The sequence below is a fragment of the Camellia sinensis genome, chromosome 13 (genome assembly GCF_055761805.1).
Source record: "Camellia sinensis isolate YWXY chromosome 13, ASM5576180v1, whole genome shotgun sequence".
NCBI classification, from domain to species: domain Eukaryota; kingdom Viridiplantae; phylum Streptophyta; class Magnoliopsida; order Ericales; family Theaceae; genus Camellia; species Camellia sinensis.
The window spans coordinates 11,161,497-11,305,675 of NC_138973.1; the positions used below are offsets into that span (position 1 = coordinate 11,161,497).

General features: G+C 37.2%; 6 protein-coding genes and 1 long non-coding RNA gene across 18 annotated transcripts; 2 read left to right on the plus strand and 5 right to left on the minus strand.

The window, feature by feature from the left end:
• Positions 1-19,316: 19,316 nt before the first annotated feature.
• LOC145805954 (uncharacterized) lies at positions 19,317-30,689 on the minus strand. Of its 3 annotated transcripts, XR_014348310.1 has the most exons (4): positions 30,550-30,689; positions 30,089-30,195; positions 23,249-23,342; positions 19,317-19,636 (listed from the first exon to the last, which is right to left on the minus strand). It is a non-coding gene; the product is annotated as an uncharacterized LOC145805954 (long non-coding RNA). The 3 variants fall into 3 exon arrangements; XR_014348311.1 differs by lacking the exons at positions 19,317-19,636; positions 23,249-23,342 and adding an exon at positions 28,880-29,365; XR_014348312.1 differs by lacking the exons at positions 19,317-19,636; positions 23,249-23,342 and adding an exon at positions 29,237-29,371.
• LOC114305380 (heparanase-like protein 3) lies at positions 20,032-29,408 on the plus strand. 2 transcript variants are annotated; one of them, XM_082901447.1, is made up of 10 exons: positions 20,173-20,583; positions 23,506-23,542; positions 23,634-23,811; positions 23,967-24,115; positions 27,722-27,823; positions 27,896-27,952; positions 28,062-28,251; positions 28,347-28,472; positions 28,725-28,824; positions 28,962-29,408. In XM_082901447.1, the coding sequence occupies exons 1-10, from the start codon at positions 20,275-20,277 to the stop codon at positions 29,337-29,339; spliced, it is 1,626 nt and encodes a 541-aa protein (XP_082757573.1). In that variant the 5' UTR covers positions 20,173-20,274; the 3' UTR covers positions 29,340-29,408. The 2 variants fall into 2 exon arrangements, with proteins under 2 accessions (XP_082757572.1, XP_082757573.1); XM_082901446.1 differs by having other exon boundaries at positions 20,032-20,583; positions 27,722-27,952.
• A 351-nt stretch (positions 30,690-31,040) lies between the features above and the next one.
• Positions 31,041-39,074, minus strand: LOC114305468 (Cysteinyl-tRNA synthetase, class Ia family protein). Of its 8 annotated transcripts, none has more exons than XM_028250566.2 (9): positions 38,486-39,074; positions 37,261-37,328; positions 35,063-35,257; positions 34,152-34,322; positions 33,473-33,754; positions 33,192-33,317; positions 32,581-32,784; positions 31,907-32,008; positions 31,041-31,550 (listed from the first exon to the last, which is right to left on the minus strand). In XM_028250566.2, the coding sequence occupies exons 3-9, from the start codon at positions 35,144-35,146 to the stop codon at positions 31,314-31,316; spliced, it is 1,206 nt and encodes a 401-aa protein (XP_028106367.1). In that variant the 5' UTR covers positions 35,147-35,257; positions 37,261-37,328; positions 38,486-39,074; the 3' UTR covers positions 31,041-31,313. The 8 variants fall into 8 exon arrangements, with proteins under 8 accessions (XP_028106367.1, XP_028106361.2, XP_028106368.1 ...); XM_028250560.2 differs by having other exon boundaries at positions 35,063-35,224; positions 38,580-39,035; XM_028250567.2 differs by having other exon boundaries at positions 37,261-37,324; positions 38,486-39,035.
• Positions 39,075-46,818: 7,744 nt separating this feature from the next.
• On the minus strand, positions 46,819-51,473 carry LOC114305411 (ER membrane protein complex subunit 7 homolog). Of its 2 annotated transcripts, none has more exons than XM_028250485.2 (7): positions 51,228-51,473; positions 50,891-50,934; positions 49,502-49,610; positions 48,199-48,262; positions 47,966-48,082; positions 47,742-47,850; positions 46,819-47,238 (listed from the first exon to the last, which is right to left on the minus strand). In XM_028250485.2, exons 1-7 carry the CDS (start codon positions 51,323-51,325, stop codon positions 47,162-47,164), a joined length of 618 nt encoding a protein of 205 aa, XP_028106286.1. In that variant the 5' UTR covers positions 51,326-51,473; the 3' UTR covers positions 46,819-47,161. The 2 variants fall into 2 exon arrangements, with proteins under 2 accessions (XP_028106286.1, XP_028106284.1); XM_028250483.2 differs by having other exon boundaries at positions 49,502-49,613; positions 51,228-51,424.
• A 933-nt stretch (positions 51,474-52,406) lies between these two features.
• Positions 52,407-59,610, minus strand: LOC114305412 (putative transporter C405.03c). The gene is made up of 8 exons (XM_028250486.2): positions 59,243-59,610; positions 57,503-57,880; positions 56,720-56,940; positions 55,253-55,323; positions 55,069-55,170; positions 53,845-53,962; positions 53,625-53,760; positions 52,407-52,865 (listed from the first exon to the last, which is right to left on the minus strand). Exons 1-8 carry the CDS (start codon positions 59,321-59,323, stop codon positions 52,803-52,805), a joined length of 1,170 nt encoding a protein of 389 aa, XP_028106287.1. The 5' UTR covers positions 59,324-59,610; the 3' UTR covers positions 52,407-52,802.
• Positions 59,611-65,996: 6,386 nt separating this feature from the next.
• LOC114305381 (synaptotagmin-4) lies at positions 65,997-76,648 on the minus strand. The gene is made up of 14 exons (XM_082901449.1): positions 76,474-76,648; positions 76,254-76,357; position 76,071; positions 74,584-74,634; positions 74,336-74,456; positions 73,387-73,508; positions 72,983-73,084; positions 72,721-72,795; positions 72,359-72,438; positions 71,741-71,891; positions 71,421-71,651; positions 70,333-70,632; positions 69,656-69,769; positions 65,997-66,449 (listed from the first exon to the last, which is right to left on the minus strand). The coding sequence occupies exons 1-14, from the start codon at positions 76,576-76,578 to the stop codon at positions 66,303-66,305; spliced, it is 1,704 nt and encodes a 567-aa protein (XP_082757575.1). The 5' UTR covers positions 76,579-76,648; the 3' UTR covers positions 65,997-66,302.
• Positions 76,649-82,911: 6,263 nt separating this feature from the next.
• Positions 82,912-89,202, plus strand: LOC114305413 (putative glycosyltransferase At5g11130). Its single transcript, XM_028250487.2, has 3 exons — positions 82,912-83,061; positions 86,427-86,781; positions 88,468-89,202. Exons 1-3 carry the CDS (start codon positions 82,991-82,993, stop codon positions 89,128-89,130), a joined length of 1,089 nt encoding a protein of 362 aa, XP_028106288.2. The 5' UTR covers positions 82,912-82,990; the 3' UTR covers positions 89,131-89,202.
• Positions 89,203-144,179: the final 54,977 nt, after the last annotated feature.

Below are 144,179 nucleotides of genomic sequence, written 5' to 3' on the forward strand. Positions count from 1 at the left end.
CAGTTCAAGGGTAATCAGGGCCAGAGCAGGCTAGTCAGGCACAGATCATCAGTTCAACAGTCTTCAGATCAACAGTCATTATCCATCTCGCCTGTGTGCAGTTGGGTTGAGATATCTGCTTTTGCCACAGAGACAGATATACCGGTTGCTCAGTTAGATTAGAACAGTATGTCGAGTCTGGAAGAGATGGTGCGCCAACTCCAGGATAGTATGAAAGCCATGCAGCAAGACACTGTCCGTCAAGCAGAATTCGCCAAGCAACAGGTTGTGGTCATAGCCCAACAGGCAGAGACAATTGCCAGATTGGAGCAGCAAACTGGAGTATCTACTTCACACCAGGCTCCTCCCCCACCAAGAGTTCCCACACTCGGGGAGGCAACCCATGTCCAGGATGATACGGACATTCCAGTCGGGCCAGCTCCACCCCCGATTCTGCCTCAACTCTCCAAGGCACCCACTCCTATCAACCAATCAGATTCTCCCTTCGAGCCCGAGGTGGAGCCCGTGGCATTAAAAATGCACAAGCTTGAAAAGCTGTTCAAGAAATCTCAAGGTGCGAAGTCCATTCCGGACATTGGAGACGGATACATCGACGCAGCTGTGATGCTGCCAGATCGGTTTAAGATGCCACAAATCGATCGTTTTGACGGATCTGAGGATCCCATGGTACACCTGCGACTATTTTCAGACATCCTAAGACCAATGGGCCTCACTAGATTGCAGAAGCTGTCTTTGTTTGGCCGGACCCTGTCGGGTGTAGCGGCCGCATGGTATGCCAAATTGGAGGATGACGTCAAGAGAAGCTGGGATGAGATGGCTGAGGCCTTCGTCGCACAATATTCATACAATACCCAATCGAGATTACGACCCGTGATCTTGAGACGACGAGGCAGGAGCCTAAGGAGAGCTTCTCAGAATTCGTGGCCCGCTGGAGGGCCAAGGCCTCAATAATGACCATTAGGCCAACAGATAAGGATCAAATACGGATGATTGTGCGCAATCTCCAGCCTAAGCTAATGCAGAGAATGATTGTAATCCCCTTTCCCACTTTCTCAGATTTACACGATATGGGGGTACAAATCGAAGATGCAATAAGGCAAGGTCTGTTTGACCAGGATAAGGAGCAGCCCAGGAGGGCATTTTCCCGTAGTTCGAATGTGACCACCAGCGGTGACGCAGCTGCAAGATCATCTGAAGTGGGCATGGTCACCACCACCACACCAAGAGCAGCCACCCCCTTTGTTGGTGCATCCACTTCAAACCCCCGAACTTCAGACTATCTGCCCCGAGGCAAGAGGGTTTTCACCCCACTCTATATGTCTTTGTCTAAAGCCCTGGGGGTCCTACTCAGGAAAGGACATCTGAAACCGTTAGAGCAACGGCCTTTACCCGATCCTCTCCCTCCAAAACATGACCCGACTAAGTACTGTGCTTTCCATCAACAAACTGGTCATGACACCGACAGTTGCGTCCGTCTCCACCACGAGATACAAAATTTGATTGACAACGGGGTCATCCCCGCACCAGGTCCTGCGAAGTCTATCGACACTTGATCAGTGAACTTGTGGGGGAATAATGTGATGTGATCAGAGGTTGGACCACCTGCGGGCGGCACTCAGTTTACTCCAGATATGGTGTATGGCACGCACTGTTTTGAGCATTTGTGAATGTTAGTTTTGTACTTTCTGACTTGGGTATTGGGTCAGTCTTGTCGTTTTGTATTGGGTCAGTCTTTTCATGCTGAGTCAATCGGGTCTGTTTTGTTGTGTCGAGTCAGTCCTGTTTTGTTAAAGTCGGGTGATTCCGGGGGTGTTACTTCGGATATCACTATTTTGCTTTGTGTTTGTCCTTTTGAGTCTGTTTCTGCCAGGGAGCCAGTTGTGCCAACAGATTTGAATGAACAGCAGTGATTTCCACACTCTTGCGTTTGCTTCTGCCGTGTGCCAGTTATGCCAGAAGTTTGAATGAGATGACAGTGCTCTTTGCTTGCCTTCTCTGTGCCTTGAAATCATTGTATCGGCCTAAGTTTTTTTCAAAACTTTTTTTGAACACTGCGGTGATAAAAATGAAGAGGAAGGAATTCCTCAGATTTTGCAAAATTTGATCAAACTGAGGGAAAGAGAGGCGTGCTAAGCCCTTAATGAATGAGATCATGTTTGTTAATGTGAGTACTGAGAAGGATCCTGGCTTGATCCAGATTGGTCCCACACTGTCTTCAACGTGAGCGATTTGTCGCTTTCTTAAAAACTTTCAAAAAATGTTTTGCGCAGTTCTGTGAAGACTTGTGTGGAATCGCTCTTGAGATTGTGCAGCCTAGGATCGCTCTCAGCCTCAAGATTCTATCCATTTGTTTTCAAACCTCGGACTTAAATTCAGAATGTTCAATGGTCAACCGCCATATGAGGCCTGTGTGGCCAGATTCGAAGCAGCCCTTGGACAAGAGGCAAGAAAGTCAGATCAAGAAGATTAGACCTCATCAGAAGAAGCTTGCAAAGCTAGAACAGAAGTACCATTCAAACTAGGGGCAAAGATGTCAGATGTGCTCGGAGAGCCAAAGATGAGTCCTCTTGCAAATCAACAGCCACTCTCCTGGATACGGATGGCTTCAAAACCCTAAAACCATTTGGCATGGATTTGTTATACTTTTACCCTTTGAGAGGCTCGCTGGGCCGAAAACCCGAAAGGGCGACCCAGGCAAAAGTTAGAGCAAGAGAAAAATACAAAAAAGAAAAAAAAAATGCAAAGAAAAGAACAAAAAAAAGAAAACAAAAAAAAAGAAAAGAAAAAAAAGAAAGAAAAGAAAATATAAAAAAAATGAAAAGAATTGAAAAGAAAAGAAGAACAAAGCTCGCAAGGTCGAAAACCCGCAACGGGCGCCTTGGCAAAAGTTAGAGCCTAAAAATGAGAGGTTAATACCCGAGTGTACCTTAACCCCGGAACTACGTAAGGCTTGATTCCCATGTTTGGGATACGTAGGCAACTTCATTCTGAAGTCCAGCCACAAACACCTCTAAAATCAATTGTGTCCATGTAATGGTTTTGATCATCTTTGCCTTCTCTGTATCTGAGAGTTTGGTTGTGACCTTCACTGTGAAGACTGACTACAATGTGCTGCGGTGCCATTCAAACAAGGGGCAACTTTCCGTTGCCATTCAATGCGCTACGGTGCCATTCAGACAAGGGGCAACTTTCCGTTGCCATTCAACGCGCTGCGGTGCCGTGCAAACAAGGGGCAACGTTCCGTTGCCATGCAGCTCTCTTCGAGCAAGGGGGCAATTTTCCTCCAAATCCGAGGTTGTGCGTCTCAAGAGTGGGTTCCGTGCTTGTTAAGCATTGGCCGTGTGCAAAAATAGTTTTTGAGAATTTTTACTGAGGTTGACTGATCCCTCGAAAATTATTCCATCTTTTCCAAAACTGGACCATTTCTTGGACCCAAAAAAGGAAAATTTTCAGTGCTCATAGCCTGACTTGCATGATTTCAAATCAAAAATCGAACAAGTGTGTTAATCTAACTCTCATATTGGTCAAAATTATTTTCGTAGAAAACAAAATAAAAAAATGGTCAAAATGATGAACTAGGGGCACAATTGAGTCAGGCTTCCTGTCTTTTCCCCATTTTCAACATACTTGCCAAGAAGGGCACTCTACCTGCCAGAAAAGGGCACCACTGAAGCTGACCGCAAAAGGGCAGAAGGCTCTCATATCCTCCACGCAATGAGGTATCAAGCCAAGTGCGAAGCACGAACGGGAACGGATCAAGATATTCCACTCCCTCATCTGGACAGATCTGATCACGTCCAAACTCCCCAGCGGAGCATCGTCAACCGATGTCAATTGCAGATCTGCTGCGCGTCTAGTCGCATTGCAACCCCTCTGTGGGAGAAATTCACTGTTGTGAACAAGAGCTGGTAGAATACCAGGGGCAAGAGCCCACAATTTCCAGCTTGTCCATCAACCACCCAGGGGAGGGATGAAAAACGAGAGATTAAAGAATAGAGAGATGTGCGCTGAGAGAAAAAGCGAGAAAAGGGTTTTGAGAGAAAAACCGAGCTTGAGAGCCGAGTGATGTGAGAATCACAAATAAGAAAGGGTGGGAATAATACCCGGTGAAACAGGCTCCCTGTGCACGTCTGTGTGTCGTGTCTTTTGTTTTGTTTGTCTCGATTCTTGCTTTGAGTCGTTCCGAGCGTGTCTCGACGTGTTTAGGTTGTTTACCTTTTGTTTTCCGTTGTTGAGTCTTTCTCGCTGTGTTCAGTCGTGGGCTCAATACCTGGTCGAAAACTCATCTCTCAATTTCAAAAATGATTTGTTGTGTGCTCAGAGTGCTGTGCCATTCTCCACATTTGTGCAAAAAAGGAAATTTGTTCTTTCGAAAACTGCAGGGTCCACCCCCGATAAGTGTGAACGGTGAAACCAGGACCTATCTGAAGCTATGATAGTTCCAGACTGCAAAGCAAAAGCAAAAGAGCGAAAATCGAAGTATCTGAGTTTGTGTCAACTTCAGAAAATTCCGTGATTGTACACCGGACGTACCTCTTCAGGGCCTTGTCAATGCTCCGAAATATGAGTGTACCTCTACCTCAGGCGCAAGATCAATCTTGCATTGTGATGCACGTTCCAATTGCATTGTTATGCACCCACTTCACTAGCATTGTTATGCTCATTCATTGCATTGATTTTGCACATCTATCCAGCATTGTCATGCTCATTACATTTGCATTGTCATGCACCTTTTCATTTGCATTGTCATGCACCTTTCCACTTGCATTGTTATGCACGCTCTCTTATTCGGAAACACTGGGATACGTCCTTATGCTTTCCCTTCTCATTTCGGAAACTCCGGGATACGTCCCTATGTTTCTTTCTCTTTTTCCGAAACACCGGGATACGTCCCTATGTTTCTTCTCCTTTTTCGAAACACCGGGATACGTCCCTACGTTTCTCTCTCTTTCCGAAACACCGGGATACGTCCCTATGTTTCTCCTTCTTTCCGAAACACCGGGATACGTCCCTACGTTTCTCTCTCTTTCCGAAACACCGGGATACGTCCCTATGTTTCTCCTTCTTTCCGAAACACCGGGATACGTCCCTATGTTTCTCCTTCTTTCCGAAACACCGGGATACGTCCCTATGTTTCTCCTTCTTTCCGAAACACCGGGATACGTCCCTACGTTTCTCTCTCTTTCCGAAACACTGGGATACGTCCTTACGTTTCTCTCTCTTTCCGAAACACTAGGATACGTCCTTATGTTTCTCTCTCATTTTCCGAGACACTAGGATACGTCCTTATGTTTCTCTCCCTTTTTCCGAGACACTGGGATACGTCCTTATGTTTCTCTCCCTTCTCCGAGACACTGGGATACGTCCTTATGTTTCTCTTCCTTTTCCGAAACACCGGGATACGTCCCTACGTTTCTTTCTCCTTTTCTGAAACACCAGGATACGTCCCTATGTTTCTTCTCCTTTGTCTAATCCTTGGGATACGTCCCTAATCCTTGGGATACGTCCCTAATCTTTGGGATACGTCCCTAACCTTTGGGATACGTCCCTAATCTTTGGGATACGTCCCTAATCCTTGGGATACGTCCCTAACCTTTGGGATACGTCCCTAATCCTTGGGATACGTCCCTAATCTTTGGGATACGTCCCTAACCTTTGGGATACGTCCCTAATCCTTGGGATACGTCCCTGATCTTTGGGATACGTCCCTAATCTTTGGGATACGTCCCTAATCTTTGGGATACGTCCCTAACCTTTGGGATACGTCCCTAACCTTGGGATACGTCCCTAACCTTTGGGATACGTCCCTAATCTTTGGGATACGTCCCTAACCCTTGGGATACGTCCCTAACCCTTGGGATACGTCCCTCATCTTTGGGATACGTCCCTAACCTTTGGGATACGTCCCTAATCCTTGGGATACGTCCCTATGTTTCTCCCTCTTCAGTTAAAAGCGTTCGGAATACGTTCCAATGCTCACACCATTCCGAAACACCGGGATATGTCCCTATGTTTCTCCCTGTCCCATTTCCCCACACAATTTCAGTGTGTTTGGAATTCATCTTAGGTCGCATTGTCATGCACACCTCTTCACTTGCGTTGTCACGCACATTCCACTTGCATTGTTTCATCAAACCGGCTTCGCGAAAGCGTATAAGTCCAATTACAAACCGGCTTTGCGTAGCATATAAGTCCAATGTTCAAACCGGCTTCGCGTGGCGTATAAGTCCAATTATCAAAGTCTTCCTGCATATCATTTGCATCCTGCCCCTGAACTACGCTGGTTTGATTCCTTGCAAAGGGATACGTAGGCAGCCTGTGGGCACAACCATTTATTTATCAGTATTTTGTTTGTTTGTCCAAGTCTTCGGCCTTGTCAAAAATGGGTCGTCTCTGGGCTTTGACATTCACTCCCGTCATTGTTATGACTTTCGAGTTCTGTCAAAGAGGGGCAACTGTAGACACCCCATTTTTGACCGCCCTTAAGACTTGGGCACTACTGATGGTTTGCTCGGTGTTGAGAGATGTGCAGGGCAAAGAATCAGTTTCTTCGGCTAGAAGAGAGGCAAATCTTTCAAAACACTTTGTTTAGGGTTTTGGAGTTGAAGAAAAGAGGAAAGGAGAGGAGAAAACTAGCTTGGGAGAAGTTCGGCATGAATCCGGATAGAAGCGAGTCGAGCAGCCCTCGCTGAATTGGACTTATCCATCTGTACACTTGGGGTTTAGCTATGAGGTCACCACCGTCAGAAAGCTTACTTCCGGGGCTTCATTTTGCACTCAAGAATCTCCTAGAGCCAAGTCCGGGTGGGGGAGATATGATCAGTTGAAGTCGGGCATCATCCCGGTTGGATCGAATCTGCGCGGCTTCACGGAAAAGCGCATAACGTTTTGCACAGGAGGAATTTTAATGCAAGGTTTGCGCCATTGGAAAGCTAGCTTCCGGGGCTTCAATCTGGACATCCACCGGCACTTTTTTGACCTCACCGGCCACCCATCGGCACTCTGTTTGTACCGGCCGGCAATTTATTGTGCCGACCGGCCATTTATTGTGCCGACCGGCAGGTTAAAGTAGCCGACCGGCCTTTTTTGCTAGCCGATGACCTTCCGAAGTATTCTACAGATTGAATGGATGCCAGCTGTGGCAGCTGGAATGCACAGACCCTGCTCCCCATGCAAGTGTGTGGCTGTTTTGCACCATTTGCACACCTTTTGACCCTTTTTTTGCACCATTTGCTCAAAGCTTCTTGAGGAAGCTTTGACCCCTTGTCTTGGCTTCCTCAAGAAGCTTGCACCTTTGCATTAGCTTCTCTTAGAAGCTTGGTCCCTTTGACCCTTTTGTATAGCTTCTTTGAGAAGCTTTATGTCATTTTCCTTGCTCTATAAAAGGAAGCCATCCTCCTCCTTTGTTTTGGTTCAGCAAAACCAGACCTAATACATACATATAACATATATATCACCCTCTCTCTCTATATCTCCCTCTCTCTCTACATTTGGGAGTGTTATAGTGATCAAAAACCCTTGTTCTTGGGCCATTTCTTCATCAACTCATGGCACAAGGCATCCAACGCCTATTCCAGCAGCTTGAGGCTGTCCTCCAGAGGTTAAAAGCTCCCAAACTCAGTCCAAAGGTTGCTAAAGTTTGGTTCTACAAGGGTGAGTCTCATTTTCCCTCTTTTGCGCATTTTTTTGGCCTATATCTTAGCTCCTTGTGCTTACATCTTTGGGCTCCGACCCAAACTTCAAACCATCATATTTTGAGGTCCTCTTCATGTTTGATTGAGGACCTCTTGCTGTTTGAGGATAGTAGCTAGCACTTCCTTCTTTATCTCTCATTTAGGCCCTAATCTTGCATGTTATTTTTGGCCTATGTGTAATCTGTTTTTGAGGATGTAGTAAACTGTAGATAGGCTTATTTTGAGCCCTTCTTCAACATTGAAGAAGGGCTCAACACTGTTTGAGACTTCCATGTTGTACTTCCCTTTATATCCTCTTTTTGGTCCCATTTTTGTATGTCTTGGCAGCCCCTGATGTTGCTGTTTTTGGACCTTGGTCCGAACTAAAAGTGGCTTTATTTTGACCTCCTGAACATGTTTTATTAAGGGCATTTTCTTGTTTGGCGAATGTTTTGTATACCTCATGTTATAGCCACTTTTTGAGCCTCATTTTGCATTGTATTTCTAGCATGCTTGTATACTGATTTCGGGGCTGCCATGAACTGTAAATGTGCATATTTTGGGCCTCTCTTCAATGTTGTTGAAGGGCCCTAACATATTTGGGGACAGCAGCTGTGAGTTGCTTCATAATCTCATGTTTAGGGCCGTTTTTGTATGCCATTGTTGCCCTATCTTTGTTTGCTTTTTGGCCATGAGTTGTACTGTAAAAATGCTTGTCTCAGAGCTGTCTTGCTTCTGTCTTCATGCTCCATGACTATATTGTGCATGCTTTGTATAGCTGTAAGCCATTTCGGGTGCCAAAAGTCCATGTTTCGGGACTATTCCATGCATCGGGTGTGTTTTCGCCTCATTTCGGGGCTGTTTTCCCCACATTTTGCTGCTGAAATCCCATTGGCATGTTTGCATATCATTTCCATGCCATTGCATTTCGTATGCCATTGCCTCGGTTTGCGTGCCCGTGTGCACGCATTTCGAGGCACTCCATTTTCATTCATCGGCCTCTTATGTGAGTGTGGCTGAGGTTCTCTCATGTTAGTATAAGTCCATGTTGCATTCTATATGCCATTTTAGCCATTGCATTGCATATGCCTTTGCCTCGGTTTGCGTGCCCGTGTGCACGCATTTCGAGGCACTTCATTTTCATCCATCGGCCTCTTATGTGAGCGTGGCTGAGGCTCTCTCATGTTAGTATAAGTCCATGTTGCATTCTATATGCCATTTTATCCATTGCATTGCATATGTCATTGCCTCGGTTTGCGTGCCCGTGCGCACGCATTTCGAGGCACTTCATCTTCTCCCATTGGCCACTATTTTTGGGCCTAACTAGAGCTGCCTAATTCATGTTTAAGACCATCCCTTGCTTATTTGCATGCTCACCTTGCATGTTTGCTTGTATCGGCATGTTGCATCCTTAGCTCGTATGCCTAGGTTGCATTGCATTGGCATGCATGCCTTGCCTCTTGATCATGTGATAGAGGTTGGGCTTTAGTTTGTTTGATTGGTTTGCATTTCATTTGACATGAAAGTTGCATACTTGATTCCTTGGGCCATCATGCATGGAAATGCGTGATTGGTGGTCCGAGAATCGAGGCACATGTCCCTTTGAGTCATTACAATGATAAGAGACATGGTTGGTGCATATATGCCTTGAAATGTGCTGCCATGCTTTGCCTTGTCCTCTGTTGCTGTGGGTTGCAGGTTCTGCAGGAATACTCTGCCGACCGGCAGTGTAAGGTGCCGGCCGGCAATCTTTTGTCTGCCGACAGCTTCAATTTTGTGCCGGTGGCAACATCTCAGTGCCGGTGGCAATTTCACCCAGCCGGTGGTGTCTCCCAGCATCCAAGGAAGCAGTCCTGAAATTTTGGCAGCCTCCAGAGGAGCACAGGAAAGAAAACAGAGGCAGCCTACGCATGGCGACGCGCTTCCCGAGGCGGTTTACTGTTTTCTTAGAATAATTAATTTGTTAATTAATTTGTAATATTTAATTAGCTTGCGTAGTTAATTAATTTGTAATATTTATTTGGTCCCTCCGAGCGAGGGCAAATCTGTAATAAGTGTGTGTGGGTGCGTGAATGTCTTCCAACCCCACTTCTTTCTTCCCTTTTACTTACCTGCTTATGATGGTAGACTAGGGCATATTTATTTTAGCATACCTTATGCTATGCATGCGTGCATCCATACATTTGTCTTACATGCACCGGGCTCGGCACATCATGCTAACTGCATTTGTATTTCAATTCCAAGTTGAGAACTTGTTAGTTGATCGCATTTCATATGCCATGTTTAGGGCTAGCCGAGCCTGCCCAGATCGCATTTTGCATGTGATGCATTAGCCACTTTTAACATGAACTAGGACATGCATGTTTGCTAACTAGTTTACTGTTTTGGCACGGAGTACGATGTAAGTATTTTATGCTTTAGCATATCGCATGCGTGTGAATGTTGCCATGATAGCATGATCACCATGAGGCTAGCTGCTTATGTGATATAACTGCTTGAATGCCTGTGGATGGAGGTTGAATTACCTAAATTGGAATAATGCATTAAAGCTGTGAGTTTTAAGCCCACTAGATAGTGGCAAAATCATCTTTTCTAAAAGCCCACTTGAGGGTGGCAAAATCTGCATTTTAGCCTACTTGCGAGTAGCAAACCATTTTCAAAACAAACATGAAATGTTTTGTTCCAATTTGGGCGATTTGGTCTATACTTGTTTGTTGTGCGCATAACATAGTAATTCTAGGCTAACAATTGGTTTAAGAATACATAAAGTTTTCAAAAACGGATATCACGGTTAGTAGAGGCCGGTCTTCGGACCGGGCGAAAGGGGGTGCTCATAGCTGACCTTCCCCGATCGTACCCAAGCTCCCAAGCCGAGACAACTCCGGTGATGACGGACATGTGGCCTTCGGCACCGAGTCAGGGTTTCCTAAATTCCCCCATTTTAAAATATTTAGGTGGCGACTCTGTATCTGGCAAAGCAGTCCATGTTTGGCACTACTTTTTCAAAAATCTATTTTCTCAAAACGATTTGCCAGATTTGGACTCTTTGGTTCAGATTAAGAACCGTGACACAAATCGAGTCCGAACTGTAGCACGAGGCCCACGCGGGCGCTGTTACAATCCACCAATTCCCAAGTGTGATTTTGCAGGATGGATTCAATTTCGCTGTTTACAGCTTTTTTCCATAAAGGAGCCTCGGGACTGAACAAAGCTTCTTTAAAAGTTAAAGGCTCATTTTCTAACAAAAATGTTAAAAAATCTTAACCAAAAGATTTTGAGGTTCTAGCACGTTTACTACGCCTAGGTTCCTCTTCCTCATTTTGATCTATCTCTTACTTTTGTTCTTGATCATGACTAGTAATAGCATCATAAGATCTTTTATTATTACTAGTCACTTGTCCAGTCTTATTTGGAAATACATGTTCAAAGAATAATGCATTCTGAGATTCAATAATGGTATTTACATGCATTTCGGTATGTTCTGATTTATGAATCAAAAACCGATATGTACTACTATTCTTGGCATAACCAATGAAAATGCAATCAACGGTTTTAGGACCTATCTTAGTCCTTTTAGGACAAGGAATAGCCACTTTAGCCAAACACCCCCACACTTTTAAGTATTTGCAGGATGGTAATCTCCCATGCCATATTTCATAAAGTATTTGATTCACTTTCTTTCGGGATACTTTATTAAATATATAATTAGCAGAAAGTATTACTTTCCCTCACAAGTTCTGAGGTAATCTAGAACTTATTAACATGACATTCATCATTTCTTTTAAAGTCCTATTTTTCCTTTCAACAATTCCATTTTGCTGAGGTGAGTAAGGAGCGGTGGTTTAATAAATTATTCCATGTTCTTTACAAAACTCACCAAAAGGTGATTCATATTCACCACCTCTAACACTTCTAAGTTTTTTAATTTTCTTACCAAGTTGATTTTCAACTTCATTCTTATATTGAATAAAAGTTTCCAAAACTTCATCCTTGATTCGAATAAAATAAGCATAACTATATCTAGTATAGTCATCTATGAAAGTGATAAAATATTTTTTCCCACCTCTAGTTTGAATTGATTTAAAATCACAAATATCACTATGAATTAATTCAAGTGGTTTTGTCTTTCTTTCAATTGAATGAAAAGGAGTTTTAGTTAATTTTGCCTTAACACAAATTTCACATTTATGATTTAAATCACTATCAAATTTAAGTAAACATTCTGTATTAATTAATCTACACAAAGATCTATAATTAACATGTCCTAGTCTACCATGCCATAAATTTGAAGAGTCAAGCAAGTAAGAGGAAGATGTATTTTTATTAATAACAGAGGGTACAACAGTCATTACATTCATTTTGAAAAGACCATTAGACATGTAACCTTTTCCTACATACATCCCGTTTTTGGTAAGTACAAACTTGTCACTTTAAAAAACTAGCCTAAACCCATTTTAACTCAACAAAGATCCAGAAACAAGGTTCTTGCGAATGTCTAGTACATGCAGCACATTGTTGAGAGTGAGTTCCTTTCCAAATATCATCTTCAGAATAATCTTTCCCTTTCCTTCAACTTTGAAAGTTGAGGAGTTGTCCATAAAAAGTTGTTCACCATTGTCCATTATAGAATAAAATGTGAACATCTTTTTGTCGGCACAAATATGGCGAGTAACACCAGTGTCCACCGACCATTCTTTAGGATTTCTGACAAGGTTTGCCTCGGAAACAACTGCAGAAAGATTTATGTCATCAATATCACTGGAAATTTTGTCCATTTCGGTCATATTGGCTTGAGCAGGCTTCTTGCTTGATCTTCCTTTGCCTTTGCCTTTGCCTTTGCTACAGCAATCTTTGGCTCGATGTCCCTCTTTGTCACAAATGTAGCATTTGCCATTAAACTTGTACTTCTTATACTTCTTATTTTCCCCTTCTTTAGAGCTTTGTGCAGAATTTTCTCCAGAAAACGTTTATTTCTTTGCTTTTGGAGCATGTTCCACCACATTTGCCTTTGACTCCATTGGATGCTTACCAACTCACATTTGCGGTTGTCCTTCTCAATTGTCAAATGCACAATCAATTCTTCTAAAGACATTTTTTTGCGCTTGTGTTTGAGGTAGTTCTTGAATTCTTTCCAGCCTTGTGGTAATTTTTCAATTAAGGCAACAACTTGGAAGGATTCACTGAGAGATGTGCCTTCCGTATGAATGTCATGCAGAATAAGTTGGAGATCTTGAACTTGGATGATCACAGTCTTAGAATCAGCCATTACAAAATCCAAGAATTTGCCAACCACAAATTTCTTTGAGCCAACATCTTCTGTTTTGTACTTTTTCTCCAAAGACTCCCAGAGTTCCTTTGTCGTTTTGATAAGACTGTAGACATTATATAATGTGTTATCAAGTCCGTTTAAGATGTAGTTCCAACAAAGGAAATCTGCATATTTCCAGGCATCGACCGCAGCAACCACTTGTCGGTCAGTTTCATCCTCTTTTAGAGTAGGAGCATCCTCACGAAGAAAACGTGTCAGGTTGAAAGTAGTAAGATAGAACAGCATTTTCTGCTACCATCTTTTAACATCAGTTCCTGAGAACTTTTCTGGCTTTTCACCGTGATTAATTGGTACAGTCATAGCTGGAGAAGGAGTTGGAGCAATGGCAGCCACCACACTAGTACTTGTTTGAGCATTAGTTTGACCAGTTTCAGTAGCTATGAATTCTAAATTATAAAACAAAATTATAATTAGAATTATACTACACAGAAAATTTAAACCAAAACCATATAATTAAATTTTGTAAAAGAAAAGAAACAAGAATTGTAACTTTTATTTTCAATTAATTTGAAAATAAAATAAAATTTTATTTAACCAAATTAATTCCACACAGAAAATTAAATTTCTGTAACACTTTAATAATTAAAATATTGAAACATAATTTTAATTAATGAACACTTAGAAATTATCTCTAAAAGCCAAAATTAATTTCTGACAAACTTGATAAATAAATATTCTGAATTGTTAATGATACCAGTATATTACTACTAGTTGTAAAAAAAAAATAAACAGTATATTACTACTATTTGTCAAACAGTATATTACTACTATTTATTTTTCCAACCAAAATATTTCTTTGTAAAACCACAGAAAATAATTTCTGTAAGAAGAAGAAAGAGAAAAGGAAACAAATGAAAAATTCTGTAAACAGAATAATTCGAATCTGTCTTAACATTGTTGGAACAATCTTCTGTGTAAAATAAATAAGTTAAAACAAATCAAACAAATAAAAATAAATTATTTACAGAATTTATTTTACCGAAATGTGAAAGTACAAAAAGATCAAGTTGAGTGTGTGACACTCTGTCCTTAAGACATATTCGCCCTGCTTCAGTGCTTATGAACTAATGGCATCTATCTCCGAGGATACAATGATCTTCACAAATTGTAGTAGCACTCCAAACAATTTGTACGGCGAACAAAAACCTGCATTCAATACTTTCTAAATTTATCCTAAAATTATATGAAGAAAATGTATGCAACATAGCAAAATCTGGACAGCAAGAAAATGAATTTTTCAGACTATTTTTGGATCCAAAAGACTGTTGGAGATGGCTGGTATTTATAGGCAAAAAACAGACCTGAACAGGTAGGTTCTTTGAATTGAATAGGTGCAAATTCAAACAAGTCTGGTGGCAGTTTCAACAAATAACTACACGACAGTTTAATCTGTCTGGGCAGTTTTTAAACTGCTGTAAAAATAGTTTGAATCTGTTGTGGAATTCGGAAGTGGCACAAACTTTGGACAAAAATTTGAATTCAAATTTGAATTAAATACATTTTGAAATTCAAATAATTTTAGAATTTGAAAAAATTCAAATAAATTTTGTCCAAAAAATTAATGTTAGAACCGGCCTGACCCACAACCCAAACCCAAAGCCGACATGGCGCGGCTCGGCCGGCCAGTGGCAGCGCGTGTTCGTGTGGTGGTTTGAGCCAAGGTTCCATTTGTCCATAATTCTTCCATTTTGCAAACTTGGGGTGCCCCTTGAGGCCCAACCCTAGTGTTGCCACCTAGAACTTATACACATATACAAGCTCTCTTAAAGTTTCAATGTGAGACAAGCTTTGCAAGGAAACTCACATTTAATTCTTTAAATGTTCATTTTACGAACCCAAAAACGACGCCAAGTTTCCATTTACTCATAAATAGTTTTGACGAACCGTCTTCACCGTGTGACTTACCATGCGGCAATGAATACGTCACCTCTTTAGACCCACCACAAAAGACATGTGGGACCCACTCAATTTTGAGCTCTAAATTGACCCAAAATAAGCCTCTAAAAAATAAAATTTCCAACAATCATAATACATATGCAGCAGAAATCACTTGGTCTCTGTTGAGTTGGTATATACAGGAGTTGTCCAAACTTAGTTTTGATAGGTCAAAGCTCAATTTGGTAGGCGTAGCAGAGGCTTGAATTCCCCCATAACCAAGCTCTGGGCTCTTATATGTTGCTTTCCTAATACCTAATCCCAAGCTAAAACACTTCTTTTGTTGTTTTTTTCAACTGTTGTTTTTTCCTCAACAAACAATTCAACTGTTGGTTTCCTCAACAAACTTTTTTTTGTATGGACTGGTCGACCAGCTGGTTGTCCGCCCGGTCGATCGGTTATTTGATGAAAAATCAAAATTTTTCATTAGAGCAAGCGATATTAGATAAAGAAATTTGTCCTTTTTTTACTCATATTTGATAAACCGTTGAAGATGTCCTTATTCTGCCAATATTGTCTAAGAAAAAAAAGAAAATTTTATTTTATCTTTACTCAATTATGCGATTCCTTCTTAGAAGGTTTATGAAACAAAATAAATTGGGCTGCCCTTTTTATCAAATAAGGATTCAATGAAAGGATTTTGGCTAAATTTCTCAACAAAAAAAAAAAAAAATGAAGGTTCAGGCAATGATAGTGGTTTGGTTTTATCTCATTAGATTTAGAAAATAAAAAAAAAAAATTGTGTCTTTAATTAGTGAAAATTATTTTTCTATCTAAATCAGCTTTATTTATTTATTTATTGATCATGCAAAAAAAAAAAAAAAAAAAAAGGATGAAAAACATTTTCAAAGGTTTTCGTCAAACAAAAACGGGGATTATGGTGATTCTCATGAGCTACATATATATAGGAAAATAATTTATAAATAAAAAATTTTATATAAAAAGTCTCACAAAAATAAAATGACAAAAATTATACTCCCTCCGTCCCAAAATATTAGTCTCTTTTAAAAAATTAAGTACAAAAATAATATAAATTTCATATTTTGCCCTTCTTTTAAATTCATTAATAACATAAAAAGTACAATTATGACATTGATATTAACTAAAAAATGTATTATCAAAGGGTAATTTTAGAAAATTAATTTTTTTAAAGTGCAATAATTGCACTACTAAAAAAAGTTAGATTCCTGAAAAGAGACCATTATTTTGGGATGGAATGAGTAAATCACGCTAACAAATTTTTTGATTTGAAATAAATAGACACCTGTGACATCTCATTTGTGTAAATTTATTTGTAAAAATTTTTTATTTATATATTATCACACTATATATTATCACACACAAGCAAATATTTAAAAAATAAAGGTTAAGAGTTCTAATTTTAGAGTTTTAGGCTAAGTTTGGGAAGTCCCAAATAAGTCAAAAAGTCAAAAAGTTACTCAAAAAGCTAAAAAGTTAACACTATTCACCAAAAGTCAACAATTACGGCTGCACAACTCCCAATTCAAATTTTTCTCTACAAATCAATTTTTACAATTTTTTATTACACATTTTTCAATAAAAAGTCAAAAAGTTAACCCAAACATCCATATTTTCAACCTCAATTTTTTAGTCCAAAAAGATAAAAAGTGCACTTTTTTAGTCTTCCCAAACTTGGCCTTAAAGAGAGTATTAGTAATGTAACAAGGAGTATGGTCTACATATGGTGTGATATGTGTGTTTATATTTTTATTTTTAATTTATTTTTATTTTTTTTACCACATCAATAGAACTCTAATATTAAAATTCTCTATCATTACTGATATTTAAAAGTAATAATTAGCTGGATCCATACTGTAAATCCCCGTACGTGATTGGTTGTACCAAAACATTTATCCAAAAATTGGAGGCGATTGGTCCCAAGCCTCCAATCTCTTGCTCCCTCAAACAAATTAGGTGACCAACCATTTTTTTTTATTATTATTATTATTTAACATAAAGATATGATCACTCAAAAGACAAAAAAAAAAAAAAACCCTAGATTTATGTGGTCCAAATTAAACTTGTGTTTAGAGGGATTCATAGTGAAAATCAATCTCAATCAAATAATAACTATAAAATTTTGAATTGATATTCTGTGTATCTAGTAAAACTCTTTGGATAAATCTATGAATCCAGAATTGTTAATATGGAATGTATCATAAAAAATAATGTAAAGTGTAGATTCAATTGTTATTTGGTTGAATTCTACGCATAGATTAAATATGGATCAAATATTAAGTTTTCTGAGTAAAATTTTGAGTAAGTTTTCTAAGGGTCCATTTGGGAAGAACTAAAGTGAGTTTTTTTGGTTATTTTAGCCACAAAAGACAAAACAGGCTATTTTAGCTACAAAAAACAAAACATCATATCCAATCCATAATCATTACACTTTTCTCTCACAAAAAAAGTTAAAAAAGTCAAAAAGCCAAAAAGTCCTTCCCAAACCAAACTTTTTAGCCTAGGCTAAAATAGCCAAAAAAATCAAAAAGTCAAAAAGCCAACCCACCTCCCAAACGAAGGCTAAGTTTGTAACACTGCTAAAACTGTTTTGATGATAAGAAATTAATGTGCAACGCCATAGTTGAATACGACTAGCCCAATATTATTAACCCCACAAGAAGAATTAGTCCGGCCTTGTATGTTGGTTTTTGCCCTCGAGTCGGCGCCAATGAAATTTAATAAATAAAGATTATAATGATAATAAAGTATAATTCATAATTAAGAGAGAAAATTTTCAAAACAAATACATAGAAAATAAAACTATGTAAAAAAAAAAAAAAAAAAATCAACTCCTTAATTTCTTAATAAAGTATAAGGAATCTGACCAGTTTCTTTCACAACAACTTTCTTGCTTTCAAGTTTCAACTTTGTGAATGTGTAACTTTCATGCTTTCATCAATTTATATTTTTAGCATATGCTCAGGGGTCAAAGGGAAGCTTCCAACTATGTAATGAGCATGCCTTACCCCAATTTAATAAAATAGTCTGAAATTGTATATGCCTAAAGGTATGACCACCATGTATACATCCAAAGGAAAAAATTAATGCATATATTATAAAAAATAAAAAATAAAAAAACAGGATTGATCTTTCAAGAGGTCTTCTACTATGAATCATGGATATAGATATGAATAAGAAACTACATGCATACATAATACATTTATGAGGAATTCTAAGAAAAATAAGATACAAATACATTAATGAAAAATAAAGATACACATGTGAAAGAACCAACCACAAAACTAATCACATAATACAATCATAACTGTACATATTAGATGGTGAGACTCCTCATAATAAATAAAATAAAAAATAAAATAAAGAACTCAAATTGTGTTCCTTCTATTGTGTCCGCATGCAGCCTTATAGTAAAAGTATCTTTTTTCATATCTTAACAAGAGTCTCCAAAAGATTAAAAAGAGGATATTAAAATAATTGAAGATACCAGCCTACCCTCAAATAAAAGATTAGATAAGAGTATTTATTATAAAAAAAAACACGAGTAGATAAGAGTATGTAGTGAAAAGTGAGGGAGATGAGATGACCATGACTAGTGTGACACATGAGGGAGACCTTTGCCACCCTTTAGAAGTGCTTTTTGTAAATAGGGTTTGTTGTGGACTTTCTTTTTTCTCCATTTGGTTATGTGTTTGGTGATTGTGTTTTTTTTCTTCTTATCCTTGTTTGACATTAAAAAGCTAGAGTTTGTGAGCAGGTAGAGATCATTATTCATACATATATGTCAACAACCAAATGCTTAACTTAACTAACAATACATGCATCATTATCAACTCTAATTTTAAAATATTGTCGTAGGTGTATCTAATCCATATATATATATATATAACCTTTCATTCACGTACTTAAATCTTTTTTATTATTATTTTGTGAGAACCAAAATGACTTGTTAGTAATTAAGGTTGTGTGCCTTGATAAAGTTTGGGTTTGGGGGAAAAAAATAAAATAAAAGCAATAGAGAGCCTACCAGGGTTCAGAGAAAAAAAATATAATCTTGAGAGAGAATTTTAGACTAAGATGTTCAACAAAGATCATGCTGCTAAAAAATAAAAAAAAAAATTATGATAAACTAATATGCCCTAATAATTGAACTTAATCCCATCAGGTCATATTGAAAATAAGTCATAATAAAATCATCGGTTAAAATAATTTTTTGTGACATTTTTTGCATATGTTGCTAAAAATTGATAATTAGTGACTTTTTTTGTCATGATTTTTATAAATTATCAATAAAGCTTACAATTAGTGACGTTTTTCTGTGATGAATTTTTCAAACTGTCGCTGAAAGTTAAAAATTAGTGACGTTCTTTTGTGACGATTTTTTTAAACTTCGCTAAAACTTATAATTAATGACATTTTTTGTAACAATTTTTAAACTGTTGCTAAAAATTAACAATTAGTGACGTTTTTTAATAGTGTTTGATGAAAAATGCAATTAATTCTTACAGGACCTATTGGACAATAAGTCCATCTATTAGAAGCTACACGTAAGTCTCCTGAAAAAATGTAGAGCTTCAAATGGGTTCAGGCTGATCTGGTCCAGAACTACACTTGCCTATGAATTGAATTTCTGTTTGGCTGAATGGATTCTTCCTCATTTCTTTTTCTCCCCCAGCTACAGCCTTTCATTTTACTGAATCTTACAGTTATTGTTGACATCCTGGAAGACAACAAAAGCCAATGTCAATGATCAACCTCTCATGGGACCATTTTCAAATTTATTCATTCAATACATACTAAAAGTAACCAATAATTCTAGCTACACGTAAAACATTATAAAAAAAAAAAGTTAATCAAGAAAATAAAGTGTAAGGTGTAGATTTAACCTTGTGTATTATGGGTCACACTTAAAATGAATCTAATCCACATATTTCAATTCATTCAAAAATAACTACTACCCATAACCTTTTTTTCATTAACCAAAAACCATATTAATTATCAAAAACATATTAATTATTTATTCTTATTTGGTGAGAAGAAGGATCTTAGATAATTAAAAATATGATCACAACTATCCAAGTCAGTATTTTTATAAGTTCCAAAGGCACAATTCAAGCCAAACCACTTGCTTCCTCAGTAGTGTTATAGTAATATAGTTAAATAATCACAAACCAATAGTATAATATAATTTATACATAGCTTGTTATTTTTTGGTTCAAATTTACATATGGTTTTCTCCTTGGACAGCACATTTTCAAATTCTCCAACTCTCTCTCTCTCTCTCTCTCTCTCATTATTGACAGTCCTTCATCCAACCACCAATCAAAATCTCAGTATATAAACTACTTATTCATTTCTATGACCTTAACAGAGACTGAAACTAAACAAACACAATTGCTTTATGAAATGGGTTATCTGTTTAACCTCCTAGGGTTGTGTCTATGGATGTTCTTGGCCCTCCATGGCTCAAAAACTGTGGTTTCACAGAATACAGGGGCATCTGGGATTGTGGGCCCTGGGATTGGTGAAGGCACTGTTTATATCAATGGATCAGCCTCCATTGGGCAGATAGATGAAGACTTCATTTGTGCTACAATTGATTGGTGGCCACCTGAAAAATGTGACTATGGAACTTGTAGTTGGGGAACTGCTTCTCTTCTCAATGTGGTCAGCTTTCTCCCTATGTTTTCTTCTTCTTGTTGCCATCTTTTTTCTTTTTTCCTTTTTTTTTGTTTTTGTTTTTGTTTTGGAATTGGTGCTAGTTTGAATTTTTAAGTTCTTTTCATTTTAGGTGTAATCATATCCTTATATAAATCTATTTTATAATGTATCAAAATCGTTTTACTTCTTTATTTTTTTCTTTCTTTTTTTCATATTTATGATTGTGTAACATTGCTTTTTATAATTTGTATTGAATCTCATTGATTCTTAATTCTTTCAATTCATTGTTCCCAAATTTAAAATTTTGATTCACAATATAATTCTCAATTTGACTAGTACGGTTTTTGCCCATTAATTTGATTTTTTACTTGAAATTTGGTAATGATAAATAGAAAACTCTCATGTCAGCCCAAAGTTATTATTAGTTTGGGTCGACAACCACAAAATGTATTGAAATGTGTAAAAAATATGTAAAAATATTTAGAAGTGTTTTTGTACCTAAAAAAAAAATCACTTGAAATTCTAACCATTTAATTTTGTTTTCTCCTCATTCACAATCCATTGGGCTATAATATTTTAGTTTGAATTTTTAAGTACTTTTCATTTCTAATTTTATTTTTTGTTGCCTTGTGAATATAGGAATTTTATTTATTTTTAAAAAAAAAAATTTGAATCCTAGGCATTAGTTCAATCTTCAAGGTTTTTTTCCTATAAACTTTAGTTTTTTACTTGAAATTTAGTAATAATAAATGAAAAATGTTATTGACCACCGAAAAGAGTGTTATAGTCTCGGTGGACGTACAAAAAGTTCATTAAATTGTGTAAAAATATACATAAATATGTAGAAGTGCTTTCGGATCTGTAAAGAATCTAGAAATTTTAGTATTTTCATCTCCTTGTCGACAGCCATGAGCTGTAATTAGCTCATTAAAAAAATTAAACAAATAACAGATATTAATACATCATTTGGCAACTCAATATTTTAACTTAAAAGTCACTAAAAAAATAAAAAGCTAATCACCTATACTAAAAAGTCAAAAACAAAAAAAATTCCTCTACTTTTTGCACATTTTTTCGTAAAAAACTAAAAAGTCAATCCAAATAATCGTTTGGGAAGCAAGATTTGAGGCTTTTTTAGCTATTTTAGCCACAAAAAATAAAATAGGCTATTTTAGCCACAACAAATAAAATATCACATCCAACCCATAATCATTACACTCTTCTCTCATAAAAAAGCTAAAAAAGTCAAAAAGTCCTTCCCAAACCAAGCTTTTTAGCCCAGGCTAAAATAGTCAAAAAAGCCAAAAAACCAACCTACTTCCCAAACCAAGCCTAATTTTATTTATCTCATATTTTAACAAAAAAATTAAAAAATTACTAGAATAACTTGTTTCCAAATGAGGCCTACGAGGACTAAATTCATTCATACTTCTGAGACGGATAAATTCTTATGCTGTCTGTTTCTATGTCATGCTTTTGTATCAAATAGGAGTTTTTAGGGACAGCTGAGTTTTTCTTCTGCCGTAAGAACAAGGATTTCCTGTTTGAACCTGGTCGTATTTGTTCCTATATATTAAGGTTCACCTAAAAAATAAGAAATTTTTTATCCAAGGTGGTAGGCACTGAAACATGTATTTTTCATACTGTTTTATTTGATATTTGATGTTTGATTGTCAAGAAAATATTAGAAATTTGCACCATCTTGGAGACCGCGCAGAGCATTATCTAAACAAAGAAACAGCAATATTTTAAGAATCAATAGGCTGTAATTAAGAATTGCAAAGTGTAATGTCCAGGGAGTTTCCAAATTTCTATTTCAGAAGTGATTAAGATGTGCATGTGTATACTATATTATTCCTGTTTTGCATTTTTATAATAAGGGAAGCTAAAAGGGAACCCTTTTGAGGGGACGAGGAGGGGTGACCCTTGAGGGTTTCAAAATATGTGCATCTTTACATTTGATTTTGAATGTCAAGTTGTTGAATATGTAATAAGCAAAATAAAGAACATATAAATAACTAACTAGAAACATTCATGTACTCATGTAACATGCTCCATCTTTTTTTATTTTCATGGTTTCTTAGCGATAAACATATCACTCATGACCATTGACCACTTGATGCCACTTCATAATTATTTTTATCATCGAACTTTGCATTTATTATGCATATGAGATCTCGCCTCTCTCAGACTACTTTATGATAAACGGCTTTGATTTCGAGATTGATGGGTGCTTTGGGATGATCTAAATAAGTACATTTTTTGACTTTTTATGAAATATAGGTTGGGTTTGAAGTGATGTGTTAGAGAGGTGATGTGATTTAAATAAGATGATGTGACTTAAATCGGATACTGACTTTTTGACTTTTTTAGATCATGTCAAACGAATTTCCAGTATGATTGTCACCATGGAAGAGATAAACAAGTTGAAAATTTGATACCTAGGCAAAGTATTGAATTTGTAAAATAGAAAATACACATTCATCATTTTCGCAGCATAGAAAAACCAATGCTCAGATCAAATTCTATAGTCTTCTACAAAGCACATTTTGAAATTCACCAAAATATGACTATAAGCCAAAACAAAAACCATAAAGGAAGGTCCAATTGCTAAAAATATGTAGAAATGAAATAATTTTAGTGCCCTTTATAAAGAAAAAATATGTCTTACCTGTTAGGTGGAATCATACTCCCCTCTTGCTGGCAGGCTGTTTTCCATTGCCGGTTCATCTCACAGCATGTTGTGTACAAAATCATAACAATACCTGCAATTACCAATGGCATCATCAATATTCTCATTCTCTATTAAAATGTTCATAGAGATCATTTTCAGTAAAACTGACTTTTGGCAAAGATGGTTGTTAGTAAAATAAAGAATAGATTACCAGAATATTGTCTTCTTATAACTTGTTCATATCTTTTTTGTAGGATCTTAGCAACCCAATTTTGTTGAATGCCATCAAAGGTACGAAAACACTTTGTATATGTTATAAGCACTCTAAATAATTGCACTTTCTTGGCATTGAAAATAAGTAACAACTTTGATTGCATTGCAGCATTCTCTCCCTTGAAAATTAGATTGGGTGGTACTTTACAAGACAAAGTCGTATATGAAAGCGTTGGCGTGCCATGTACACAATTTGTTTTAAATAGTGCAGAGATATTTGGCTTCACTCAAGGTTGCTTGCCCATGTCCCGCTGGGACGCACTAAACAGTTTCTTCAAAAATGCCGGGTAAGAAGATCATTTTTACCATTTAATATCCAAACAAGCAAAAAATTTGCAATAATATGGTAATGTCTATAAATATTTGTAAATTCATACTAGTTCTTGTGAATATTGAACCCTATTCCGACACTATTCTGATTACTTGATCTTTTCATGTACAGAGCAAAAATTATATTTGGCTTGAATGCATTAAGTGGCAGAACAGTAGGACCTGACGGTTCTGCTGTAGGAGCTTGGAATTCCAGCAATGCAGAATCTCTTATAAGATATACTGTCAACAAGGGATACACTATTAATGGCTGGGAACTTGGTAAGAACTCTCATACATCATTCCAGGCATGCCGAAAATAAGAATAAATAAATAAAAGTAAGAATAAAAATAAAAATAAATAATGGGTTACGGTGTTCTTCCTTTGAGGTGTGATTTATAGAACATATAACTTGAAAAAGAATTTATCTGATTTTAACAGTAGCTATTTCTTTAGGTATCACTACAGCAATTAAATTACTTCAAATTAGACAAATAGTTTAGGAACCTAATATGAAAAAAAAAGGGTAAGCTAAATAGAAAGAATAAAAATATACTGGGTGTTAGAATTTACCATCACCTACCACCACTACCACCTCACCTACTCCACTAAACCTAACCCACTACACCACTACCACCTCACCTACTCCACTAAACCTAACCCACTACACCACTATCACCATCCACTACACACCATCCACTACACCTACATCTATATAAGGAACCATTTGTAATAGACAGAATATGTATCAATTCATCAATCAATAATACAATTCTCTATTTCTCTTTATACATTAAATTTCTACATGGTATCAGAGCCATAAGATTTAGGCCCGTATTTTGTTTTCTCACCGGCGGGCAGCCGGCCGGCAACCTTGCCTTCGCTGCCCGCTGGAATTTTGTACACATACCTTCACTTTCCTGCATCTTCCAACTTTCTTACAACTGTTGTCCCATAGATGGGCTTCATATCTACCAGTCCATCTATGCCTTGTGACACCTCTATACTGTGATATCCTCTGTCCAACCTATACTTTTTCTTTGTTCAAGTTTGATATTTCGACAACAACAGAGCTTCCACTCGAGTAACCAGGCTTCCCATCTAATGCAATCTTTCCACTTGATTTGGAAACACCATCATGGGAACTTGACCCAGAGATGCTAGGAGCCAGAGGACTACTGGGAGAAGCTGACCCACCAGAAGCTGCAGCAATGCTGTTATCGAATAGTGGAACAATGGCCCAGGCAAATGACTCTCTAAAATTTGCAGATGCTACCTTCTCTGATTCATCGCATTCAAGAGTTTCAAAGCATCTGGGTGAGTCTCCTCTCCCTGCTTATGAACCTGTGTTTGACTGGGAAAATGAGAGATCGATGATATTTGGGCAACGGAATCCAGAAGCTCATACGGCACAGTATGGCAGTGGATTGAAGATCTCTGTGAAAGTCTTATCCTTATCTTTTCAAGCAGGGCTAGTTGAGAGAGATAAATTATCAGAGGATTTCATCTTCCGTGTGTTACCAGCTGAGATGCGGGATGCTAGTAGTTCTTTTGCACCCACGTTTCCCCTTACTTTACAACCCATGTGCACCTTTTTGACATCCCTGTAGGTCCAGGAGCTATTCCACATACCAACCCATGTGCACCTTTTTTTTTTATTTTCTTCTATTCTACTTTTTTGACCCATCATTCCACCATACCTATTTTTTTATTCTTATTATTATTATTATTATTATACAACACCAACACAACCCACAACCACCGGTCCACTTTTCATCTCTTTATTTTATATATATATATATATATCTATATATCTCTTTTTATTATATCTCAAAAAAAAAAAAAAAAACATCATCCTCTCTCTTCCGTTTGATTTCAAACTCCATTATTTTTATTTATTTTCTCCAAACCACTTTCCTTCTTTCCCCCATCTTTCATTTTTGATTTCAAATATATTTTTATTATTTCTTTCTTTATTTTTCTTTCACATTATTTTTAATCTTTTTCCAATTCCATTCATCCCATCTAGCTTTGCACACCAAACCATATTTTATTCATCTCAGGGATCAACCCTGATCACAATTTTACACAAAAAAAAAAAAAAAAATACAAACATGCAACCACATTCACAGGTGGGATTTTTTCTTCTCTACTCTGCCGCCGGTCTTTTCCTCTTGCCTCCGTCCTGGGCGGCCCTTGCCGGTGTTGCCTCTGTGTTTCCCCCTCCACTGGGCATGATCACTACTCCCTGCTCCTCCACTGCAGCATATGGCGGCCCTCCAAATCGGAACATCATGGTGGCCTTCCGTTTCAGCTCCTTATTTTTCGCCTTTAGCACACTTATCTCTGCTCGCGCATCCTTATACATGCGTTGGAGCAGAGCCAACTGGGCGTTTAACTGCTGCACCTCATTTGTCCTACTCTGCAGCCGGTGCGACAGGTTTGTGACCGCCGTCATGGTCTCCACACATGACTTCAAAGTATACTGATTGGCCTCAATATCAGTTTGCACCGCCATTTTTTGCTCCACCGACCGCATTGGAAAGTTCAACGGAGCAAAACCAGAGGCGCTTGGTTGAGGTTCACTGGCCACCGCACCAGTTATCTCTCTTGTTGACTCGTTGAGGTCGGGAAAGAGAGTGAGCAGACCACGGGACGAAGAGGCCATATTCTGGGTAGCTGAACGGGAAGACGAGGCCATGTTTTGGGTTGCTAAGTGTTTCAGAAAAGCAGCGATTACCGATTGGTACTGTCAGACAGGGTTGGTTACAGCGTGTTTCAAGATTTGCAGCTCTTCGAGACAAGCTCTCTGAGAATGCAGAGGTTTCAACTGGTTTGTTATGCTTCCAAGCCTCAGCCTCCGCTTCGGTTTATAAAGACCCTGACGAAGAGGCCGACACGCGTTCTGTCGGTCCCGTGCATCGCCGCGTGTCTGGCGCGCCTTTTGATGGCTCGCCGCTCGATGATTTCTGTCGGGCACATCTTTTGATAAAGTGGGCGCGCCTTTTGAGGGCGCGACTTTTGAGGGCTCGATATATATATATATACATGTATATCTTTTGGGCAGCCTATATACACACTCATACAGTGTCTTCTTTATGGGTCCGACAAGACTCTGTAAACTGTCCCGACATTGATTCCGGTTAGCTCCTTCATGGGTCCGACAAGACTCTGTAAACTGTCCCGACATTGATTCCGGTTAGCTCCTTTATGGGTCCGACAAGACTCTGTAAACTGTCCCGACATTGATTCCGGTTAGTTTCTACAAGGGTCCGACAAGACTCTGTAAACTGTCCCGACATTGATTCCGGTTAGTTTCTATAAGGGTCCAGCAAGACTCTGTAAACTGTCACAACAACTGTCAGAACATTGTCTGCTACAACGGTCCGACATGACCCCATAAACTGTCTTCTACATCGGTCTGACACCACCATACAGTGTCTTCACCAACGGTCTGACACGACCATACAGTGTCTCCTATCCTTTTTTTATGTATTTTCTTGTTTTGTTCCTCTCTTCAAACTCAAGTTGGTTAGTTTCTATCCTCCTTGAGTTTGCGGGGGGCTGTTAGAATTTACCATCACCTACCACCACTACCACCTCACCTACTCCACTAAACCTAACCCACTACACCACTACCACCTCACCTACTCCACTAAACCTAACCCACTACACCACTATCACCATCCACTACACACCATCCACTACACCTACATCTATATAAGGAACCATTTGTAATAGACAGAATATGTATCAATTCATCAATCAATAATACAATTCTCTATTTCTCTTTATACATTAAATTTCTACACTGGGGATATTCATGTATCTATTCTATGTCAAGCACATATATCATATCTCATGTGTAACTACTGTTTTCTTTTCAGGAAATGAACTTAGTGGGAACGGAGTTGGAGCAAGGGTTGCAGCAATCCAATTTGTGTCAGATGTGATCGCTCTCCAGAACATAGTGCAAAACACCTACAAAGGTTTTCAGGTCAAGCCTATAGTCCTTGGGCCAGGAGGATTCTTTGATTCTAACTGGTTCACTGAATTTGTAGATAAAACACCAAACTCTCTCCAAGTGATTACCCACCACATTTACAACCTCGGTCCAGGTACATTGACAAACCAAAAACACTTTCCTAGGGCCTTTTTCAACTAAGTGTCTTCTACCCCTGAATAAAAGCATTTTAAATGAAAAACTCTCCTTGTTCTTATATATAGGTGTTGATGATCACCTGGTTGCCAAGATCCTTGACCCATCGTATCTTGATGGTGAATCCCAGCAATTCAGCAACCTCCAAAGCATTTTAAAAGCCTCTGGAACTTCAACAGTAGCATGGGTTGGTGAAGCCGGTGGAGCTTATAACAGTGGCCGTAATCTTGTCACTAATGCGTTTGTGTTTAGCTTTTGGTAAGTAAGATCTGACTTATTTTCAAGATCATTTTTTTTCTCAACTCTCAGATAGTATGTTCAGCTTAGGACTAATCTTTATGCTAACCAAACAGGTACTTGGATCAACTTGGGATGGCAGCCTCTTATGGTACCAAAACATACTGTAGACAAACATTGATAGGTGGAAACTATGGCCTACTCAACACTACCACCTTTGTTCCAAATCCTGATTACTACAGGTTCTATTCCTGAATCCCACAACATTATTTTTATATCACAGCAATCATGGTGATGAAAATCATCAACTTTTATTCTCACAAAATAAGAATGAGAATTAAAACCAAGATGGATCTATGTATGCATATCTATATGTATATATACACACGCTGATATTGTCATTACCATTTTTTGGCTCCAAAACAAGAGGCAGAGCAACCAAACTTACTTATTTTGAACTGTTTTTTTATGTGCTTAATGAAACCATTGTGCAGTGCTCTTCTTTGGCACCGGTTAATGGGAAGAAATGTCCTATCAACAAACTTCATTGGGGTAAAGAAAATTCGTGCTTACTCTCACTGTTCAAAAAAATCTGTAAGTCAACACTTCAATTGGAAAAACATAATTAAACTACCTATGTAGATACAAATTCAGCCATATCAAGTAATTTATCTATGTGAACTTATCATTATATATGTGTTTTACTAAATTATTGAGTTTACATGTGACAGCATGGAATCACATTGCTCTTGATCAACCTAGATGGTAACACAACGGTCCAAGTTGGAGTTTCAGTTTCGAATGTAACCACAAATGGGATACAGAAAATGAGACGTACACACCATGATCGGAGAACCAAGTTTGCTAGGATGCCTCGGTTTTCAAAATTTGGTGAACTTACAAGAGAAGAATACCATTTAACAGCCAAAGATGGCGATTTACACAGCCAAACAGTGCTTCTAAATGGGAAACTACTTGCTGTAAATTCCTCTGGCATTATTCCTCCCTTGAAACCCATGCATGTCAACCTTTCAGAACCTGTAACTGTCGCTCCTTTCTCTATTGTGTTTGTTCATATTCCCAGCATTCATGTTCCTGGTTGTAGGTAGGCTTGCCCATATATATTTTGTAAATTCTGTTTCTTATTTCCATTAGTAAGATTTGGAATGTGAGTGAAATTCTTTGTCAAGCACCATAATAAATGCAAAATCCACTAAAAGGAAGTGCTTATAAGTTATAACTGACTCTCTGTGTCAACAACCATGCACAAACTCTGAGAAACATGAATATGGACATGCGACACGAGAGACACACTACCACAAAAATAATTAAACAAATAAATACAGCATGGGGGACACACATAAAGTATATAGTTTTATATTTATTAAATATCATACATACGAACATTTCATTGGAAAAGAACAAAAAAAAAAAAAATACAATATAACATTCATTTCTAAAGTTTAAATTAAGAATGAGAGATTAATAGGTATAAATCTATACTATTTTCCATTTATCATTGGATCCTACGTTATTTTGTTCAAATTTGTAAAGTGTTTTATGTGCATCTAAGTGATTGACACGTGCGTCCCTGAGTGTTCAAAGCGTGTCCAGTTCTAAAAAATTAAAAAATAATCAGACCAAGTGTCAGGAAGTGTCCAATGAGTGTTGGTGTCAATGACGACTGTAAATGACAGATTGCTTGTGCACAGTTCTTTGGAAGAAGTAATGTTTGAGAAGTAAATTGATATGGACACCCGGTCATAAAAATAAATAAATAAAAATAAAATAAAATAAAATAAGTAGATATAGTCCAGAAAATTTACAAAGGTGAGTCGAGTTTGATTCAGAAGCTCACCACAAGTTGAATCCACTGACTCTGCTAATTGCAAATGCAGTAAAACTCTGCTGCTGCCAATCAACTGGGAACTTTAAGCCCCATTTCCATGCGGGATTGCAAATACTCTGGAAGAAGGGAAATGAAGACATAAATACACAAAGAAGAAAACCAATTTGAGCGTGAAAAACAAGTAAAATTTTGCATTAGTATGCATGTCAACTGGTCAGAACTTGGATAAACAAAAATGTACCTAATAGGAATGTTCACATAAATGACATATGGAGTCAATATAATCTGATGCAGGTAATGAAATATAAAAATTTCCCAGAGAGAAACATTCAAAGCATTTGATGTACTAGCACTCCTCTGAAGTTTAAGGCAGCTACGGTGAGTATTTAGTAAGTAGTCTGACAATGTTGGCATGATTCTCCCAGATCGATAAAAGCAGTAGTCAGATGGATTAAGCAAACCTAACTCACCTTGGTCAAGAGGCTGGGAGATAAAGTTGACCCCATCCGTCCTCTATTGTCCATCCTCATTGGTTGGGAGCACCATGTGCACATGCCATGGTATTTCCACTTTTCAACAAGACAGCAACACACTGTCAACACAAAATCTATTTAGTGCTTTATTCAGATCCAAAACCATGACTTCCTAACAAGCATTTAGTTGCCAAAGTACAACTTCCAAAGCACTTGTTAAGTCCATTGAGTCAAAAAACATGGAACACAATGGAGAAAGGCCAACCAAACCACACACGTCACACACAAATTTGAGGTGGCCAGAGGCATGAATAGATTAGCTTCACCCTGGCTTTTAATCAACATGTTCTGGTGGGAAACCATCTTGTGAATTTATAGCCATTGCCAAGCATAAAAAGCCTTATATACTGGTACACATTGCAAATAGTTGGCAATGATCTGCAAGAACTGATCCTGAGTCCGAAAAGCAAATAAAGAAAGCAGGAAGATAAAAGAACTCTTAGTCTACATTGGCGAAGGAGGGCTATGTACAGTAGCAAATAGAAACTCCGTGAAATATTAAAAGAACTTAGATTTACATGGCCAAATCCCTATAGTCACTGAATTTTATTACCTCCACTCAACTGAACTGCCAATAAATAAGTGCCACGCCCACATTTCAAAATAAAACCTGATTCTTAAATTCTATTAGGAGAAAAAATTATCCAAATTCTAAATGCAGAATGATGCCAGGTTTCAACAGCGACAACCCCAGAAGCCATTCAAACTGCAACAACCTGCTGCTCCTGCATGGCAAGAGGAACAGCTGGTCTCCAACTTGTTCCCCCTGGACTGTCCATGAGGGCAATACCCACAGCAGCCAGATCTTTCCTTACTGCATCTGATTTTTCGTACTCTTTGTTCATTCTTGCAGTAGTCCTTTCTTCAATTTTTTGCAGAACTTGATCTTCAGTCAACTTTGCACGCTTCAATGCCTTTTCCCTCAGCTGCTGCAAAACCTGCAATACACAAGATCGAGATGAGTGAGTATTGACGAGTCATCATATCATTCAGCATGCATTACTTGGTACACCCCAAACATAAAGAAGAATAAAGTAATTCTTTTCAGTGTTGGGGGTGGGGGTTGGAGAGTCCCAACAAACAAATATTAGAGTTTAGACAGCACAAATGCATGTAAAAGGGAGGCACCAGAACCCCTAGAGTAATTCATGACTTCCACGAATTACTTGAATCAATTCATGCCAAAAAAGAAAAAAAAAAATTAATCGAAATTACAGAATAAGGTCATTTGTTTAATATGGTAGTGCCATATTGCAACAGAAAGAATTTCTAGAACAAGAGAAACTTTGAATACCTCAGAGTAACTTGTTGGCATAAGGCCTAAAATAAAAAGAAGATTCTTAATTGTCTTTTCTAAAGCTGCAAGCGATTCTATACGTAACTCTTGCTTCTTCCCCTGCATGAAGCATTCAGCCATAAATATTAAGGTCAAAACTGAAGTTTCTTCTATAACCAATGAACCAGAAGTAATAAATTGTAGAGCAGAGCTGAGGAGATGAAAAATAAACGAATTAGAAGCCAGAAGCAGGAATTAAACAAATTGATAAAATCAATCCTAAAATTGCAGCAAAGTCACAACTTTGAGTTACTCCAAACTGAAACCCTTCTGCTGGTGTAGGTTGATTCATTACTGCTGTATCAGTTGGTTTAGGGTTCTGGCCTGATTTACCATCTGATTGATGCACTGACCCTTTAATTTGGTTAAAGATTAATGTCAAGCAAACCAACCCAAACCATGCAGCAATGTAGGCCCCAACTGCCTGTCATGCTGTAGCCGTGGGTTGAAAAAGAAGCATATCATTGATGATTTTTTGGGGTTTTTGACAAAATATCTGGCCAATATTTAATAAGATATGACAATTAAACAGATCTGCATACTCCTCTTTTTCTTTTTCTTTTTCTTTTTTTTGATTGGCTATTCATGTGCATAAATAAAACTGTATAATTCTCGTGATGAGAAATCAATACCTTGCGAGTGTGTAGCAAATCGTTGATGATTTTCAATGGCTCAGAGAGTGCAGACAAAGCAACAGGAGTGTGAAGATCATCCAACATCGACACTAGAACTTCATCATTAAATTTATTGATACAACTCTTGACATCTGGTGGAATTGAGTCCTTTCGATTTACATTATTGTGCAGGCTCAGAAGAACTTCACAATCATGTAATGTCTGCAACCAATTGAACCTAATAAATAAATAAAAACAAAAGGAAATGTGTCTCCAGAGGGTATCACTACATAAATTTTGAAAGCAAACTAACACCTAGAATTATAATGTGACACTCCTTGATTTTGTTTGCCACAATGCCAACACAAAATAATAATAATAATAATAATAATAATAATAATAATAATAATAATAATAATAAAATTAAAAATTTGAAACTTAAATAAAAAGGGTAATCAAAATCATTTTTCAGTTGCAGTTGCATGAAATAACTAGTACAACACTTCCAAAAAACTGTTTTAAAACCATAGCAGATGCAGCTTTCAGGCAGGAAGCCCCAAAAGATTAGTTGAGACACCAGGATGACCCGATTAGAATGCAAAGCCAGAAGAAACACAGTATAGTGATACCTGATAGACGTAAAAAACACGGTCAGACGCTTTTTCAAGCTGTACATCTGAGTAGTTGATTGGAGATCGATAGTGTGTCCCAATTAGGAAAAGTCTTAATGCAAGGGGATGGTATAGGTCTACAACCTGAGGGATGTAAAAAAACAAAAACATGATGAGTAAAATCAATCCAAAGATGGAAACAAAATAAAAAGTGAATAGTGGTACGAGGTCATGAAATTAATTAAGACTTAGGATAAAAGAAAAAAAGATAATTTCAAAACAATATCAAATTACTTTACCTGCCGAATTGTGAAGAAGTTGCCTAGTGACTTGGACATTTTCTCTGAGTCAATAGTTACAAATCCATTGTGTATCCAGTAGCTTACGTTACTGTTCTCACATGCAGTACAACTCTGAGCAATTTCATTTTCATGGTGGGGGAAGATAAGATCCATCCCTCCACCATGTATGTCAAAAGAGTAGCCCAAATAAGTAGCGCTCATAGCACTGCACTCTATATGCCATCCAGGTCTTCCAGGACCCCAGGGACTCCCCCAAAAGGGCTCACCCTCCTTTGCAGACTACAACAAAGATCAATAACCTTAATCAATACTTTATAGAAACCAACTCAGTAGGAAAACATAGTGTTTGTCTAAGGCTCTAAATCCAAAATACATTTGTTTGGCTATTCGATAAATGTGACATTAACATTTCTTTATCATCTTGATGACTAGCAACTTTTGAATTCGAGGTCCAACTCGACCATAATTCACAAAGCATATAGGATATAAGATAACCCTAAATAATTAGTTCAAAATGTTGCAAAACTGACAAACCCCATTTATGATCATGTTGGATTCTGATTTAACATAAACAACTGAATTAGATAGGTAGATATATGCAGTCAATTTTTGCAAGTTTGGATGATTTAATGTTGGGAAGCTAATGCATGTGCATGTACATAATTACAAAACTTACTTTCCACAGAGCAAAATCAGCAGGATTTTTCTTCCTTGAGTCCACAGCAACCCGTTCACCTGCGCGATTATCTTCTAATTTTCGCCCAGATAACCGTCCATATTTTGAAAACTTGTCTACAGAGAAGTACACATCCCCATCAATACTGTAGGCACAACCACTATCAATAATCTGTCACGAAAAACACCAGTAAATCAAAATTCCATACTAGAATAAAAAAATAAACAAAATAGCAGATGAGTTATAATACTTTCATAAGCTTTTAAAAAAAGTTTGGGTGGGGTGGGGTGGCGTGGGGTGGATGCGGTGAGGTGGGGGTAAGAGTTTATAGCAACAACTTTATTTGTAAAAAGATGAATTACAAGATGCAAAGGAAAACAAAATAACTCAAAGCCATGATTGTTTTCCGGATTACATTGAATTGCTAATTCCAAGAGAGAGACCAAAAAAACTCAGTTTTTATGGCACCAAAAGTAAAGAGAAGAGTACAGACCTCAATTCTCACTACTGAATGATCAATCAAATAAGATAAATTTTGCATGATTCTCTACTGCTTCTCTTTGAAATATACTAATCAACAAAAGTTCAACTAAACCAAAAGTTTCAGGGGGTGGGGGGAAAAAAACACTTTCCTAGAAACCACTTTAGGTGGAGTAGAAAACAAAGCACACCATAGTTGAGGCCCATTCTCTCTACAACCATAGCCAAGCTGCAAAGTGTAAGAATTTTTTCAAGTACTAACCAAGAAACCTTACCTCTTTTTCTTTTTTTTTCCTTTTTTTTAAAAAAACATTTTCCTAGGCCAAATTCAAACCTAAGGTTACCCCCAACCCCAAACCACCCTACCCCCTACCAACAAAGTCAAGGTTTAAGAGCGCAAAGACCATCAAATCCATATATAAATAATATACCTGCTTAATCATATCAATGATTTGGGGCATGTGCTCTGAGACACGAGGTTCCACCGAAGGTGGTAGGCAGTGCAGATGCGCCATATCCCGATGAAATTCTTCACAATAACGTTTGCTCAAACTAATTGGATCCTCTCCCAGTTCATTTGCTCTGGCAATTATCTACAGAATTTGAAAATTGTAGACTCAGCTATCCTGTCATACATATGTAACAAGCAGTTGGGGCCTGGCATTCAGTCTTACAGCATATTAACAAGAAGCCATATGAACAAAATCATCATGCACAGCATGAAAGTCTTCGATTCACAATTTACAACTCCTATGATTCTTGAAAATGCCGGGCCTTAATGGATTTCGGAAGGTTGTTAAAATCGGCATCCTACGTTAAAGGATCAGATCGTAGAATCGGATCAAGGATCGCAAGATCCTACCGAAAAAGACAAATTACGTAATAATTTAATTTAAATAAACATTTTTTAAAAAGTATATACAGAATGAGCCTATATTCTATTAAAAAGAAGTGAAGATATTGTAAAAAATATAATACTCCATGTAAAATGTACATATAATATTATACAATAGAAAACTCAATGGTAAAAGTTTTGTATTTCATCAAAAAATAGGGTGAAGAAGAAGAATTCTATAACAAAATACTTTACAATCTACAATAATGCATAAAAAGTGAAGAAAAAATATTTAACAAAATTGGATATGAAAATAGATTAAGAACTCAAAAGAGCGACTTAACCGAATGATAAGGTTTGTCATTAGCATTCCTGACGGAGCGGATTCAAGTCACAAAATAGTCCAAAAATTGGAGTAAACTTGCAATCATCTTGCCCTCCTCAGACTCCGCTAAAGCTAAGTTTGTTTTTCCGACTAACTAGTTTCTTAAATTATCGCAATATTTAAATGTTTGTTTCCTAATTTGTTTTTCTTAGTCTATTTGATTCAATACTACTAAATTTTTTATTATTTATTTTGACCATATAAATTGGTATTTAAACAACAAACATAAAATTTACAATAAAATATGTCATACAATACAAAACAAGGCTTGTAAATTGAATCGGATTAGATCGGATTTGGACCGGAATTCCACGATCCTATAAGATCCCATTACCGGGATCAAAAGATTCTAACTATAAGGAGTTTTTTACACGATTCGAATCGATTATTGCCCCAATGGATTGTAAGATCCGAATCGCGATTCTGATAACCACTCCTTTACCTATGTTTTCTTTGTGAAAATACCATAATACAAAGTTTATTGTCAAAACAAAACAAAACCGAACCAAACCAAGCCAAGCCAAGCCAAGCCTTGCCTTGCCTTAAGTCCCATTAAATGAGGTCGGCTACATGAATCTTTCTTCTCCACTCGACTCTATCCATGGCCATTTGGTTTGTCAAATTAAAGAGATTCATATCTCTATTTACTACACTCGTCCATGTCAATCTAGGTCTGCCCCTTCCCCTAACACTTTCCTTTACTATCATTGTATCGCATCTCTTCACTACTGCCTCTGTTGGTCTCCATTGTATATAATCAAACCATCTCAATCTATTCTCTCTCAACTTATGTTCTATCGGTGCTACTCCTACCCATTCACAAATATATTCATTCCTAATTCTGTTTTTGCTAATCTTGCCACACATTCACCTAAGCATCCTCATCTCAGCAACACTTATCTTATCTACATGGTATTTCTTAATTGCCCAACATTCAACCTCATAGAATATCACTAGTTTAATAGTCATTCTATAGAACTTTCCTTTTAGTCTAGTGGGTACTCGCTTATCACACAGTACCCCAAACGCACTCCTACATTTAAGTCATCCTGCCTTAATTCTATGGACGACATCTACTCCAATCTCTCCAACTGTTGTGATAATCGATCCTAAAGTTTAATGTGAAGATAACCAATATTTATGCATGATTTATTGAATCTTAAATGAGGTTGCTTACGATTTTAAATGAGATTGTATCTTTATTTATTTATTTATTTTTAGATTGGGAGATGTATCTTCACGTTGCTATTTCAAAAGGCATTATATTTTGCCAAATAATTTTAAAAGTGCGGTATTGTTATAACAAGTTTATTAAAATTACAGTTTTGAACTAAAACACCTGTAAACCACGGGCAAAATTATTTTATCAAATGTATTTCAAAATTGTTAGAGTAGCAATTCAAACTAACCTTGTCATCAACATCAGTGAAGTTGCGAACATAATTGACTTCATATCCCAAATGACTAAGGTATCTGCCTAATCAATGAAATTCAATAAAAAAAAAATCCAATCAGCACCAAAGCATTAATTATACAAGCATATTTTATTACAATAAGCCAAGAATTTAGCCTAAGAAATACATTTGGAAAAAGAGACAAAAAGGCTCCCTCACTGAAAAAAATGAGAGATGATTGAAGTACCAATGATATGCACAAGAAAACAGCCCTTTTGAGACCATATTTCAATTCAAATCAGTTTTGCACACAAAAATGCAGTACAAGTACTCTTAAACTGCAACTAAAATGTAATTTTGTGAATGTTATTTCCTTTAAAATAAATAAAATAAAAAATTCCCTTTTCATTTCCCTCTGTTTTCTCAAGAACCAAGCAAAGTCCTTACATAAAATCTTTGCCCACTAAAATAAAGGTTAGAGCAACTCCGACTAAAATCTTTTCAAACAAGGCTTGTTAGGTAAAATAGCTAGTCATTTTCATTTCTTCACACCTCCAACAGCTCTCTCTAAATGCTAAGTTAATTTACCTCCTTCCTTTTTTTTTAGCTCTCTACATTTAGACTCAGCTCTTCAAACTCTAATGAACAGTCCTCTTCTTTCCCTCAATCTCTAATGCTGACATGGCATGCCATAAAACACTATCAATCATAAAATAAGTTTGGATTGAAAGCTATATAGAGAATAGTGTTGAAGTACTGAGCATCTCCAACAGGCTTTTTTAAATGAAACTTGTTGGCTATTATAACTAATTCCATCCTATTTTACTCCCTCTAATGGGCTAGCTACTCGAATAATTATTTTAACAAAATTATTTCAGCTACATTTGGAGAGCCTTGAGATGCTCTTTAAACTAGTTTGTATGGATAAATATATAACATAAAGAGTAGCGGTGGAGCTCATAGATGAAAAATCAGTTAGGTAAAATAAAGAGTATATGTTTATGATTGAGCTAGTAAAAAATGAAGAATAGCATTAGAGTTGCTCTAACTGTTTGGCTGCACCTCCAGTTAGGAGAGAAGCCTTTCCCAATAAAGATTGCACTTTTTAGCCATAAATGACTAGTAGGGTTGGAATTAGTCTAACAGAACAAAGCACTGAACAAGAAAAACTAAAAAGCAACCCAGAACACAAATGTATTAAAATATATATATATATATATATATATGTAGAGACGGGAACCTGTAGAGGACATCGAAGCAGACATAGACACGAGCATGGCCAATGTGGCTGAGATCGTATGCAGTGACACCGCACACATACATGCCGACCTTACCTGGCACCTTTGGCCTGAACACTTCCTTTTGTTTGCTCATTGTATTGTACAACCACAGCTCCGAATACGATTTACCCTCTGACCCATCACCATTGGTGTTCTTGCTACTTTTCTCGTTGATTGAAGGCTCAGATTGTCCCATTGAACTAAAACAACGAACCCTCGTTCCATTGCTGGAATAATTGTTGCCGCTGATGGAGATTTTGGGGTGATGGGTATGAATCAATCTCTGTGAGCGAGAGATTAGAGAGGTTTGGATTAGGATTAAGGGTTTGTAGCACTTGATGAGTGTAATCATTTGAGGATGCTATTAATTCTCTCTCCCTCTCTTCTCTCTCTAGGTTTGAAGCTTTGTGAACAGAGTGCTTTTGCATTATCTACAAGGAGTGAATTATGATTCTGCACCCCAGAAACTGCCGAGGCTCTCGTTGACACGGAGCCCAGACGAGTTGACACGAGTAATACTTGGACGAGTCAACTCGGGATATATTTATTAGGGGAATTCGTTTTAAGGTCCGGTTATTGAGATTTTATAATTTAAAAGATACTTAGGCCAAGTTTGGGAAGACTAAAAAAGTATACTTTTTGTCTTTTTGGATTAAAAAATTGAGGTTGAAAATATGGATGTTTGGGTTAACTTTTTGACTTTTTATTGAAAAATGTGTAATAAAAAATTGTAAAAATTGATTTGTAGGGAAAAATTTGAATTGGGAGTTGTGCAGCCGTAATTGTTGACTTTTGGTGAATAGTGTTAACTTTTTAGCTTTTTGAGTAACTTTTTGACTTTTTGGCTTTTTTGGATCTTCCCAAACTTGCCCTTAGCTTCTGTTTAGGAAGTAGGTTGGTTTTTTAGTTTTTTGGCTTTTTTAATTATTTTAGTCTGGGTTTAAAAGCTTAATTTGGGAAGGGTTTTTTTATTTTTTGGTTTTTTTGAGTTTTTTTGTGAGAGAAGAATGTAATGATTATGGGTTGGATGTGATGTTTTGTTTGTTATGGCTAAAATAGCCTATTTTATTTTTTGTGGCTAAAATAGCCAAAAAAACCCAAACCATGGCTTTCCAAATGAAGCCTAATATTTTTATAATGTTTAAAGTCTCTTAATATCGATTCAGAAAAAAATTTACTTAGAGAATTTATCTGGCCTTCTCAAAGATTTTCTTTCTAGAAAAAAACTAAAAATTTCTCTGCACTTCCCAGAAAAATTCTCTGAACCTTTTATAGATTTTCTTTTCAGAATTTCTTTGGATTTTCCCTCTGGACTTCCCAGAGAATTTCTTTGTGTTTTTGACCAATCTTCTCTGGTTTGCTCATAATTTTCTCTATACTTTTGATCAAACCAAACTGTAAGCCATTTAGACAACAACAAACCAAAGAAAATTAAACAATCACCATTTTGATCAATTTTTTGTGAGTACTAGAGAAATCCAGAGCAAATTGTGTAGATAAAATTTGTATGGCATTGTGTGGCTCTATCTTGAGAAAATTGTGCTAGAAATTTTTTTTGTGGCTTTGTGTGGCTCTACCCAGAGAAAATTGTGTAGAGAAAATTTGTGTGATTTTATGTGGTTTTACCTAGAGAAAATTGTGTAGAGAAAATTTGTGTAGTTTTGTATGGCTCTATCTAGAGAAAATTGTGTTTGAGACAATTTGTGTGGTTTTGTATGGCTCTATCCAGAGAAAATTGTGTAGAGAAAATTTGTGTGGCTTTGTGTGGCTCTATCCAGAGAAAATTATGTAGAGAAAATCTGTGTGGCTCTATCGAGAGAAAATTGTGTTAGAGAAAATGTGTGGCTTTGTGTGGCTCTATCTAGAGAAAATTGTGTAGAGATCTAGAGAAAATTGTATAGAGAAATTTTGTGTGGCTTTGTGTGGCTCTATCTAGAGAAAATTGTGTAGAGATCTAGAGAAAATTGTATAGAGAAATTTTGTGTGGCTTTGTGTGGCTCTATCTAGAGAAAATTGTGTAGAGATCTAGAGAAAATTGTATAGAGAAATTTTGTGTGGCTTTGTGTGGCTCTATACAGAGAAAATTATGTTAGAGAATACTAAATAAGGAAACACATTTGATGCCTTGCAATACTTAAGTAATGAAAATCGAACAAGAGTGGCAAGCATCAGAATAACCTATCAAGCTTATTAATTGGAAAAAAACAAAAGAATGTGAACTTGACAGAAAAGAACACATGTTCACATTTCTACTTTTCTATCATTCAGCAATAGAGAGGGAGTTACACTCTGTAGTTTCAGAAGCATCATTCCAAGATCAGAATAACACTTGCACTAGGAAGCCTTCATTGCAAATTCCTTCCAAACCATCACACTGTGAGCAGTCTCTACCAGAGCCTAAATATGTTTGGCGGATCTCGATTAAAAACGGATTCAAGATTAAGAATAGGAAAAATAAATAAAAAAGAATCACCAATCAAACACATTGGTATGTAACTGGTCAATAATACTTGGCATTGGGAGACAGAGATCTAAGCCGATCTACATCGGCGGCAACTCCAACGGCGATAAAATTGGCTCCGATGATGATGGTATTTGCGATGGCGGTGGTGGCAGTGGCCATTGAAGGGAGTGAAAAGAGGTTTGGATTTAGAGAGAGAGAGAGAGAGAGAGAGAGAGAGAGATATGAGGTTTGATGTGAGAGAGCCAAATTTTCCTGTGATATTAGCTGTGGGGTTGAAAGACCTTAGTCATTATAAAATAATATTGTGGATGTCTTCCATTACTAAAAATGGGAGGGACCTTAGGCTAATCTTCCCTATTTATTACACTTTACCTCCTTTATGTTTGATCACTTTCTCATTTTGACCTTAATTTTTTTTTTTTGATTTTCTTCACTTTAATTATTGGGGTATTTTTTTTAAGGTCCCTGATATTATGATTTTATAGTATAAAGGACATCAAATATTTTCATGATGTCTAAGGTCCCTCAACAACAATCCAGAGAAAATTGGTCCAGAGAAAATTCAAGTCAGAGAAAATTGGTCCAGATAAATTTTGAATTTCTCTGACCTCCTTAGCCTTTCATGGACACTGCCAGAGAAATTTCCTTAGCCTTTCATGGACTCCAGAGAAAATTCAAATTTATCTGCCGTGGGTTTGATCCTCCACTAGCAGCATCCTGGTTATATGATTATGAATTACAAATTCTTCAATTCTGCCAAAAGATTTCGTTAATGTTAATTTTGCCAAAAATCTATATCTACAATTGTTTGGTCTTTGGACTTTTATACATAAAGACTTTTGGTTGGTGACTTTTGGTGAAGTTACTGGATAGAGCCACACAAATTTCTCTAGATAGCTTCATATCTGTTTTTTTTTTTTTTTTTTTTTTTTGTCTTTTGTTCAATTTTGTCTGGTTTGATCAAAAACACAAATTTTCTCTACACAATTTTCTCTAGATAGAGCCATATAAGGCCACACAAATTTTCTCTACACAATTTTCTTTGGATAGAACCACACAAAGTCACACAAATTTTCTCTAACACAATTTTCTCTGGATAGAATCACACAAAGCCACACAAATTTTCTCTAGCGTAATCTTCTTTGGATAAAACCACACAAAACTACACAAATTTTCTCTACACAATTTGCTGCCAATGTGAGTCACTAAAATCAGCATCTCCCTCAAACATTAAGGTGAAATCCACTTCTATAGTGAAGTAGAGGGACTAACTTACTATTTGTAGTTCTATTTAATAAGCCAACTATACTCTTAAATTGATTCTTGTCTGCTTGAGGGTTATCCCCTGATGATTGATCTATTATCTTTAAGCAGAGAAAATCTCTCTATTGCCAATAAATGCTTCGGTAAGGTATTCTCTGTTATTTTGTAAACAATGTAAAATTAAAGACGTCATTATAGAATGCATATTTTCTACCAAGAGGAAGGTCGGGGTTGACTTTCAAAGCATTTTAGTATATTTTGTAATCTCCATGTTAGCTAATTTTGGTTGGATCAATTTGTAAGTTATATACCCAGTATAGCACTGCAAGCACATAGATTGGGGTCAAAGGTATCTCTATTGGTGTGCTAGCTGCTTTGTATATACTTCTGTGGATTTGTATGAGAGATAGAGAATTGAGCAAGAAGAAGAAGAGGAGGTTGTATGGACTAAGACTAAAAATTGAAGGCAACAAAGTTGTATGGGCTTACTAGGCAGTGATGAGCTTGCAATTATTAAAGACCATTATCAAAGATCTATACCAACTATACATAAGTTTCATAGCTCACACTGGATTCAGATTCATTCTCTAGTTTCCTTAGACTGGATTTTCTCTGGATTTCTTTGGTACTCAGAGAAATTTCAATTTTCTCTGGTTTGAACCCAGATGTCACGACCCAAACCCGGCCCTATGGGTTTAGCACCGTAACCGGCCAGTAATCCGAGATTACCGAAGGCCTGCTTAACAGTAGTACAGTAAAACAGAGTACAGGGCCTGGCGGAAGCCAATACAGTAATTAAACAATGCCCAATGAGCTCTGACAGTCTGCATGCAAAAGGACTTTCCAAACATATTTACATTCAGTGGAAAGGTATACACAATATATACAATCATTCAGAATAGGGACCCAATCCCTATGTAACGGTACAGTAAACATTCAGTCTATACAATCCATTTGGTTATTACAAAACAGCAAGACAGTACAGAAGGGGGAGTCCTAAACACCCCTAAGCCTTAGCATGATAGGCTTGGAACCTCGCAGTGAGGCACGGTAGTTGGCTTGACAAAACTGGAGTAACCCTGACGCTCCTAGCCGCGATCTGGTGCCCGAACACCTACATATATATATGAGCAGTGAGCCAAAGCCCAGTGAATAACATAATGCATAAAGAGGTTAAGAATGAATGTCCTTACAGTATGAAAACAGTTCATTAAATCAGTATTTCAGTCGTTCAGTCAGTACAGTCATATGTGGTACATTCATTAGCATAACAGTACAGTAAACAATAGGTCTTAAAAGACCGAGCAGTAAATGATGGCCATCAGTCAGTAAACAGTAGTGGTTCCAACAAGGGAACCGACAGAGATCTCTGTAACAGTAACAGTAACAGTAGGTGCTAAGGATGCCACAATACAGTTCAGAACATAGGACATACATTCATTTAATTAACAGTATCAGTTCAGAAAGCAGTACAGTTCAGTTGTTCAGAAGATAATCATTTCGAACATATCTTTACACAGTTGTTACTCACAGAGTTTGGGCTACAGTATGCTAGAGCGTGCCTCCCCAGTCGCCAACCCTACACAGTTAACAGATTGAACACACCAAGCTACACAGCTGGGAAAGATAATAACTTAATCCCTAATTTGCCTTGATGTGTTCTGCATCTATATCCTCAATAAGATGTCTTAAACTAGGCCTAAGAATGCCTAGAATGAGATGAGGATGCAAAGATGTACTTTAAAAAGCATTTTCAGATTTTTCAGAAAACAGAGGTCACGCTCGAGCGTAGGTCACTCCGCTCGAGCGGACATGCAGACAAAAGTACCCGCTCGAGCGGTAAATCCCCCGCTCGAGCGTACTGCAAAAGTACTGAATGAGTGAAATCTCCGCTCGACGGACGCTCGACGCCCGCTCGAGCTTGAGACACAAGACTCCGCTCGAGCACCCAGTCTCCGCTCGAGCAGATTGTAAAACAGTGCAGAGATACTGGATGCTCGGATTCCACGCTCGAGCGTCACCTTCCCCCGCTCGAGCGGGAGTGCAAAATCTGGAAATTCCATATTGCACCTTCAAGCTCAAACTCAAGCTCAAATGCATCAAAATCGATCCTCTTGGGCCCATTTTCTGGAAAACTCTTATAAACTCATAGTTAAACATGATTCAAAACTCAATTTGAGAAGTCAAAGCCCAAGGGTGTTTAATCAAACCCAATTTCAAACCAATTTTTCAAGAACAATCCTCAAACATGACATGCATGATCTTCAAATAACTTTCAAGCTTCAAAACATGCTCTAATGAGCCAATTGATTCACAAACATGATGAAAACATGGCCTACACTCAAAACATGGACATGCATGTGACGATTTGCCAAGAACTCAACTTAAAATCCAACAATACTAACATGCATGCAAGGAATGAGCTTCATTTCAACAACAATGAACCAAAACATGACTTAGTTCTACCATGAAGCATGAATCATGCAAGAACTAGCTCAATGACAACAATAAGGAGATGAGTTTCCTACCTTAGTCTTGTATTCAAGGTTTAGGAGCTCAAATATGAAATCTATACTTCAATCCTCTCAATCCAAGCAAGATCAAGCAAAAGAGATGAAGACACTCTCACTCCCTCTCTCAAGTCGGTGGTATGCTCAAAATGAGCTGAGCAAAAGTGTTTTAATTCAATGTATAAGGCTCAAAAGTGCATAGATAATGGCCACTAAGTGGTCTAATTGTAATTAAGTCAAACTTTGCAATGAACCCAATATTTAATCTAATTTAATCATACTAAATCAAATTTCAGGTAAATACACCATAAAATCACATTAATTATGAGGGTCGAGAAACCTCAATCAATTCCCGGATTCGGCCGCCGATAGGGCCTTCAATTAACAGTAAAAGCATAAAAAGGTTAACAGATTATCAAACAATCAAATAGATAAATGCACAAGTAAACAAATATAATCAGTCAATTCAGTTCTAGATTTCAGTTAGTCAGTTCAGTATTTCAATCAGTTCGCTTGTCAATCATAATCAGTTCAGTTTAACGGTAATAAGTGGTTATGCGGTAAACAATGGTGAGGGTTATTATACTAGAATTTCTTTGGGAAATTCACAGAGAAATTCTCTGGAGGATTTCTCTGGAAAATTTCTCTAGCCAAAGAATTTCTCTGGGAAATTCCCAGAATTTCTCTGGGTTGGATTGAATTTTCTAGCAGCATCCTGGTTATATGATTATGAATTACAAATTCTTCAATTCTGCCAAAAGATTTCGTTAATGTTACTGGATGTGTGGAACCTAAGGAAAATTTCTTTAATGTTAAACATGCCAAAAGATCCATGCTTGAAACTAGAGAAATTCTCTGGATCAACCCAGAGAGTTGAACCCAGAGATGTTGCTTTCCATAAATATATACCTTTGACTCTAACAACCAAACAATGCATAAAGCTGAGAATTTAATTACCAGAGCTAGAGCTAGATGAAACGAGAGTGAGCCAAGCAAGAAGAAAACGAAGTAGCATTAGAGTTCGCATCTTCTCTCTTCTTCACATCTTTCGGGGTTCAAGATCGTGCTAGTGGTTGTTGGTGTAAAAAAAAAAGAAAAAGAAAAAGAAAAGAGATACACACACAGCAACACACAAGCTCCCTCACTCTCTCGGTGATGGTCTCGTCCTCCGCCGACTTCTTCTTGCAGATCATGCAAATGCCATGATCGATCTGTATTTCAGAAACAGAGTGATGATGATTGCGTTTCCGATCACAAACAGTGAACTCTGTGTGTGTGCGTGTTTGATCGTGGTGCTGAATGAGAGTAGAGAAAATGAAGAGGGTTGAATTTCTCTGTGATAGATGGGAGGGACCTTACACATCAAAAAATAATATCGCGGATCTCTTCCATTACGAAAAGTGGGGGAGGGACCCTAGGCCAATTTTCCCTTAATTCTTTATGTTTCAAATTTTTCTTAATTTACTCTTAAAATTAATTTATATTAAAAATTAGACAAAAAATATCATAATAACTATCACATAACAAATAAAAATATTATTGTATTAGATTTTAATTTTGTATTAGAGATGTGAGTTATATATAATAAAATATTTTTATCACGTGAATTTTAACATGTCATTTTTTATTTAATTTTTAACATAAATTAATTTTAGGAGTAAATTGATTAAAAATTAAAACATGAAGAGTTAAAATGAAAAAAAAAAAAAAACTTTAAAGACCAAAGCGAAAAAGTAATCAAGCATTTTTTTTTTTTTTTGGGATCAGAAATCAAGCATTAAGAGGACAAAGTGTAATTTACCCAATTTATTATTATTATTATTATTATTAAATATAAATATTAGTAAGTGGGTCGGAAGAAAAAAAAAGAAAGAAAGATTTTGCTGGGACGATCTTGACAACTCTTCTAATTTATTTTTAATGTTGTGTTATTTAGTTTCAAATTTTAGTAATGTTAAATTTTGAATTAAATTAGAGATAAAATTTGACAAAACTATTTCCCATAATAAAGCTCATAAATAATATTTATATTTGACATGTTGTCAAAAAAATATAAATAAGAAAATGATAATCAAAAGCGCTATGTTGCAAATTAATCAAATCTTCAAGAGGGTTCGAAAATTTGACCGATATTACAAAGATGTGTGCGTGCAACTATACATAGAAAAACATCAATAATTAATAGAATGACTAAAACTAAATCATGAAGAAAAAAATTCTGACATTTTGGTTCATCCCCAAAACCAGTTCAAGTGATAAAATCAAAAATTGCCACCAACAAGAGTTTGACAATCAAGATCCTTCTTCTGAGCTCAGTAGGTAGCTACAACCAGATTCTTTTATTAATCTTTCGTCCTACCAAAATTAATAGAATAGACATTGCCTTGTTCCAAAATCTTTCAACTCCTAGCAGTTCCAGGTAACATGTTTGCTAGAGATGGAACCCCTTCTTGTGCTCGCTTCATCTCTTCGGGATCTGCACCAATAAAAAACACATGCATTACAACTGCTGTAATTTCCACCACATACCTTGTCATGAATTTTTTACCATATTGATATATGCTTAATGGCCCGTATGAAGATTACTTTTCCAGGAGAAAAAAAATTTCTATAACTAAACAGACTCTCTGGCCATCTGTTACCAATGGTTTAGTGAGCCCGTATGAAGTTGTTTCTAGAGATTGGCATTAGTTGTTCATTCTATAAGGCAACTAAGCCCGTATGAAGGGTTTAAGGAGAATACAGTTTTAATTGAAGGTCCTTTGAAAATTTGGGCTAAAAATCAAATGTACTTATATATCATGGTAGAACATGAAATTTCTTCACTTCAGTCCTCCAAATAAGGCTTTCCCATTTGGGTACGGCTTGGACTTGGATTGAAAACACTTGCTAATCCAAGCCAAGGGAGCACAAGTTAAATCTACAGCAAGCGCATGCTTGAAACCTAAGCAGCACTAAAAACAAGTATAGAGCACATACCCATGTTTTCTACTAGTTTGGGCATTAGGAACACCATAATCAGCATGAATCCCATCATCAAACCCATTGGGCTTTTCACAAGAGACATTATGGAGAAAGGTTCCCTTATCTGCCAAAAAAGAAGATAAGGAACATAAATTACAGAACCAATTAATGCTGAAAGCCAGGAACACATGAACAGAAAAAAATTCAAAATGTGGCTCGTAAACCCACTCAAAACCTACCTCGTAATACTGTTCCTCTCTCAAAGGCTCCAAAACCAATTCAGTCAGACCCCTCCTGTTCTCTGTGAGTGCTGCTTGAACCTTGCCAGGGTTTCTGGCACTAACATCAACACGAACCTGGGCATTAAGAAAAAAGAAAGAAAGAAAGAAGTAAAGAGCGAATTAAAGAACAGAATTATGTGAAACCTGGCAATTAATAAATTCAACGATGAAAAATCCGAAGAGAAACTTACTGGAGAAAAGAAATAACCATTTGCAGCCACTTCAATAAGATGTGTACCAGTTGGGACATTATGGCTTTGAGCATATAGGTTAAGGAACTATACCAAGCCTACATAAGGATTCAGTAGCAACATTTACAAAAACATGAAGATACAAGTTATAGTTTCTAACTAGGAAGCATGGACATGGAACACGTTAATTTTCAAAAAATGCAGGACAAGACACGACACGTGGGGGACACGGAAATATATAATTTTATATATTTATTATATGTTATATATGTAAATATATCATTCAAAGATAATAAAAAATGCAATATGACACTAATCCCTATAAATTTATATGGTTTTTGTTTTATTATTATATCTTAAGTTGTTTTGTTCAAGCTTATAATTAGTTTCATATGTGTCTAATCGATAGACACGTGTTTAAAAGATACACACGTGTATCCTCCAAGTGTCTAAAGAGTGTCCAGGTCTTTAAAAAATAGGACACGTTTTGTAGATTGTTGGACACGTGTCGGGGAAGTGTCCAAAGAGTGTCGGTGTCCGACATGGACACAACACGACACGGATACATTACCTTCTTAGAAGTGTCCGTGCTTCTTAGGTTTCTAATATTAACTTCTTGGAAAATCAGAGTTGCAGGGTCAAACTCCATATGGTTTAATTGGGAAATAAAAATAAAAAAATGCAACACATTATGGTTCAGGTTTAAGGCCATAGACATTTTGCATCATTGCCATTTACCACATCCAGATGGCCCACTTTCCTAAACATGCTCCCAAAAAAATGACAATAATAGACTTCCAATGATTATTGGTGTGGATGAATTGCCAGTTTCCAATTCATGCCTTCATAGCTACTTGAACTATTTGATACTTTTTTCTGATCTAACATCATACAGAATCTGGGAAAGTTTTCCACATCCGTTACATGTGGGTTCTCCCTTCATTTGATTACCACTTCGAAACATTTATCCAACCTCCAAAAGATGATGAGCATTACATCCCTAAGCCATTTATAGAAACCTATTGAAGTATAACCAAACGACATTGTTGATGTATGCATTGCCCACCATCAGTTAAAGCATTAGGAAATCAAGTTTGAAAACTTCAAACAAATATCAATCTACAAAACCCCAAAAAGATGCAACCACCAACTGAGAAAAGGAGTAGAAAAGAGCAAAGTGTAGAACACTAAACAATTTCAGTCATAGAAAGAAAAAAGAATGCAGAGTTATACAATGCGAGCAAGATAAGTCAAAAATAAAATTGATCAAGTCTCAATGCATGACATGAAGCTGGTAGGATACAATGAAAAATATCCATCAGGCTTGAGGAATGTGACCCTCTGGCCACCATTAAGGGTGACCTTAACGTTGGATAGTTTTCCAGGAAGTCCAAATCCCTTTGCACCAAGACCTACTAAACAAAATGATTAATCATCAGGAGAAGTCAGTAAGCATGGGAAAAGACATTTTGATCCTAGAGAGCAATTTTTTTTATTTAAAAAAATAATATCAATCTTGGTAAAATGCAGCAGTCTTATCAGTTGACAGAAAATGAGGTTGCCTACTACATCACACAACTCATCAAGTGAAAAGTGGCCCATCAAACATGCTAGAGTTATTACCCCTGTTTTAGCTAATTCATCTGTTTCTGAATTGGACAATTCAGGCACCCTTGTTTCAGCTAACCAAGGATCTCTGCCTCCTTCCTCCATCTATTCTAATTAAATCAAATACCCTCTGCTGTCTGTCACCTTCCTGAAGCCCCAATATAATGACCTCCATGGATCCCTTATTGAAGATCCCAAATCTTAGCTTTACTTGCAAAACCATGATGATTGATGATAGTAACTGACAATTTGTATTACAAAAGGTTCTCATAGTCTGAAACATGGTTGAATACACACAGAAAAAAGTTAAAGGTCCAGTGGTTGATGGTTATAGCAAACATTTAGAACAGTGAATTGCAAATATATGAATTCAAGTCTAATCTTTGTTATCTAATTTAATTTGATGACTGTTTTGGCCTTGTTTTGGTCTTTTGAGTTCAGATTAGAGTTACAGTCTTACATATATTAGTGCTAGACCAATCTTTTCAGTCTCATATAAATTACTTCAAAATAATATATATGATGGTCTCACTGAAATTTGATTTATATACATAATATCAATTTTTTCTCTTAACAATGGTAAAAAAAATTATTGAAACACAAGTGTCCTCTACTAACAAAACATAAAAAAAAATTCAAAATGTAAAAGTTCTAAGATGGGTTTCACATTGATTAAAATAAAAGAAGAGAAGAGGGAAAGGATGCAAAATTAGCCAAACAAACTTAAACAAAAATGGCCAAATAATATTTGACTTGAGCAAAACAATCAAAATTTGGCTGGAAAACAAAAACAAAACTGATATTAAAGGTTCTTTCTTGCTAAAGAACCTATTTTCCACACAAAGAGAAAGGACCTTAATGTCTAATCACATGTAGCACTTGCTAGAAAGGACATAGACTTTCAACTAATTCACGACTCTAAAATTTAGCTAAAAGAAACTTGTGAGAAAATAACAAACTTGGGCAGGACCAAATAACAAAATTGAAGATTGAACATGTAATCAAATCTCACTCAATACAAGAATAACCAAAACTCAGACAAAATCAAACCAAAAAAAAAAAGGAAAAAGGAAAAGCAGCATACTTGGAATCTTCACGCGACCATTTATGGAATAACCATCACCAGTCCTGCTCAAAAGAAATTCAAATAAATAAAATTCCATGCCGTCACAAAATACAAAAAAAAAAAAAAAAAAAAAACCGCTTCTCTGTTTGGATTTTCCACTTCCTCAGTTTTCTCAACAGCCAAACAGTGAAGAATTCCAAAATTCTAAATTGTAATTGATTTCCTTTTCCCACATTTTCTCAGCAACCAAACAGATCAACAACAACTAAACACACACACACACACACACACACACACACACACAAATAGTGAATTAGGGATATGAATCGAGAATGCAAATCAAAAGAATACGTACCCGGGCGTGATCGCAAGTGCCGAAGAGAGAAGAGAGAAACAGAAGAGAAGAAGTGACAGTTTGAGTAAGATCGATTTGGAACTCTTTTTCCCTGCCATTGGAAACTCACAGAGAGAGAGAGAGAGAGAGAGAGAGAGAGAGATTCGAAGGGTTTCAGAGCTGAGTCGGAACAGAAAACCTGAAAAAGAGTTCCAAGTTAGGTAATTAAGCTTTTAACTGTATTTTGGTTTGTGGTTTCTCTCCTGTGAAGAATGGTACAGTTTTAAAATTTTAAATAAAAAAAATATACAAAGAGATACAAAATTCAAAACAGTAATATGTGTTTGGTTTCAGTTTTTTGAAAATTGAGTTTTTTATTTTTCATATTTTATTTTTTATTTTTAGTGAATATTTCTAAAATTTTAAGCAATTTTTTTTACATTTTAGATACACCTTACTTAGATGTATCTAAATAGTAAAATATTTGTGAAAAAATATTTTAAAAAATTAATAAATATATAAAAATATGAAAAATATATTGAATTTTTATATTTTTTTTGTATTTGGTATTTAGTGAATTTTTTAAATATTTTTTTCACAAATATTATACTTTTTAAGTATATTTATGTTAGGTGTGTTTAAAAATTAAAAAAAATTACTTAAAATATTAAAAAAATTCAGTAAAAACAAAAAAAAAATATGAAAAACAAAAAAATAGAATTTTCTGAAAAGTGAATTCTAAAAACTGAAACCAATATATTTTTTTTCTCACAAGTTAAATTTTATGAAAATAAATATCTATGAAATAATTTCATTTCTCTAATTTAAAAAAAATAAATAAACCCTAACTTGTATTTATTTTTTATTTATTAGATTGACTTAAAAATAGTAAATGAAATTATTAGATTATCCCAAATAAAACACACAAAAAAACTAAATTGTTCCAATATTTTTTTATTCAACTTAATATGGTTATTATATTAAATAATGTAACTAATATTTCTTTAAATAAGTTGTTTTTGTTAATTTCATGCTATTCAAGTTCAACACTGACCTAACTTATTTAGTTGTCATGTTACCATGTTGTGCCATAATTAGATTTATTTTAAAAAATAATCAATCTTATCCTGTTAACTTCACCTGCAATTTGTGTAATGTTAATGTATCAATTGGAAATATTACATTATGCATAAGATGACCTTTCAATTGGAAAGCACAATTACGGATATTAATCTGTAGACAAAATTTGTACAAAACATCCATGGAAATCACAGTCCATGGAACAATACAACTAAGAACAAGCCCCCAAAAATAAAAACAAAAATGAGAACCATTTGGCCAAAATCTTTTTATTACATATTGGGCACACAACACTCGAACCATAATGAGAAAGACTCACTTGTATATACCATTTGCTCAAAATTTAGTTATACAACGACTAGCATTATTTATCTTCTCTCCTTGTTGCAGATGCCAAGAACCTCTCTCCCAGGACTTTCCCGACATTATGTAACTCCATAGACCTTAATCAACAAGGTGGTGTTTGGCCCCAAGAAAGAATTATGATTGCCAAAGCAAGAAATATTTCACAAAATGCTACAACCCGAAGTTCTGGCAGAAATTATCGGAAATATTAGCTATAACAAATCCTAGAAATACCTGTAACACCACCAAAGGAAAATGTCAGGGGGAAGAAAATGAAAGAAAAGCGTGAAATTGAAGAAGGATACATGCAGTCAGAAAAAACCAGGGTGTATTTCATCGTCCCATGTAGAAATTGAATGCAAAATTAAAGATTAAGGACTAAAATGAAATCAGTGGTATACATCAAGGACTATTTACATAATTTACCCTTTGTTTAATCTAAAATGTTTGAGAATGGAAAAGTTCCAATTGCATTTCTCCTCCTATCTAAACATGATGATTGCAAAATTTCAATCAAAAATAATTGTTGAATTAAACAAAGCCTACAAAAGGTATTCAAACATCACAGGTAGAGAGTCACCTCAACATAAGTAGAGATCAAATACCACCCCCGCTATCCGAATAATTTTATTTCAAGAAATGAAAGAAACACTATCTAAGTTCATATGAGAATGCTATGTTTTGTCAAGTATCCAATCCAACAACATATACACTCCACCTTATCAACAACAGAGTAAAAATTTGGATGCCCATATGCTTTAGGATAAAATGGTTTAATCAAGATTTACATTTTACCTAATTTTACGCACATTTTTCCTTTCTCTTTCCAAATCTCCCAACCAAACACAGGCTAAGAAGTACAATTTTTCATTCCTCATAGTCTTATATTTAGATGATCCAATCCCATCAACAAACACCACACATCATTTTTTAGATATAATAAGCAAGTGCATTACAATCTAATTTTATGTTTTTTCCAGACAATCTTATTACCTGAATTGAACCAAGAATGTAGATGGCTGAATAATGACGGCCATGAATCATCATATCAGCTACCATAGCAAGTGGGATGGTGAGAGACATGCCCAAAGTAGCCACCAGTGGAGTTGTCCATACGACACACAATGCCCTAGGAGAAATAAAAAGTAGATTTGAATAAGGAAGGAACATTGTTATGAATAGAAATTGGATTGGAAATAGCTGCTTTGCATACCAGAAGTAGTCAGAAACAACACTTCCAACAAATCCATTGGCAATAACAACTTCATCCAGTCTAGCAGAATGAGGAATTGTAAACTTTGGTTCAATTCCTAGTGCTGTTAATGGCCATACTGAAATGCAAAATACAAGATAAAATAGTATATGAATTCTATACAATAGAAAGAGAGTAGTATTACTGTCAAACAATCTCTTCCAAAAATTCTCAATATACCACAGGTTAACCAAGAAACTGTCATTGCTTAACTTCCCCATAAAGCCAAGAGGCCCATGATCTATATATTTCACAAAGCACCTGTTTCAGAATTTTCTTTACCATACAAAACCCCATTTTCAGTTTACATAACTTTGAATCAGAACCACAACACGTGTTCAAGGTTTTTATCAAAACAGGGTAAATTAAATGTGGATGAAATAAAAAGTAACTATTCCAATTGTTCCACTATTAAGAAATTTCCTGGAGGTGGTTGTCCTGTTGAACATAAATAATGCTAAAGATAATTTTTCTTTGCTTTTTTCTCATACAAGTTCTTTAACAAAATTATTTTTGTATTTTTTATAAATAGAAGAAAGATTATTGAACTTACATGATCATTAAATGAGCTTTTAAAAATTGTTTTTATTAAGTAATTGCGGATGATTTGTGACGTTACCTCTTGCATTTTCTCGTTCTTCAATTTTGGATCTTGCACACTGTATTTATTTCTCTTCAATTTTACTGTACAACAGTTAACAAAATCTTAATCCAGAGTTTCAACTACCAGGGGCAGCCATGTGAATCCTTTTTTTTCCCCCCCTAATGTAGGTACATGGCTCCATTAATTCAAGTGGCTGGCCACACCACTACCAATATGCATGACCACATTATTTCCTTCATGTGCTTCAATCCCATAACCTCATGAGATGACAATTGGGCCATTCAAATATGGCTTCATGTCCTAGATTCTCCCATGTTGAGAGTCTTGCTCGAGTTTCAAGATCAAGTTTGAAAGCTCAATCATTTAGCTCGCACAAGTTCAATTCAACCACATTTTTCCAAAAGAAATACTACAAAATTCCCACAGGAGCACCAAACAAAAATAAAATAAATAACTTCTGAAATTGTAGGTTTAGCATGATGAGGAAGACATTAGTTCAAATAGAGCAACGAAAGCAAGCAAAATGATGTGAAACATGATTTGAGTACAAAGCATCAGTGATTAAAAAAAAAGGGTGTTACCAAGCCACCATAGTGCTACAAGTGTAAACAATCCGATATATCCGAACAACTTTTGCACATCAGCCCTTTCTCCTTCCTCACCAGAGAACTTTCTGAGTAGTACTGCAGCATTATTTGTCAAATGAATATTTGCATAATATTATCAAGTATACTTCACTGTTCAGTAACGAAAAAAATGCCTGACCAGTAAAGAGCCCATATGCCATAGCTGATAGAAGGCCAAAAAGATCTCCAACAAGAGAGTGTTTCCCTTCTCTTCAAAAGAAACAAAAAGTATACCTGTCAGTCAATGCCCTGACATGTGCAATACACAAACTGATGAAGAAGATAAGCTAAAATAACAAACAGTACCGTGTTCATTATGCAAAGAATAGAAAGTATTTCGTGTAATGCATGTACAATGTATTGCCTTTCAGTTGATATAATGAGACATGGACACTATCAGGCCACAACTCTGGCTCTGCATTTTTTTGTTTCCTTCTTTTTGTAAAACACTTGGAAGTAAAGTTAATATTAGCTTACAATTCTTCAGACATGCTCCCCCACCCCCTCCCCACACAACCCCAAGCAACGCATGAGACCAGAAGTTAAAATCTCATAGAACATACACATCAGCAATACATCATAGAACATCCCTATTAGCAATTCATTCCACTGAAAAAGAAGGGCACAAAAGCTGCGTTTCAGACTACTGAAAAGTAGATGTGGCAAAACTTTCTGAAAACATCTTTGCTACAAAAGTTTTGGCAACACAAATAACTCTGTACATGATGGTAGTCTATGTATTTGGATATATAACATATCTCCAAAGAATTCAATGGAACTAAGGCTTGTTAAGTTGACTTGAGTACATCTCTGAATAGAATTCGAAAATGCATCAGACCAGATTTCAGCCATTCAAATCAATGTCATGTCCAACAACTTGGAAAAATGAACAGACCTAAATTAGAATCCAACAACATATAAACATACAAAGACTAACGATCCATTTGTTTCTATAGAAAACATTTTCTGTGTTTGGTTGCGATCTAGGAAGCATGGACACGGACATGACATGACACTAACACCAACATGCAAAATTTTAAAATATGTAGGACACATGGGAGACAAGTGCAAAATATATAATTTTATATATTTGTTATATGTCATATATAAGGATAAATAATTTTTAGAGTCTAGAGGAGGATATGTATAAATTTATGTTGTTGTTTTATTATTGGATTCCAAACTATTTTATTCAAACCTATAATGTGTTCCATATGTGTCTAAGTGTTGAGAAGTGTCCAATGGGTGTTGTATCAAGTCGTGTCGTGTCGTGTCGGTGTTAGACACGACACGTTACCTTCTTAGAAGTGTTTGTGCTTCTTAGGTTGCAATCTTGAAAGTAATGTCCCAGTGATTGTATTAGTGGTGGTGGGGTGGTGGAATGGGTAAGACTTTAGTCTGAAAAATGTTTTTCACCTTCCAAAAGTGGAAAACATTTTCCACCCAAATAAGCTTGTTTTCCATCGACCATGGAATACATTATCCATTGACTTTCATTTTTCTGCCATACCAAACGCCAAAAAATGAGGAAAACATTTTCCATATAACATTTTCCGCCAAAACAATCAAAGCATAAATCAAAATCAACGAAGATGGAAAGACTTACTCAGAAGCATTTACTTCTTGTGACTCATCTGTAACCCAAGTTTTCCCTAGAGTTGTCATGGCAACACCAGACATGCTGACAAATACAGCAGCCACCTTTGCCATGTTCAAGGAATCTTGACCCAGAAATGAACCAATGAAAAGAGTAAATAATCCTGAAGTTGAGGATAATACTGTTGTACTTGAAACACTTGTACGAGCAAGTGCAGCATTGGAAAAATACTGCAAAGCAACAATAACACATGAAGAATGCACGCGGCAAAGGATGAATCATCAACAGTGCTGAAGAAAAGTCGTGAAAACACAAAAAGAATTTTACATCACTTAAGCTAAAAGCCGGTCGTATAATCCCCAAATCAGTGTAATATGGATTTCTAAGCCATGACATTAGGTGTCCAGCTGATAATTTACTGAAACCTCAACCCTACAGCAATCCAACCTAAATTTGAGGTAAAAAACCAAGTTCAGTAAAAAAAAAAACACTACTACAGAAATAAAATGTTTTATGCACATAATTCTGGAGTTAGGTGTAAATGGCAAGATTAATACATGAATAAATTTTTTGTTAAACTATACTATCAAAAGGACATCCATAAAGCTAGATCTAGAAGGAGGAGGGAACAAAATTTAGAGAAAGAATCTTTCCTTTTCTTACAAATTTTTACCAATACGAACCCCTCATGAAATAATGTTGGTTTTTATGTACCAGCTATACTCAGAAACTCAAAAACCAACCTTGACTAAATAGATATGTTGAAGAAACTAAGACACAGCAGTTATTTACCTCTGTAACAAACCATAGAGGGGCAATAGAAAATCCATAACCAGCAATCTCCTTGGTCGTAAGCTCTTTCTGTTGTTTTAACACGTCTGCATCATCTATGTGTTTAGGAACTAATGGCTTTCCCTCTTCCAGAGCAGAAAGGTCTGCGTCACTGTCTTTTTTATTCAAATTCCCTTCAAGTTCAATTTCAAAGATGTTACGCCCCGCAATGCAGTTCAAAGGGGAGCTAAATCCAGCAGAAGACTCATTATTACAAGAGCGTTTTCTTATGATGCTACATATCCAATCCTTAATGAATGCTATTGGGAGATAAACTACCATTAGAGAAACTCCAAGATAGGTCACTGCAAATGGTTGCTTATAATCTGTAAAAATACCCTGTTAAAAGGATATGTATGTACAAGTTAATATCTGGCTAATGAATAACCCAGGTAATAATGAGTTTTGATACACTGTCTTTTTCCTTTCATGATAACCCAGGTAATAAGCTAATGAATAGAAATTATGGATTGTGTGATTTTTAGATAATAAAAAAGCTATTATCCATAAGAGCAAAATTAATTACGAGGAACAAAATATAAAAACATTGATGGATCAAATATTTAAGGGCAAATTACACTCACCTCACCTCCCTTAAGTTAGGGAAAATACAATTAGCCCTACACTTTTGACATAATTGCATTAGCCTCCCTTAACAGTTAAGCCCTTTTTTTATTAGTAATTCATTAGTCATATGAATAAAAAATGGAGAAAAAAATAAAGCATACTTTTACAGTCAATTGAGGACACATGAAACACCACTTTGAATTAATGAGTTCTTGCATATTTATGCCACAAAACAACAGTTCATCAGGGAAAAAAACAGAAAAAAAGAAAAGTGAAGGATTTTTCAGTACTTAAAATGCATGCCTTGGGCATATGTCAATTGGCTGATTAGAGAAGGGTTATTGAGGGGCCTTGGGAAAATAAAAAAATTCAAAACTCTGTTCAGGCCTCCAACCTCCAATGCATATTTCTTTCTTAGTTCCAACTTCCAATGATTTTCCATCTTATTTTCATGTTAGTTCCAGATAATTCAATTTTTGCCACATGCAATAAAATCTTTCCCTTCTCCATTTGACTGAAAAAAGACTTTCTTTTTTGCAACTAAAATAAGGAAATCTCATTACTTTACAACATGACGGAAGTTGACAGTGCAAGCAAACAACATTTTTAACAATTTAATTTCAGAACAAATCATGTTTTTAAGAGTGAAACTTCTGTCAGCAAAAACCTCTGAGTTTACACTAATCCTCTGTTTGGTTACCGAGAAACCTAAACGGGGGTAAATAATTTGCAAGCAAATGATAGCCCGAGACCTAATTTTCAACTTTTTTCCAAAAACCAAGACATTCCAAAGTATTTAAGTTTTCACTTCTATTTTGCTTTATTTTCCTCCAGTTTTTCAGGGGGTACACACGAAACTAAATAATTGCAATAAACTTTTTAACAATCAAACTGGTGTTATTGAATCTTTTACTTTTTATTTGAATCCCAATTGACATTTCAGGCTTTTAATTCAAATCTCATTGACAATTCCTCAAAAACAAACAAGAATTCATCAACTTAGGCAAATGTATAACTTCACCATATAAATGAAGGTACATGAACTATGCATACAAACATGCAGAACATACATTGCAAATACATAATTTTAAAACCTTAAACTAGAAATGAAATTAGAGAAAGAAGTATGACCACCTGGGTGACTTCTGCAGAGGTGACCCAAATGATTACAACAGCAGCAATCAGGAACAAACCAGCCCTGTATCTCCAACCCATCACGAATCGAAGAACGACCCAGATATCAAAATTGCAAAATATACACGAAAATCAACAAATTTCGATGCGGGTTTCTCTCAGATTATCAGATCTTCGACGTAGTCTTTGTTGTTTCACTTGTCACCAACACACCCAAAAAAAAAAAAAAAAAAAAATAGAAAAAGGTTAGCTACAAGTTTATGAATCGTCCAGAAATTGGGGGTTGATCGGAACGTTGTAGATGGTCGGGGCTAGATAGGAAGGTATGTGAAAGAAAAGCCAAAAAGTTTGGAGAAAATAGAGGGAACTCATGAATGAAAGGCAAATTGCGTTAAAAAAAAGTTGGTTGCTTTCACTCCTTTGCATGGCAACAATTAAAAATAAATAAAAAATTTAGGGACAATTATAAAAATAAAAAAACCCTAAAATTTTAGATTTGTAATAAAATAAATCTTGAATTTTTAATTTTATCAATTTAAAATATAATATTTTGATTTGTTTTCAATCAAAACTATTCGTCTATTTTTGATAAGTAAAATCGACAGAAAAATAGTGTTTTAATTATTAAACTAAATGTGAATATATATAAAATGTTTAAAAAATTATTTTTCAATGAGTTTAATGACTAAAATTCTATTTTTTGAAGATGTTACCTAATGAAAATAAGCAAATGGTTCAAATTGAAAACAAATCAAAAATTTAAATTTAAATTTACAAAATTAAAACTCAGGGTTTAATTTGTTAAAAGGGTCAAATCCTTTTTCTTTTTTTTTTTGGTAATTCCCCCATAAATTTATGTTACATATTTGGGAAAATTATGAAAATATGTATTGAGTTTTTAAGTTTATTAATTTAAATCTAATATTTTAATTTATTTTCAATTTAAATCATCTGTCTAAATAAAATTGACAAGAAAATTATTTATTTACAATAGACTAAAGGGAAAATTAGTCTAAGGTCCCTCTCCTACTTTTAATAATGGAAGAGATCCACAATGTTATTTTATGATGTTTAAGGTCCTTCAATCCCAAACTCATATATCACAAATAAATTTAAGAAGAAACGAAAGGGCTTCAAAAACTGAGTTTGATCTCTCTCTTCTCTCTCTCTGCTCTCTCTCTCTCTCTCTCTCTCTCTCTCTCTCTCTCTCTCTCTGTCTTCTACATCAAACTAGTGCTTCGTCTATCTCCCACCGCTGCCGAGGATCACCATCGTTTGCACACCGCCCATTGCAGCAACTTCGAACACACCGACACTGCGACCCAATGCGCTGTTGGCTCACACCGACACCATTACCAGCTCGCCAATCAGCACCGTCTTCGCCGACCTACTTGCCGACATCGTGACAACTCAGCGGTAAAAGGCTCTTTCTCTGCCGTTGGCGATGCCTTTAGTGTACCAGTAACCGTTCCCCCACAGATAAGTCTCGTGCTCAACTCATGTAGTCCTCGCACTAGGGCTTTGCATTATCTCTCTCTCTCTGTCTACTCAGCCTTAGCTCCAAAAGGTTCGCAATCACAACAATTGATTCTCTGATCTTCAGTTTAGTTAGTGTTTTTGAATCATAATCGAGTTCTACACTCTTTTGACTTGTATCTTATGTATTTGATCTAAAAACTAGTGTGTTAGTGTATAAGTGTTTTTGTCGATAATGATTGTAGTTCATCTGAAATCAGTATTTTGTTTGTGTTTGAATCTAATCTACCGGGGCTGGTGGTCCAGCAGGTGGTGTTTCCTTAGAAACCGCTGTCTCTGGTGGTGGATGATTCATATTTTATGAGGAATTTAAGAAGCAGGGGTAGATGATTGAATTGGAGAAGTAGAGGATGTAATTCGCTAAACATTTGGGAGTTAAGAGGATGTAGTGTCACGACTCAAACCCGGCCCTATGGGTTTAGCACCGTAACCGGCCAGTAATCCGAGATTACCGAAGGCCTGCAGAACAGTAGTATAGTAAAACATAGTACAGGGCCTGGCGGAAGCCAAAACAGTAAATAAATAATGTCCATTGAGCTGTGACAGTCTGTATGCCAAAAAGATTTTTCATGCATTTACATATACAAACAGTACAGTCTATACAAAATTTACAGTCACACAGTACAGGGACCAAATCCCTTGATAACAGTACAGTTAGTAACTGACAGTCTATACAGTAAACCAAACAGTACGGAAGACAGACGGAGGAAAACAAGACACCCCAAGGCCATAGCATGGCAACTCGGAACCTCGCAGTGAGGCACAAAGGCTGGCTTGACAAAACTGGAGTCTAACCCGCGCTCCTAGCTCTGATCTGGTGGTTGAGCACCTACATATATATATAAACAGTGAGCTAAAGCCCAGTGAATAACATAATGTGTAAGGAGGTTAAGAATGAAATGTCCTTACAGTAATGAAATCAATTCATTAAACAATACTTCAGTCTTTCAGTTAGGACAGTTATTCAATCGTATGTGGTACGTCCATTAGCATAGCAGTAAACAGTAGGTCTTAAAGACCGAACAGTAATGATGGCCATCAATCAGTAAATAGTAGTGGTTCCACGAGGGAACCGACAGAGATCTCTGTAACAGTAACAGTCAGTAACAGTAGTTGCTAAGGATGCCACAATACAGTTCAGAATATAGAACATACATTCATTCAATTAACAGTAACAGTTCAGAAAGCAGTACAGTTCAATTGTTCAGAAGATAATCATTTTGAACATATCGTTACACAGTTGTTACTCACAGAGTTTGGGCTACAGTATGCTAGAGCGCGTCTCCCCAGTCGCCAACCCTACACAGTTAACAGATTGAACACACACTAAGCTACACAGTTGGGAGATAACATAATTTAACCCCTAATGCCTCGGTGTGTTCTACATCTATCCTCAACAAGATGTCTTAAACTAGGCCTAAGAATGCCTAGAATGGAATGAGGATACAAAGATGTGATCAGAAGACTATTTCAAGATTTTCAGAAAAACAGAGTCCCGCTCGAGCGCAGGTTTCCCCGCTCGAGCGGCATTTCCCCCGCTCGAGCGGAAGTGCAGAATCTGGGAATTCCAGATCGCACCTCCAAGCTCCAACTCACATTCAAATGCATCAAAACTAATCCTCTTGGGCCCATTTTCTGGAAAACATTTATAAACACATAGAGTATCATAGTTCAAAGCTCAATTTTGAGAAATCAAGGCCCAAGGGTGCTTAATTCAAACTCAATTTCAAACCAATTTCATGAACAATACGAACACGCGAACATGCATGAATTCAAATCATTTGGAAGTTCCAATTTGATGCTCTAAGGAGCCAATTGATCCAAAAACAAGTTGAAAACATGGACCATTACAAAATTATGAACATGCATGTTCCATTTCACTATGGATTCAACTCAAAACTCATCAATTCAAACATGCATGCATGAATTATGTTCTATATCAACATGTATGAACTAAAACATGGCTTAGCTCTACAATTGAAGCATGAATCATGCAAGAACAATTCAAAGACACAATTAAGAAGATGAATGATCTACCTTAGGTGTAGAATTAGAGGTGAGGGAGCTCAACTATGCACATACACTTCGATTCTATCAAGTTCCAAGCCAAACCCTCAAGAACAAAACAATTCTCTCCCTCTCTCCCTCTAGGTCGGCAAGAACAAGGAATTGGACTGATGAAGATGTTGCCTAAATATATAATAAGGTTCAAATGTGCTAATAAAGGACCCACTCACAATGGCAATAAGGTAAATAAATCAAACTCTTACAATTAGCTCAATTTAATCTAATTTAATCATACCTAATCAGTTTTTAGATAATTATACCATAAAATCACATTAATTCTAAGGATCATAAAACATCAATCAATTCCCGGTTCGGCCGCCGATAAGGCCTTCAATTAGCAGTTTAAACAGAAAACGTGAACAGATCAAATAAACAATCAAATAGATAGAATACAAATTAACAGATAGACTTAGTCAATTAATTCCAGATTCCAGTCAGTTAATTCAGTACTTTAATCAGTCCAATTATCAGTCATAATCAATTCAGTTTAACGGTAATCGATGGTTATCCGTAATCAATCAGTCATTAATCGGTAAACAGTATGAGGGTTGTTACATGTAGCTATTCAAGGATACTCAGGTTCAACTTGAGAAGATCAAGCAAGCTAAGTGGTCGGATTTGAATGGTGATAGAAAAATGGAATTTATGAGTTGTGAATTTCTCTGGGTTGAGTGATTTGGAGAGAGGGAATTTCTCTGGATTGGTGAGGAAAATTTCTCTAGCTTTGAGAAAAAATTTCTGAGTTGAAGTGAGTCTAGAGAAATTCTTCCCTGGTCCAGAGAACTTCTCAACTCAGAGAAATTTCAAAAGAGCTGAAGTTTGTTTCTAGCATGCTGCTCAGGCGTCTGACTATCCTTGGAAATACCGGCTTCAAAACTACCAGTGGTGGAGTTGATGAAATCACGATGGCCAGGAGCATCAATGACAATGCTGTAGTATTTGGTGGTCTCAAACTTCCACAAAGCAATATCAATATACACAAAGAAAATTGTGAACAAATCATAGAGATATATGTGAGCAAATTAGAGAAAATTTAACCCCAGAGAAATTTCAAAGCAAAGAAAACAAAAAAATTGAGCTAACAAGAGAAATGGATTGAAATTTCTCTGGGTCGACTACAATGAAGGCGTTGGTGAAGTTGGCATTGATAGAGAGAGATTCATTGATAGAGTTTAAAGTGTCTTGTTTGAAGACAGTTGATGTTAAACGGATTTGGTTACTTGAAATTGTGGATTGAAATTGAATGTGTAATTTCATCACAGTGGGGAAAAGTGATTTGGCCAGAGAAAATCAACAAATTTCTCTGGCCATCACACAGAGAAAATTAACACAGAAAAGTAACAGACACAATTTTCTCTGGTTTGGTTAAAACATAGAGAAAATTATGAGTAAATCAGAGAATATTAGTCAAATACACAGAGAAAATTGTGAACAAATCACAGAGTTATTTGTGAGCAAATTAGAGAAAATTCAACCATAGAGAAATTTCAAAACATAGAAAATAAAAAAAATTGAACAAACCAGAGAAATTTAATTTTTCTGGTTTGAAATTTCTCTGGATCAATTTGAGAAGCCTTAGACATTATGAAAATATTGAATGTCCTTTATACTATAAAATCTTAATATCAGGGACCCTAAAAAAAAATCCCCTAGACTAAAATAGTTATTTTTCAAGATTTATTTTGATACAATGGTCAAACAATGAATTTTTTTTTTTGTTTTTTATTTTTTTGGATTTTGAATTAGAGATGTTAAAAATACAGAATCGGCAACAACTATAACCCCCAGCCTTCCAAGCTAACTCAATTTCTGCTACCAGCTCTTTCTCTATATATTAATTCATATATTCATTCTTTATATTTCTTTATATTAATTATTAATTAAAGAAATATAAATAATGAATTAATATATATATATATATATATATATATATTAATTAAGAATTAATGCACTGTTGAATTAAAGATACAATTATTGAAAATATCTCACATACAATATGATTCCTTTAATCACACTTTTTCCAAAAAAGTGGCAGGAAAGGAAAGTAAGAGCATCTCCAATGCACTAGGCATATAATACTTGTTAGTTAAAATGCCTAGTGTGATTCATTTTTTTCAATTCCAATGCACTAGGCATATGATTAGGCATTTTGGCTCAACTCATATTCACTAAGAGCATCTCCAACGGTAGTAGGCATTTTACCAATCTAAATATTACTATAAAGTATATATTTTATTTTGCCTATCAACTATTTTATGTTTTTACTCCAATCATGCTCTTTATTTTAGCTATTTATCCAAATACTATGAATTTTATAGAATGCCACGTCAATAACATAGATGGAGGGAAATGATCATAATGATTGAATACATTTTGCCTAGCGTTGAAGGCTAGCTACATGTAGCTAGTGAATATGAGTTGAGCCAAAATGCCTAATCATATGCCTAGTGCATTGGAATTGAAAAAAGTGAATCACACTAGGCATTTTAACTAACAAGTATTATATGCCTAGTGCATTGGAGATGCTCTAACTACATGTAGCTAGCCTTCAACGCTAGGCAAAATGTATTCAATCATAAGGATCATTTCCCTCCATCTTTGTTGTTGACGTGGCATTCTATAAAATTAATAGTATTTGGATAAATAGCTAAAATAAAGAGCATGGTTGGAGTAAAAATATAAAACAGTTGATAGGCAAAATAAAATATATACTTTATAGTAATATTTGGATAAGTAAAATGCCTACTACCGTTGGAGATGCTCTAAAAAGGCTTAAAAAATCAGAATAAATGAAAGGTATCTTTTTATCAATATATTTTCAGAGATAATTTGCTTAAAATTGATTTTTTTTTTTTAGGGAACTTTATTACATTTTTAATCATCTTACATTGTTCAAATTGTGAAGAACCATTTTAAATTTTGCTAGTTCATATTAATTGAACAATAATATGTTGCCCTTTCATTTCATAAGCATTCACAGGTCAAAAGCCAAAGCAAAATGTAAATAGCTCAGCCAACTTGTTTAAGTTGTTGGCCAAAAAAAAAAAAAAAAAACTCTTAAATATCATAAGGTTCTTGACATTTCAATTGAGAATCAATGATCTCGAACACCTAGTCAGTGTCCTTCAAAAAATATTTCCTATAATCTCAATGTTTTTAAATTCCACTATATCTACAACATTAACAGCAGCATGCATCTCTCTCTTTGCATGTCAGTTCATAAACAATATGAAATAAATATGTAAAACATATTCCCTCTAAATTTGCCTTACCATTGTAGGGAAAAACAAAAACCAAAATGCAAAACAAAAAACACAAAACAAAACAAAAGCTAGATCAGAGCCTGGTTCGCAATTTTTTCCCCCCAACAAGCTCTTTCACCTCAAGAACTTGCAAGAAAACTCGAAATTTAGGTTGGGGTGACAAAGAAAAATTCTTGTGTACCTCTTCTAACTCATCAAGGATCCCGGGGCAATGGCTGTGGTGTCCACTTGAGATGCAAATGTAGAATTCCCGATTTAGTTCCGTCTATGGGGAATGTGTCGGTGAATTCCCCTTCTAATATAACCCTGGTGAGTGTCATGATGCATCTTCCCATTTTATCCTGACAAAGTGAGTCAAAGTTTGTGTAGTGGAAGAATCAGTAAACAATAATGCTGCAACTACACTTCAAAAATCAGAAAAAGTGGTGAGCAAAAAATTAGAAAAGAAAATTTAAACATTATAGGGATTTTCACAACATTATCAACATAATAAAATAAAAATGTTAATTCCCTGTAATATGCTTGACTTCTCATAAAAAAATATTTGTCATTCTTATTCTTTTGTGTTTGTGTGTGTCCGAAGGTGACATTTTCACAACATTACACAGATGGCAATAGAATACACTTGTATGCAAATCCTAAAACATGTAGATTGAACTTCTATTATATTCCACATTGTATAAACTAAACACCAGATTAATCCCTTTCAAACAAATGAGGTCACTGAACAAAAGCCGGATTTTCCAACAAAACAAGGAAGAAATTGAAGGGACTAATTGGAGATTACTGTAGAAATTTAATGTATAAAGAGAAATGATTGTATTATTGATTGTTGTATGATTGATGTATTACAAGATTATTGTTTACAATTCCTATACAATCTATATATAGAAGAAAATGTGATAGTAGGTGTAGTGGAGGTGATAGTGGGTTAGGTGAAGTGGAGTGTGTGGTGAAGTGGAGGTAGGTGAAGTGGAGTGTGTAGTGGAGTAGGTGAAGGTAAAGATGGGAAATTCTAACAGCCCCCCGCAAACTCAAGGAGGATAGAAACTAACCAACTTGAGTTTGGAGAGAGGAACAAAACAAGAAAATACATAAAAATAAATAAATAAATAAAAAAAAAGATAGGAGACACTGTATGGTCGTGTCAGACCGTTGGTGAAGACACTGAAAGGTGGTGCCATAACGTGGTAGAGGACACTGGATGGGTGTGCCATAACGGTGTAGAGGACACTGGATGGTGGTGTCATAACGTAGTAGAGGACACTGTATGGTGGTGTCATAACATTGTAGAGGACACTGAAGGGGGTGTCATAACGGTGTAGAGGACACTGTATGCTAACCGGAATCAAATGTCGGGACAGTTTATAGGGTCATGTCGGACCGTTGGCGATGATGCACCCTCAAAAGGTGTGCCCAATTTTTCAAAAGGCGTGCCATCAAAAGGCGTGCCCACTTTATCAAAAGATGTGCCATGAAAAGGCGTGCCAGTTTGTCGGGCGTCAAGAGGCGCGCGATGCGCGTGGCTGGCCCTGGCTATTTAAAACAAGGTGGAGGCGAAGGCTGGGCATACTAGTCTGAAACCTCTGAACGCTCGGAGAGCTTGTCTCTGCAAATCTTGAAACACCCGGAAACCAACCCTTCTCTGAAACACTTAGCAACTCAAAAACATGGCCTCTTCTTCCCGGCCAGCTACCCAGAACCTGCTCACGCTCTTTCCAGAACTGAACGAGCCCACAAGAGAAATAACTGGTGCGGTGGCCAGTGAACCGCAACCAAACACCTCGGGTTTTGCTCCATTGAACTTTCCGATGCGGTCGGTGGAGCAAAAAATGGCGATGCAAACTGATATTGAGGCTAATCAGTATACTCTGAAGTCATGTGTGGAAAGCATGACGGCAGTCACAAACTTGTCAAACCGGCTGCAGAGTAGGACAAATGAGGTGCAGCATTTAAATGCCCAACTGGCTCTGCTCCAACGCATGTATAAGGATGCGCGAGCAGAGATAAGTGTGCTGAAAGCAGAAAATAAGGAGCTGAAGCGGAAAGCCACCGTGATGTTCCGATTTGGAGGGCCACCATATGCTGCAGTGGAGGAACAGGGAGTAGTGATCATGCCCAGTGGAGTGGGAAACACGGAGGCAGCACCGTCAAGGGCCGCCCAAGACGGAGGCAAAAAGAAAAGACCTGCAGCAGAGTAGAGAAGAAAAAAAATCCCGCTATGGGTGTGGATGTTTGGTTTGTGTTTGTTTGTTGTTGTTGTTGTTTTTTTTTTTTTTTTTTTTTTGTTGTTTAAAATTGTGATCGGGGTTGATCCCGGAGATGAATAAAAGATGGGCTGTTGTGCAAATGTGTAAATTGGTGTGGTTTTTTTTTTTTTTTGGAAAAAAACGATGTGGCAAAATAAAGTTGGGGTAACGCCCAACAAAAGGAAATGATGTGGGGAAGATGGATGTTGCAAAAAAAAAAAAAAAAAGGTGGATGATGGGTTGGAAAGTAGACATAGTGATGGGTGTCACGCATTTTTCAGATATAGATATATATATATATATATTGTTAAACAAAAACAAATTGTGTGGATGTTGATAGATTAATAAAATATGAGAGAGTTGGTGGAATAAAGTAAGGGGAATGATGGATAAAGTAAAGTGGGTCTGATGATGGAGAGAAAGGGACCAGCAGGAAATAAAAAAAAAATAAAGTGAGGGGAACTTCAACAAATTTAGAGGCAGAGGCCAGTGAGTTTGTGAACTCAGTTCATATAGACGAGGATGATCCAGTTGATGAATACAGTTACGAAGAGCAGCTGCAACATCAACATCAACATCAACAGCAACAGTAACAACGGCAGCAACAGGAAAGTCCAGAAACTGACACAGTGTTGGAGGAAACTCCTGCGGAGGATTCAGCTGATTTTCTTCAAAATGTGGTGGAAGTTGTGCCAGACTCTTCACATTCTGTTGAGGAACCTGTCGGAGATCCTCCAAAATTTACTTATGCATCTATACTGCGAGCTCCTAAAGGGCAATCTGTTCCACCAGTGGTTCCTCGTCCATCTTTTACTAAGAGCATCCCACCTCCTTCAGAGTGGCATCATGTACAGCCTGCTGCTCAGCAGTCAAAGAGCGTGCCTGAGTCTAGTTTCGAGGCACTAGAGGAAAATCCATCATTAGAAGAAGGTGAATGTTGAATTGGGTTTAGTGGCAGTGGAGTCAAGGTATGTGTAGAGGTCCGGCGGGCGGCCAAGGCGAGGCTGCCGCCCGCCGGTGAAGCAGAATGACTAGGTTCTTAACCTTGCTCTGATACCATGTAGAAATTTAATGTATAAAGAGAAATGATTGTATTATTGATTGTTGTATGATTGATGTATTACAAGATTATTGTTTACAATTCCTATACAATCTATATATAGAAGAAAATGTGATAGTAGGTGTAGTGGAGGTGATAGTGGGTTAGGTGAAGTGGAGTGTGTGGTGAAGTGGAGGTAGGTGAAGTGGAGTGTGTAGTGGAGTAGGTGAAGGTAAAGATGGGAAATTCTAACAATTACCTTCCCGAAAGTGTCGTGATCATAGACTTCTGTGATTAGTAAATCATGTAACCCATCCTCAACTACAAAGTCAAATGTCTGGTTCCAAACTGGATTCAAGGTGTTATTTACAACCTGAGAATGAGGAAAGAATAGGGTTCAGTCTCATTAGTTGAGTATATAATAAGCAATGGTTGTAAAACCACATTAATAAAATCTCCAAATTAGGGAGGGGACATAAGTGATTGTATTAATATTAGAATATATTCACCAAAGTATTACCAAATTTTTAAAGAAAATAAAAAGAAAAGGTTAATACTTTATACAATGAGTGAATCATATGTTCTTTTGGCTAGCAATTAAGGCTGTGTTTGGATGAATAATTTGAGTAAGGATTTATAGAGGGAAAGGAAAAAGGAAGGGAAAAGTTTATAATGAAAATAAAAAAAAGAAAAGAAAAAAACCTATATTCTATGTCATACGTTTTTCCCATCTTTTTTTATTTCCCTTCAGACATCTCCCCTCAAATCTTTGATTCAAATACAACTTAAAAGACAATACTGATTTTGAGAAAGAAATAAGGAGAAGTAAAATGCTTAACAAATTGAATTTCATTAAGCATTTCTCTTAATACCACTCATTCTTTAAAAAAGAAAAAAAAGAGGAGTTCAATCACACTAAGACAATAAGAATCTTACCCGAGTCTTGTGTTTCTGCTCAGATTTCTTCAGTACAAGCACAACAAAGGGATCCGATTTACCCATTAAATCTACAGCAGGCAAATTTTCGGCAGTTATTACTGTCACAGAAAGAACTCCTCTAACAATTACTACATCCTTTCTCCTCTGAGAGCTAGATTTTGCAATGTCAGCAGCTTCTGTTCCATCATTTCCTGATTTAAGGGCCTTCTCCAGTGAAGTCAACCGGAAGTCGGTGTTAAAAGGATTTGTCAATCCACTCTCTGTGCCGAAAGGACAAAATAAAAGCTCCAAGTGTACCTACAAGATAGAGATGATTATAATTGTCAGAATAATTAAGCAAAAGAAACACTGCTACAGTTACATAATATGCAATTAAAAGACAATACTTGTAATGATCTTAGCCCTTTGATCATCAATTTAATACGTCTCTTCTTGTTTAGATATATGACTTGGTTTGATTTAAAATAATTTTGAATCAAAGGGTTGTTGAGGAATATTAGATAATAAATCACAAAAGCTCGAAGACCTGAGTAATCACACACAACTGCTCACAAACAACGAATCTAGAACAAAAGCAGATCAAACGTGTGATACATGGACTCTTCTACTTCCCCTAGTATGACAAGGATTAAGGGTGTGGGATATTTGTCCAAACAGTACCTAATTTAGATACTTGGATTCACAATATTTGAAGAAGAAGACGTTTACATTTGCTAGTAAATAAATATTTCTCTCACATGAATGGAAGGTATAAATTTCATATTTTCCCTAAATTCTATTTAATTTGAAGTACATTTCAAAATAATTTATAACGCTATGTAATAATATCATACAATATGCAATATATTTGTGTTTAAGACGTGTGCCCATACCAATACCCAACTTTTAGATGCATAATATACCAAAATTTTGGTTTAGGAAGATCTGACATTTGGACACATACCAACATCCGATACTTGTATCCAAGTCCATGTAACATAAGATCAAGTACACAACCGTAGCAGTAGATTATGAACAGTACCCAGATACTGCAGTCTCTTAGAAAGACATCATATAAAGAAAGAAGATTCAGTTAGCATGCTCACCTGACCCCTGTCTTTGTTATCCCTCTGAATCACCAAATCCTTGACCAGTTTCAACCACACATCCTTGACCTTACCAGGCTCAAGATCTTTCAGAGCCACATGAGCACAACCAATGAGTTCAGAAGCTTGCACCCCTTCATCATCAAAAACTCTTATTGTCAAGTATTGGGTCGATTCATCTTCAACTATGAAGTCAAAGTGCTCATTCCAGATTGGATTCAACTGATTGTTCTAAATAAATAGTGCAGAGTTACATTAGATCCGAGGCAGAAATAAATAAACAGAATCGACATGATAGAGAAAAAAATGAGTTATCTTACAATTGTTTTGCTAGTTTTCATTCTGTCGCGCACTGGGCGTATGAATATCACTGCGTAAGGATCAGATTTCCCGATGATGTCTTTATTTGTTAACCCCTTGGCTTGTATGAGCTTTACATCTAATGTTCCAACAGGCTTCAACTCAAGGTCACTAAAACGTAACAAAATCATGAATGTGGAGAGCATATTGAGCACATAATAAAAATGGCAATTATTAGTGGATTAAAACAAATCTAAACATATTATTTTGAAGAGAAGCTTCCCTAATGGCGAAAATCTAAACATATTTTTGAACAAAGAATGCTACCATTGTATAAGTACGTATATTAATTTAGTATGATGTATTTAAATTTAATACATATTTGTTGATTTAAAGGAAATGGTATTCAATGAAGCACAAATTTGGTGTTCGGACTTACGTGCCAGCACACGTTTTTTGAATCAAGTATGCAAAACAACAATTTTTTTTCTAATTATTAATGCACATGTTCCGCATATATTTGAATTTAGTACCCATCTACTAAATCATCATCTCACCAATCTGAGAGGGAAAGTTGAGAGGTGAAGAAACAAGCCATTTAGTCAAGCAAAAAAGGATTTTTGACAAAAGTGGTATACCTGTAATCCCCGGGTAATATGGGTATAATTTGCCGAACTGGCCATGTAATAGAATCTTCAATAGCATCTCGTATTGTATCCTACACAGAAAAATGACAGTTTCATCAAAGTCATCATATCATCCATAATATAAATTGAATGAATTAAAAAACTGGTTGACAAATACATGATTGAAAAGCAAATTCAACCAGTTTAATTGGTTTGCAGATTTCAGGGAACCATTTACATGAGAACCTAAAAAACCTGTATACATAATTGTAACTAGAATTTAACCCATATAGAGATAGTTAGTTCAGACAGTTAATTCAGTTATATATGCGTGTGAAAGAATTCACTAAAGAAGAAGATAAAATTTCTCTAACCTCAATAGCATCAGAAATTCCAGGAATTGCTGATAAATCCCCTCCAACAACTTTGAGCGTAAAGTCCAGATTTTTCTGTGGTAGAATCATTAGAAAGAATGGTATAGTCAAATTCAAGTGCATAATACTTTTACTATCATTTCTATAATTCTCTTTAGGAGATGTGATAAATATTTGACTTTCTTCACAAATCTTCATGTTTTAGCATATAACAAATACATTAAAAAAAAAAAAAAAGAGCAACAAGATACAAAGGGCTCACCTTCTCTCGCAAAGAAAAACAAACCGCCCCAAAACAAGGAAACTCATCAACTAGAGGTCTGAAGATTAATCTGAAAAGCCCAGAGAATCCAATGTTTTTGACCTAGGTAAACATAGGTAAGCAAAATATTAAGATGACATCTAATAGTAAAATTCCAATAATTCAACATGCTTTACTTTGTTTCATGATAATTGATTTTCCAGTCACTTAGAAATCCTCCAGAGAGAGAGAGAGAGAGAGAGAGTGTGTGTGTTATATGTTGTGGGAAAAATTGGATCAGGAAATTTATAAGAAAAGTCAATAAGATTTCTGACAGTAGTTTCATGCTAATCTAATTAGGCAAAAGCAAGATAACCATTTGAAGCAAGATAACCATTTGAGACGGGAAATAAATTGAAGAGCACCTGTATAGGTAATCCAACACCAACTTTGGTTTTAATATCAAGTACGATATTGGGGTTTCCATCCCACTCCATCTCCAACTCCATTGTGATTCCCTTGGCATCACCTTCAAGGATAGAAACTCCTAGAAGCCATATAAAATCAGTTACAACAGACTTGGTAGAAGTCCAACAGTTCTAAGAACCAAATCAGGAAAATCTAAAAGTCAGAAGGCCAAAGTGAGAATTGGGTAGTAATTTAGGAGTACACAATGCAGTTTACCCTAAAGTTTAAGGTAGAGAAATATAATCAAATTCTCCAAAAAGGGGACTAAATATTAATTGAACTTTCTTAATTACATTTCGTACATTCTTCCCATCAGGTTGATTAGAAACTTAAGATGATGACTAATTACATTTAATAATTACTAAATTTGAAAATAAAATGGTTCGCAGTAGTAAATTTTAATTCACCTGAGATTTAGATGCAGTGATCAAAAAAATACTGTAAATAGTGATTTGGGATTTCATACTCACACCAAAATTCAAGAAAGAAGTGTGGTGAGTTGTTCTGTAGCTGAAGCTTTTAATTTTTGCTTGTCACTACTTCTCATTCTCATCACACAAGAATCAGTATTACCATCTTCAAAATCTTAAATATATGTGAGATAGACATAATTAATGAGAAAACTTGTTTGATGTACTATTGTTGAAAACTGTTTTCGGGAACAACCCCCCTCCCCCCCCCCCCCGGGGAAAAAAAAAAAAAACCACTTTTAGGAAACATCGAAAAGTTGTTTTGAATTTTGGAAACTGTTTTCGCCAAAAAATGAAAACAATAGTAAAGCTACGGGTGCTTTTGAAATGTTTCTGAAAACACAAAAAACGAAAATGAACAAACAAACTGAAAACACAACAAAAGCTGAAGTGTGATATTTACATAATTAATCAGGTATTCCGCATTCAGACGAACCTGTAAATTGTGGAGCCACAGTACCAAGAGTCAACTTAGAAAACTTGAGAGAAGATAAGATAACTGGTCTATATTGCTCCAGAATGGGCTCAACAGAACTTCGTATTAGCTCTGAAGCTGCCTATACCACCATGTGTCAACAAATCCAAAGAGAAATAACCGGGGGGAAAAAAACTAGGACTGCCACCATATTGAATCCAGAAAATAAAAACAACATTACAGTTAGTGATGAAAAAACAGAAAATTACCTCATTTACGTATGGCCATATTTTTTCAAGTTGAACATTTAGCCAATTTAACTGCAAATTATCAATAGAAACATTATGAATACAAACAATTATAAGCATATGCATATACACACACAAGTAGTGCCATATAAATAGAATTTTTATACATAACAATGTGGCTTTCTGTGTCCTATTTTAAATGAAAACACCCACTACTAAACCAAAACCAAACCAAATCTTAAGTTCTATCAAATGGGGTTGGTTATATGAATCCTTCTTCTCCACACGGTTCTATCAAAGACCATTTCGTTAGTCAAATTAAGTATATCTATATCTCTATTTATAACGCTAGCCAATATTAATTTAGGCCTACCTGTTCCTCTAAGACTTCCATCTACCGTCATTGCATTGCATCTCTTCACTACTGCCTCTATTGGTCTCCATTGAATACGACCAAACCATTTCAATCGATTCTCTCTCAACTTATCTTCTATCTGTGCTACTTCTACCCATCCCCGAATACACTCATTCCTAATATTTTTTTGTCTAGTCTTGCCACACATCCACCTTGGTGTCGTCATCTCAGCCACATTCATCTTATCTACATATTGTTTATTGGTTTCCTAACACTCCGTATTTGTAATTTCAAAAATGTCACTGTCACATCATTCTAGTGAGATTTTCTATATAAAATCTCTGTGAATCATTTTCTCATATATATGTATATATATATAAACACTAGCAACCGGGCACACGCGATGCGTGTGCAATTTCTTTTAGAATTATAATATGAATTTTGTTTGCAAAACCCTATTTACAATTTGTCAATTTACAATTACAATTTTTACTATAAAAAAAAAAAAGCAACAACAAATATTAACTCCACACCTAGGCTAAACAAAAAAAAGTGAATAGGTGAAACAAAATTAAAAAAGAACAAAAAATCCACTAAGGTTGTGTTTAGATTATAGATTTAAATAGGGTTTTGCAAACAAAAAAGAAACGATGAGAGAAATGCAAATAAAATATAAGCCATTTTTTTTCTCCATTTCCCTTGTATTTTCCTTTCCTTTTCCAAATTCCTACCCAATCCATGATCCAAATACAACCTAAATATATGATTGATTTCAACTTGACTTTTGTTAAATGAAAAACCCAGAAATTATGTGTATCAAAAGATGAGAAAAAGAAGTTATTGAGTGATAATCTGGGAGTAACAATGTATATAGCATATGTATAAGAATATGTGGATATTCATAAATCTATTGATATTCATCCATCAATATCTTTAAAAAAATAAAATAAAATAAAAAAAGGAAATTGAGAAAACATGAATTCGAAAAACATAATCAATAATATTCAAACAATTTCAATTCTGTTACATCCAGAAAGCGATTCAGATTCAAAACAGTTATACAGATTGGGGACACAACTATGTTCGTTTCTTTGATAAAACCATCAAAAGATTAACTAATGAGAATTGAAATGCAGAGAACTTGTCATGTTACCCTTAACTACAAATTGATGTTAGTGTAAAAATAATGTAATTATTTAAGAAGTTATGACTATTTTAGGAAAAATGAAAAAAATTTCTAAGAGAGGCTTCAGGACACCAAAGTTCCTGTTGGCTTTTAATAATAGTATAGATGAGCAAATCAAAAACAAAAGAAGAATTGTAGGGTTGACTCAACTTCTGTCGATGCGAAAACACAACCCAAGAAGGGTAGAACTCAGCTGGAAGAATCTTTCTCGAATCATGAACTGTCATCCTCGCGAAAGCCGCAACAGTTGCAGCCTAATACAAAACCAAAATTAAATCCAATGAATTGCAAGTTTGATTGAAACATCACAATGTGTATGTATATAACAATGATATGATGAAATGGGTATGGAGAGATATGAATGAGATACCAAATCCGAGCGACGCTTGGATCGGGTGTTTTCGTAACGAGCGAAACCAACAATCAATCCGATGCCCAATGCAACGCCGAAAACGAGATTCAGGTAGAAAGACATGTTTGTCTCTCCAAGAAAAATCTGAAACGACTCAATTGGTTAGCCAAAAAAAACCCAAAAGTTTTGTACCACTTTCATGCATGATCACCCATGGAAGCATCTAAAACATTATATCGTTATATCGGGGCTGTTTGGGAAGTGAGTGGGTGTAGTGATTTTTTATGTAGGTTTTTTTAATTGTAGAATATTATTAGATAAAAAAATGTTTTAGTGTTTGGAAAGATAGTTGAGTTTTTTTGGTGATTGGACGTGATGTTTGTGAGAGAAAAAATAAAATAATTATGAAATTGGATGTGATATTTTGTTTGAATTTATTTTTTTTAGTTTTGCAAAACCTTGATCTTTTAGTAAAAAAATCAAAAAAAAATTTGGGAACTAAGTTTCCAAACTCCATTGGCCTTGTTTGGTAGAGTTGTGAGAAAGTGCTTATAACTTATGCCTTAACAGCTTATAGCTTATAACTATGAACATAAGCTGATTTCTGACTCATAAATTAAGTATCTCCTACCTCACTCAAAGAATAAGCTGATTTCTGACTTATAAAAAGCTATAAGCTGTATTGTTAAGCTAAACCAAACACATCAAAATAACTTAAATTAAACTAAAAACTAAAATAAGCAGCTTTTAAGCTGCACCAAACAGGCACATTGTTTGGTTGGACCAAAAAAAAAAAAACCAGAATTTTGGTTGGGAAGTTATGGTGGGGACCAAGTGTATCTATGGGCCCATTCTTTATATCATGTATCACCTATCCTTTTTACACGTGTTTATGCTAAATAAAAAAAGTAAATTACAAATAATTTTTCTGAAATTTACTTAAAATATGAATTCCTCTCTATAGTTTGAAAAATTACAAATATCTTATTATCAGAATTTTTTATTTAACATAATTAATTAAAAAAGTAAAATTATTAACTGTTCACCTATACAATAATAAAATTATCTGAATTATTAATTGAAATAAAATTTTAATATTATTAAATATTGTTAATTAATTCGATAATTTATTAATAAAATGATCTATTTGTTATGAAATTAAAAATCTTAAGGGGCATAATGTGATTTCTAGAATTACAATGGGTAATTTGTAATTCAGATAAATATCAAGGAGTGTGTTTTTAATTTACCCATAAATAAATCAATCGAGAATTGCACGATTGTGGGATTTGGGAGAATTAATCACGGATAATTATTTAGTAATTTCGGAGTATAGATATGTGATATTTTATAACATTGTAATTGGTAAAGAAGGTGGATATGTGAGGTATTGTGTTGGTGATTGAAAAATATGAAGAGACATTAAATAATGATTGATTAAAAAGTATATACACGTGATACTTTAAAAATATTGAATAATTTTCATGTACTCACATAGGGTTGATTTTTTAAATTTTTTACATATTATGAAAAGGCGTGTAAAAATATAAATAGGTGAAGTAATTCAAATAAATTAATAAATTGTTAATTTTTCGTGTTGTTAAAACAAGCCAAAAATAGTAAAAAAATTAAGGCTGCGTTTGGTGGAGTTTTTCAAACATGATTCCACAACATGATTTGAGTGCTCTATTTATTTATAATTTTCAAAAATTGATTTCACGCCCGCTTTTCAAAACATGTCTGCTCGGTCATCCTCCTGAACGTCTGGCCGGTTGACCGGAACAATGTTCGTTTTTTTTTTTTTTTGCACATGTTATTTTTATATTTTAAATAAAAAATATTTTGGAAATTTTTAAAATTTTTTTATGAGTTTTGAATAAAATTTTAAATTGTGTATTTGGTTATGAGTTATAAATATTTTAATCAAATATCATATGTCACATCATTCAATTCAAACTCAATTCAAAACTCATAACCAAACAAATTTTTCACACTCAAATCATAATTCCAAAACTCACAAATTCAAAAAATAACTGTATCTCAAATCATAATTCTAAAATTTTACCAAACCCAACCTTAAATATATATTGTTGCAAATACTAACTTGCCCCTTGTCCCTTCTCCACTCTCTCCAAATACCTTCCAATAGAAGGGGATTTCGAACTAAGCTAATGAAGTCGCTCCAACTACAGGATGAACGCCAACCCCGCCGGGTAAAACTCATCTTCCGTATATCAGCATCTTCCTCAGATGTAGTTTCTATGCCTTCAGAAAGGCCTATTACCACCCCCACCATATGAGAGGCTGTAAAGAAGCTATATCGGCTCAAGATTCGGTCATATAAAATAAAATCGTGAACTCCATCGAAGCACCTTTGCAACTACCATTGCAGAGGTATATCCAGTGGTGGTTACCAAAAAGGGTATAAGGCCCGTTTGTTTTAGGAGATAGAATGGAGGGGATTGATAGTGAGGGGATTAATAGTGAGGGGATTGTTAGTGAAAGGATTAATAGTGTGGAGATTGATAGTGAGGGGATTAATAGTGATGAATTATTAAATTATTTTTATATAAAACAATAAAACAAATAAAAAAAATATAAAAATAAACATTATATTTAAAAAAAATTCCCAATATATAGCAAATAAAAAAAATAAAAAAATTTCTAATCTCCTCACTATTTTTCTAATACCATCTCTACCTCCTCCTTACCAATCCCCCTTCCTCTTCCTTACTAATATCAAGGGACTACTAACCCCCTCCATATCAATCAAAACAAACACCCCATTCTCAATCCCTTCCTCACTATTAAACCTAATCCCTTTTCCATAACTCCAAACAAACGGGGCATAAGAGTAGAAAGGAGGAGTAAAAGGATGAGGGTGGGGTGGTTGGCGGCTAGCAAGGGATGACCAACGGTTAAAAAGGATGAAGAAAAGTTGAAAGGGATTAGAGGTGGGTAGCTGAGGGTCGAGGTGGGGGTGGTAAGGAAGGGTAAGCGATGGGTTGACTCTGCAGAGAAAATAGAGAGATAAGGGAAAACAAAAGAAAAGAAAATGAGAGTAAAAATGTAAAAAATTTCATGATTTTATAATTTATTTTTCACCCCTAGTGTAATTAACAAGAAGTTCCTTACTATTTTATAATTAATAATTACCCGAAATCCATTCTTGTGTAATTCTTTTACAATTATACGTATTTGTAAAGAAATCAAACGTTATAATGATATATAATGCAATATGATGATAATGTTGCAATTGTCATTTATGAAGAAGAAAATTTATATATTATATAAGAAAAAGAGAGTTTTTAATTCACAAGACTTGTAAGATATTCAAATTTTTAATCTAAATTTTACAATTTTTTGATTTAAAAAAATATTCTATTGACTAGCTCTTATTCAAGCATAAACAAATATTAGTATTTCTAGATTTATGACTTTCAAATAGAAAGTATATAAATCTAAAAAAAATAATAAGTATTCTAATTCATTTAAAAATTTAAATTTGAGAGTCACTAGATATAAAAAGCAATCTATTAATTTAAAATTAAAATTGGCACAATATAAATTTAAAATTATAATGATTTATCCCATGATTTATAAGTTTTAAATAAAAATTTAAAATTATCATAATTAACTCATAATTTTTGTATTTAAGAACAATAAGAGTAATGTTGAGATTATTTATATATTTTATAAAAGAATACTTTAAAAAAAAGATATTATTGGAGTTTTAAAACCTCATACAAAACCTATATACTATTATAATTCAAAAATGTTGTCATCCTATTAAAACTTAAAGTTGCAATTCTTTTTTTTTTTTCTATTTATAATTTTTGTTAATATGTGTCACAATATGATTGATTTATAAATTAATTTTATATTCTTCAAATAAAATTTTCAATTTAGATTCTTCCTTAAATTATGTTACTAGAATAAGGCCAATATTCATTTCTTAATTTGTGTATCTTTTATTAAATTATAAAATAAAAATTTAAATTTAAATTCTTTTTAAAATTATGTTGCTACAATTATAATGAGATCAATATTCATATGTGTTATAATGATGTGTCCTAATATTATTGATCTAAACATAATATATTATTAAATACACGTGTTTAAATTATTAATCACTATTAAAAATTTATATTTTTATTTTTTGTCATTTTTGGTTTTAAATTTTATATAAAAAAAAACATTATGCCCTTTAAACTACCAGGACTTAAACGATAATTTTTTTAAATACAAAAACATTAGGAAAATGAATGACTTTTTTAACAGTTGCTAAACAAAATTGATTTCATTAATTTTGTTTTATCTCAATTGTCAATTAAACAAATTAAAATAAAAATAAATAATTTTTTTTTGCTTTAAATAGTTAAGAAGTGACTTTTTCTAAAATCAAATAGAAATAAACATTTTTTTTTCTATTAAAAGTCATAGTTGGTGAAACTTATTTTTTATATAATAAAAAAAAGAAAATGAGAGTTACATGTAATAATTTATTATTCCAGCAATGCTACAAACCCACACTTTCACCCATAATGATGTGACAAGGGAGTTGAGCCATATATCATTGAATGTATAGCAAATCAAGAGTTGTCACATATGATACCACATCATTGTGGATACAATTGTGGGTGTTTCTTTGTAGATCTCAAATATTTTTCTTATTGCTCATATAAACTTTTTTAACGCTGGCAAAATACGATGTTTCATATTAATCTTTTTTTAATCTCAGTTGTCAATTATAAACAAACTAAAATAAAAAATGAAAAAAAATTGGCACAAATTGCTAAAAAGTGAGTTTTGCTAAAACAAATTGAAATAAATTTTATTTTTCTAATAAAAGTGATGGTTTGTGAAATATATTTTTTTATTTAAAAAAATTAGGGTTATAGGCGATAATTTATTGGTTATCTATAATTATTTTTAAATCAAATGAGAATATCATTCTAAATTTTCTTCTTACATTTTTTTTTTTAATTTTATACGGATACTTTTATTTTTTTGAAATTTAATTTTATTATATTTAAATATTTTATGCCATTATAAAATACAATTTTTTTGAATATCAACTTATTTCGATAATTTCTTTCTAAAATGTGTATTTGCTTTTCTTCATTAATATTAAATTTTAATTAATCTTATTTATTATTAAAAAAATAAATTAGCAAATAATTTTATACATTTATATATACAATTTTGTTTCAATTACTCAGGTTATTTGGTGTTTCTGTCTAAGTTTATTTAAATTTATTCGAATTTTTGAATTTTATATAGGTTCTCACCGAATTAAAAAATTATGTTGCACAATCTTGAAAAATTTACAGGTTTGACTCGAGTTGTTCGGTTCAACTTACTCAAATTTATAACTTTAGCAAGGGAGTTAAAAATTATATTTTTGAAGTTGTGACCAATTAAAGATTGATAAATAAATTGTGATAAAATATAAAACTTAAATTGTAAATTTTAATATTTTTTTTTATTTTCATAATTTACAAATAAAAATTTAACTATTTATAAAATTGCGAATAAACATATTTTATTAATTTTCTCACATCTAGTGCGTAGCACAGTTTTCACTAGTTTCTGTAAAAGAAAAGGCCCAAGTTTTTTTTTTTTGTCATAACTCGAGAATCAAAAAAATTAATTTTACTAGAATAATTTCATTCGCTCCCAAGTTATTATAATATTATAATATAAAATGATACCATGATATGATTATATTATGATATTAAAAAGAAATAGATTAAAATTAATTATTAGATTGTATTTCACACATATATATACCTTCAATAATTTATTACAAGTTGATTATATAAAAATTTGGTGCAATATCAATTAATCTAAAATACTATGTGGACGGTGTAGTCAATTAGCCAGATGATGCAATTTTACATGTCCTAAAAAATTAAAAAAAAAAAAAAAATTATAAATAATTTGAAAAAATCACAAAATACTACTACTGGCTGGTTAAATACACAACCACACTCCTAAAGCTAAGATTTAATAAAAGGAAGAAGAGATTTTGCCAGCTTGCATCTCTTAGTTATACACAAGACTCCAACTTCTTCTCACCTCAAAAACAATCTCATAATATCTCAAATTCAAATGCCTTATGAAACAGGAGACCCTCCAACCATATATCCAAAAAAACACTAGTCAACCATGGCTAGCTTCACTCATAATCCCATGTTTCAATACCCATATCTCTTCCTCACTCTCTACTTCATTATCATCATCAATCACTTGAATGTCTCTGCTTTCTCTTCTCCTCCTACCAATCTTTCCACTCACAGAGTCTGTCTCTCTCCAAAGTGCACCTCCCTCAATGATCTCTCTAATGGCATCACAACTAGAGTAAGTGCTGCAAAGTCATGTGTTGTGTTGTGTTTTTTTTTTTTTTCATTAATTATTGATTGATTTGATTGATTGATTGATTGTGTAGAAGAAGAACAGTGTTAGGAGACTGGAAAAGGGTTTGGCGAGGGCTCGAGCGGCGATACAGAAAGCGGTTCGATCACGGAGCTTTATGTCGTATGATACGGTGGAGAGTTTCATCCCCAGGGGATCCATTTACAGAAACCCTTATGCCTTTCATCAGTTAAGATCTTCTCTCATTTTCTTCGAATGTATATCTCATGTTTGCATGGTTATAGGGATAACTATTCATTAATTAGTTATAATATGATAAGCGTGAATCAATGGATATATGATTATGAATCTAAAAAAAAAATGGATTTATGATTAATTTCTCAAGTTGGTTGGGTTTTGATGCTATCAAATATTTATGTAGTATGACTCAAAATTCCTTCTACTTTTTCAATAATATGTTTTAGAACTCATCATTTCATAGAATTTCTCTTAAAAGTTGATTGTTTAGATATTTTTGGAAATATTTTTTTACAATTGGCTAATGGTGTCAAATTAGTGAGGAATGCCCCCCAAGTTTTCTAATATTTTTCTAGCAACTCCTTATTTTCTTCTATTTTTCTTCATAGATTACGTAATTGTATCAATATGTATACTTTCACCAATTTTTTTATACAACATGTAAAATATATTTTCTATTTTTTATAAATATATAAATTATATAAATTATTTCAGCCAATAAAATGCTTAAAATTAATTATTTAGCTCACAAACATTAAATAAATGAAAAAAGGATTACCAACTAATATAGATTTATTGATTTTCCTTTATTTAGATAGTTTACAACTATAAGAAATTATTTTCTAACAAAAATGAATTTTTTTTCGTGTGCTCTAAACTTACATTGGTCACTCTAAACAAAAAATTTTGACTTCATTTTCGTGTTAAAATAGTATTAATTAATTTTTAATGTGAATGAGAAAAAAAGTGGATTCCATGTATGCATGCAATTAATGTTTCATTCTTTCTGTTGAATAGATTGTGATTAGGGTTTGAAGGTGTGGGTGTGGACTAAAGCTTTACAATGTTGTTAATTATCTTTTACAAAGTTCTTGAAAAAAGTGGTTTCAAATTTCAAAACAGATTTTTCCAACTCAGTAAAAAAATTGTGCTATGAATCTTAAAGACATTGACTTGCGATGTTAGTATGATACGATGTGATCAATTTGTTTTTATGATAATACTTGAGACCGCGATAATACTTGAGACTCCCAAGTGAGGGTGACCCTTAGGGATGGCAATTTGAATCTGGCCCGATGAAGACTCGACCCTCCGATCCCGATTAGAACGAATTTTCTTTGAAAATTATCTCCATAAAGCCGGAGATGATATTAAAAATTAAATCCTTGATAATTTTCGAGCCGGGAACGGTGATAGGTATCCCAACCCCGGCCTCGCCCCGCCCCCGAAAGCCCCCGATCAGTCCCCAATATATATATATCTAATCATTCTTTCTCTAATATCTAATATTTAATATATTATTATATATTATTATCAGCATCATTGATAATATCTAATATATACACTGTCTCTAAAGTACTCATTCTCTCTCTGGGTCTTCTCAACTCTCTCTCTCACTTTTTCTCTCTCTCTTGTTCTTCTCCCTCTACTCTCTGTGAAGAAGTCTAGAGATACTAACAGATCAGCAACGGAGAGCCTCTTCTAAATCCAAGCCGCGATGAAAATTTCTTCGCACCACTGGTTCTCAATTGTATATATACACTGGTTCTCAACTATATCAACATCATTGATGTACATATCCAGATCTTCACTATATATATATACACTGTAACACTGGCCTCTCATATCTTCTGATCCGAGGTAATATATATACATATATATACACATTTTGTTGTTGTTGATGTTGATGATGATGATCATTGATGATGATTTTGTAGATTCTAGTTGTTGTTGTTGATGATGAGCTGCTGTTTTGTTCTTTTTTTTTATTTATTTTTTGGTTGGGGATATTCGGGGTCGGGGAAACCCAATCTCCATTAGAGGGCGGAGGCGGGGACGGTGATAAGTTCCCCGTCGGGGATTGGAGTCAGGGGAATTTTCACCATCGGGGATCGAGGACGGGGAGCGTGATCCCCGGCCCCGCCCCATCCCGTTGCCATTCATAGTGACCCCACTATCCCCATTGTTTTTTGATTGGTTTAGAATTTTTTTTTTTCTTTTTTTTTAAGTTTTGCTCTCACTGGAGGCCATGTGGAGCTGGGGTCATCCCCACTTGGGGGTCCGGTTGTTGTTTTTTTAATGCATTGATGCATTTTGAGCCCTTCATTAATTAACTCAGTTCTTGAGGGGGTCCAACCTACGTAGTCTGATCATCGGGCATCACACTGAATAAATTATGAATGACATGGACTTAAAATGTCAATCAATACAAGGAGAGGTACCCCATTAATTGGACGGTCTTGATTGATTGTGTGATGGGGTTGATGGTTGATTATTAAGGGTAGCCATGGACGAAGGGTATTTTGGAAAGTTGGTAAAAAAATTGATTTTTTAGTTTTTTTAATTTATTTTGTCTTTTTATGAGTAAGTTATGTGAGAGGTGATATGACCCAAAATTGGTAAAAAGTTGGAAGTTGGCTTTTTATCAGCTTCCTAAAAGAGCACAAAGTGATATGATAATTCTTGACAAAACTGTAAATAAATGGTACAGTGAAAAAATAGAAATTTTTTTTGTACAATTTTGACATATATAAAGGAGTTACACTAGACACAATAGCACTTAAATGTAAATATTCTTTCAATGTCCTACTGATTTGTAATTTTCCTATGATTCTTAAGATCAATTGATAACAAGATGAGTTATGTAGTGGTCATAGGCCATGGTTAAATAGTGTTTTAGTAGTGATGTCATTGGCACCCCAAGAGTAATGTCATCGCTGAAAAGAGTGAGATTTATAATTTTGTATTAGGAGAAATAGTAGAAGTTATTGATATTTGGTAATGAGTCTAGTTTTTAAAATTTGTAACACTATACTAAGGGATGAAATTAACAAAATTAAAACTTTGCATACCAAAATGATATAAAACGTATATTTTAGAGACTATAATTGAAATTTATAATTATTCCATTAACGATTTAAACTATGATTTAGAATTGGATTAATTTGACTCAAATAAAAAATTTTATAGGGATGAAATTGATAAAATTTAAATTTAAATAACCAAAGCAACACAAAATACATATTTTAAGTACTATATTTTATCTTAAGAAGTAAGGTACAACAAATCAAATTAGGAAATATACATGCGGGTAAGTATTTTATTGGGTAAGCAGCTCGTTGGTCCAATTTGATATAATCTTGAATACTTTTTGATAATTTAAACATTGGAGCGCTGAAAGCATTGTATTCATATAAAAAAATCAGATTGATTGGACATTAATAACCATTTACTTTTCAAAATTATACAATTCATGTATTTTTTTCAATTCAGGATAATTGCCCACCTTTGCAATTGAACACAGTGATTGTTACTAATTTGCATATGAACCCTACTTTCCAATGCTATTTCATCAGAAGCCACATTGAGATGGAGAAAAGATTCAAAGTGTGGACCTACAAAGAAGGAGAGCCACCACTCTTCCACGACGGTCCAATGGCCGACATCTACTCGATAGAGGGACAGTTCATGGCGGAGATGGGCAGCGGGAAGAGCCGGTTTCAGGCGGCCAACGAGGACGCCGCCGTGGCATACTTCATACCGGTGAGCGTACTTAATATAGTGAAATACGTGTACAGACCCTACACAAATTTCTCAAGGGTTAGGCTGCAGAACGTTGTGAAAGACTACGTTGGCATCGTTTCCCACAGGTACCCTTACTGGAACCGAAGCAATGGTGCCGATCATTTCTTTGTTGCCTGCCATGACTGGGTAATGTTTTTACTTCTTCACTCATTTTTTCTTTCTTTCTTTCTTGAAAAAATTTAAATTCAGTGGAAAATTTTAAAAATAATTATAGATAAGTGATAAATTTTATAAATATTAATACTTAAAGGTTTTTTTATTATTATTTATGAATCTTTAATAATCTCTCGTTTAGAATGAGCTAATTTAGTCTGACTTTTTGACTATTTTAACTCGATTAAAAAAATTTGTGTTAGAGATAAATTTTGATAATTTTTTTTTTTTTTTTTTTTTTTTTTTGTAGATTTGATGGTTGTAAGAAAAAAAAAAAATATTATGATTTGAACATAAAATTTTGTTTTGTTAACTAAATTAGTCTATTTTATTTTTATTAACTAATTTAATCAAAATAGTTCCTGTCAAACGAAACCGAAAATACTACGGAGTAGTAACTTCCCTTTCTTTCTTTTCTGGGTTACATGTTTATTTATTTATTTATTTTTAAAAATTATTGGCAAAAGTTGATGGTTTGTTGGAGATAATTTATCAATTATATTGAATAAAAATAAATTATTTAAACGTCCATTACTGAACAAAAATTCTTTTTTTTTTTTATAACCGAGTATTTGGGCCAGCACCTCTTCCTAGTGACGCACCTCAACTAATCTTAGGACCCTGAACCGAATGATCAGGCAAAGACGCAGTAGCCCGCTAGTATTTAGCTGGGGTAGGATTCGAACCTGAGACCTAGAGAGGAGCATATTCCTAGGTCCCTGGTCAAAAATTCTATTTAATAATGGATAAATTATGACAGTAGTTTTTATATTTTGGTCATTGTGTCATTTTAATCATTTTGATTTTAATTGATTTGATTTTGATTTTGATTCAGAATTTATGATTTTATCTCAATTTAGGCCAAGTTTGGCATAACCTAAATAATACAAAAAGTTAAAAAGTCACTATCCTATTTAAGTCACATCATCTTATTTAAATCACATCACCTCTCTAACACATCACATCAAACCCAACTCATATAAGTCAATAAGTCAAAAAGTACACATTTTTAGAACATCCCAAACCAACCCTTAGTCTAATTGACCATAATTGTTAGTATTTTTTTAATAAAAAATATGCACACAACATAAGTGGCACATGTATAATGTTTTTAAGAGCAAAATTATAAAGAAAAATGCTTGGGAGCACTAATTAGTGCTCCCACTAATTAGGTGGCAGTGGGTCTCGTCATTAATGATGTGATGTTTTGGTCTTGGAGTTGTGTTTTTTTTTTTTTTTTTTTTACTTTTTTAATGCATTAGTGGTGGTGTTTTCAGTGGGATGAATCATTGTTGAATTATAAATTTGCTCAACTTAGTGAGTTAATCTCAATTAATTTAGTAATAATTTTCTATCAAAAATACTAACGATTTTATCAATTAAATCAAATTGACACAAAATCTTAAATTAAATGTCAAAATTAAGTTAATTAAAAATGTATATTCGAAAATGGAACAATGAACAAAATGCAGAGACAATTATGTAATTTACCCTTTAATATATTGATATCTTAGACGTAAAAGATGGTGTAAACTGATAAAAATGATGATGTACTTATGGATGGAAGTTCCCCTTGTCTTTTTAGATAGTGTTTCTTTTGTTGCTCAAACACTACATATCATTTTAACATTCATCGTCTCTCCATTTCAACAATTTCAGGCACCAGATGTTTCAACAGCCAACCCTACCCTATACAAAAACTTCATCCGAGTCCTCTGCAATGCCAACGCATCCGAAGGTTTCCAACCCATCAGAGACGTTTCTCTACCCGAAATCAAAATCGACTACGGAGCACTAGGGCCGCCCCGTCTTGGCCAACCCCGAGAGCACCGTCCGATCCTCGCCTTCTTCGCTGGTGGCGAACACGGGTACGTAAGAAAAGTCCTACTAAAATACTGGAAAGACCAAGACACTGATATTCAAGTCCACAGTTACCTCCCTGAAACCCTAAACTACTTTGACCTAATGGGTCAATCCAAGTTTTGCTTGTGCCCTAGTGGGAATGAAGTGGCAAGCCCTAGAATTGTTGAGTCCATTTACACAGGGTGTGTACCGGTGATCATCTCAGATGGCTATGTGTTGCCTTTTAGTGATGTTCTTGATTGGAACAAGTTTTCGGTTCATGTTCCAGTGTCAAGGATACTGGAAATGAAGAAAATTTTGCAGGGAATTTCCATGGAAGAGTATTTGATGAAGCAGAAGATGGTTATGGAGGTGCAACAACATTTTATCATTAATCGGCCGAGTAGACCTTTTGATTTATTAGATATGGTGCTTCATTCTATCTGGCTTAGGAGGCTTAATATTAGGCTGCCATTGTGATAATTGTTCAAGATCTTGTACAATATGCTTCATATAATATAGAGTTAATTATTTAAAACTCTTATTTATAAATGTTATGGTAGTTCAAATCTTATTTAAGTTTTTTTCAACCGATAAGTCATATTTAGAAAAACTGAGAATGTTATCAGTTTTTTTTTAATTTTTAAAACTAAGAACATTATCAATTTTGCATAGTAATGTTCTAGATAATTGGTTACAATTAAGATGAGAAGAACAAGTACATAAACAGAAAGGAGATTTTTTTTTTTTAATTCAAAAGAAAAAAAATTGGCAAATGGATATCAGGTGTATGTTTCTCTTCATTCCAAAAAGCATTGAAAGGAAAGAAAAAAAATATCTATATATATATATCAATTTCTTGGTTATTCTCATAATAAGTATGAAAAACCAAATATCCAAGGAAGGAATCATTCTAGTTCCAAAAAAAAAAGAAAAAAAGGTAGGTATCATTCACAATTTGAAAGAAGATATCATAATAGGCCAAGTATTGTGAGTGAATCTACATTTTCCCCCCAAATAGTGATTGAATCTATCATAATTTAATATCTTATTTGATTCTATCATAACATAGACATTACCAACACTTAGAGCATTCACGGACTGTTAATCAAATTCTCTATATCAAAGGTTATTTAATCATTTACTTGGCCCGTTATGATAGATTCACTCACTATTTGACCAATAAAACAGTTGAATTATATAAGTAGCTGGTTTAACCAAAGAGGTCTCAGACAATAGGACCTGTTGTCTCATTTTCTGTTCAATATAGCAGTAGAGGGGCTAAGTTTATTGTTGTCTAGAGCTCTTGAATTGGAAATAATAAAAGGGGTAAGGATTGGTTCAGGTAATGTGAGTCTTACTTACTTACAATTTGCAGATGATTCAATATTACTTTGTGAAGCTAATTTTGTTGAAATAAGAAACTTGAAAAGGATATTGAGGTGTTTTGAAGTTCTTTCAAGATTGAAGATCAATTATCATAAAAGTGTAGTATGTGGGGTAGGAGTGCAAGATGATTTAATGAATGAATATGCCTCAATGCTCAATTGCAAGGTGAAAAGCTTGCCATTTCAGTACCTTGGGTTACCTCTGGGGGCTAATCTGAGTAGGAAATCAACTTAGAGACCTGTTTTGGATAAAACTAGAAGCAAATTAGCAGGTTGGAAGAGGAGATTGCTCTCATTTGCTGGAAGGCTTACCTTAATAAAATCTGTAATGTCTTCCTTACCTTTGTATTATTTGTCTTTGTATAAGATGCTAAAAAGGGTAGGAAGAGAGTTTGAAAAAATTCAGGCAGCATTCCTTTGGGGTGGATTTGAGTTGAGAAAGAAATTACATCTAGTTAATTGGAAGAAAGCATCAAAACCAGTGGAACGAAGGGGTTTGGGGGTTAGGAGAGTGTTGGAGGTTAATAATTGTCTTTTATTAAAATGGTGGTGGAGGTTTGGTTCTGAGTCTGATGCATTGTAGAGAAGAGTTATATGCAGTAAGTATAAGGTTGATGAGGGTAATTGGATGCCTACAATCAACTCTAGTAGTAGTAGCTCAAAATTTTGGAAGGACATTGTAGATGGCAGTCATCATAATAGTAGTTTGGTGAGGTTTTTCTTGGAAAACTGTAAGATAAAAGTTGGTAATGGTCATAGAGTGAAGTTCTGGTGTGACAAATGGTGTGCAAATTTGTGTCTTAAGGAGGAATTCCCACTCCTTCATAGACTGGATATTAATAAGGAAGAATCTTTAAATTCAATGATGGTAAGGAAGGTGAATGCAAGACAGTGGGTGTTCCAGTTCATAAGGGAGTTTTATGATTGGGAAATGGTGGAGGTTTCTAGATTGCTAACTCTGTTAGAGGCAGCCCTTACAACAAGGTTAGATGCAGTGGATGTACTGGTATGGGTAGCCTCAAAATCAGGTAGTTTTTCAGTCTCCTTTGTGTACAAAAATTTGGCAGCTGGTTATGGTAATAAATGTCCAACAAGTACGTTGGTGTAGGTGAAGTACATTCCCTGTAGAGTTCAATTCTTTGGTTGGCTTGCTTGGAAGGACAGATTGAAGACTACAGATTTCCTTATACGTATTGGTGTTCTTGCTGATAACGCTTCGGCCCTATGCATTTTCTTCAAATTTGAGGAAGAGTCGCTTAACCATGCGTTATTGCATTGCCCAGTGGCATGGAGAGTTTGGACATAAATCTTAAAGTGGTGGAAGGTGCAAGGTGTACTACCAGGCTCGGTGAAGTCACTTCTACACTAGTGAGATGGGGTAAGACTCAACAAAAAGGAAAGGTTGATATGGAAAGCTTTACCTATTACTGTGTTATGGGCATTGTGGAAACATAGAAATGATTACACTTTTAAGGATGTTGCTCTAAGTGAAGAAGGAGTCTGTGAACTAATAAAAGTCAAGATTGCTCTTTGGTTTAAAGATTTGTTCAAGGATCATCAGTTCTCTGCCAATGATTTCATCTTCAACCTGAGCCAAATTAGATTTTGTCTGTGTAATGGCAGTAGGCAAGTGTATTAAGGCTGAAGTTGCAAAGATGCCCCTGTTTCCATCATTCTTGGAACCATCTGCTGAATATAACAAAGGTATTAACTTTGGATCTAGAGGTGCTGGCATCTTTCCTGTGACCAATTCAGGGTTAGGTGATTGATCTGAAGACTTAGTTGAAGAAGTTTTGAAGTGGTGGAAAAGTATTAACAGAAACTTAGGAGTTCATGGCAACAGGGCCTCTGGTGTATTCCTTTTTCCTTTCTTGATGTAACCTGGGTGGAGTTCATGGCAGCAGGGCCTCTGGTGTGTTTTCTTGAAGGTTAGTGACTTGCTACTGTATTGTGCAGAGATGTATTTGCAGCTGTGGGTATCTCACCGGTTTGGTTTGGTGTTAGTGAAGAGAGGCTGTTACTGCTGTAGTGTTCATACTACTGGTTTGATGGAGGGATATGTTGATTGGAAGTGTTCATGCTACTGGTTGCTGTTGTAGTGATATTCCTAGTAGTGGGCTGATGCTAGTGGCTGCTTATGGACTGCTGTATGCTTTGAAGTTGTTCTGTTTTGTTCTACTTTTCATCTTTTGGTTGCTCTAGATTGGTTTCTCACCAATCTTTGTGCACTTTCCCAATTTGTTGATGTATTTTTGCATGTATTTTGCTTTTATCATCAATAAATCTTTTTCTTTGCTAATAAAAAAAAATCAAAAGAAAATAAACTATTTTAATTGAGGTATTTTATAGAACATGGTGCATGCACAAAGATACAAAATAAAAGAGCTTGACTGTATCAAAATAGGCAAAATACCCTGAATGAAATTCTCAAGTTTAAAGAGAAATGAGGAGATGGAAGAGGGGCCAAACTAATTTGTAGAAAAATTCCTCCAGAAGCATTCAACAAAATTTCAAGTGGTATTTTGAACACAATAATGTGAGATTTTATTGGCAACAATGCACAGGGAAAAAAAAAATACACAAAAACGGAAAATAAAAAAGAAATAGAACACAAAAAACAGAACACAAACCCAAAAAAAGAAAGAAAAACCCAAACACATACATAATGAAAGATAGAGTTTAATAAACAAAAGCAACTTAATCTAGTCAAGGTCTTCAGCAGATGAATTTCACAATACCTCTTTAGATCTTCAGGGCTTTCCTAGAAATCATGAAGTTTTACTTGATTTCAAGCTAATTCAATCCCTTCATGCTTATCAAATTATCTAATACTACACAAACAAACAAACAAAAATAAGAAAAAAGAATTCATTGCATGAAATAGCAAGTTATGAAAAAATATTAATTTTGCAATTTTAATTATATGTCAAAGTTTCCATAAATTCAAGACTTTTTGCAATCCTCAAAACAATGCTCACTTCCCATCATTTACTTTAATGTCAAATGATTTTCATAATGAGAGGAGAAGTGGAAAAAGGGAAGAATAAAAGGTATGCTCGCCCCCTAAAGGCACGATGTAAATAATTGTTGAGATCAAAATATAGTTGAATACAAATGTAATTTATCGAAAAACATACCAAAAACTAAGACATTGAGAAATAACAACCCCTAGGCACGGGTATATATATTATTTTTAAAGCACTTCCAACAATTTTCCTGGTATCACACACTCTACAGAACTCAATTAAAAATAACAATCCCTAGGCACAAGTATATATATTTGTTGGTTAATAAAAAATATTCCGTTTTTATTATTCATTCGTTATCAAATAATACCAACCAAAGCTATTGTACATATATCGATACTTTACAATAAAAAATAAAAATAAAAATTACCAAACACCAAATAAAGCACACTAGTCAATGCTATGCAATCCAAAAAAATAGAATTCAAAATTAAATAACAAACAATGCACACCAGCTAGTGCTCTATAATACCAAAAAATTAAATTTAAAAGAAATAATAAACAATGCACACCGACCAGTGCTTTGCAATCTCAAGAAATAAAAGGAAAAATTAAATTGAAACCTTATAAAAGAAGAGATTCAAGACTTTCCAAACTTGAATATGAGACTGAAATTGTCTTAAACACCTGTCACTTGGAGAAAACATAAAATTTTATTAGAAGGAACTTATAGAGGGGAAAAGAAGTATATTTAAAAAATATAAATAAAAAAAGACCACCTACTTTAATGTGTGGTACACCATTGATGTGTCGCATAGAACTAATGTTGTAAAATGAGATAATGATATGAACAGTTCTAATCGATTGTAAGCGATGGACATTTTCAAAAATTGTATTTTTTTTTTATTATATAGAAGTGAATGTCTATTTAATCAGATAGACCCAAAATAGAAATGGCATAAAAATTTTGTCTTACTATCTTACCATATTGTAACCAGATGTACTGGAAAATTTTCTGCTTCATTTTTGGTTCAATATTCAGCTTTAGATTAGACCACAACAAAGTTTTAAGATCAAAAACCTATAAAAAATAAATAAACATATAAAAGACAAATTTTATCCTAAAATGTTTTATGTATCATCAAACCAAATATTCAAACAAAATTCTAACTTCAAGGATACAAAATTTTCATAATGGTGCAACCAAAAGATGTAAATTAGTTTGCACCCTCCTAGAGCACATGAAATAAACAAAATGGGTTGAAGCACTGATTCTTTAGGATAGTTAACAGTCAACAGCTAAGAACTTGAAATGTCTGAGAATATCAATTTAAATTTAGATAGGGATTTGAAAAGGAAAAAGAAAAGACGAGGGAAATATAAAGTTATTATGATTTAAACACAATCTTACATACCTAAGCATAATTATTTTTGTTGATGGAATGGTACCAATACATGTTTTATAAAGGGGCCAATTTGAGAGAGTGTAGACAAATGCATGCTCTTTACAACTATCAATTAGTAACCAAACAAATGTGACATTTCAATCCACAAATGTGAGTGCCAAAAAGTATAAAAAATCATTTCTATGAACATATAAAGAAACAAATCAAGTTGAAGGTAGTAAATAGCAATTAAGCACAATCACTGTTGTGAAACTTTAAACTTGGAAGGCATATATGATATATATTCAAACCTAAGTCAAGCAAATCCATTCTATGATAATAGTCATCCCAGTATCCATACCTGAAATAAAGAAATTAAAATTTAAAGAAGAATAATAAAGTTAGATTAGATGGATTAAAACAAAAAATCTATTTAAGAGAAAAAATGCCTAATGTTCAGCATTTCCAAATCATACCACAGTATGTAATAAACTTTCTAACTACTCAAAAGTATATATGACATATCTTAGTTCGCCACCACCATAGAGTCTAGCTCCCTTGTGTGGGGATGTATTTTCAGGATACCAACACGTGGCATGGTGACGCCGACGTGTCAGCCGAGGTGCCACGTGCCCTGGTAGTTAAGCCGAGGTAATATCGGAGAAGCCGAGGTCATCTCCGAAGATGTCGGAGCCCGAGATAAGGGGCGAGAATCCTAAGGCAAAGGGGATTGAATCAAGATAAGGATTAAACTCTTAGGGAGTTTATCTCTATCACTTAAAAGAGTCCAGAGTAAGCAGTGAACTAGAGTTCATAGAAGTCATACTTCTAGTGGGACTTGGATTGAGTATATTATAAAAGAGAGGCACCCCCGTGGGTCTAAGGTATGTAATTTATACTTTGAGTATTCAATTTAGTACTTGATTATCTTTGAGAGATATACTGACTTGATCGTCGGAGTGCCCCCGGGTGGAAGAACCACCGCCGGAGCTTTTTCCTTCTGTTACAGGTTGCTTAAGCCATCTATTCTGCTTGTGCTCTCCAGCTGATACTAAACGGGCAGTGTGGTCAGATTTTCACCCACACAATTTGGCGCCGTCTGTGGGAACGAAGGAAGAATAGATGGCCAGTAACGGACAGCAAAATATTGGGGATGACGCTCCCACTGGGAGTGACAGCCCAATTGATCTTGATATCGAAGGAGATAACCACAATGCAGAAGCCCGTGACCAGGGTCACAGAGAGAACGACGTCATCCCAGAAGGCGACACGTCAAAAAGAGCTAACCAAGGAAAATACTACAATGAAGATAACCTCCAGGTATGGAGGGACAGGTGCCTACGGAGGGATGAGGAAGTAAAAGAACTAGCAAACAAGTTGGCGGACCTCCAGTCAGTCGTCAACTTCATGATGCAGAATAATGTTATGCAGCCACCATACCCGCTGCAAGATACGCCGATGCCAGCGAACAACACTCAGAAGGAGGTAAGAAAAACAATCCCCGAGGTCCCTCAGCATACCAGAAGCGGAAGGCATTCACACCGGCCTTCCAGGGAAGTCGGACGGGAAAAGCCGAGGCAAGAAGAGTCCCGACGGACACACCACATGAAGAATCCAGACCCCAAAGAACATCGACATGTTCAGGGGCAAGTACTCCATTTTGACACATCCCACGAAGAAAGATCCAAACGACCCCACCACGAGGCCGAAAGCAGTGTACCAAAAAGACTAAAATCCAAAGACAGCCGAGCTCCAGGGAGGAGCAAAGAAGACTTGAGGGACTACCTCAAGAGGAGGCAACAGAATGCAGAAGCCGAGGTAAACTCCCCAGTGAAACCAAAGACAGCCTTCTCGGTGGAACTGGACAAATTCGAACCGCCCAAAAGATTCAGTATGCCGAGGTTTCAAATCTATGACGGTAAATCAGGTCCAAACTTTCATGTTGGGCTGTACCTAAATTCAATGGCGTTATATAGCGGAAACGAGCCGTTGCTCTGCAAAGTATTCCCCTCATCCTTTGGGGAAATTGCATCTGATTGGTTCCACAAGTTACCAAAAGGAAGTATAAAGACATGGGAAGGCTTGGCCGAGATGTTTGTGGCCAGATTCGTGACCAACAAGCTGCAACCCCTGAGGGTTGATGCTTTGATGGCTCTACGAATCACCAAAGAAGAAGGCCTCAGGGCCTATGCGAAGAGGTACTACGAGGTGTTCAACCGAATACCTGAATGCAACCAGGAAGTAGCAGTCGTATCCTTCAAGAACGGCCTGAAAGATGACTGCCCTCTACGGAAGTCTTTGGCAAAAACATTGCCAAAAAGCATGGAAGAACTCATGGCAAGAATTGAGAAATATGCCAGGGCCGAAGAAGATACATCGGGAAACAAAGAGGTGAAACAAGAAAAGGGAAACGGCTCGCCAAAGCGAGGCCGAATCAACAATGGGCCGACCAAACAAGAAATAGAATTAAGAAATAAACAGGCGGTAACCACAGTATTCCGGATCCCAATCCATAAAATCTTGGATCGGATTCGAAATCAACCTTATTTCAGGGCTCCGGCAAGAGCACCAGGGGAATTCATGGGAAGGAACGTTGGTAGACGTTGTGCCTACCACAATGAAGAAGGGCATCCAACTCAAGGTTGCAGAGCCTTAAAAGCACACTTGGAGGACCTAGTAAGACAAGGCCTTCTGAGGGACCTGGTCGATGAGGCCAGAACAAGGGAAGAGCAGGCAAGGCTGCCCCAAGCACCAGCAGCACCCCCTCCCCCAGCACAGCTACCACAAGCAGGAGAACCAAGGGTGGTCAATGTAATCCACTCAAGGGTCAATGAAAACGAAATCAGAGGAGAAACCCAGAAGGTAAGACATTTACAGCATATTTATCAAGTCGGGGAAAAGAGACATCGGCCAGAAGAATGCCAAGGGCCAATAATAGCCTTTACTGAAGCCGACCTAGAACTGGTCCAACACCCGCATAATGATGCCTTGGTAGTATCCCTACAGGTCGGGGAGTGCCAAGTTAAACGCATCCTAATAGATCAAGGCAGCTCCTGTGACATCATGTATGTCAGATGTTACAAAGAGCTAGGCCTTCACCCCGATGACCTAGAACAATCAAGCGGCCCGATGGTCGGCTTTAACGGAACGCCGACATGGCCACTGGGTGCAACAAGCTTAGAAGTACAAGCCGGCACTAAGAAGATCAGGACGGAATTCCTGGTAATTGACACACCCTCACCATACAACATCATCTTGGGAAGGCCGTGGTTGCATGCAATGGGGGCAGTCCCCTCGACATTGCATCAACTACTCCAGTTCCCAACAGAGAATGGGATTGCAGAAGTCAGAGGGGATCAACTACAAGCCAAAAATTGCTCCATGGCAGCAATAAAATCCACCTGTAGTGTACAAGAACCAAAAAAAGCAGAAGTTGAAGATGAGGACATGGAAGTCCTGGAAGATGTTGGGAAAGAACCAGCCGAGAAAAGCGAAGAGGCGCTAAAGAAAATCCTCGTCCAGGAGGGCGACGAAGAACGATTTTTTCTTCTCGGCTCAGGCTTAGCCAGAGAAGAAGAAAAAGAACTGGAAGATTTTTTAAGGGCAAACATAGAGGCGTTCGCCTGGACACCTTATGAAATGCCTGGCATTGACCCCGAGGTCACTTGCCACAGTCTGAATGTCGACAGATCGGCAAAACCTGTGATTCAACGAGCCAGAAGGCCGACGTTAACGCACGTCGAAGCAGTCGAGGAAGAGGTAGACAGACTCCTTGAAGCCAGGGCCATCCGAGAAGTCCAGTACCCAACGTGGCTGTCCAACACAGTAGTAGTAAAAAAGAAGAATGGCAAGTGGAGGGTTTGTGTAGACTTCACCAGCCTCAACAAAGCTTGCCCGAAAGACAGCTTTCCTCTGCCCAAAATCGACCAACTGGTAGACGCCACCTCGGGACATGAAAGGATGAGTTTTTTAGATGCATACAGAGGGTACCACCAGATTGCTATGTACCCTCCAGATAAGGAGAAGACCGCGTTCATCACCCCGAAAGGCCTGTACTGTTACAGGGTAATGCCTTTTGGGCTGAAAAACGCAGGAGCAACCTATCAGAGGTTAGTGACAAAGATGTTTAAACACCTGATTGGCAAAACGGTAGAAGTTTACATCGATGATATGGTCGTAAAGACCAAGGAATCAAAAGGTCATCTTGCCGACCTAAAAGAGGTCTTTGACATACTCAAAAGATATCGGCTCCGACTCAACGCCTCAAAATGCGCCTTCGGAGTTGGGTCAGGTAAATTTCTAGGATATCTGGTAACAAGAAAGGGCATTGAAGCCAGCCCAGACCAAATCAAGGCCATCCTGGAACTACAGAGTCCAACATCGGCAAAACAAGTTCAAGTGTTCATTGGAAGGGCCGCAGCCCTAAACCGATTCATCAGCAGAAGCTCAGACAAGTGCAGACCCTTCTTTAACCTGGTGAAAAAAGCCACAGACTTCCTATGGACGGAAGAATGTGAAGCTGCCTTAGCCGACCTAAAAAAGTACTTGACCACAACCCCGGTCCTTTCTAACCCAATCCCAGGGGAGGAATTGTTTTTGTACTTAGCAGTCTCTGAACACGCAGTCAGTGCAGTGCTAATCCGAGAGGAAAAAGGGGAACAGAAGGCTGTCTATTATGTAAGCAAGACTCTGGCTAACGCAGAAACAAGGTACCTACCACTGGAAAAATTAATGCTAGCCTTGGTAATGGCCTCAAAGAAATTGAGCTATTACTTTCAGGCACACAAGATTGTGGTCCTAACAGAGCACCCACTGAAGTCCTTATTACATCAAGGAGACTTAACAGGAAGGATAGCAAAATGGGCAGTAATACTAGGCCAGTTTGACCTAGAATTTAGACCAAGAACAGCAATAAAGGGCCAAGTTTTGGCTGACTTCGTCGCAGAACTCACACCGGAAGCCATCACACCTCAGGCTCCGTCGAGCCAAGATAAGCATCGGCCCGACAAGGAAAAAGAATTCCAGTCAAAGACAAAAAAGCAAGAGAAAGAAAAGCTCAGACCATGCAGCATCTACATCGGCGATTCATTCAGACTATTCGTCGATGGAAGTTCAAACCGCCAGGGAGCAGGAGCAGGAGTACTGCTGATATCTCCAGATGGAGAAATTGTAGAACAGTCCATCCGTCTGGGGTTCAAAGCCTCCAATAACGAAGCAGAATATGAAGCATTAATTGCAGGGCTAAAGCTAGCAGCAGCAGCAGAGGCAGACGAGGTAATTATTTTTTGTGATTCACAATTGATTGTTAACCAGTCAACAGGAGAATTTGAGGCCAGAGACGAAAGAATGTCGGCATATGCAAAGGAAGTCATCCGACTGGCAGCCCTATTCCAGAACTGCAGATTACTCCAAGTAAGCCGAGATGACAACACCCACGCCGACGCGTTAGCAAACTTGGCCAGCTCAATTCAAACTGGAAAAACAAGGACAATTATGATCGACTACATGTCGGCCCCGAGCATAGATAAACAGAGCATTGAACAAGAAGCAATGTGCGTGGGCCTTGGACCAAGTTGGATGGATGCAATCATTGCATTCCTAAAAGAGGGGAAGCTGCCAGAAGACCATAAAGAAGCACATAAAATTAGGCTGAAATCGGCCAGATTCAGTCTAACAGCGGAAGGCCATCTCTACAGGAGGTCCTTCACTGGACCACTTTTAAGGTGCGTACATCCTTTGCAGGTTGAAGATTTCCTTTACGAGATTCATGAAGGAATTTGTGGAAGCCATGCAGGGGGCAGATCGTTAGCCCACAGGGCCATTACCCAGGGGTATTGGTGGCCCTACATGCAAAAGGATGCCGAAGCTTATGTAAAGAAGTGTGAACAATGTCAAAAGTTTGCACCTTTGATACATCAGCCAGCTGCCGACCTAAACCCAGTATCCAGCCCCTGGCCGTTTGCCCAATGGGGCATGGATCTGGTTGGACAACTTCCCCAGGCAACTGGGCAGAGAAAATACTTGCTGGTAGCAACAGACTACTTCACAAAATGGATAGAGGCAGAACCTCTTGCCAAAATCCGAGATGTGGATGTCAAGAATTTTATTTGGAGAAACATAATCACCAGATTTGGGATTCCAAGAGCCATAGTTGCCGACAACGGAACACAATTCGACAGCAAACTTATCAAAAACTTTTGTGCAAAATTCAAGATCAAGAATTATTTCTCAACACCAAGTTTTCCTCAAAGCAATGGGCAAGCAGAGGCATCCAACAAAGTAATCCTGGATGGAATAAAGAAGAGGCTCCAGGCAGCAAAAGGAAAGTGGGTGGACGAATTGCCCAACGTACTTTGGGCATATCGGACTACGCCGAGAAGATCAACAGGAGAATCCCCATTCGCCATGGCATATGGCACAGAAGCAGTCATCCCATTGGAAATCGGCATCCCAGGGATCAGAACCCAGGGAGTAGAGAATGGCACCAATGACATATTCTTAGCCCGTGACCTGGATTTACTGGAAGAACGAAGAGAGAAGGCTGCAATTCAGCTCGCAGTATACCAACAACAGCTTGCCAGAGCTTACAACAAGAGAGTCAATCCAAGAGATTTTCAAGTTGGCGACTTAGTCCTAAGAAAAGTCGTCGGGAACAAGAAGGATCCCAGGGAGGGCAAGCTTGGCCCAAACTGGGAAGGACCCTACAGAGTTACTTCAGTACTTGGCAATGGAGCATATCGGCTTGAGGACAATGAGGGCAAAGCATTGCCCAGACCTTGGAATACTTGTAATTTGAATTTTTTCTATCATTAGATAAACATCATTGTTTGGCCGATATTATCAATAAAGTCTTTTCAGAATCCTTTCAACATGTTCGATTGATAAAGTTATGCATGGATGTTTTCGAAGATATATCAAACTCAGGCAAAGTTAAGCCGATGTTATTCCTTAATCCACTTGTTGAAATTTGTAGCAATTTACAAGTTGGAATTAAGCTGATTCCTTATCTTCACTTGTTGAAATTTGTAGCAATTTACAAGTTGAAGTTAAGCCGATGTTATTCCTTAATCCACTTGTTGAAATTTGTAGCAATTTACAAGTTGGAATTAAGCTGATTCCTTATCTTCACTTGTTGAAATTTGTAGCAATTTACAAGTTGAAGTTAAGCCGATGTTATTCCTTAATCCACTTGTTGAAATTTGTAGCAATTTACAAGTTGGAATTAAGCTGATTCCTTATCTTCACTTGTTGAAATTTGTAGCAATTTACAAGTTGAAGTTAAGCCGATGTTATTCCTTAATTCACTTGTTGAAATTTGTAGCAATTTACAAGTTGGAATTAAGCTGATTCCTTATCTTCACTTGTTGAAATTTGTAGCAATTTACAAGTTGAAGTTAAGCCGATGTTATTCCTTAATTCACTTGTTGAAATTTGTAGCAATTTACAAGTTGGAATTAAGCTGATTCCTTATCTTCACTTGTTGAAATTTGTAGCAATTTACAAGTTGAAGTTAAGCCGATGTTATTCCTTAATCCACTTGTTGAAATTTGTAACAATTTACAAGTTGGAATTAAGCTGATTCCTTATCTTAACACTTGTTGAAATTTGTAGCAATTTACAAGTCGAAGATAGGCCGAGGTTATTGCTTAAAGCAATATGTGGGTTGTTTACACCCAAGGGAAGATGCTTAACACTTGTTGAAATTTGTAGCAATTTACAAGTTGAAGTTAAGCCGACATATGATCAACCGCCGAGGTATATAGAAAGTTACAGGTTAAAATAAAGGCTAAGTATATTGTTCATTACTTGTTAAAATTTGTAGCAATTTACAAGTGGGACAGACTAAGACTATCGTTTAATACTTAATTGAGAAGAAGCTTGCAAAGTTTACATTCTATATGTTCTATACTTGTTGAAATCTATGAAAAGTTTGCAGGATAGTATCTTGCCGAAGTCAAAGTTTTATGGTTATACCCGAGGTATGAAACCCCGAGGAGATTGCACAAGGGAAGCAACATGAGGAAATATGCAAAAATTTCATAAGTACAAGACTATGCAGAAATAGTCGACAGAATATCACAAGATTGGAACATCCAGAAGAAGAACTGTTGCAGTTACATATAGAAGAAACCACGTCGGCCAAAAGAAAGAGTTTTGCATTACCCAGAACGTAAAAAAGTACAAAGCGCAAAAAAACAGAAAAAAAAAGAAGAAGGAAAAAATTACAAAGGACAATTTTTTCAAGATTCTTCAGCATCAGCCACTACAGGGACTGGGACCTTAGATGACTCTGGTGGTACCTCCTCGGCCACTTTCTCCGCCTCTATCTCGGCATCAATCTCAGCGATTGTTGACTCAACACTTCTTTCTACCAACAGAAGATTGGATGATAGTTGCCCAGTGGCAGTCTCCTTGGGTGCCCCCTCAGCCCCATCACCCTCCTTATCCAAAGTCAAGTCCATAACCTGCTCAGCAGGAGGAGGGGACTTGGCTTCGGCAGCATTCTTGGGTCTTCTCACCAAGGCGTCACAATCATCTTTTTCTTCATCTTCATCAACGGCCTCGGCCTCAGACTCTGATTCACCTTCAGGAGGAGGAGGAGGAAATGGTAATGGAATAGCGTCGGCCTGACGCAATGGCGAGTCAGCAGGAAGGTCAAGCTTCTTTATCAAGGACATCCAACCAAGGGAAAATCCCCTGTTGCATGCCTGCCTGACTTGAAGCTTGTAGTCTTCTGCGACGTCAGCCATACCTTGAGCATAGGCCTTTTCGTCGGCCTCTTTGATTTCGGCCTCTTTTGTAGCCAGAGCTTGCTGGAGTTCTTTCTCCGCTTGGGCCTTCTGAACCTCGGCCTCTCTTTTCTCGGCCTCAGCAACTTTTCTAACGGCCTCAGCAGCTTCGGCTTTCTCAAGAGCTAAAGTTTGAACTTTGGTTGCAGCCTCGGCTTGATCCTCCAACTTTTTCATTTTTGCTTCGAGAGACTTGATCTCTCTCTTCATAGAAGATGCTTCCCTTTTCATATCAACCAACCTTTGACGATTTTCAAAGGATTGCATGGCAAATGAGTGGGCATGTTGAATGGTCTGCAGAAAAACAGAAATGTGAGACAGTACTCTCAGTGAAGAACAGAAGAAAAAAATCACAAGTACAAACAGAAATACTTACTTGAGCAGAATGTTGGAGCATAAGAGCATAATTTTCATACTCACTAAGCTTGCTATTTCGCTCCAAGTCATTTGGTAGAAGAAGAGCAGTGCTAAGGGCGACAGCAACATTAATGTCGTCAGCACTTTCACTAGCCATGATGGGCCTATCCTCCAGGGATAGATCAGGGGCCCAGGGGACGTCGGGCTTCTTCGAAGCTGAGGTTGTCGCAGACGATGACCTTGGCCTCTTTGTTTGTGTAGACCCTGAGGGTTGGCCCTCAGCAGACCTTTTGGTTGAAGTAGAGGCTGATTTTTTGCTTTCAGCTAGCTTCGAAATCGGCAGAGCATCCTCAGCCTCGGCATCTGTAGCCTTGGCCTTAGGCTGAGCCTTTTTTACCCTCTTTGGTTTGGGTGGAAGCATTGATTGCGTTGGTGCGGCTTCGGCGTCAGTTGGAAGATCGGCGAGAAGATCTTGGACGACAAGCCTTGGACGAACCATTTCGGCTGTTTTTACAAGCTTTCTTCGGCGTTTACGTTCAGGAATTGGTATTAAGTAGGGGGCCGAAGTTGATGGAAGATCGGCTGGGTCAGATGTGGATTCTTGATCTGTTCGGGATGTAGAAGCAGTTAAGGTTGTGGCTGTAGGTGGAGAAAGGCTCTTTTTCCTTTTTCTTGGGGCGTCGGGTAAGGTGGATTTGTATGTAGGGATGAAGTTTAGTAATACTGGGGCTTTTCGTTTATGGATTGGGAGGCCAAGAAGTGTTTTCAGATCTGTTCCTGGGAAGAAGGATTGGCGAAAATTTTTCGGTGGTTGATGAAGATCTGCAAAGAAACAAGCGTCAGAAATAAAGTATTAAAGTCTTAAGTAAAAACAACTAAGTATTGACTCAGGGCTCTTACTCTTGCCCTCTGTAAGTGTTCGAGGAAGAGGGTAGAGGTGGACATCTTCATCTGGGCCAAATTCCCAATTTCCAGAAGCAATGAGAAAATCATCTCCAGCCCCCTTGTTGGAGTCTGGGAGGTCGGCTATAATTTTGTACTGAGTGGATCTCGGCTTAAGGTAATAGACAAAACCCCTATCCTTCAGATCGAGAGGGCACATGGTATAACAATATTGAAGGTCGGCTAGGGTGATTCTAAGGTTTTCTTGCCTAGCTAAGGCAATAATACCGTTAATTACCCTATAGGAATTGATAGTAAGTTGCATAGGGTTCAGCTTATAGAAATGGAGAACTTGACGAAAAAGGGGATCAAGTGGAAGCCGAAGTCCACATTCGGTAAAAGCAACTATTGGAAAAGGCATTGTATGATCTGTGGGCACGATGGTATCATTATCCCCAGCCAATTTAAGATGAACGTCGGCTGGGATAGAGAATTCTTGCCTAAAGTATTCAAGTTTTGTCGGGGTATTTACCCTATGCTTCCACATACCCATTATGTTGGATTAAACTAAGAAGAATATGTTTCAGAAGATGGGCGTTTTTCAGGTTTCCCTAAAGATTAAGGGTTCTATAGACAAATCCCAAATCAATGAAGTATGAAGATAAAAATCGAGGGCACAGATCTGGGGCAGATACAAAAAAGAGAAAACAAAGATGAAGTTTCAGATTCAAGAACAGAGGTATAGTTCTCAGAAACAATAGAGATACAGAAACAAATCAAGAACAGCGGCAAAGAGAATGATGAAAAATCATAAAAGTTCTAGGCATAGCCACAAATTCAAGATACAAATAAAATCAAGACTTCGAGCAAAGATCAGTAATGGCGACAGACAGACAAAAGCACATAAAAAGAATGGAAGAATTAAAGGAAAGGATCTTACCAGGACAAAGGAAGCCGAGGCAATGTTCGCCGAACCCAGAAACCGGTTGCAACAGCAAAGAAGGCTTTGCAAGAATGAGGGGTTGAAAGCAAATCCAGAAGAGAGATTAAGGCGATGGCAGATTCGAAGAAGAATGAGCTTTCAGAGAGAGAAAGAGCAAGAAGACGGAATGAAAAAGTGAAGAAAAGATAGAGGCAAAAGAAAAGTTTTGTCAAAAATGTGAAACGGCGGCAGAAAATCAGGGTAATCATTACGCCTAGGGTAACGCACGCGTCAGGCGGCGCAGACGAAATGAACAGACAGCTTCAGGCGCGTCACCGACACGCTCCAATAAAGATGAAACACGTAAAAGAAACAGTTAGATATGATGACAGCTCATGCGCATGGGAGAATACGATCGAAGCCTTGTTCTCCGAAGAGAACACGTCGGCTGAAAATAGATAATCTTGGCAAAATAGTTTTTGAGCCATTACTCAGAATAGAAGTGACAAAATTTCGGAATAGGTTCCATCACTTCAGAATGCCGAGGTAATAGAACCTAGGGGGCAGTTGTGGGGATGTATTTTCAGGATACCAACACGTGGCATGGTGACGCCGACGTGTCAGCCGAGGTGCCACGTGCCCTGGTAGTTAAGCCGAAGTAATATCGGAGAAGCCGAGGTCATCTCCGAAGATGTCGGAGCCCGAGATAAGGGGCGAGAATCCTAAGGCAAAGGGGATTGAATCAAGATAAGGATTAAACTCTTAGGGAGTTTATCTCTATCACTTAAAAGAGTCCAGAGTAAGCAGTGAACTAGAGTTCATAGAAGTCATACTTCTAGTGGGACTTGGATTGAGTATATTATAAAAGAGAGGCACCCCCGTGGGTCTAAGGTATGTAATTTATACTTTGAGTATTCAATTTAGTACTTGATTATCTTTGAGAGATATACAGACTTGATCGTCGGAGTGCCCCCGGGTGGAAGAACCACCGCCGGAGCTTTTTCCTTCTGTTACAGGTTGCTTAAGCCATCTATTCTGCTTGTACTCTCCAGCTGATCACTAAACGGGCAGTGTGGTCAGATTTTCACCCACACACCTTGGATATGGTGCTTCATTCTATTTGGCTTAGGAGGCTTAACATTACGCTGCCATTGTGATAATTGTTCAAGATCTTGTACAATATGCTTCATATAATATAGAGTTAATTATTTAAAACTCTTATTTATAAATGTTATGATAGTTCAGATCTTATTTAAGATTTTTTCAACCAATAAGTCATATTTAGTAAATTAAGAATATTATCAATTATTTCTAATTTTTAAAACTAAGAACATTATCAATTTTGCATAGTAATGTTCTGAATGATTGTTTCACTAACTGATAAAAAAAACAAATAAGGGATGAGATTAAATGTTTTTACCCTTCTACTTATATGATTATTCTTCATATAATATATGTTTAAGGTATTTTTACCAAAAACCTTTTTTTTATTTTTTTATTTTTGTCATTCAATATGAAATAATTTTAAAATGTCGTAAGAATTGTGTCACACTACATACATGTAACTTAAAAAAAAAAAAAAACTACATGCATGTAACTAGTCTAGCAATTTGGACGACAACAAAATGATTCACAACTAGGTTAGTTAAATTCAAAATTTTAACAACTTTACTATTTATATTTTCAACTAAATATCACTGAAAAATATATATGTCTGGATGAATATTATATATGGTTTAGATATTCTTCCATTTGACTCAATTTCTGGCAAATCTATATATTATATAAACAAAAGGATTTTTAACCATAAGGCTTCTAAGTTCTCAATTTAAATTTCATAATTTTTTTTATTTTTAAAAATTTAAAAAACTTTTATTGACCAGCTCTTATTCAAGTAAAAAAATAAAATAAAAATAAAAATTAATATCGCTTGATTTATGACTTTCAAATAGAAAGTATATCAAATCTAAAAAAAATGGAAAGTCTACTAATCCTTTTCTTAGAGCTCCAAATTTTCAATTTAAATTTCATAATTTTTTGATTTTTAAAAATTAAAAAATTTTATTGGCTAACTCTTATTCAAGCAAAAAAATAAAAATAAAAGTAAAAATTAATATCTCCTGATTTATGACATTTTTTTTAAAAAAAATTTATCGGCAAATATTAGTTGTTAGTTGTTACATTAGCACTTATGGGAGAAAATTTCCCCACCCTTGACAAAGCATGTAAGTGTTTGCACTCTCTTAATTCAACTCTCTTAAGGAAAATTAAACCTATGACCTCCTTAGGACTAAGCCCAAAGGAAGGCATGGTGGCCAGCTAGGCTAGGCTAATTATAACAGTATATAGATTTATGACTTTCAAATAGAAAGTATATCAAATCTAAAAAAAATGAAAATTATATTAACCCATTTCAAAATTCAAATTTAAGGGTCACTAAATATGGAAAGCAATCTATTAATTTAAATTTAAAATTGGCACAATATAAATTTAAAATTATAATAATCTATCTGATGATTTATAAGCTTTAAATACAAATTTAAAATTATCATAATTAGTTCATAATTTTTATATTAAGGAGAATAAAAGTGACGTTCAGATTATTTATATATTTTACAAAAGAATGTTTTTAAGAAAAGATATTATGAGAGTTTTAAAATCTCATTCAAAATCTATATATTATTATAATTGCAAAACATTGTCATCTTATTAAAGTTAAAAGTTGTAATTCTTTTTTCTTTTTCTTTTTTTATTTTGTTTAATTTTTGTTAATATGTGTCACAATGTGATTGATCTATAAATAAATTTTATATTCTTAGAAGAAAATTTTAAATTTAGATTTTTCATTAAATTATATTACCAGAATAAAATCAATATTCATTCTTTAATTAATGCATTGTTTGTTTATAAAATAAAATTTTAAATTTAAATTCTTTTTCAAATTATATTACTGCAATTAGAATAAGATCAATATTCATATGTGTCATAATGATGTGTCATAACATTATTGGTCTAAATATAATAAGTTATTAAATACACGTATTCAAATTATTAATCGCTATTAAAAGTTTATATTTTTATTTTTTGTTTATTTTTTTTAAAAAAATTATATCTTTCTAAACTGCAATGACTTAAACAAAAAAAAAAAATAAAATTTAATACAAATATTTTTTTTAACAAAAGACAAAAACATTAGGCGCCTGTTTACTAACCATTTCGTATTCAGTTTATATTTACCAAAATTTATAAAACTATCATAAAAACTTGTTTGATAATTTTTTTAGTTTTAAATGGTTGTCTCAGTTTATAAATTTGAGGAAAAATTATAAACTCAAAAAATGAGTTTACGCTAGTTTTTAAACAGAAATTTAAAAATTTAACTAACAAATTTTTTTTTAATTAATTTTTTTTAAATAATTTTTTTTTCAAATAATTTTCTTTTCAATTAATATTTTTGATTAATTTTTTTTCAAATAATTTTTTTTTAATTAATCCTAACCCTAAGAATGTTCATCCTCCAAATCCACTCATCGGCACGCGCCGCCCCTTCTCCTTCTCCTTCTCTGCCACCAGCAGCAGCTCTACTGTAAGCGTCCGGATCCTCTAGAGTCATTTCCTGAAGTGATCTTCTAGAGTGATGTTTTATGGCCCAACACATGTTCCATTAATAGAACCAATGGCTGAGATGATCCCTCTCCAAAACGACGTCGTTTTGGTGGCCAACCCCAATTTTTTTTTTTGGGCAGTTTGCAAATCGAGAGGGAGGAGAGAGAGAGAGAGTTGAGGATATAGCGATTTTGCAGAGATTGAATTTTTTTTTTTTTTTTGCAGAGATCTAATTTTTTGAAATCTCTATGTCCTCTAGCTTTTGGATCTCTATTCTTCAAAAAACTCACTTTAATCTCTATTCTTCAAGAAGCTTCAAGGACAGAGATTTTGCAAAGGTTTTGATGGGTTTGAGAGATGAAGAAGAAAATGGGTTGATTTGCAGAGAAACCCAAATGAAAATGGATTTGGTGTCATCCATGGCCATGAACTTCCTGAGAATAATAAACAATAAACAACCCAACTATAGATTCAAGAAATCCAGAGAAACCCAAAGAACATTTTAACCAATCAAAATAATAAACAACCCAACTATAGATTCAAGAAAGAACAAAATAAATAAATAAATAAAATAGGTGTATTCCAAGGAAAATGAATGTGTATTCCAAGATCAGACTTGCTAGCCCACCAAATCAAGAACCATGGATTTATTAGATCTTCATTTTCCACCAAAAAACTAATACCCATTGAAGAAACCAGTAGATCAAGAACACCAATACCCATGAAGAAGAAGAAAAATAAGATGAGAGTGAAGAGATGGATATCTGAAACTCAAACCTTTTCTTTCTCGCTCTGTCTCTCTGTCTTTGTATTGCTTCATATCTCATCTGCAAAAATTTTGAATTAAAGTTTTTTTTTTTTTTGAAATTACTAACCAAAACGATGTCGTTTTGGTTAGTTTTATTTTGAGCCATTGGATCACTCACTTCAGGAATCACTTCAGGGAATTCCACTATAAAGGATCTAGACGCCCACTGCAAAGCCTAGCAACCACCTCTCTATAACCGAACTCAATGGCGTAGTCCACTTCTTCCGCAGCCAATCCCCCTCCTCCACCACATCTCTCACGAGCCCTAGCGCTGGATCCACCAAACTCTTCGTCATCGCTGTCCCCAACTACCTCTCTCCCGACGACTTCCTCCTCTTCTTTGGATCCCACCTCGACCACTTCTCTGAACTCTGCTTCCTCCGGTATCCACCCCCAAGCTCTTCAATTTTTATTTTTTTATTATTGAGATTGTTACTCGAGAATTTGAAACCCTAGGGTTTTTTGTTTTTGTTTTGTTTTGAGTGTATTGTAGGAATAATGGAATGGAGGATCGGTACAATGTGTTGATCACGCTTGCCAATCAGTTGACTGCTGATGGATTTTACTGTAACTTCAATGGAAAACAGTTCAGATCATCGGAGGTCCCTAATCATCTCTCTTTCTCTCTCTCTCTCTCTCTCTCTCTCTATGTATATATATACACTAGCAATGGGTGCAAACGATGTGATTGTAATTTTACTACAATTTTACATCTGAATTTTTTTGATGATTTGGTGAATGAAGAAGATGCGTTGAATTTGAGAATGGCTAGCTGTTAAATTTTTTTTTGAAGAAGTTAATAACATGGGCATTTTTGAATTTAAATCCTTATGAGTAGCGTGCTTTATATATTAGTATGCTTTTGTAATTTCACTGCAATTTTACATTCTAATTTTTTGATGATTTGATGAATGGAGAATATGGGTTGAATTTGATAAATAGCTTCAGTTATTTTTTGAAGCAGTTAACAATATTGTGCATTTTTTGTGGGAAAAAATAAGTTACAAACCTTCAAACCCTAATGAGTGCACACATTATATTGTAGTATATATATTAGGTACATTTAAAAGGTTTAATGCTATCTTTTACTAGTATTTTTAATTTGAGATTTTTGCTCAATCAGTGGAGAGCTATGAGTTGGCAGAAGAAGCCTGTTCACCTCTGACCGGATTTGTTGAATTGCCTACTTGCCCGGTTTGTCTTGGTTAGTATATATAAATTTATAATTGCTAGTTTGTTTAGTAGTGATTTGTGCGCTCTTGATGGTGCAATTGGGGTTTACTTTGATTTTGGAGTGTTAAAAAACTAGTGAGTTGTAGTTTTATGGTAATTTATTTAGGTAATCATGATTTCATCTAAGGACACCCCTGTGCCAGGAAATTTAAAAAAAAAAAAAAATCATCGTCATGTATTCTGATTGGTTTAGAAATTGTTCAGTGCTTATAATGAGATATGCTTTTTGCAATATGAACTAAAGTTAGTGCTGCTTCTACTATGTTCATTTGTAGTTTTACTTATCAAAAATCATGTCCCCATTTTCAGTGTGTACTATTAGGTGCTATCCCATTCCCTGCCGATGTTGAACGACTGAAATATCTTGGTGTTTGTGGAGCGATCACCTTAACCGAGCCATATGAGACTTTGGTTCCAACATCTCTATATCAAGTGAGTTTTTGTTTTTGTTTTTTTTGTTTTTTAACTTGTGCATTTTTTTACAGCTTGGCATGCTTTGTTATCTGAAGTGCATCCATTTATTTTACTAAGTGCAATAATTAAAGGTTGCTTCTGAAGTGCATTCATTCCCAGACTTATTTGAGAAAGTAATTCTTTTTGGCTTTTCACTCCATCTGGAATCTTATTGGGTATTTCTGATTTGTTGGAATGTGAGCTTTACCAAATAAGTCTGAGGGAGATGGTTTTTATTTATTTATTTATTTTTTTGGTTAGTGGTCCAACATATGAATGTTATTGAGATGCATAAACTATTTTACGTCATTTTTTTTAACACCATGTTTATTGACATCCTTCAGTCATATTTCACTGTAGTGCAAGGTTATTCATCGAGCTCTTCCATTTATTTCTAATTATGGTAATTTGTTGCTGGCTATGTAGCACGGACACGTCTCTGAAGGCAACGTATGGGTGCCGGACACGTGTCGGACACGGACACGCGATAGACGTCCGACACTTTACCCAACGTGTCCCCCTTTTTTTTTTTGAATTTTTGTAGCCGGACACTCTGTTGGGCACTCTTGGACATGTTATGGACAGAGAGGGAGAGAAACCCTAACCTGTTGAAGACAGAGAGAGAGAGAGAGAGGGGTGAAGAACCTGTTGAAATGGAGCCCTAGATCAGGTATGTTCTTCGATTCTTCAAATCTCTTTTGATCTTCTTCTTTTCTTCTATTTTTCTTCATTTTTCTTTTTCTTTCTTCATTTCGTCTGCCTTGTCTGTGTCGTCTTCCTCGTCTCGTCTGTGTCGTCTCCCTCTCTGCTCTCTCTCTTTCTCTTGTTATGGTGTTTCAGCCCTCTTCTTTGACTATCGATCGCTATATCTTCCATTCTATTATATATTATATACTAATAATATATATACGTATATATATATATATATATATATTTATATACTAATAATAATATACACTAATAATAATAGTGTATATATTATATATTAGATATATATTTGAGCAAAAATCTTTTTTTTTTCTTTTTTTTTCTTCTTTTCCTTTTTATATTTTTTAGATATTATTATTTGTTTAAATAAATTATTTTTATTTATAGGAAAATTTTAATTTGTGAATAATATTTGATATTAAAATAAATAAATAATATTTATATTTTTTAATTTTACATATAATAAAAAATAAAATTATATGTACTGAACGTGTCCCCAGCGTGTTGTGTCTCCTATTTTTTGAAAATTTGCGTGTCCCCGTGTCTGTGTCGTGTCCCGTGTCCGTGTCCGTGCATCATAGGTTGCAGGCTTATGGTATTAATCATTTGGTGCTTCCAACAAGAGTGATATTTGTTGTAGTGAACCCAATGTTTCAGTAAATCCTGATGAAGTCGTTGCCCTTGGTACTGCAGTTCAGGTCAATCCTTATCTTATTTTCTTGCTATATTCATATTTCATGCGTGCATTTGTCCCTCATTATCATCCTTGAGGTGACTTAACTCCTGGTGAAGACTAAGCCTGTTTTGTAGTTGGAGTGTGAATTGTGGTTACCTTTGGTTTAATTTTGTGATTTGAATTCTTGTTTTAGGTTTTGTTCGTAGGCTAATCTTTTATGCATTTATTCAATTTGTTTCAGGCTGGTGTTTTGTCTGGAGATGTCAGTGACATTGTCCTTCTCAACGTGACCCCATTATCTATTGGTTTGGAAACTCTTGGTGGTGTTATGAAAAAAATTATCACAAGAAACATAACTTTCCCTACCTCAAAGTCAGAAGTGTTCTCAACAGCTGCTAATGGGCAGACAAGTGTGGAGATTAATGTTCTCCAAGATGAGAGAGAATTTGTTAGGGACAACAAATCGCTTGGCAGCTTCCGTCTAGATGGAATCCCACCTGCCCCACGCGGAGTTCCTCAAATTGAAGTCAAGTTTGACATTGACGCAAATGGCATTCTCTCTGTCACTGCCGTTGATAAAGGCATCGGGAAGAAGCAGGATATTACCATTAATGGTGATGAGGTAGTTTTTCCTAAATAATGTGTTATTAACTAAGTTTTTACTATTATCAGTAGTTGCTAGCTTGACTTGCATCTCCTGCCACAGTGGTGGAAAGGTGTTGGTTTGAGTCCCAGTGGTGATGTGTTTTTTAACCCTCACACACTCATAAGTGGTGCTGCAAATGGGAGAGTAGTAAGTTGGTTTGATAGTTAAATTTTCACATAACATATATATACATATTAGCACGAAACTTGGCACACACGACTGTCTAGGCATGAGAGACTTGTGGGAGAAGACGAGACTCAAATCAGGTTCTCGATTTGGGAGTTAGAGCCAGATTTCACTCTAAACAAACTAGTTTCTTAAGAAACTTAGAATTCAAGGTGTTGACGCCCAAAAATACCAAATGGCATCGGATTAACACGAAACTTGGGATACACGACCGTCTAGGCACGAGAGACTTATGGGAGAAGACGGGACTCGAATCGGGTTCCTAGTTTGGGAGTTAGAGTCGGATTTCACGCTAGGCAAACTAGTTCTTTAAAAAACATAGAATTCGAGATGTTGATGCTCTAAAATCACCAAACAGCGTTGGAGTAGCACAAAATTTGGCACACACGACCGCTTAGGCACGAGAGACTTGTGGGAGAAGATGGGACTCGAATCCGGTTCTCGGTTTCGGAGTTAGAGCCGGATTTCACGCTAGGCAAATTAGTTCTTTAAAAAACTTAGAATTCGAGATGTTGATGCTCTAAAATCACCAAACGACATCGGAGTAGCACGAAACTTGGCACACACAACCGCTTAGGCACGAGAGACTTGTGGGGGAAGATGAGACTCGAATCGGGTTCCCAGTTTCGGAGTTAAAGTCGGATTTCACGCCAGGCAAACTAGTTCCTTAAGAAACTTAGAATTCGATGTGTTGACGCCCCAAAATCACCAAACGGCTTTGGATTAGCATGAAACATGGCACACATGACCGCCTAGGCACGAGAGACTTGTGAGAGAAGACGGGACTCGAATCGGGTTTCTGGTTTGGGAGGTAGAGCCAGATTTCACTTTAGACAAACTAGTTTTTTAAGAAACTTAGAATTTGAGGTGTTAACGCCCCAAAATCACCAAATGGTGTCGGAGTAGCACGAAACTTGGCACACATGACCGCCTAGGCACGAGAGACTTGTGGGAGAAGACAAAACTCAAATCGGATTCCTGATTTGAGAGTTAGGGCAGGATTTTACTTTAGACAAATCAGTTTCTTAAGAAACATAGAATTCGAGGTGCTAACGCGCCAAAATCACTAAACGGCGTCGGAGTAGCACCACGAAACTTCGCACACACGACTGCCTAGGCACGAGAGACTTGTGAGAGAAGACGGGACTCGAATCGGGTTCTCGGTTTGAGAGTTAGAGCCGGATTTCACGCTAAGCACACTAGTTATTTAAGAAACTTAGAATGCGAGGTGTTGACGTCCCAAATCACCAAACGGCGTCGGATTAGCACGAAACTTGGCACACACGACCGCCTAGGCATGAGAGACTTGTGAGAAAAGACGGGACTCGAATCGGGTTCCCGGTTTGGGAGTTAGAGCTGGATTTTACTCTAGACAAACTAGTTTCTTAAGAAATTTAGAATTCGAGGTGTTAACGCCCCAAAATCACCAAACGGGGTCAGAGTAGCACGAAACTTGGCATACATGATCGCCTAGGCACGAGAGACTTGTGGGAGAAGATGGGACTCAAATTGGATTCGCGGTTTGGGAGTTAAAGCCATATTTCACTTTAGACAAAGTAGTTTTTTAAGAAACTGAGAATTCGAGGTGTTGACGCCCCAAAATCACCAAATGGTGTCGGATTAGCACAAAACTTGGCACACATGACCGCCTAGGCATAAGAGACTTGTCGGAGAAGACGAGACTCGAATCGGGTTCCCGGTTTGGGAGTTAGAGCCAGATTTCGGTTTAGGCAAAATTATTTACTTAGTTATTTTTGTAATTGTATAGTAGTTAAATTTTTATATTTTTTTTGTAATTAACATATTAACACATTTATATTGTCATTAATTATTTTTATTTTTTGTTTTCAGATATTTCCCAAGTAGGAGTTTGCTTCTTGTAGAATGCATGCTTGTGAAAAATGCGACTAACTTTTGTTTTTGTTACCCACGGAGAATGATGAGGAAAACTTTTAATTTTGGTTTATGTTATTTTGAATTATGAACAACATTATGTATTTAAACATTATATATGTATTATGAAACATTATGTAGTGGGGTAATTTTATTGATGTGTAGTTATGAATGCAAGAATATTTTTATTATGGAGAAATTGTTATTTCGATACAAGAATTTTTATATTATTATGTAATTCTTGATTTCTTTTTCAATTGTTTTTCATTTAATACAGGTAATTTTAATATTTTTAATAATTTTATTGCAGTTTTTTTTTTGCGCCACACCGTCGCAAAAATACAGATAATTTTAATATTTTTATTATCAGTGTGTTTGGTTTGAGTTTGTTGGATTAAGTTTTTTGAAAGCTGACTTTTTTGATTTTCGTATTTTTTTGTTTTTAGTGAATATTTTTTAAATTTTAAACAATTTTTTTTTTAATTTTTTAGATGCACCTTACTTAAATGTATCTAAGAAGTAAAAAATTTGTGAAAAAATATTTTAAAAATTTAATAAATACATAAAAATACAAAAAAAATGTATTGAATTCTTGTATTTTTTTTGTATTTTTGGTATTTAGTGAATTTTTAAAAGATTTTTAAATAATTTTTTTACTATTTAGGTGTATTTATGTTAGGTGTGTCTAAAAAGTAAAAAAATTACTTAAAATATTAAAAAAATTCAGTAAAAATAAAAAAATACGGAAAATAAGAAAGTAGAATTTTCTAAAAAGTGTTTTTTGAAAAGTGGAAACAAGCAAGGTGGGGTTTTTTTTTTTGGCGACGGTACCACACTGTCGCAAAAAACATTAGAACCATTGGCGACAGTGGTCATGCCGTTGTAAAAAAAAACACAAGTTGCAACAGCATTTCCTGCCGTCTCAAATAAAACTTTTAGCTACGGTACAACAGTGCCGTCGCAAAAGGTCTTAATTTTTTACATATTATAGGCGACAGTAAAATGTCGTCGCAAAAGGCAACATTTGCCGTCACAAAAAAAAAAAAAGACAACGGCATGCCGCTAAAACTTTTTTGCAACACCCTCTGTTGTGGCCCCCTTTTTGCCGTCGCTAAAAGTCATTTGCCGTCGCTAAAAGTTTTTTGAGACGACATTAGGAGTGTTAGCGATTGCATTTTGCCATCGCAAAAACCTGAAATTTTTGTAGTGAGTTCATTCAAGAACCAAAATAGCCTAAAACTACGCATGTCTCACTACAACAAAAGTTGTCTACAGCCACGTTTGTTAGACACCGTTTATTGAAAAACACTGTAGAAGACATGAAGTGAAATTGAAAGACACGCGTTATCCTCTCTTATACACACTCATTCCCCTTTATGACGGTGCTCCGTCTCCCTCAGTCTCCATTTTGTTTGCTCTCTTCACTTTCCTCTCTTCTCGTTTTCTCTCACCGTCCAAGATCTAGGGTTTTTTTTGTCTCTCTTCATTCTCCTCAAGCTAAACTGCCTCAACAGAGTACTTGTTCAAATCTAATTCTAAATCCATAGATTCTTGAGTCGATTTGGTTGAAATTTCTAAACGGTTTTATGTTTTTCTTGATTTTGATTCTGATAATTTTGCAGAGGAGGATAGACCAGTTGAGTGAAGAAGGATGGAGATCATCGGGATCGAGACAAGGACCGGGACCGGGACCGAGACCAAGACCGCGACCGGTTGAGTCGGAACAAGAAGAGGAGAGGAGATAGGTTGATTCACGAGAGTAATAAAGAAAATGATAGTGAGGACAGTTCAGAGCAGAGCGTGAATGATGAGGACGACGATGATGATGACGATGGAGTCGCTGCTGCATTGCCAATCTAGGGTTTGATTGGAGCTCTAGGGTTTTAGAGCCCCTCGAGACTCATCATGGCTACTCCGTTTCACCTGCCCGTCACTGCTGCTTAGGTCCTCTCTCTCTCTCTCTCTCTAAAAAGATGGGTCTTTGGATTTCAGGTTGGGACGTACTTTGTTGGGCAGTATTACCAGGTACTTCAGTAGCAACCAGATTTTGTTCATCAGTTTTACAGTGAGGGCAGTACTATGCTTCGTATTGATGGGAACTCAAGAGACAGCCACGGCAATGCTGGTATTGTCTTTTTAGATTCTCTCTGTATGTTTGTGTGTGTGTGTATGTACTTGAATTTATGTATTTGAATTATAATTGAGGGTAGATTTCCAACAATCAAATGATGAGAACTACACTTTTGAAGCAGGGAATGGGTTTTTGTTGTTTGTCATACTATTCTAGTATCAAATTTACTGATGTTTTGCTGAATTATACACAAATTTGTGGAAATGTCCAACAATCAAATGATGAGAAATTCACCTTTTATTCACAACAGCTATAGAATTGAACCTCTCTTTCAATTTCTTTTAGAAACATGTTTAATTTTTTGACCTCAATGGTATAATAGTAGCATGATGGATTGCATTGTAGCATATATGAGTTAACCATTGGGGAAGAATGTTCTGTTTATGTTTTCTTTGAGGGTTGTTTACATGTCCTCCGAGAAAATTAAGAATGAATAATAATCTTTTTCAGTAATTAAATTTCCTTACACATTTGTGTATCTTTCTTCTGAAGGTCCGGTATAGGGAACTGGAAGCTCATCTTAAATTCATATCATGACATATTTGAAGAGAGAACCGAGGTGAGAAGTGTTATGATCATTTGCAAGTGTCTTTGTTTGGTTTGGCATTCTTTTTCTTTGTGCTAAATATCTGAGGTTATTTTGTTTAGGTTGATTTGAAGGACAAGTGAAGAAATATGATACAATATTGACTTTTCTAAAAGGATTCTATAGTTGTTTGTATTATAGTTGTGGTATGCCCTTTTATCTTACTTTTCTCCTTGCATACCCTTGAGTTCATTTAAGTGAGGTTCTTAAAACATAAAGGGTTGGCAATAAATTCTAATTTATTTGAAGTATCGTTTCAGAGACTTCTGTAGACTGTATATGATATTTGGACATCATGTTCTATACTTGTAGTCAATATTCTGACATGCTAATATTCAAATAATGATTGGGAGGATAGTTCTTAAAGGTTGATTTTGTCTTCATTGCTTAAATACAGTAACTTTCCACCAACAATATCTCTGCACTACTCAGGTTGGAGGTTGTTATCCATCTTTTATATGTTAAAAAAAAGTCGTTGCTTATGTTCTACTAGTTGTTGCTTGTATGTACATATATACATATATATTAAAGACTCAAAAATTACTGGAATAAAGCTCCCCTGCCCCTTCTTTGTTTGTGAATACATGAATGGGTTATGCATTTTTTTTGATCAGCTTGAATGTGTTATGCATAATAAAGCTTTCCAAGCATAGGTGGGTTTTGGGTTCAACTTGTTTGGTTCTGCAGAATTTGGGGAAGCTCTAATATGGCTTGAGATGGAACTGAGCTAAAGAACCTTTTTCCACCATCACTTAGCATACTTGTCAGCGGCATAGTGACTTGGCTTTATAATTTCGTATATTAAGATATATTATGCTTCTCTAATTTTATGCTCTGTTTTTTTTTATTCTGATGAATATATTCTTTAGACTTTGAGACCCCAAAAAAAAAGTGTCTAACCCACATGTTATTTTACAGATTGCAATTGTATATTCTTTCTTTGCAATATTCTCTTTTTTACGTGTACTACATGTAGTAAACTTGACTTCACATGTTGTTTTACATATTGCAATTGTATGACTTAGTTGAGCACAAGGTTCAAGGTGATGGTAATTGTCAGGTTAGTTGTTCTTCTTTCTCCCTTTCTAAATAGTAAGTTGAGTATGCAAACATATAAATATATATTGTTTACCCCAAATCGCAACTCTTTAAAGCAAAATTAACTTTTTCTTCTTGTGTGCGCTAGTGGTAGGGAAGTGGATGGTAGCAACATTTGTTGCATTTGACATAATGTCAAAAGATATGGGCCTAACAAGTAATAGAACATTATTATGTGTCTTCATAAAGGGTTGGAGGGTGGTCATACAGTCATTAGAGGGGAACTGAAATATACCCCTTGTTTTATACAATTTCAATAGTTTGTTTAGAGTAGGGGACTGGACTTATTTAAACCGTGTCTTTTTTGTCTCATTTTGATGTATTATTGTATGAGTTTTGCATGTCACTAGGTCCTCAGTATGTCAGCATGTCCTCGGAATTTCTCTACTTGAATAGTTACTGGGAAATCTAATGCCTTCTTGTCAAGTAATCTGCGTTTTAATGCATATGCCATTTGTTTCTTGTTTAAAATTATAGATTCCTATTTCAGTTATAAATGGTGTAATGTAATTGTCACTACGACAAAAATGAAATTTTAAGGTGGCTAAAAACACCTCAACAAGTACTCTGTCGAGGTAGTTTAGCTTGTGGGACAGCTTCATAAAATGGCGCATGTATTGATGACCGCCTTTTCTATGTTGATTTTGGTTTATTTTGGGTCGTGATCCAAAGCCATTTCCACCACCAATGAAGCTTTGCAAAGAAAATGGTCCGAGGCCATGGGCGAAGCAGAAAGGTAATTTCAACTCTTTTGGAATTGGTTATGTAACACTTTAGTGCTTTAATTTGTATGCCCTGTCAGACATAACAAAAAAATAAATAAATACTTTAAATGGGTGACAGCCTAATCTTTTATTTTTGTTTTTTTTCATTGGATTGTGTTTTTAATATTAAAAAACCTCAACAAGAAAAACATTAGCGATTTTATTAACCTATTATATTTAAAACAAGAAAAACATTAGTTTCAAGAATTTAAAGTGTCTAACCTCTTATATTTTGGTGAAACATTGCCTGAAATTAATGTTTCGTAACAAAGAAGAGACTAAACATCTGTGCTGACTGAGTCATAGGTGTAGTTTTAATGGCAAACTCAGGTTGTTGATCTAATTACTTTATGTTGCAGCAATCATACTTCTGTTTCTTTTCTGTCTTGAAAGTAGTAATTCATCTTTTATAGATTAACTGAAACATATCTGTAACAAGCCCGCGGGGGACCTCGCTACAGCTCGGACTCGACCTTTCGCAGTCACGGTTCTAAGTCTGAACCAAAGAGTCCAAATCCGGCAAATTGTTTTGAGAATCAGATTTTTTGAAAAAGTAGTGCCAAACATGGACTGCTTTGCCAGATACAGAGTCGCCACCTAAATATTTTATTTTGGGAAATTTAGGAAACCCTGACTCGGTGCTGAAAGGCCACGTGTCCGTCATCACCAAAGTTGCCTCGGCTCGGGAACTTGGGTACGATTGGGGAAGGTCACTTCGTGAGCACCCCCACTCGCCCGGTCATAGACCGGCCTCTACTAACCATGATATCAATTTTTGAAAACATTGTGAGTTATTATTCCGGTTATTGGCCTAGGTTACTATGTGATGCTCACAGCATACAAATATAGACCGGGTCGCCTGATTTGGAACGAAACATTTCATGTTTGTTTTTGAAAATGGTTTGCTACCCGCAGGTAGGCTTGAAACATTTTGATGTTTTATTCCAATTCAGATAACCCGACCTTCACCCACAGGCATTCAGGCAGTTATATCATATAAGCATATAGCCTCATGGTAAGCATGCTATTCATGGCAAAACTCACACGCATGCAAGGATGCTAAAGCATAAAAACTTACCGGGTACTCCAAGCCAAAACAAAAGCTGTATTAGAAATCACGCATGATCCTAAGTATACAGAAATGCCTAATGCAACACATGCAAAAATGCAACTATAGCAGGCTCGGCTATTCTAAGATGGTATATGAAATGCTACAACTATCATGTATTCAATTTGGAATTGAAAGTACAATGCAGTTAGTATGATGCGCCGAGCCCGGTGCATGAAATACAGATGAATGAATGCAAACATGCTGTCATACTGTATGCTAATTTAAATATGCCCTAATCTAACCATCAAAAGCGGATAAATAAAAGGGAGAAAGACGTGGGGTTGGAAGACATACATCACACACACGCACACTTATTACAGTTGTGCCCTCACTCGGAGGGTCCGAATAAATATACAGTTTAAATATTACAGTCCCGAATAAAAGAATATTACAGTCTGAAATAATATTACAGAATTCTAATTAATTAATGAATTAACTAAAAAAAACGAATAAAAACTGGCGTGCAAGCCAGGGACCGCCTTGCTTCTGATGGATGATGCATGTCCGGGTTGTCTTGCGCGGAAATCCACCGGAATGCCCCAATTAGCCTCTGTTTACACTTGTTCTTGAAATGCGTGCCAAGTCCCAAAAAGTTGCTGATTCTGCGTTTTGCTGCAACAGAGAGCAGGAAAGGGGCATAGCAATGTATTTGCACAGATATATGCATGTCTCGAAACTCGTGCCACCAATCACGCATACCGAGGCATGATGGCCGAGGAGTCGAAATGCACAACTCAATATAAGATGAATGCACATGAAACTACAGCTAAAACCTAACTCCATCATGGATAATCCGGAGTGTCGGTGACTGGGGGAATTGAGACACATTCCGTCACTTGGAGTACGAAATGTACCTCGTTTCCCGTGCCCGGGCTAACTCCTATTCCGAACACGATGCAATATGCATGATGTGCACGAAATGCAACTAAGATGCAATCCTAACATACACAATGCCATGAAAATGAGATGCCTCGAAATGCGTGCACGCGGGCATGCAAACCGAGGCGATGATATGTGTCTCGAAATACGTGCATGCAGGCACACAAACCGAGGCGATGATATGTGTCTCGAAATACGTGCACGCGGGCACGTAAACCGAGACGATGATATGTGTCTCAAAATACGTACACGCGGGTACGCAAACCGAGGCGATGATATGTGTCTCGAAATACGTGCACACGGTCACGCAAACCGAGGCGATGATATGTGTCTCGAAATACATGCACGCGGGCACGCAAACCGAGGTGATGATATGTGTCTCAAAATACGTACATGCGGGCACGCAAACCGAGGCGATGATATGTGTCTCGAAATACGTGCACGCGGGCATGCAAACCGAGGCGATGATATGTGTCTCGAAATACGTGCACGCGGGCACGCAAACTGAGGTGATGATATGTGTCTCGAAATACGTGCACGCGGGCACGCAAACCGAGGCGATGATATGTGTCTCGAAATACGTGCATGCGGGCACGCAAACTGAGGCGATGATATGTGTCTCGAAATACGTACACGCGGGCACGCAAACCGAGGCAATGACGGAATGCGATGAAATGGCACGGAAATGACAAATGGACTTATACCAACATGAGTGAGCCTCAGCCACACTCACATGAGATGCCGGCGGATAAAAATGGAGTGCCTCGAAATGCGTGCACACGGGAACGCAAACCGAGGCGATGACAGAATGCGATGAAATATGGCAAAAATGATATGCAAGCATACTAATGGAATTTCAGCACTAAAATATGGGGGAAAACAGTCCCGAAATGAAGCGAAATGACATGAAATGCAAGGAAATGTCCCGAAATGCAACATTAGGCACCCGAAATGGCCTATAGCTATGCCAAACATGCACAATATGGACATGAAATGCAAATACAGAAGCTAGGCAGTCCCAAAAGATGCACTTTCATAGTTATAAACATGGCCAAACAGCAAGTATAAGTAGGGGAAAAATAGCATGCAAGGATAGGGGCCAAAAGAGGGGTAATGAAGCAAGTGGTATAAGCAAAACTCAAACTGAAAAATTTCCTTCTACAACACTGAAGATGGACCAAAAATATGAACATTTACAGTATATGGAAGCCTCAAAATCAGTATACAAACATGCTAAAAATATGGTGCAAAATGAGGTTCAAAAGGTGCTAAAACATGAAGTATATAAAATAATCACCAAAAAGAAAAACAGTGTGAATGAAACATGAAGTATAGGCAAAAATAAGGCCACTTTTAGTTCGGACCAAGGGTCAAAAACAGAAGCAAAGAGGGCTATCAATTTATGCAAAAATGGGGCCAAATAGGGGATATAACTACAAGTGACACATGGAGACACCAAACAATGTTGAGCCCTTCCTCAATGTTGAAGAGGGGCTCAAAATAAGCCTTATATCAGTTTACCACATGCTCGAAAATAAATTGCTCATGGGTCAAAAACAGCATGCAAAACTATGACATACAAGATGATCAATGAAGCAAGTGTATTATGGAGGGCTCAAACAGGGTTGAGCCCTTAATGAGAAGTGAAGATGAGCTCAAAAGATGGCCCTTTTCAGTTAGGGCCGGAGCTTGAAACCAAAAATAAGTGGGGTTTAGAAATAGATCAAGAAAAAGGTTCAAAAGGGTAAAAGTGTTACTTACCCTTGAAGATTCAAACTTTTGTTGCTCTTTGGATGGATTTGCAGCTTCTCTAGCCTTCAAGAATCCTTCCTTGTTGCTGGAAATGAGATGGTGGTGGTAGAGCTTGGTGGTGTAGAAGGAATGATGATTAGGGAGTTAGGGTTTTTTGAAGAATTGAGAAGGAAGAAGATGGAGTTGGCTATGGAAGCTTGAAGAGTAGATTTTCTAACCCCAACAAAGAACAAGGTTTGCTTGCTAAATAGGCCAAAGAAGGGGTGTAAAGGTGGGGGAAAAGGAGAGTAAAACTCCCCCACAAAATATCCCCCGGATACAGAAAATATCTGGAGGATATTGCCCCACAGCTGTAAAGTGCACAGTGCGAGGAACACGGCCGGCCTCTCACTTTTGCTGGAGGTGGCCGGCCGGCCACACCCCCTAGCCGGCCGGCTAGGGGTCAAAAGGGTCAATGTGATTTTCTGGCCGGCCAGCTATTGGAGAGGTACCCCTATATGTGTACAACATAACCATGTGGTTAAAATTCCAAGAAAGTGGGTCTAAGGGGTTCAACATTGGCTCGGAAAGAGGGGGTCAAAAGGGTCAAGTTGAATTACTGGCCGGCCATGAACTTTTAGGGGCCTCTCAGATGTGTAGATCACAGATATGTGGTTGAAAGTTCGAGAAAAAAGATCCAAGGGGTTCAACATTAGCCCGGAAGAAAGGGGTCAAAAGGGTCAGGTGACCTTAATGGCCGGCCACCAACTTTTAGGGGCCTCCCAGATGTGTAGATCACAGATATGTGGTTGAAAGTTGACAACACTAGCTCCAAGGTATTCAACATTAGTCCGGAAGTTGGAAAAACGGGCGCCGGGAGGCTCCGGAGGAGAGATAACTGGTTGTTGCAACAATTGCTGGCCTCCCACCCTTCAGTGACCTTTCCAGTGATAAAACAGAAGTACCTGCCAAAAATGAACGAAAACCGTTGCAAAACGAATGTTCCGGGGCCAAAACACACAGTTCGGGGTCCCGAAAATGGGCTGTTAAGCACCGAAAATGGTATTCGACCTCGAAGTGGGTTTCTCAGCCCCCAGTGTCCCTCAAAAGGGAGTAAATAAGATGTATGCCAAAAATCAAAGCAATAGGAGATGGTTAAGCGGTCCCGAACCGAGGCACACGGCCTGACGGCTCCGAAAACCGAAAACCGAAAACCGGACTCCGAAATGGGAAAAATGGCCTACGGCCACCAAATGTAGCCTACGGACATTGAGAGATGGTCTACGGGACCTCTCCCTCCCCTCAGGAAAAGAAACAGAGAAAACCGAGTCTGGTTCGCAAACCGAGACAAGGCACAGAAAAGGGTTCGGAAGTCCGGAGGTAGGGCTTACGGCCGCGACTCTGAAACTTCTGAACAAGCACATTATGCAACATCACCAAGCGCTCCATCGGTGACGTCTGAGTCTTAAGGTCGGTCAAAAATGGGGTGTCTACAATATCCCAAGGAACCTTCTGTGTAGCATCATGGCAAGGAATAGAAGTTGTTATGAAAAAACTTGGGGAGGAAGTGACTGCCGATGAGGATAAAATGTGAGTTGTCCATATGATGGCATTTTCATTTTGTTTATATTATTTTCTGAACTTTTGGTTTTCATTTTGGTTTTTGTTGATTTTACTCAGGGGGCTTTCAGTGATGAGCTTGAATTGCTTCAGAAGATACGACATCCAAATGTAGTCCAATCTCTGGGTGCTGTAACATAAAGTACCCCAATGATGATTGTGATAGAATATTTACCCAAGGTCTTTCTCAATTTTTTGAGCACTCACTTCTTATTAAGTGGCACGTGATAGTCTTCAACTTTTTGCTGATTTCCAGCTTATTAGATTGCAGATTTAATATTCTTTATTGTTTATGGAGCAGTAGTACTTCTTCTCGTCCTAGCTATTAATCCTTGTAATTGCAGTTAGTGTTGTTTTTGCTATTTCCAATTCTTTCTTACCCTTTGCTGAATTTGACCTTTTCTTAATGCTTGTGTTTCAAATATATATCCAATCTTTGAACTTCAAATTTTATGGTGGTTTGTGTCAACAGAAGGTGAATTCTTTTGATATGTCTTCCATCTCAGAATCGGACTGCTATTTACATTGAGCAATGCTTTTTATATCTTTTAACATGTCATTTAATGCTATATATGGATGTGAAGATTCCATCTAGCAAGTGCTTCTTGTTTTGATTTTTTCAAGATCTTGAGCTTAATTCTCATTAGAGTGAGCTTACTTCTCAGAAGAGTTGGGTCCCCTCTTCTTTCCAAAGCCAACAACTACAAACAACTGTGAGAATATATTGTATATTAGGAATTAGTGTAAATATTAGGAATTGGTTATAGATTTAGGAATTATATTGTATATTAAGAATTAGGAATTAGTGTATATTAGGAATTAGGAATTAGTGTAACTATTAGCAATTGGTTATAGATTTAGGAATTATATTGTATATTAGGAATTAGGAATTAGTGTAAAAATTAGTGTAAATATTACTTCTCATAATTGGTTATATTAGGAATTAGTGTAAATAACAATCTTTGTATTTCCTTTTTCAGTAATAGATTTAGGGCTAATTCCTAATATAACCAATCATGCCATATATACAAAGATTCCTAATATAACCAATTATGCTATATATACAATATATTCTCACAACACCAAGTACACAAGTCATCAACAAATTATAACACTGATTGTTGCTGAGAAAAAAAGAGTTGAACTGAGAATTAAAATTCAATCTCAGATTTTCAGCATTTTGGGTTTTAGATTACAAAGTTCCACCCCTCTCTCTCTCTCTCTTTTTGTCTCTCCATGAAGCCCTCAAATTCAAACCCATCACACAATCACTAGAGGTTCGGGACATCATTGATGCGGAAGCTCAAGAGGTGCTTTTCATGTTACAAGCCGACAGAGCCAAGAAGCAAAGAAAAATACAAGGGGAAGATGTCGTGTAACTTGTCGGAGAAAACTAGCTGCGGTGATGGTGGGTATAGCGAAATGATTCAAAATGCCATCAGCTGCTGCAAGGATTCGCTGATCAAGGTTTGTTTATTTCATCTTCCTATGTGACTTAATCGCTACGAACTCTGAATATGGTTCTATATGAAAGAGTTTCCAGTGAAATAGACTACATAAATTGCATTCGTAGTTAACTGCAATGAAGCAATACTTAACTCATATGGTTTCTCTTTATTATGTGATGTTATTGTAGGGTGACGCAAAAGCAAATAAGACTCCTATTGAAGAGCTGGAGACTGAAGCCAAGGTTCTCGATATACCAAGCCCATGCTCCATGGATATTGATTCTCAAACTAATAATCAGTTACCACAAGTGATCAGTAAGTGCACCCACTGATCAGTTTGTCCCTTATAATTAGTTTTTCTGCTGCTCTTTCTACATCTTTTATGACCTTGATTTCTCTCTCTCTCTCTCTCCTCTTTTATTTTTTTTCTTTTTTTTTTTGTTTGTTATTAATTTTTTGTTCTCACTCATTATTTTGCTGCTGATGGTGTTCCTAAAGGACTAAGGATAGTAGATGTACTTGTTAGGATTGCAATGTTACTTCTAATAAGGGACAAAGTAAGTTTTGTATGCTTGATGATAGAGTTCCACTTGGTTGGTTAGTGTCACGACCCAAACCCGCCCCTATGGGTTTAGCACCGTAACCGGCCAGTAATTCGAGATTACCGAAGGCCTGTTTAACAGTAATACAGTAATACAGAGTACAGGGGCTGGCGGAAGCCAATACAGTAAATAAACAATGTCCAATGAGCTGTGATAATCTGAATGCAAAAGACTTTTCATTCAAATATATACAGTCAGACAAAACTGTATGTACATATACGATCATTCAGTTTAGGGACCTAATCCCTATCAAACAGTAGAGTGACAGTCTATACAGTCGAACAGAACAGATACAGAGACAGACGGGGAAATTAAAGACACCCCTAAGCCGTAGCTCGACAGGCTCGGAACCTCGCAGTAAGGCACAGCGGTTGGCTTGACAAAACTGGAGTTACCCCGACGCTCCTAGCTGCGGTCTGGTGCCTGGACACCTACATATATATATAAGCAGTGAGCTAAAGCCCAGTGAATCACACAATGCGTAAAGGGGTTAAGAATGAATGTCCTTACAGTAATGAAAACAGTTTATTAAATTGGTATTTCAGTCGTTCAGTCAGTGCAGTCATATGCGGTACATCCATTAGCATAACAGTACAGTAAATAGTAGGTCTTAAAAGACCGAGCAGTAAATGATGGCCATCAGTCAATAACAGTAGTGGTTCCAATGAGGGAACCAACAGAGATCTCTGTAACAGTAACAGTAAACAGTAGTTGCTAAGGATGCCACAATACAGTTCAGAATATAGGACATACATTCATTCAATTAACAGTAACAGTTCAGAAAGCAGTACAGTTCAATTGTTCAGGAGATAATCATTTTGAACATATCTTTACACAATTGTTACTCACAGAGTTCTGGGCTACAGTAAAGCTAGAGCGCGTCCCCAGTCGCCAACCCTACACAGTTACAGATCGAACACACACTAAGCTACACAGTTGGGAAAATAATAACTTAATCCCTAATTGCCTCGGTGTGTTCTACATCTATATCCTCAATAAGATGCCTTAATCTAGGCCTAAGAATGCCTAGAACGACATGAGGATGCAAAGATGCACTTGAAAAACATTTTCAGACTTTTCAGAAAATAGGGGTCACGCTCGAGCGTAGGTTACTCCGCTCAAGCGGACATGCAGACGAAGGTTTCCGCTCGAGCGTAGACTTACTCGCTCGAGTGTTCTGCAAAACAGTCAAAAGTGCTGGATAGACGAAAATCACGCTCGATTGGGCACTCGACACTCGCTCGAGCATGAGACACAAAGCCCCGCTCGAGAGTCAATTGTTCCGCTCGAGCGGACTTCAAAACAGAACAAAATGCTGGGAGCACGATTTCCACGCTCGAGCGCCAGTCACCCCGCTCGAGCTTGAGTCCAAATTCTGGAAATTCCAGATTTGAACCTCAAGCTCAAAACCAAGTTTTAAACCATAAATTTCGATCCTCTTGGGCCAATTTTCCAAAAAACACATCAAAACTCATATTTTAACATGATTCAAAGCTCAATTTGTAAAATTAAAGCCCAAGGGTGTTTCAAATGAATCCAATTCAAACCAATTTCCATAAATATGAAGAACATGCAAACATGCATGAATTTAAATCATTTCAAAGCTTCAATTTGATGCTCTAAGGAGCCAATTCTTTCTAAAAACATGATGAAATCATGGACTACTCTTAAAACATGGACATGCATGTGAGGAATGTGAACTACCACCTCAAAACTTCAATATATATACATGCATGCAACAATTAAGCTTCAACACAACAATTTGAGCCATAAGTTGGCTCTAGTCTCCAACCTAGGTCTAAACCATGCAAGAAACAATTCAAACACAAGAATGAGAAGATGAATTTCTACCTTAAGGCTCCAATTCAAGGAAGGGAAGCTCAAATATGCAATTTCTTCTTCAATTCCAAGCAATTCACAAGCTAAAGTGAGATGAAATCCAACTCTCTCCCTTATCTCCCTCTCTCTAGTCGGCAAAGGCAAGGAATGAGCTGAGCAAAAGTGTGCCTAGGTGTATACTAAGGCTCAAATGGTGATCATGGTATGGGCCACTAATGTGGCAAAATGGTAAATAAGGCCAACTATGCAATTTAGCTCATTTTAATCTAATTTAATCGTACCTAATCAGTTTTCAGGTAACTACACCATAAAATCACATAAATGACGATGATCATAAAACACTAATCGGTTTCCGGTTCGGCCGCCGATAAGGCCTTCAATTTACAGTTTAAACATAAAAGCTAAACAGATAATTAAACAGTCAACAAATAGACATACAGTTAAACAGATATACTTAGTCAATTCAATTCCATATTTTAGTCAGCCAGTTCAGTATTTCAATCAGTTCACTTATCAGTCATAATCAGTTCCAGTTTAACGGTAATCAGTGGTTATTCGGTAAACAGTGACGAGGGTTGTGTAGACGCGCCCGCGTGGGGGGCCTCACTGCTACAGTTCGGACTCGATTTTGTGTCAATGTTCTTGATCTGAACCAAAGAGTCCAAATCTGGCAAATCGTTTTGAGAAACAGATTTTTTGAAAAGAAGTGCCAAACATGGACTGCTTTGCCAGATACAGAGTCGCCACCTAAATATTTTTTATGGGGGAATTTAGGAAACCCTGACTCGGTGCCAAAGGCCACATGTCCGTCATCACCAGAGTTGTCTCGCCTCAGGAGCTAGGGTACGATTGGGGAAGGTCAGCTATGAGCACCCCCTCTCACCCGATCCGAAGATCGGCCTCTACTAACCGTGATATCCGATTTTGAAAACGTTATGTGTTCTTATTCCGGTTATTAGCCTAGAATTACTATGTTATGCGCACAGCAAACAAGTATAGACTAGATTGCCTAATTTGGAAACAAGCATTGCATATCCATTTGTTTTGAAAAGCGCTTTGGAATTTGCTACTCGCAAGTAGGCTAAAACACGGATTTCAACGAGTTTTTCCAACTCAAACAATCCAACCTTCACCCACAGGCATTCAAACAGTTTATCTCATATAAGCACTTAGCCACATGGTAAGCATACTATCATGGCCACATTCACACGCATGCAATATGCTAAAGCGAAAATACTTACATCGTACTCCGTGCCAAAATAATAAACTAGTTAGCAAACATGCATGTCCTAATTCATGTTAAAATGACTAATGCAACACAAACAAAATGTGTTTAGGATAGGCTCGGCTAATCTACGATGACATGTGAAATGCTACAACTAACACGTATTCAATTTGGAAATTGAAATACAGATGCAGTTAGAATGATGCGTCGAGCCCGGTGCATGTAAGACAAATGAATGAATGCACGCATGCATTGCATGAGGTATGCTAATTTAAACGTGCCTAATATTAACCATCAAAGCAGGTAAATAAAAGGGAAGAAAGAAGTGGGGATTGGAAGACATACACACTACTCACACACACTTATTACAGATTTGCCCTCGTCCGGAGGGACCAAATAAATAATACAAATTAATTAACTACGCAAGCTAATTAAATATTACAAATTGCCTAATCAGCTAACAAACTAACTAACTAAACTAGGAAAAGCAGTAAACCGCCTCGGGAGGAGAACCAGATGCAGCGCATGCTCGGGTCCTGCTCGGAAGTGCACGGCCATGCATAGTCTGCCTCTGTTTTCCCTGCTCTGCCTCTCTGAAGACTGCCAAAGTCTCAAGGATGCCTCTCTGGATATTGGGAATCACCACCGGCTGAGTAGAATTACCACCGGCAGTGAATTGTGGTCACCGGCACAAAATGAATCCATCGGCTGGTGATTTACTGCCGGTCGGCAAAGAATGCCTGCAGAACCTGCAACTCACAGCAGCAGAGGACAGAACTTGCATGGCAATACAATTCAAGCAATGTATGCACCAATCATGTCCCCTATCATGTTTGTGACTCAAAGGGACATGCTCCTTGGTTCTCGGACCATCAATCGCGCATTTCGATGCGTGATGGCCCAAGGGACCAAATGTGTACACTTTGATGTCAAATGACATGCAATGCAAACCAACAAACAAATGGGGACTTAGCCTCTATCATGGATAGTCAAGAGGCCAAGCATGCATGTCAATGCAATGCAACCTAAGCATGTTAACTAGGCATGCAATACGGCAATGCAAATGAGCATGCAAGAAATGCAAGGCATAGAGCAATGCAACTAACAAGTTTGCAAGGCTAATGTAGGCATTCAAGCACGTAAGCCAACATGTGACTTCATTCAATCATGTGATTTCAAACATGCGACAACTCGCCAATATACTACGATATACAAGGAGAGCATGCGACAAACAAAGAGACGGACTTAAACATGATTTGGGCAGCTCTAAATAGGCCCAAAACAGTAGCCATAGTGCTATAAAATGAGGTCTAAATGACATGCAAACATGCATGCACACAAGGACCAACACTAAAGCATAAAAAGGCAATTTCCAAGCACACTTGAAAGAGGCATAACATGGACTAACGGCATGCAAGGTAAGCATTGAAAATCATGTTACAAAGGGTATTAAGCCAATTAAACAAGACAAACAAGGCATGCAAACGAAACCAAATACCCAAGGCAAGCCAAGAGGCTTAAACCAAGACCAAATCAACCAAGCCTTACAAGGCTAAGAGGGCTTAAAATAGGTCTAGTGCAGACCTAAACAACACCCAAGGGACACCTAGATGGTATCTAAATGGCTCAAAATCAAAAGCATGCACAAAGACCAAAACATGGAGCATGCAAGTCAAGCTTCCAAAGCTTCAAAGAGGTGTCCAAAGCAAGCATACAAGCATGTCAAAGGGACTGAAATTATGCTATAAATGATGCCAAATCATTAGAATAAAGCAAGTAGTGCATGCTACATACTCACACACTTGAGGCCAACATGCCAAAATGCAAAGGGGGCATATAATGCATGCCATGGCCGACCCAAACAACTATGGACAGACCTCTAGCATGGCAAAATAAGCACACAAGCTTCTGTAACAAGCCCGCGGGGGGACCTTGCTATAGCTCGGACTCGATTTTGTAGTCACGGTTCTAAGTCTGAACCAAAGAGTCCAAATCCGGCAAATCGTTTTGAGAAAACAGATTTTTTGAAAGAAGTGCCAAACATGGACTGCTTTGCCAGATACAGAGTCGCCACCTAAATATTTTATTTTGGGAAATTTAGGAAACCCTGACTCGTTGCCAAAGGCCACGTGTCCGTCATCACCAAAGTTGCCTCGGCTCAGGAACTTGGGTACGATTGGGGAAGGTCACTTCGTGAGCACCCCCGCTCGCCCGGTCATAGACCGGCCTCTACTAGCCATGATATCTATTTTTGAAAACATTGTGAGTTCTTATTCCGGTTATTAGCCTAGGTTATTATGTGATGCGCACAGCATATAAGTATAGACTGGGTCGCCCGAATTGGAATAAAACATTTCATGTTTGTTTATTTGAAAGTGGTTTGATGGTGCTACCCGCAAGTAGGCTAAGACGTGGATTTGCCACCCTCGGGTGGGCTTAGAAAACATGATTTTGCCACTATCTAGTGGGCTTAAAAAACACATTTGATGAATTATTCCAATTCAAATAACCCAACCTTCACCCACAGGCATTCAGGCAGTTATATCACATTAGCAATTAGCCTCATGGTAAGCATACTATTCATGGCAGTCACTCACACGCATGCAAGGATGCTAAAGCATAAAACTCACCGAGTACTCCAAGCTAAAAAAAGAAGTTTATTAGAAATCATGCATGATCCAAAATATGCAGAAATGCCTAATGCAACACATGCAAAATGCAACTATAGCAGGCTCGGCTATTCTAAGATGGTATATGAAATGCTACGACTATCATGTATTCAATTTGGAATTGAAATACAAATGCAGTTAGCATGATGCGCCGAGCCCGGTGCATGCAAAACAGATGAATGATGCAAACATGCTGTCATACTGTATGCTAATTTAAACATGCCCTAATCTAACCATCAAAAGCGGATAAATAAAAGGGAGAAAGACGTGGGGTTGGAAGACATACAACACACTCACGCACACTTATTACATTTGTGCCCTCGTGCAGAGGGTCCAAATAAATAATACAGTCCCAATAGTACAGTCCCGAAATAAAAGAATATTACAGTCCGAAATATTACAAAATTCTAATTAATGAATTAATTAACCATGAAAGCAAGTAAAAATGGCGTGCAAGCCAGGGACTGCTTCGCTTCTGATGGATGATGCATGTCCGGATTGTCTTGCGCGGAAATCCACCGGAATGTCCCAATTAGCCTCTATTTACACCTGTTCTTGAAATGCGTGCCAAGCCCCAAAAGGTTGCTGATTCCTGGTTTTGCTGTAACAGAGAGCAGGAAGGGGGCATAGCAATGTATCTGCACAGATGTATGCATGTCTCGATCCTCGTGCCAACAATCACGCATACCGAGGCATGATGGCCGGGGAGTCGAAATGCACAACTCAATATAGGATGAATGCAAATGAAACTACAGCTAAAACCTAACTCCATCATGGATAATCCGGAGTGTCGGTGACTGGGGAATTGAGACACATTCCGTCACTCGGAGTACGAAATGTACCTCATTTCCCGTGCCCGGGCTAACTCCTATCCCGGACACGATGCAATATGCATGATATGGATGAAATGCGACTAAGATACAATCCTAACATACGCGATGCTATGGAAAATGAGATGCCTCGAAATACGTGCGCGCGGGCACGCAAACCGAGAAAATGACATGTCTTGAAATGCGTGCACGCGGGCACGCAAACCGAAGCGATGATATGTGTCTCGGAATACGTGCACGCGGGCACGCAAACCGAGGCGATGGTATGTGTCTCGAAATACGTGCACGCGGGCACGCAAATCGAGGCGATGATATGTGTCTCGAAATGCGTACACGTGGGCACGCAAACCGAGGAGATGATATGTGTCTCGAAATGCGTGCACGCGGGCACGCAAACCGAGGCGATGATATGTGTCTCGAAATGACATGGAAATGACAAATGGGCTTATACCAACATGAGTGAGCCTCAGCCACACTCACATAGGATGCCTGCGGATAAAAAAAAGGAGTGCCTCGAAATGCGTGCACATGGGCACGCAAACCGAGGCGATGCAAAAGCGATGCGAATGACATGGAAAATGCAACATGGACTTATACTAACATGAGAGAGCCTCAGCCGCACTCACATGAGATGCCGATGGCAGAAAATGAAGTGCCTCGAAATGCGTGCACACGGGCACGCAAACCGAGGCGATGCTAAAATGTGATGAAATATGGAAAAAATGATATGCAAGCATACTAATGGAATTTCAGCACTAAAATATGGGGGAAAACAGTCCCGAAATGAAGCGAAATGACATGAAATGCAAGGAAATGTCCCGAAATGCAACATTAGGCACCCGAAAATGGCCTATAGCTATGCCAAACATGCACAATATGGACATGCAATGCAAATACAGAAGATAGAAAGTCCTAAAAGATGCACTTTCACAGTTATAAACATGGCCAAACAGCAAGTATAGGTAGGGGAAAAATAGCATGCAAGGGTAGGGGCCAAAAGAGGGGTAATGAAGCAAGTGGTATAAGCAAAACTCAAACTGAAAAATTTCCTTCTACAACACTGAAGAGGGACCAAAAATATGAACATTTACAGTATATGGAAGACCTCAAATCAGTATACAAATATGCCAAAAATGTGATGCAAGACAAGGCTCAAAAGGTGCTATAACATGAAGTATATAAAATAATCACCAAACAGAAAAAAAGTGTGAATGAAACATGAAGTATAGGCCAAAATAAGGCCACTTTTATTTCGGACCAAGGGCCAAAAACAGAAGCAAAGAGGGCTATCAATTTATGCAAAAATGGGGCCAAATACGGGATATAACTACAAGTGACACATGGAAGCACCAAACAATGTTGAGCCCTTCCTCAATGTTGAAGAGGGGCTCAAAATAAGCCTTATATCAGTTTATAACATGCTCAAAAACAGATTTCTCATGGGCCAAAAATAGCATGCAAAACTATGACATACAAGAGGATCAATGAAGCAAGTATATTATGGAGGGCTCAAACAGGGTTGAGCCCTTAATGAGAAGTGAAGATGAGCTCAAAAGATGACCCTTTTCAGTTAGGGCCGGAGCTTGAAACCAAAAAGAAGTGAGGCTTAGAAATAGATCAAGAGAAAGGGTCAAAAGGGTAAAAGTGTTACTTACCCTTGAAGATTCAAACTTTTGTTGCTTCTTGGATGGATTTGCAGCTTCTTTAGCCTTCAAGAATCCTTCCTTGTTGCTGGAAATGAGATGGTGGTGGTAGAGCTTGGTGGTGTAGAAGGAATAATGGTTAGGGACTTAGGGTTTTTTCAAGAGTTGAGAAGGAAGAAGATGGAGTTGGCTATGGAAGCTTGAAGGAGAGTTTTTCTAACCCTTGCAAAGGAGGCCACCAGCTGGTTATAAGGGTTCAAAAAGGGGTGTAAAGGTGGGGGAGAAGGAGAGCAAAACTCCCCCACAAAATATCCCCCGGATACAGAAAATATCTGGGGGACATTGCCCCACAGCTGTAAAGTGCACAGTGCGAGGAACACGGCCGGCCTCTTACTTTTGCTGGAGGTGGCCGGCCGGCCACACCCCCTAGCCGGCCGGCTAGGGGTCAAAAGGGTCAATGTGATTTTCTGGCCGGCCAGCTACTGGGGCGGTACTCCTATGTGTGTACAACACAACCATGTGGTTAAAATTCCAAGAAAGTGGGTCCAAGGGGTTCAACATTGGCTCGAAAAGAGGGGGTCAAAAGGGTCAAGTTGAATTACTGGCCGGTCACCAACTTTTAGTGGCCTCTCAAGTGTGTAGATCACAGATATGTGGTTCAAAGTTCAAGAAAAAGAGTCCAAGGGGTTCAACATTAGCCCGGAAGAAAGGGGTCAAAAGGGTCAGGTGACCTTAATGGCCGGCCACCAACTTTTAGTGGCCTCTCATGTGTGTAGATCACAGATATGTGGTTCAAAGTTGGCAACACTAACCCTAGGGTGTTCAACATTAGCCCGGAAGTTGGAAAAACGGGCGCCGGGAGGCTCCGGAGGAGAGATAACTGGCTGCTGCAACAATTGCTGGCCTCCCACCCTTCAGTGACCTTCCCTGTGATAAAACAGAGGTACCTGCCAAAAATGAACGAAAACCGTTGCAAAACGAATGTTCGGGAGCCAAAACACGCAGTTCGGGATCCCGAAAATGGGCTGTTAAACACCGAAAGTGGCGTTCGGCCACGAAGTGGGTTTCTCAGCCCCCTGTGTCCCTCAAAAGGGATGAAATAAGATGTATGCCAAAACTCAGAGCAATAGGAGATGGTTAAGCGGTCCCGAACCGAGGCACACAGCCTGACGTCTCCGAAAACCGGGAACCGGACTCCGAAATGGGTAAAATGGCCTACGGCCACCAAATGTAGCCTACGGACATTGAGAGATGGTCTACGGGACCTCTCCCTCCCCTCAGGAAAAGAAACAAAGAAAACCGAGTCTGGTTCGCAAACCGAGACAAGGTACAGAAGAGGGTTCGGAAGTCCGGAGGCGGGGCTCGCAGCCGCGACTCTGAGGCCTCTGAACAAGCACAACATGCAACATCACCAAGCGCTCAATCGGTGACGTCTGAGTCTTAAGGTCGGTCAAAAATGGGGTGTCTACAGTTGCCCCTCTTTGGCAGAACTCGGAAGTCACAAGTGACGGGAGTGAATGTCAAAGCCCAGAGACGACCCATTTTTGACAAGGCCGAAGACTTAGACAAACATACAAGATAGACAGAGATGTGCCCGCAGGCATGCCCGCAGGCAGGGGGCAAAATGCAAATGAAAATGCAAGAAGTCGAAGGTAACCCAATGATTATGCAAATGCAGCAAGCTGTAATGAAGCAAGTATTCGCAAATAGATGCAACAGTTTTAAGCGAGAATGCAAAGCAACAACTACATTTCATGCAGTTAAGAATGCGGAGGATTATTCAATCCCCGCCACGTCTCACACGGAGAAGATACGATACCTGCGCGATTCGTCTGGTCGCACCAGCCTCAATTGAACCGTACATACAATATCGTGCCTGCAAAAGAGAGAAACTCAACGAGCACAATATGCTACCAACATATATTTAATGTGATTCCGAAAGTTCGACACACGCAGTGTCGGTGAGTGAATGCATCGCAATGCAAAAAAGGAACATGTGTGACAACGCATGCTCAAACACAGAGGTATACAAATATCAAGAAATGTTCATGACAAGGCAAGTATGCTCATAGAATGCAAGTTATGTGCATGATAGTACAAAACGAGCATGAATCAGGGTGTTCATTTGTCATGAAACAACGAGTACGGAAATGCGCGTTTCAGCGAAGGCGACTCGATCGCGGCCTTCAATCCGCTTCCTTGAAAGGTTACAACTCATTCAAAAAGGATATACTTTGATTTCGATGAATGATGATGAGCCATATGTCAAAACTTGAAGCCGAAGTCCCGACGGAGCTATTTCGCGACCGGAAGTGTACTTTTCTTGAACTTTTTCAGGTCCCGGGAACTCCGATCTTCCTCAAAATTTGCAGAGAGCTAGGTGAGCAAGTGGGGAGCATGGCCGGCCGTTTATCCTCCCAAGGGGGGGTGTCCAACCGTTTTCCATTAAAGCTAATGGCTGGCCGGCCATTTCTGCAAAAAGCAGATGGCTGGCCAGCTAGAAAAAGGGGCCGGCCGGCCATGGCCTTTTTCCGGGGGCATTTCGGTCTTTTTCCCTCCTTTTTGATGCTCTTGCAATCCAAGGCCTTGAGGCTTATAAAAGGCAGCCGAGCCCTCTTCATTTCTTGCCTCCTACAACACTTTTGTCTCTAGATTTTAAGTTTCACACGCGTTTTCCAACACCTCGCGCAAATTGTTTCCGTAAAAACATTCAGTTTTAAGCATTTTAGAGCAATTAAATTCCGACTTCGAAGCTTCTTTTTGCATTTTCACCACTTGAGGTAAGTTTGTCTCAATATTTGGAATATTTTCTCGGGAGTTGACTTTTGTTGACTTTTTATTTCCCGAGAGTTTGACTTTTGTTGACTTTTTCCAATTTTGGCTCATTTTACTCATTTTTGCTCCCCTTTGCAGATTCTTTGGAAATGGCAGGCAATTCTCCTCACGGCGGAGGTTTTCCAGGTGCCGGCGATGATTTCGATCCCATGACTCTACCTCCGAGGACCCGACCCTTTATTCCCGGGAGGTACCGTCCGCCAGCACACGTCCTTCCGCGCGCTGTCTTCCGTCATTTTACCAGTTTTGACGAGCGAGCACCCGTGGATCTGCTTCTCAGAGAGCCGGAGCAGCATCTCTCTCACGAGGCCCGAGAGGTATTTACCTTATCTTCTGTATTTTACATTTCGCACCTTTGCCATGCTTGAACACGCAGTTTAGCTTATGACATAGTACTTTGCTTGCATCTTGAACATGTAGTTTCAACACTTGAATTTCTGAACACTCGGCTCATTAATTAATTGCGAACACACAGCCCACATTAGAACACACGGCTCAAACACTGATTTGTCGAACACACAGCCCGAATTCGAAAGTGAACACACAGCCCACACTTTAAATTTTCTGAACACGCAGCCCAGATTAGATAGTGAACACGCAGCCCACACTAGTTGAAATTTGAACACGCAGCCCAAACTTCAAATTTTCTGAACACGCAGCCCAGGTAGATAGTGAACACGCAGCCCACAATTTAACTGAAAGTTGAACACGCAGCCCAAATTTCAAATTTTCTAAACACGCAGCCCAGGTAGATAGTGAACACGCAGCCCACAATTTTACTGAAAGTTGAACACGCAGCCCAAATTTCAAATTTTCTGAACACGCAGCCCAGGTAGATAGTGAACACGCAGCCCACAAATTAACTGAAAGTTGAACACGCAGCCCAAATTTCAAATTTTCTGAACACGCAGCCCAGGTAGATAGTGAACACGCAGCCCACAATTTTAACTGAAAGTTGAACACGCAGCCCAAATTTCAAATTTTCTGAACACGCAGCCCAGGTAGATAGTGAACACGCAGCCCACAATTTTACTGAAAGTTGAACACACAGCCCAAATTTCAAATTTTCTGAACACGCAGCCCAGGTAGATAGTGAACACGCAGCCCACAATTTTAACTGAAAGTTGAACACGCAGCCCAAATTTCAAATTTTCTGAACACGCAGCCCAGGTAGATAGTGAACACGCAGCCCACAATTTTAACTGAAAGTTGAACACGCAGCCCAAATTTCAAATTTTCTGAACACGCAGCCCAGGTAGATTTTGCAAGTAGCTTATTTCACTTCATCGGCACATAGCCCATTTCATTCCATTGGCACACAGCCCTTTTTCATTTCATTATTGACACATGTATTCATTCTGAATGCAGGTTTGCTCCCGCAGTGTGCGGGGGTATGGTTCCACTGCCGCGAGGGATTGGTACGCTGAGCTCCCGGAGGGTGTCAGAGACTTGGTAGATTTGGCGGGGTTCGGCCCCTTCTGTGTCGGGTTGTCACGTTGTCCTGCCAGGAGGACATTGATGGCAGCTTTGGTAGAGAGATGGTGGGACACCACCAATTCCTTTCATTTCTCTGCTACCGGGGACATGACCATGACCCCTTTTGACTTTGCTGTATTGACCGGCCTTGACGTCGGAGGTTGGTCCATCCCCTACGACGAGGACATGGGCAAGTGGGAGGCCGCCTGGATGTATTTATTGGGGGCTCACCCACCTGTTGACAGGGTCTCTGGGAGAGTTAGATACACTTGGTTCTCCTCCCATTTCCGGCGGGCGGAGATGGTGCCTGAGACTCCCGAGGAGACGGAGCAGTATGCCCGTGGTTTCTTGATGTTCCTCTTCGGGACTACTCTGTTTGCCGACAGAGGGAACACCATTGGGCTATACCTGCTGAGCGCTCTGGTTGACCTATCACAGGTCAGTAGATATGATTGGGGTGGCGCCGGCCTGGCTACCCTTTACTTTTATATGAGCGCGACCTCCCGCGGGCGGGGCGACTTACTTGGCGGCTACTGGAGAGCCTGGGAGGTACTTTCTGTCCCCTTGATTTACATTCCTGCTTCTCATTACTTGTACATTGCACACACAGCGCACTTTTACAGTCTGTATTTTGCTCTCAGCATTTCGTACTTACATTCTGCATTGCTTTTCTCAGTTATGGGTTTATGTATACTTCCCATCATTAGCCCCAGAGCTGGAGGTAGTAGGGATTCCCGTGACCCCATATTCATTGATATTCGAGGGCCCGCACCGGCCGAGGCCTCGAGAGACCCTCCTTCGCCTGCGACAGTATTTCGACACGGTGCGACATTCAGAGGTACCTCAGAACTTTCAGTTCTTTTCATTCTCATCTTTGATTTGCTCTGTATATTCTCGATTTCTGATTGGTTTATGCATTCATCATCCGCAGATTACATGGCAGCCCTGGGTGTCCCTGGGTGATGGTCTCCGTCTTCAGTATACCGGGGCATCGGACATCTCCCAGTATAGGGTCCTGCTCGAAGGGCCGGTTGGCAGGGTATGGTTCCTGGGGGAGCGCTTTCTGCGCCAGGTATGAGGGTATCTTTCTCAGGATATTCCCGCAGTACCCCCAGCCAGTATGCGGACCGCTGACAGACTCTCTTACTCAGAGGTAGTCGGCGCCATGCTGGGCACTGATGCTTTACTATACATTGAGGAGGGGGACTACGCCACTTACCGTCACATATACTTGATGCCTCCATTGACGGAAGCTCGTATCCTGATGATGAGGCCTGCCGGTACGTCATCCTCGGACCAGGCTCGGGCTCGAGCTACAGACGTCCCTTCTTCTAGCAGGGCCGGTACATCTAGAGGTGGGAGTAGACCGGTTCCTCCGACTCCGTCGATTTATCCTCATATCGGATGGCCAGATATGCCTACTGAGTTGATGGCGTGGCAGTATGGGGCTAGCTCTCCGACTCTGATTCCACTAGAGCCTCCGATGCCCAGTGATCGATACGCCATTGATTCGGACTCACCGCCGGTATGCTCCACTTCTTTTCATTCATCATTCAGATGTTTAGACACTCTTCTGTTCACTGATGATTATGAGCTCATTTTTGCAGCCATCGCGAGGATACATGGAGGAGGTGGTTGGGCTGGTGGCCACACTCGAGGGCATGGTCCTGCGTAGGGAGGCACAGTTGTCTGTCGCGGGCATCCAGGTACCCTTCAGTTTTCTGGCATTTATCATACTTCTGATGACATGCTGATTTCTATTGCATCGATAGACTATTTGTGTAGAGCACATCTGACACACACCCCTCTTGTACACTGTATTTACATGCACTCACTTCATGTAGCCTCTGCTTGTATCTGCATCTGATGTATATATTTGGACTGATGTATTTGAATTGAACTCTTTGTTTTCAGATGCCTTCATGGTCAGGTCAGCCGCAGGCTAGGCCATCCGGGCCTCATTGGGGAGCTGGGCCATCTGGGCCTTTTCAGGGGGCGGGGTCATCTCGGCCTTCCCGAGGAGCTGGGCCATCTAGGCCTTTTCGAGGAGCTCGAGGGGGGCCTGTCCGCAGACGCAGGGCTCACGTTGTGGAGGTGGAGCCTGATGAGGAGGAGGAGGATGCTGAGGAGGAGGAGGAGGCTACCGATCGTCAGTTCGAGACGTCTGTCGGGGTGGAAGAGGAGGAGGAGGCTGAGGGGGATCCTGAGGATGACAGCTCCGACTCAGATGGTGGTGTGGAGATTATCCCGCAGAAGAGGATGAGGCGTGCTTCTCGTTCCCGCTCCCGAGGACTTTGATGCTTTTGTTTCCTGCTTTATTTTTCTTTTTACTAGTAGTTTGTAGCACTTTGCACATTGTTAGGTAGTTTTATTTTTTTTGTAAAACTTGTACCTTTGTTTGTTGTAAAACATGATGAAATGAAATAGCTTTTGAAAAGGTGTTTGTATTTTTAGCATCGTATCGCATCAATTTATTTCGCACAAAAATGAAATTGAATGGTAATGCGCATTGTGTAATCACCAAGTCAGGTAGTGAACCGACGCAACAAACTAAGCAACTGAACTTACTAAGATATAACAGAATCTTTAGCAAGTTTACAACTCGATAAACAAAATGCAACAACGCAAATAAACAAGACTTTAACAAAGATTGCTTAAACAGAGAGCAATGACTCAAAAACACGAAACACGTCCGCTCGACAAACAACTCGATAAGCAAAACAACAACTCGATAATCAAAACACAACAACAACAGAGTGTTCTTCTGACAATCTGAGCATCGGAACGCATCCGAAACGGAGGGAGATAAAGGCCTCTGACTTTCCCGTTGCATGGAAATACTTGGAACTCTCCCTCGAAGGATAAAACAGGGCCAGGGAGATACACTGCAGCATTGCCAATCATCCCTGGGAGCCGGCCGGCCATTTCTGAAAAAGTAAATGGCTGGCCAGCCAGAAAAAGTGGCTGGCCGGCCATTCAGTCCTGCAGCCACCAGATTTTTGACACGTGTCTCCGTGAATAGTGTTTTTCCTTCTATAAAAGCCTCAACTTCGGGAACATTCATTTCATCTTAGTTTTAGGCAAAGATGGAGGCGTTTCTCGCAGAAAATATCACATCTTGGATCTTTTCTCTAGACGGCTCGGAAAAGCTGAATTTCCGGGGTTTCGGCTTGAATGCACTATTCACGCTAAGCCGTACTCCACTACATCTCCCTTTTCTCCATGCCGCGGCAAGGTTCTGGAATCCAGTGACGCATGTTTTTAGCTTCGGCGGCCAAGAGATGTGCCCCACTTTCGAAGATTTTCAGGTTTTGATGGAGTCTGAATGCTCTGAAGTAATCTTGCCGCAGCTCTGTTTTGGTCACGCTCAGGCTTTAGGACGGATGTGTGGGCTCACGGCGCATGACGCTCGGTCTCTGATTTGTAGTGGGGAATTGGACATCCTCGGCTTGATCCATCGTTTTTCCGACGCCGGTGACCGCAGCAACCATTATTGGCAGGGTTTTCGGCAACACGCCCTCTGCTTATGTTTGTTGTCTCACTTTCTGCTTTCCTCGGGCTTCTGCGGGGCCAGCATTCACCTGATTGAAGTCGCCCAAGGTTTGAGAGAAGGAAAGAGCTGTATTGCCATGACCTTGGCCGAGACATTGATGGGCTTAGATTCTGTCTATCGCCGGGAGGCGACTAGGTTCGCCGGGAGTCCACTGCTGCTGCAGGTAATGTTTCCCACCCGACCTCACATATATATATTTGCTCACATCACTCGGCCCTCAGGCTCGGTTTTTCTCACAAAACCCTTGTCTTACTTTTCTCTCATCGTGCACTTCTCTATTCTTTATTCTCTCATTTTCCATCCCTCCCCTAGGTATGGTTAATGGATAAGTTGCAGGTTGTGGACTCTTGCCCCGTTTATTCAGCTCGAGGCTACTTCTTTCGGCAGCGCCTAGTCAATGCTCTTGACGAAAGGTGGTGGTTCGATTGGATGTGCAATTTGTCCGCAGACGGCATTGCTTGGCGTTGTTCTTGGCTCAACCTCCCGGCAATGAGCTACAGTATGTCTCGGCTGATTGGTCTAACCCATTGTGTATTCTATTTTCCGTTCCGGTTCCTGCGTCAGTTTGGCCATGATCAGACCTGCCCACCG

Excerpts from the sequence above, each read along its gene's own strand:
- LOC114305380 (XM_082901446.1), top strand. The coding sequence starts at position 20,275 with ATGACCTTAACAGAGACTGAAACTAAACAAACACAATTGCTTTATGAA. Across the intron at positions 23,543-23,633 it reads TTTGTTGAATGCCATCAAAG|CATTCTCTCCCTTGAAAATT; the intron begins GTACGAAAACAC and ends ATTGCATTGCAG. Across the intron at positions 23,812-23,966 it reads AGTTTCTTCAAAAATGCCGG|AGCAAAAATTATATTTGGCT; the intron begins GTAAGAAGATCA and ends TTTCATGTACAG.
- LOC114305468 (XM_028250559.2), bottom strand. The coding sequence starts at position 38,877 with ATGATTACACTCATCAAGTGCTACAAACCCTTAATCCTAATCCAAACC. Across the intron at positions 34,323-35,062 it reads TCATTGATATGATTAAGCAG|ATTATTGATAGTGGTTGTGC; the intron begins GTATATTATTTA and ends TTTTCGTGACAG. Across the intron at positions 31,551-31,906 it reads TGCCAACAAGTTACTCTGAG|GTTTTGCAGCAGCTGAGGGA; the intron begins GTATTCAAAGTT and ends TGTGTATTGCAG.
- LOC114305411 (XM_028250483.2), bottom strand. The coding sequence starts at position 51,325 with ATGGCAGGGAAAAAGAGTTCCAAATCGATCTTACTCAAACTGTCACTT. Across the intron at positions 50,935-51,227 it reads GCACTTGCGATCACGCCCGG|GACTGGTGATGGTTATTCCA; the intron begins GTACGTATTCTT and ends TCTTTTGAGCAG. Across the intron at positions 49,614-50,890 it reads TGGTCGCGTGAAGATTCCAA|TAGGTCTTGGTGCAAAGGGA; the intron begins GTATGCTGCTTT and ends CATTTTGTTTAG.
- LOC114305412 (XM_028250486.2), bottom strand. The coding sequence starts at position 59,323 with ATGGGTTGGAGATACAGGGCTGGTTTGTTCCTGATTGCTGCTGTTGTA. Across the intron at positions 56,941-57,502 it reads CTCTATGGTTTGTTACAGAG|TATTTTTCCAATGCTGCACT; the intron begins GTAAATAACTGC and ends GTTGCTTTGCAG. Across the intron at positions 52,866-53,624 it reads ACATTCTTGGTTCAATTCAG|GTATTTCTAGGATTTGTTAT; the intron begins GTAATAAGATTG and ends GTGGTGTTACAG.
- LOC114305381 (XM_082901449.1), bottom strand. The coding sequence starts at position 76,578 with ATGTCTTTCTACCTGAATCTCGTTTTCGGCGTTGCATTGGGCATCGGA. Across the intron at positions 76,358-76,473 it reads CCAAGCGTCGCTCGGATTTG|GCTGCAACTGTTGCGGCTTT; the intron begins GTATCTCATTCA and ends GTTTTGTATTAG. Across the intron at positions 66,450-69,655 it reads ATCACGACACTTTCGGGAAG|GATAAAATGGGAAGATGCAT; the intron begins GTAATTGTTAGA and ends TCACTTTGTCAG.
- LOC114305413 (XM_028250487.2), top strand. The coding sequence starts at position 82,991 with ATGTCGTATGATACGGTGGAGAGTTTCATCCCCAGGGGATCCATTTAC. Across the intron at positions 83,062-86,426 it reads AACCCTTATGCCTTTCATCA|AAGCCACATTGAGATGGAGA; the intron begins GTTAAGATCTTC and ends CTATTTCATCAG. Across the intron at positions 86,782-88,467 it reads TTGTTGCCTGCCATGACTGG|GCACCAGATGTTTCAACAGC; the intron begins GTAATGTTTTTA and ends CAACAATTTCAG.